At 35.1% G+C, this 144,179-nt stretch overlaps 2 pseudogenes across 1 annotated transcript; one reads left to right on the top strand and one right to left on the bottom strand.

Moving 5' to 3' along the window:
* The first annotated feature begins 51,816 nt into the window (after nt 1-51,816).
* On the top strand, nt 51,817-53,419 carry LOC149260237 (protein EIN6 ENHANCER pseudogene; annotated as a pseudogene). Its single transcript, XR_016248176.1, has 2 exons — nt 51,817-52,560; nt 52,650-53,419. The product of XR_016248176.1 is annotated as a protein EIN6 ENHANCER pseudogene (transcript).
* A 21,852-nt stretch (nt 53,420-75,271) lies between these two features.
* On the bottom strand, nt 75,272-126,932 carry LOC149260236 (uncharacterized; annotated as a pseudogene).
* Between the last annotated feature and the right edge of the window lie 17,247 nt (nt 126,933-144,179).

Here is a 144,179-nt window from a genome sequence, read left to right as displayed (position 1 = left end):
AAGGGAAAAGCCCCTTTGGGGAAATGATCAAAAAGGCAGCCGAACAAAATGTTGTTTATCAGCAAATAAAATAGCAAGTGCAGCAACCAGCCAACAAAGAAAAACAGCCAGATTATGCTTTGGATGCTACTGGAATGTTGTATTATAAAGGGAGGTTGTATGTGCCCAATCAGAACAATATTAAAAATCTGATATTGGATGAGTATCATAAGAGTCATTACGCTGGACACCCAAGGTATCAGAAGATGATCACTGCACTTCGAAAAGAATATTATTGGCTGGGAATGAAGAAAGATGTGGCTGGTTATTTGGCACGATGTCTAGAATGTCAGCAAATTAAAGCAGAACACCAACATTCTGCGGGTTTATTACAACCATTACCCATACCAGAATGGAAATGGGAAACGATCTCTATGGACTTTATAATAGGTTTGCCTAAGTCAAAGAAAAATAACAACTCCATCATGGTGGTGGTGGACAAGCTGAGTAAGTCAGCGCATTTTATACTGGTGCAATCTACTTATAGAGCTGTGCAGATTGTCCATGTGTTCATGCAAAATATATTTAAGCTGCATGGGTTATCAAAGTCAATAGTTTCAGACCGCCATGTAAAATTTACGTCGGTCTTTTGGAAAACATTGTTTGAAAAATTGGGAACTCAGTTGAACTTTAGCATGGCTTATCACCCTCAAATTGACGGGCAAACTAAACGGGTGAACCAGGTGGTGGAAGATATGTTAAGAGCATATGTGATGCAGCAACCAACCAAGTGGGAGGACTATCTACACTTGGTTGAGTTCGCATACAATAATGGCTACCACACATCATTGCTAATGAGCCCTTTTGAAGTATTGTATGGCAAAAATTCCGCACCCGCTTGAGCTGGAGTGCACTGGAAGACAGATTGATGTTAGGTCCTGAAATGCTTAAGGAAATGGAGGAACTAGTTAAAAGGGTATGATCTAATCTAAAGGTAGCTCAGGATAGGCAAAAGAACTTCGCTGACCAAAAAAGGAGGTTTAAGGAGTAGCAGGTTGGTGATCATATGTATGTGATAATTCGAGCAAAAAAGAGCACATTACAATGGAGCGGGTGCGTTAAGTTGGCACCTCGATACTGTGGACCATTTCAGATCTTAGCAAGAATTGTGTTGGTGGCTTACCATCTCACTCTGCCAAGTCACATACGAGTCTACAATGTCTTTCATGTCTCCGTGTTAAAAAAATATGTTTATGATCCTAACAATGTGATTAGATGGTAGGATATTCAGGTGATAATTATCTCCGATAGATCAGTCTAAATGTTTTCTTTTAAAGGAAAACTGACTTAGGATGTTGCATATTGCAGGTAGAACTAGAAGGAGAAATTCGGGTCGAACCACTGAGCATCCTCGACTGGAGAGAAGTAACGCTGCGGAGGCGGGATATTACCCAAGTTAAAGTGCAGTGGTAGCACTTTAGGCCTGATAAGGCCACTTGGGAAGATGAAAAACTTATGAAAATGACTTAACCAGGGCTTTTCATAGCTGAAGGACATCGGGACGGTGTCTAATCTGAGGGGGGGAAGATGTAATTCCTTGAAATAAAAATGTAAATATTTGATTTACTGTGGTAAATATAAACTGAACCTGTTATTATTATCTATTTAAAAATTTTAATATAATTTGTTTTCATTATGAGATGAAGGAAGCGTTTCCTTAAAATGAGGTAATTCTCAAGGAGGAAGTTGTCTTCTTGAGGTGGAAAGACAGTTGTTGTGAAAGCAACCCTAACTACCTCCCCTAACTGGAAAAGTTTCCAAAGAAAAGGGGGGAGGAGAAGAAAATTTGTGCTACAGTGACAGGAAGAGGAAAAAAGGAAAGAATCCAATAAGGAAAGAAAAGTGGCTAAGTCTGGTGATGACCAGATAGCCCTGCTCACTGTACGAGCAATTGCAGAGGACTACGGTCTAGCAAGAAGTAAGGGGGGAGATTCTAGTCCTGAAATATCAATCTCATGGTCGGGTGGATTGAAAGACAATAGACCCTGATTCGGGTGACTGTCAGGAACGACTCTTCAGCCGGAGAAATCCAGGTACGTAAGAAACCTCTGTGTTGGGACTGTTTAGAAAGCTATATAATGTTATTCTTTTTCTTTGTTTCCTCTTTATATTGTGAAAGGGGAGTGGGAGAAATTTTCTTACAGGGAATCAGGATGGGAAACTGAGCGGAGGTATGGTTGTCCTCCTAAAGAAACCTTGACTGATGCTAGTGTTTAGTAGCTTGTGAAGAGTTTTGAATCTTGTTCCTTTAAAAAAAGAAAAAAAAATTCTGGGAGTCAAATGTGTGAGTGGTCTGCTAGGAAATATTTTCAGAGATTATAGAAATAATGGAAAAAAGAAAACTCGCAGGCTCACCATAGAATCAGTCTTAAAAAAGATTGTTATTATAGCAAAACAAAATACATTCCATTAACAACAGAAGGACCAACATGGTTCTTTCTTATTTCTCTTCACATGTTTTATCACAAAGAAACACAGAGAAGTATAACATTTCAACTTAAACTCCTGAAGCATTTGCGGGATGAAAATATATTTACTTTACAGAAAAATCTGAGTAGCATAGTCGTACCGGCGAGGGTATGCAGACTTCATGACCAAAGTTTAATTGCTCCTACTAGCATGCAGATAAAATCTATAAGACAACAAGGTAAGCACTCAAATATACATGTAAAACGACATCAAGGCAATCTTTCAAATCTCGACACCATACGAGAACGAGTAAATCAAAGAGAATGCATAAAAATATAAACTTGGCTCTGAGAGCGAATTCAGGTAATAATCTTGTAGGTTATACGAACAAGAATCTAGTAGTGTGAAGAGCCAGACTTATAATCACTGTCAAAGAAAAACATAAACCTTTGGAGCATAATCCCTTTACCATCATGTGGTGAGCTTTATGCCATGCACCGTACATTATGAAATGCAGTGCACCATACACTACGAAATGAAAACCCTGCTGGCAAACTGAAGAATGTTCAAAACAACATTATATATATATCTATCTATATATATTCAAAAATGCTTTGTCACAGTCATAAAAATATCATAATTCAACAACTCAGGAACCTTGATGACGGTTCATATATTAAGATTATCAAGGAATATGGTGAGGTGCCGCAAGGAAGGCACTCATCCCTCAACCACAGAACTCAGGTCGTAAAGACCAGACCAACAGTAGAAGAACTGGAGCATATATAAACATAATGTGCATGGCTAGTCTTGAAAACTGTAGGGAGCCATAAAATATTCACCAGGGAAGTTAACCTTAATAAAATTATTTAACGGTGAATCAAAATAGCAAATGTATAAGAGAGCTCGAGGGCTTATCAAAATATAGTTAACAGTTCAAAACCCTTTTCGAGGAATGGAATTCCCAATCCTTATCGGAGTTGGGCAAGCTTGCCAGGCTCAAAATCTGCCAAAACTCTATGCAATAGGAAAAATAGAGAATCTGTAAGGGGCTGGGCCAGAAGGCCATCACAATCCAAAGAGAAAAAAAGAACCCTTCATTCCATACTAAGAAGCCCTTCATTTCTTGCAGTAACGATTAAGTAACAAATAGAATGCGGAGAAACCATGGGAACATACCTGTCAGCCGAGCTCTGAGAGGATAGGACTAGAAAGCTGGGTAGCTACACCCGCACCCATGCATAGCTTGCTGGAGTAAGAACTGTAACCCTCGTCCATAGAAAAGCAAAGACAAACTTGAAGCATGTTAGAAATTCGGGCCAAACAGAAATCAAAGGGATACAATAAGAGTGTGGGAAATCAAAGAAAAAAAACTTATAGGCAGACAACATAGTGAAATACTTACCCTAAGGCAGCCGTCGTTAAAAAAACAGGTCCAAGTCGATCCGGAACTTGGCAAAGCATTAGGGCCATAACCATTCATCATCCAGAAGAGGCTCTGTGTGTGTTTAACACCAGGAAGGAGAATGGAGATGTAGCAAGGCTGAGAACAATGCTTTTAGAAAATATCAATGGCACGACTAACTGAGTTGTGTATCGAGCAAGTCTCACCCTTAGATGGGCTACCATGGTTCCACACCATCGATGCAGGGAGGAGCCTGAGGGCGCGAAAGCAGAGGGTTCCTATACCACACTCTCATAACGTAAACGAGCCGACAAAAGTAAATGCCAAGGCCAGGTGTAAGGAGCAGCTTTACCAGCATTAAATCCGGAAAATAATTCTCTGCCCTCCGTGAGATATTTCCAATTGCACTCATAAATGACAAGATATATTATCCATAGCGAATTATATATGGTGCCTACATGTAAATAGTATTAACATTGAAATGTTTGCATCTCGAATGCATGCATGGGTGGAATAGAATACATTTATTTGCCAAAAAAATTATTACACGTAGGTTAATTCGCGGGGACATCACACATTCAAATATAAAAATTTAAATGTATTAAACATGGAAACATTAAAATTTAAAATGGAAATATTAACAATTGAAGCATTAAAATTAACCATATTTAAAACATTAAAGTTGAGACACTTAAATATTGAAATTGAAATTTATTAAACATTAAAATGTTATAAACATTTAACATAAAAACACTACAATTATCTCTATATATAAATGAAATTAAATATATTTCAAATATTTAAATTGAAACTAAATAAATAATTTTTTGTATTTATATCGACATTTATCCACTACATTTATACCACATTTATATCGACTTTAGTTGATGTATCTTGGTTGAAATAGAAAAAAAAACTTAAAGACATAAAAAATGAAAATAAGTAATGAAGTAAAATATAAAAATAAAACTTCATAATAAAATTCTAAAAGAGATATTTACAGATAAAACATGAAAATTATTACTAAAGTTAAAGAGAATAAAGTTAACCAGTGAAAACAATTTCTTAATTTATGTATCTTGGTTGACATAAAAAAACCTTAAAGACATAAAAAATGAAAATAATTAATGAAGTAAAATATAAAAATAAAACTTCATAAAGAGATAATTTATGTGTCTTGGTTGACATAAAAAAACTTAAAGACATAAAAAATGAAAATAATTAATGAAGTAAAATATAAAAATAAAACTTCATAAAGAGATATTTACAGATAAAACATGAAAATAATTACCAAAGTTAAAGAGAATAAAGTTAGCCAGTGAAAACCATTTCTTAAGTTATAAAAGGAAGCAAATCAGTAAAGTTAAAAATTATAATGAAATTAAAAATGAAAATAATGAGTAAAGTTACATATACAAATAAAATTTGATAACGAAAATTTTAAAGACATTAAAAAGCAAGTGAAAACAATTTCTTAGGTTATAAAAGGAAGCAAATCAGTAAAGTTAAAAATTGATAATGAAATTAAAAATGAAAATAATTAGTAAAGTTAAATATACAAATAAAAATTGATAATGAAAATTTTAAAGACATTAAAAATAAAAATAACTATTGAAGTTAAAGATAATAAACTTAGGAAATGAAAACAATTTAAAAAGTTTTAAAATGAACGGAGGAGTAAAGTTAAAATTTGATATTGAAAATTTTAATGACATTAAAAATGAAAATTGTTGGTAAATTTAAAAAAAATATTTGATATTGGAAATTTTAATGTCATTAAAATGAAAATTAAAAAAATGATAATAAAATTTTTAAACAAATTAAAAATGAAAAAGATTAGTAAAGTTAGAAAATGAAGGGAATCAGAAAAAAAAATTGATAATGAAATTTTTAAACAGATTAAAAATGAAAATAATTAGCAAAGTAGAAGATAATAAAGTTAGCAAATGATAAAAAATTCTATTAGCAAAGTAAAAGATAATAAAGTTAGCAAATGAAAAAAAATTCTACAGTTCGAAAATAAAGCAAAACAATAAAAAATAATAAAGTTTTAAATAAAATTCATTAGGGTTTAAATATTTGTATTTTATAAATAAAAAAACAAGTGCAACTAAAAAATAAAATTACTAAAAATCAGTGAAAAATGTTAAAAAAAAGAGAATATATTGAGTATAAAAAAATTTATCCGATGGAAAAATATTTAAAATAAAAAGGATTTGGATTAAAACATTTTTTTATTATATGAAAAAATGCATTAAATAAATACATGTGCAAATACAATAAGTAAAAAAAAAAATTGAGTGTAAAATATAAACAAAAATATATTAAAAATGATTGAACACAGAAATATAGAAATAAGAAAACATATTGAATAAATAAAACAAAAATGTTTGCAATATATTTAAAATTACAAATAAGAAATGTGAAATAAAGTTAAAAAGAATAAAGAAAATGAGAAATTTAATGTAATGGAGGGGATGAAAAAATCACTAATGAAATTAATAATAAAGTTAAAAATCGAATATTTATTGCAAATATGAAATAAATAGAATAATGACCGTATTCTATGTATATGAAAAAAAATAAGAATGGATTTCAATAATAGAATTTGGTTTGAGAATAGCTAAAAAATAATAATATTTTAGAAATATTGAATTAAAAAATTAAATGGATTGCGAAGCTTTCGAATTGCAACAAGATAGACCATTTGAATTCAAGTTTTTGTGATCCATAATTTGTTAATTCATGAGAATTTTTGGAAAAATTTACATACAGAGTATTTGGTCGACGCGTTTCGAACCAGCGAGTGTGGTTCATCTTGAGGACAAGATCAAGAGACAGATCTCGAAGGGAGGAAGGTTAAATAATGAACTAGGTCAACCTAACAAGATAGACCATTTGAATTCAAGTTTGTGTGATCCATAATTTGTTAATTCATGAGAATTTTTGGAAAAATTCACATAGAGAGTATTTGCTTGACGCGTTTCGAACCAGCGAGTGTGGTTCATCTTGAGGACAAGATCAAGAGACAGATCTCGAAGGGAGGAAGGTTAAATAATGAACTAGGTCAACCTAACGGACATAAGAAGAAACGACTAAATTTCAGTGGGGAGGGAAAATATTAATGAAAACCAACTAAACGACTATATAAGACTGGGGAAGGGGGTCACTTTAAATTGATTAAGTAATTAATGAATAATAGTTTAATTAATTTAAATTTAGTATATTAATTAACTTATTCATACCTTATTTATTAATTAATATTATATATTTATTTATATGATTATTCGATTAAAAATAAAATTAAAAATAATAAAATATAAAATATAAAATAAATAATAAATAAATAAGAATATATGAAAATAAAAATAAAATAAAGAGCGAGGGTGTTCTTTTCTTGCTCATACCGAGCAGTATCTTCCTGCAAGTTCCCACCATTTTCTTGCTCAAAAAATAGGTGTTCTCAGCACATTATCCTCCCGTGCTTTAAGGATTTCAAATGAAAACCCCATTTCTAAGGAAAAGTCCCATCTCCTTAATGTTTTTGTCCAAAATGGTTATAGTAGGCACTAGGGTGTTAAAGCTTTCCTCAAAGCTGATAAGGGTCCTAAGGTTAAGAATGACACATTTGATCAACATTCAGGAGTTCACGTCCCCTTCATCCAAGGGATGACAGACAAGATTGCAAGAATCCTCAAGAAACATAATGTTCCCTCAACATTTAGACCCTTCAATACCATTCGAAGCTCCCTAAAGTCAGTTAAAGACTAGGTGAACCCTTTGGATTTGAAAGGTGTTTATGTCATCCCATGTTCGTGTGGGACCTCATACATCGAAGAAATGGGTCGATCTCTTAACTAAATGATTAAAGATTAAGAAGCATGTTGCTGATATCGAGTATGGGAGGACCAAATTCTCAGCTTTAGCTAAACATGCAGTGAAGACCAAGCATCACATATGCATTGAGCGGTTCTCTAATAACATTAATAGAGATGACGGCTGGAAAATTAGTAGTTGTTGGATTCCCACCCTTTCCTCTTAGTCTTTCTCCTCATTTTCTGAACTTTTTTTTTTTTTTAACAGAGAACTTCCTCTTTCTTTTTTATTTATTTTTATTATGTTTTTGTAATCAATTTCATCACTTTTTATAACTTATTGATTTTTATTTTATTATTATTATTATTTTATTTATAAAAACCCTCTTTTTATCTATTTATATATTTTTAAATAAATTTCAATATTGTTTATTTAATATTTAATTTTACTCATACATATATATATATATATATATAATTTGCTTAATAATTTGTTATATTTTTGTTTCATTTTATTCTATGTTTATTTATTTATTATATATATATATATAAACACCTTCACTCTTTATTTTATATTTTATTATTTTTAATTTTATTTTTAATCGAATAATCATATAAATAAATATATAATATTAATTAATAAATAAGGTATGAATAAGTAAAGCCCCATGGAGTAGGCGAGAGAGTTTAATCACAACATGGTGAAGTTCATTAGAAAGGCGGGTTCCGTATTGAAGGTCACGAATTCAATTCCCCCGAACTAACCCGGAGCTGTGGAGAGGGGTGGGCGCAATTTCCTAGGTGTTATAGTGGTAGCGGTTAGAACGTGAGTTGCGAGGTTGCTCCAGTTGCCAATTCCTCTATAAGCAAAAAGAAAAGGTATGAATAAGTTAATTAATACACTGAATTTAAATTAATTAAATTATTATTTATTAATTACTTAATCAATTTAAAGGGACCCCCTTCCCTAGTCCTATATAGCCATTTAGTTAGTTTTCATTAATATTTTCCCCCCGAGTCAAATTTAGCCATTTCTTCTTATGACTATTAGGTTGATCTAGTTCCTTATTTAACCTTCCTCCAAGTTCTGTCTCTTCATCTTGTCTTGAAAATGAACTACACTGGTTGGGCCGAAAAACGTCAATCAAATACTCTCTGTATGATTTTTTCGGAAAATTCTCATTAATTAACAAAATAAAACATAAGAAAAAAAATACAAACCTTGCTCCTTACTCTCAAGAATAAGTTGCTTCTGCTTTTTGGGAGATAGATGGATTTCACTAGTGGAGGTAAAGTGATTGAGAACCTTTTGAATTACAACAAGATAGAACATTGTGAAAAATGGGAAAAAAACGCAAGCCTTTCTCTCAAGAATATGTTGCTTTTGCCTTTTTGTAAGATGGATGGATTTCATTAATGGAGGGAAGTGGAAACTAATAGGTCAGGGGTGGTGGGAAAGTATATTGGAAGGGTGCGGTCCCCCAAGATTATGTTGGTTGTTTTTTCAAAGTTGTGTTTTCTGAGTTTTTTTAATTAGTTGCTTGCGTAGTGGTTGGGTAAGGTGTTGAGATTGAATTCAGTTAGTGGTTTTTTTTAGAATATTAGTGGGATTACTACAAATCGATTCCAAACAACAAAATTTTAGAGATTCTTTATTTAGTAATATAAAAAGTTAAATAACATTGCTGCTTTATTGTTTATTGTTTTGAAATGTGATTCAAAATTTTAAATAATAATTTATTTAACTGTAAACAACTTCACATGATTATAGAAATTGAGTTTATTAAATAACAAATTTAATATATTTTTAAACAAATTGGATTGATTATTTCAGAAGGAGATTTTCTATTCCCTTCTAATTTATTAAATTGGTTCCTCAATGGGCCGTGTAAGTCCAACTAACATCGAGCCAAAAAGTGCTTGTGCGACAGGTTGGTGGAATTGAAGGGAAGATCTAAACATCGAGCCAAAAAGTGCTTGTGCAACAGGTTGGTGGAATTGAAGGGAAGATCTACAAAACCTGAGGAGGAATTAACACGTTTCCAAATTCAAACTTGGATTGGATTCAAATACAGTTAACATTGGATTCCTGGAATATTTTTGCACCACATTCCTACTATAATTTCACCATCCTGGTGAAATTGTTACTTCGATAGGTAATGCCCCCCAAATCACCCAAAACGAGAATATAAAACAAAATTTCGACAAGGGGATTCGAAAAATGAATACTTTCGTTCAATTCGATTCAGTTTGCATAAGTGAAAGACTTAACTGAGGGGAAGCAGCTTGGTATTATTTTCTAAGTGAAAAAGCTTCAATCACATAGCGAACCGGTCGGTGGAAATTTTTTTATAGAAATAAGCGGTTACAACTGTTAGCTTTTTGAAAAACATACATATAAAGTGAAAATGATGATTCCAAAACCAAGAACAACGCCTACCTCATATATCCGATGATTTGGATAATCAAAAGAGTATTTACATCAGTGAAACAGTTCCAAATAAAAATAATATTTCCATTGTTGAAATAGGACACCGCAGCTTCATCATCGATTAATCAACTCTCATTATTAGTCCCTGCCCTCAGGCATGGACTATAGTAATCGTTCGCGAGCTAGATAGCATTAGTTGACCTGCTTCTAGTGCCCGGTCATCAACTATATACCAAGTTTTTTGAAGACATATTTATAAATCACGTTATTTGGCCTCCTCCCGAGGACCTAACGTAATCCGAAGCTACTCCGAAGCTAAACCATATGTTATATAGTTTGTGTTCCCTTCATATTTTCAAAACTGCTAATCTAATGCTGGCATTAGTCCTCCACAGCACTAAATGCTAGCACCGATATTTTGGATTTCCATGGTTGTATTTCCATGGTATATCACCGCCTATACCCCTATATGCCTGCCTGCCACAACTTCCAGGTGCCATTTCTTATGTTCTTATGTTCCAGGTGCCATCTGCATGTAACCAGGTGTAATGTTATTCCAAATCTTATTAGAGGACTAGCATTTCTCTCTGAGCTTTCTTTCTTTGTTATAATGCCTTGCGTCCATGCATCCTCTTGCAAAGCCAGATCCAAGGCACGTTGCTTGCATAAAAAGTAGCATGACCAGTGGGAGTGAACAGAACCTGTCAAAGAATGAGGAAGGAGGTCCAAGCTGAGCGGGCATTGAACAATATCCGAGCACGAAAGGTAGTTATAATATGACACAACTTTTTAACATAGTAACATAATAGAGTCTGCAATTCCACCATAATCAGTTGCATATTCTAAAACAAACCATGAATTCAGAGCTAAGAATGAAATTCTGATTGTATTTGCTACTGTCATGATCAGTGTCTTGTTTGGCATCGAAACGTTCCTTCGAAAACAGTGTCTGTTCTGCATGATCCGAGTCTTATTCAACCTGCAAAGATAGGTATGAATACTTTTGAGTACAAACTGTAAATTAAGAAATTGTTTTTCATTTTTGTTGTTGAAAAATTCGTTTATATTTCTTGCAATTTATGAAATTTTTGAGGAAATGCACCACATACCCAATACAGACGGTAATTGAGAACCCTAATTTGAAAACGACAGCTGAATTTATTGCAGGAAGCGTGAGACGCCGTCTTACCATGGGCAAAAGTAAAAGGAAACCATAGGGCATATTAATTACCTGAAGAATGCACGAAGCCACTCTACTATAACTTTTCGAACATGCTCTCATCCAAACGAAGGCCGAAGTGGCCGAAGTATCTGCAGGGCCGAAGTTACCAAAAACAAGATCGTCAGGTTTCCTTTTATCCTCAACATATTAAAGCTAAAGCGCCAACAAAAAATTATATTCTTAGATTTCGACATATCGAATAGCATCGTTTCAATGCAAATTTGTACATTTAGCTTTTTACAGGTTCTTATTATATTCTAGGGTTTTCATGATTCCGCACATATATTGGGCCCTTAAAGCTTTTAAGATTTTATGCTTCAATGCGGTAACTTTCTCATTGAAGTGGTCTACTATATGGAATCTATACAGTATCGTATATGTTATAATAACATATTGTTTTCACATATCGACGGTTTGTTTGACGAGATTCATTCATTACTGAACATTAAAGCATACACTGTGTCGCACTACTTTATATCATATTATTCAGTGTAAGGCAGTTTTTCATTAAAAACTTCCCTTTTCTTCACACATTTGAAAACAGTATGAGACGTCCAATACTTGTATATACATCATATTCTTCAGTGAAAACAAGTTTTTTATTTAAAACTTCTCTTTTCTTCATGCATTTGAAAACAGTATGAGGCATCCAGTACTTGTAAATGAGATTAGTGGCAATACATAAAAGGCATGCACTTCAATGTATTAGCAAACTAAAAGCCGAATCAGAATGTATGCAGCTACAGCAACCAAAAGTAGCGAAAAATATAGATGCTAAAGATTCAAACCTGATAGCAAGTTACACCGCAGAATTAAAGGACACGGCCTGTCAATTGCAAGCCCTTGATACACCCAGGACCTCTACTTTGTCTGTCTCGTTGAATTTTGCAAAGCAAGTGACTTTGAATAAACACAAAATCTAAATGGCAAGGATTTGCAAGTACTTCGGTATCTTGTTAACTTCGAATTCCACGGCTTCGCCATTGAGCAGATAGAGCTCGTTCTGCAACAGCTCCAGTATTCGACAGTGAAGGCGATAATTGCAATGCTTACAGATTGGCATAGTGATGATGGAGTTAAAGCGAATTTGACATGTTACATTAACCATGCATGCAGCCAATGGTTTATGTGCACGGTGTTATGCTCTGGAAAAACATGCGGCCAATGAATTATCTGCACAGGTGTTATGCTTTGGAAGAACATGAAAGGTGTACCCGGCATATGAAAACCATGTGAGTTTAAGAATGTAGTATTCATGAAAAAATTTCCAGCTAATGTAGGAACCGAAAGCTTTGCTTTCTAGATCTGTCCGAACGTCATTTTCTAGATAAACGTGCGGAGACTTCATTTTCAATTGACCAATTACAAATTCTTTTTCAGTAGTTATTATCTTAATTAAAACATATGTTATGAATATATTATAAGAACCAATAAATCTAGTTACAGATCAATATATTATAATGATATACTGGTTATCTCTCCGAACCTTTTCTAATTAAAACGAAACCTTAAAAACAAATAAAATGCATTAAAATTATTGAGAATGGCGATCCCTATTTTGCACGTTTCAATGTAAAATTCGTTACGTCAGTGCCGGTGCGGGCATGTTAGCGGCCTCCAGCCTTAACCACTAGTTTAATCGTCGGGATAGCTAACCGCGTTGGGGCATGTGATCAGTGCAGTACTAACCGTCGAGTTATCAAAACCATAGCAGAGACTGTAACTGCAACGAAGGATTGTGCCATGTGATCGGGGTATGCTATCCATCGGGGTTGCAGTTAACATTTGTCTTGACCGCAAAGCTAACCGCTGGCCTCTAACTGCATCAAACAGCACGTGAGTGGTCTGGCAAACAAGCAGAGGTTACGGTTAGTAGTCCTTAACCGCAGAGTGGAACCGTCGGCGCACTGACCGCGGACTTTGTCCAATGTTCACATGCGCTGTCCACCATGTTCAATTAACAACCGATGAGTGCATTTCGTTAAGAAAATATACGTCATTTTCACCTTGTAACCATTTTCGTTGCGGTAAGTTTGGTATACCGCACGGTACTTTATATTCTTATAATTTTAACTTGTAAAAGTAACTTCGCAGGGACTTGCTGCGATGCAGCTTCTCTTGTTTAAGTTACATGCATAACTTGAAGGAAAAAATATATGGATAAGTTGAATAAACAGTCGACCATGCTTAAATTGAAACATATATATATGTGTGGATATAACATCTTTGCACAATGTGTCCGGTGAGATATATATTTAAAAAGAATAAAAATTGAACATATTTATTTTTATTTATACATTCGACGCGACGTTTCCTGTGAGAAGTAGATTGAAAGAAAACCACAACATATTTCGTTGCCAGCTAAGAAATCATTTCTCGACATTAATAAACAAAATACATCCTCCATTGCCGTGAAGGCAAAATTAATGAAACAAGACAATATACATGAAAATAAATTAAACAGTAAACATAACGACGTAATTATGAAATTTTAAGGCGCAAGTGTCGGTGATCGACCAGAGTCCACGAGAACTCGAGTGGTTCTCATAAATAAAATACATAATTCATAACTGGGTCAGAAACTCTCCCTTCAGATTGGTGCGAACTAGAATGCTACAGAAAAAAAGTTTTGGGCGTCAAGCCAAAACTAATCAAAGAGAGAAAAAATTTCATATTTGTGAAATTCAAAACCCACACTGTGGGTGAAAGTGAAAATGTGCATTCCAAACTTTACAACATAGGTCTGTGTTGTCCAGGAGAAGTAGGGTGACAAATCTTTCGTTGACATTAACTTTAAAAAAAAATTGCTCATGTCGACCATGTAAGGGTTTAGGTACATGTTTAGGTACATGTACCTCTGAAACATGAGTATTTGGTTTGTTATGAAACTAGCTCACAAAAAGATAGAAAAGATAGTTGAACGCGTTAGAATTCAACGAATGAACAATTCTTGGATGATACAAATAACAAAACTTCCTTTCTATATATAGGAGTCTAATGGGACACAACATAATCATGCCGACCTAACAATAATAATATAAAGCCACAAAAATAACAATAGAGATATCTTATGGGGCACAATAATAACAATATGGGGACAATAGGGGCATACCAATAATAATAAGGGATACAATGACAATAGTAACGGGGAATCACTAGTATTATAGGGACTTAACATGGCCTTCTCCTTCAAAAAAGTGTTGTCCTTAAAGCTTGAGTAGTTTTGGATGTTTTTATATAAATTTCTCATCCTCCCATGTAGAATCTTCAACAGTTAAGTTCCTCCACTCGATGAGATACTCCGAAATTGATCAATTTCGTAGCTGTTAAGTTCTTGTCTCTGTGACTGCTTCCAGTTCCAATATAATTTTTCCTTCCTCGTCAAGTTCTGGCAATATTGTTTGAACTAGAAGCTTGTCGCTTATAAATTTTTTTAAACATGAAACATGGAAAATTGGGTGCACTCGAGAGAAGCTGCACGAAGCTCCAATTTGTATGCCATAGTACTAATATTTTGTAACACCTTGTATGGACCGTAATACTTTGGTGATAATTTATTATCATTCTTAGTTTTCTTGAGGGACATTTGTTTATATGGTTGTAGCCGTAGGAATACCCAATGACCTAAATCAAAACTTTTTTCACTGCAATGTTGATCTGCCTGTTGTTTCATTCTATTCTCCGCCAACACGAGGTCATCCTTTAAAAGTTGGAGAACTTGTTGTTGATGCTCGATGCGATGTTCCACTGCTTGAACTTTAGAATTTTTCTCTTAAATATGATGTGATGGATGGTGGCTGATATCCATAAAGTGTCATAAATGGGGTCATTTTTGTTGCATTATGGAAGGAAATGTTATACCACCATTCAGTGAAAGGCAACCATTTGACCCATTGTGTTTGTTTATCAGATACAACGCAATGAAGATATCTTTCCAAACATTTGTTTACTTCCTCAGTTTGCCCATCAGATTGAGGATAATAAGATGAACTATGAGCTAACTGAGTACTAAAACAAGAAAATAATTCTGTCTAAAAATTTCCAGTGAAAATGGGATCTCCGTCACTTACAATAATCTTTGGGTTCCCATGTAGCTTTTAAATTGTTTCCATAAATGCAGTAGAAACTGTACTGGCTTTAAATGGACATGATAATGCACAAAAGTGTGCATACTTGGTAAGTCTGTCAATTACCACTATGATGACATTCTTTCCTTTAGACTTGAGTAAACCTATGATAAAATCCATTGAAACCTCCTCTCAACGTTGGCTTGGAATGGATAAAGGTTGTAATAGACTTGGGGTCTTAATTGTTTCAACTTTATTTTGTTGGCAAACCAAACATTCTGCCACAAACTTTTGAATATCCGATTTAAGGCCATCTCCAAAAAATCTCTTCTTAACTTTGTGGTAAGTTTTTAAAAATCCTGAGTGCCCTCGTAAGGGAGAAGTGTGCAATTCTATAAGAATATTTTCTTTGAGTTGGGAATTCTTACAGAGGTATAAGCAATCTTTGTACCATAATGAATCATTTTTCCAACTAAATGTATCAGATGTACTGGAATCTTGTTGTAACTTTCGAATAAATGCCCACACTTCTTCGTCATTCTTCCATTCCTCCCTTGCTTCGTTTATCTAATCTGGTTGGACAATAGAAATGACACACACCAATGCTTCCACATTCTCATCCTTTCTTGAGAGTGTATCTGCCACAACATTTTGCTTCCCTTTTTTGCAGATGATTTCATAGTCATAACTCAACATCTTTGTGACCCATTTTTGTTTCTCTTCAGAGGATAATCTTTGTTCTAAAAATTATTTAAGGCTATCATGATCTATTTTTACCTTGAAGTGTCTTCCCATTAGATAGAGTTTCCATTTCTTAAGTGCATGTAGTATTGCCAACATTTTCTTCTCATAAATAGCTTTGTGTAAATACTTTGCCTTGATTGCATGAATTTTGAAAGAAATGGGTCTTGCATCTTGCATTAAAATAGCACCAATTCCATTTCTTAAAGCATCACATTCCACAATAAAATTTTTTGTGAAGTCCAGTGTAGCTAAGACCAGTGCTTGGCACATTGCCTCTTTAAGATGTTCTAAGGCCTTTGTTGCTTCCAGAGTCCATGAAAATACATCTTTATTCAATAATGTTGTTAGAGGTGCTGCTATTCTCCCATAATTCTTAACAAACTTGCGATAATATCTTGTCAACCCAAGAAATCCTTGCAGATGCTTTATGGATGTGAGGATTTTCCATTCCTTAATGGATTTAATTTTGCTAGGGTCTACCTTAACACCTTCATTAGATACAATATGACCGAGATATTCCCCCTCTTGTAGTCCAAAGAAACATTTGGAGCTTTTTGCATATAATTGTTTCTCCTCCAATAGTTTTAGCACCTTGTCAATATGTTCAACATGATCCTTCTAGGACTTGCTATAGATTAGTATATCATCAAAAAATACTAACCCAAATTTTCTAAGGAAGGGTTTGAAAATGGAATTCATCAAACTTTGAAATGTAGAAGGTGCATTGTTAAGGCCGAAAGACATGACCAAAAATTCATAATGACCCTCATGAGTTCTAAATGTTGTTTTCGGAATGTCTTCAATCTTCATTTTGATTTGATGATATCCTGAAGGAAGATCCAACTTGCTGAAGTAAATTCATCAATGCAATTCATTCAATAATTCATCAATGACAGGAATGATAAATTTATCTTTAATAGTGAGTTTCTTGAACTCCCTATAATCTGGACACATGCACTATGATCCATCCTTCTTGTGCACCAATACTACTAGAGCAAAGAAAGAACTTTGACTAGTTTGAATTATACTAGCCTCTAGTATTTCTGCAACCATACGTTCAATTTCACCGTTTTGGGCATATGGATATCTATACGACCTGATGTTGGGAGGAACACTTCCGAGAATCAAATGAATAGCATGATTACGATCACGAATAGGTGGGAGACCTTTTGGAGTCTTAAATACCCTGTAATGATTGTCCAAGACTTTTTGGAGATCACGAGAAATAGATGATTTCGATGTGGAAACATCTAGCGAACATAATTGTCCAATTACTCCTAGTTGTTCATTTTTAAGAAACTTTGTCATACTATTAGAGCTAATTATCTTTCTCGATTTCCTTACAATACCCCTTAATTCAACTTCTTTTCCTTTTACAGAAAATTTCATGAAAAGTTCTTGAAAATTAAGAGCTATTGTACCCAAGGGTTGTAGCTATTTGACTCCTAGTACAACATGAGTACCTCCCATTGGAATGGAAAACATTGGGCTATTCAATACATATTCTCCCAAGGATAACTTGATATTATGGCACTTTCTAGGGAAATTTATGGTTCTTCCACTTGCAACCATCACTTGACACTTTGGGGCTGGATATAGGAAGCAATTCAATTCTTTTGCTATCTTACAGTGAATTAAATTATGAGTACTTCTTGAATCAATCAACACTATTACCTTTTTCTTCTTGATATGTCCTTCTATCTTGATAGTTTGAGGAGTGGTGATTCCAACCAATGCATTACAAAATATAGTTGGATTCATTTCTTCTTTCTCAATGTGATTTTTATCATTTTCTTCCGCCTCTCCACAATTAATGTAAAATAATTTCTTCTTAGGACACTTATGACCTTTAATGTATTTGTTATCACAATTGTAACAAAGCCCTTTTTCTCTTTTTTCTTCCAATTGTTGTGGTATAACCCTTGTAGGTTGTGGAACGCTAGGAGAAACAACGCTTCCATCTTTATGGTTGTGAGGGGTAGACGTCCTTGTTACCATAATTTTTCTTTCCACTTTGTAACAAAGCCCTTTTTCTCTTTTTGCTTCCAATTGTTGTGGTGTTGCTCTTTGTATCCTCATAATGTGCTATCATTTCCTCCGTGAAAATTGACCACGTAACAAGTTGTTTATGAGAAAAAAGTCCTTTATACAATAAAAATTGATCCGGTTCTAAATATGAAGAAGCAATACACACCTTTTGTAACAGTCATACACCATGTAGATCAAAATATTGCTCTATATGTAGTATTCAATTTACTGGATCATTTCCATCAAACTTTCTCATATCTCCTTTTCTTGATTTCAGGAGCTCGATATTGAAATGACCATAACTCTGTATTTTCAGATCTGAAAGTTCTAAAATTGTCTCCTGTAGTGGCCCTTTGAGTCCTCTTTCTAACCCCGCAAGTTTGATTAGAATTTAATTCTCCAAGAAAGAGTTATGCCCAATCCCTTAAGATGACCTGATTATATAATATTTCAGTAGAGCGAACTTGTATGACATGCCATGTGTCACTGGTTTGACCTTCGGATCTAAAAACTATGCACATAAAACTGCAATTCGTCCACTTTTTGTAACTTCTTATGCAATTTCAATTTGTTGCTTAGAGAGAGAGTTATGACGATTTTCCCAAGGTCACCTGTTTAGGATGTAATTCGGGAGTCTGCACAAACTCTAACTTCCTCAGAGCATATATCCAAAAATATAGCGAGATAAGATCTGAAATTTGGCCCCGAGATTCAAAACAATTTCTTCTCAAATAGGATTTTTCTTTAGCTTTTGAAACTTCGTAGCAAAAAGGTTATAGCAAAAATACCACAATGATCTGTTTTATATGAAATTTTGTAGCTTGCAAAAACCTTAAATTACTCATATTATATCTCCGAAAATATAGCGAGACAAGATCTAAAATTCAGACGCACAGTTTAGCGAGACTTCTTCTCAAATGAGTTTTTTTTTAGCTTCTGAAACGTTGCAGAAAAAAATTATAGTAAAAATACCACGATGACTTGTTTGGAGCAGTGAAACCCTAGAATCCAAAGCTCTGATACCAAATGTTATAAAACCATCTCACAAAAAGATAGAAAAGATAGTTGAACGCCTTAGAATTCAGCATCTTCGAGTGGGCAACCTCCTTTACGTTACACGAATGAATAATTCTTAGATGATACAAATGACAAAACCTCCTTTCTATATATAGGAGTCTAAGGGGACACAATATAACCAAGCCGACCTAACAATAATAATATAAAGCCACAAAAATAACAATAGAGGGATCCTATGGGGCACAATAATAACAATATGGGGACATTATGAGCACAACATTAATAATAAGGGATACAATGACAATAGTAATGGTGGAATCACTAATATTATAGGGACCTAACATAGTTAGTATCATCGAAATGTGAATCAAAGTTCTCGAAAATAAGAAGTTTTCCATAGAGCAAAAAAGCATACCTAGGTTGAATCGTTAATATTGGGAAGAAGAACGCTGACAAGTGTGAATGAAAGTGAGAAGAGAGATGTTAACTGCCCAGGCGAATGTAGTTGTGAGCATATTCCGTGTAAACCCTATGTTTGGGAATGATAATTAACACGATGGGAAGAAAAAACCTCTGAAATTGTGTACAAACCAAAACCCTTGTTTACTTGCGTGCCGATGAAGGGTGTTGCCGCTGGTAGGAAGTGACCGTCCAGAGAAAACCTATGAGAACGGAAAATAACGACGATTTCAAAACTCTGTAAATAAATTCAGCAATGACGGTACGAATGGAGGAAGAAAATTTAAAACGGTGTTGAAATTTTTCATGGAATTGCTTACCTGTGGGGGAGAATAGTAGTTTGGAATTAGCGCCGTGACAGTTATAATGAATTGATATGTTATCCGTGCATTTAGACCACCTTGTAATGACAAAAGATGACACTATGTTTGGCATCGGAAAGTGTTAAAGGTGTGTTGGCGTTGAATTCAATTTTGGGTGCGATACATGTTGCATGCATATGTCATTTGATGAAAAATGAGTTTTCCTTTCCGTTTGATATACTCCATATCAAATTAACTAATTAAGAAAATACTTTTTCCCCTCCTAGAAACACGATATGTAATAAAGTAATTTAATCTACAAAATTGTATGGAGGTGTTTTCCTACTTTTTCAAATTAATGTCAAATTAAGAATGCTAACAACACATTATAGACACAATTACTAAGGAAATTGAAGTGAAAGATTAACCACATTTATTTTTTATTAATTTTTTTAAATACATATTTAAAATTTTATTTTAAAATAAGTTTTTAAAATTTTGTTTATTTAAAAATAATGCTTTAAAATAGACATTTAACTTTTTTTAATATATTTTCAAAGTTTTATTTTAAACTACATATTTAAATTTAAAATTAAATTTGTAAAATTTTAATGTTGATGTCTAAATATTTAGTTGATAATGTGCTTGTTACTTAATAATTATGTTTAACATTTTAATATTTTGATATTAATATTTACATATTTTTGTATTTTTATATTTTGATATGTGATGCTATTTTTAATCTAATATATTTGTAGCTCTTTCATTTGGAAAACTCATTTGATATTAATAGTGTGGAACTTCACACAATTTGTTTAATATTCATGTGTTGGTTCTTTTCATATCACTCTCTGAAATTTACATAGGTGTTATAACGGGCTCCCTAGGTGTAATGTTATGTACTCATATATGTGATGTGTGTGCTTTCACTATAGCATACTCTACATATATGTATAGAGAAAATTATGATATGAATTGATAAATGATATGTTAATTTCTCATATGAATTGAGAAATAGACATATTAGTTTTTCTTATGTTTACAATATGTTTAATTCATATTGCTATAAAGATTGTTATATTGTTATATTTCTAAATCTTGTTATTTGTTGGGTTAAACCCTTGGGTTTATAGAGTTGTTACCTAGGGTTTATTGTTCCCTTCCCTTTAAAAAATTATGATATGAATTGAGAAATGGCATATTAACTTGTCATATGAATTGAGAAATAAATATATTAGTTTTCCTTAAGTTTACAATTTGTTCGATTCATATGGATGTACCGATTTCTATATTGTTATATTGGTTAGGGTTGTTATTTGTTGGGTTTCACCGATGGGTTTATAGTGTTGTTACCTAGGGTTTATTATTCCCTTCCCTTTAAAATATTTATAAATGGAGAATGCTTTTTGGCTGAAAGAAGTTATGATGTGGTTGGTTTCCACAAGACAGTGGCTACATTAGAGGTTTTCTATATGTCATATTTTCAAAAATGTTCTTATATTGTTTTTTACATGTTTCAATGTTGAATATTATGTGCATTTTGTTGACATCCTTTTTGTTTTGTTGTGCCATAAAACTTGCAACATCTTCTTTGCTTTCAACAAAGTTCTTCATGTAACCATGGATGCAACTATTTGGGAGTTTTTACCATTTGAAATTATTGCACTTGTTTTTCATTGGCTTCCTTTGTCTGTGTTGATGAGATTTAAGCTCGTTTGCAAACAATGATGTCTTTTGTTGGAATGTCCACTCTCTTTTGTTGGTTTGCAAACAAAGAGTTTGGCTTTATTCATTTAGCAATTGACAGAGGCCCTGGTCGTTTTGTTGGCTCTTACCTTAGTGATAAGGGAGTAACATCTTCCATGCTTTTCCATTTTCTTGAATCAATATTTCAAATTGAAAGCATTGTTGGATAGATGATTCTATTCAATTCGCCTCCTAATTATTTGGGTTTTAAAAGTTTCTTTCTTGTCAACCCTTTTACAAAAATGTTTAGAAAGATTTCTTTTCTTCATCTTGGCAAGCAAGGATTCTTATCTGTTTTGCAAAAATTTAGCCTTCAAAAATTTTTCTGAGTTGTATTATAAGAAGTGTCATGTGAGATTGATCCACATTTTTTACTTTGTAACAGTGATGACATGGTTTGGTGGAGAACAATAATTCCTTATGGTTGTGTCCCACCACTGAAGGAGGCTATATTTTATATATGATTTTTGTTGTTGTTGTTGTTGTATTTGGACAAAGATTATGATGATTATTCTATGCATGGGTACACTATATATTGGCTGGACCTACAAAGAAACAACTAGGGTTTTATGTTTGTGCTTATTTTAGACATATAGTGTACGAAAATAGGGCACTACAAGAACCAAATTATTTGTTTTTATAATAATGGTGTTACGTCAGTTTGGTGATTAGAAGAAATAGATAATTTTGAAAGTGACCAACCTTCAAATGAACGAACTGTTGAATATTTTGAAGATGACTGGGGGTTCATTTGGGCATTGCTTGAGGATATGTTTGTGGATATAAATCGTAAATGCACGAGGTACCATCCTTTTCGTGTTGTGTAGGAAAAAGTGCTTCTTTTTGGTTCCATGGAAGTGTAATTTAAGTTATATGATATGTTGAGTGGGGTTCGCACATAAGCGATTGCTAATGGTGTCTTGATGTTGGAAAAATCAAGGTTCCATGTTCCTACTATTGATCGTTTCAATGAATACATCGAAAATGGGAATGTATTCTTGCTTCTTCCTAATGTTGATTCTATTGTAGACATACCACCAGTAACTGTGGGTGTCGATATATAGTGTTTGAGCATTGGAGATGTTTGTTATTACATGTTGTTGGAAATGTAGACTTTGTCCAATATTTTCAAATTTGAATTTGAAATCATTTTTGTTTGAATTGTGATGTTTCACTAAGCACATATTTATGTTGACATTGATTTTTTTTTTCACAGATAAATATTTCTTTGTATGTTCTTTGTCACGGTCTAGAATCTTTTTTTGAAATATGTTGTGGAAAAATACATATTTCGGCATAAGTTATTTGGAAAGGAAAAGTTCTTATGTTTTTCCCCTGTGTTTTAATATATCGTTTCTTTTTTGGCTTTTCTTTGATAATTTGTTGGTTGTTTTTCTTCTGTTTAGGAAGTGTTCATTTCATTTTTAGATTTATTTTTTGAAACTATTGGGGGTTAATTGTGTTGTGAATATGGTTTGTTTACTATCATTGGGGTTATGAAAAATAAAGTGAGAAAATAGAGTTTAAAATCGATGTAGAAATGTTGAGCGAAGAAACGAGCAAGAATGCAGGTAAAAGAGTTCGCTCCCCTTCCTTTCATGACAGAATAAATGAATATCAGAGGGAGTGGTATCGACAGAACAAGGATGCTATAAATGCTTGCAGAAGGGTTGTTTACCAACAAAGGATAAAATATTCAGCAAACCATGAAGATGTCGGGGTTGACATTTGTGAGTATCATAATAGCATGATTATGTTTGGAATGATAATTTATTTGAATGTTTTTTATTTATTTTATTTATTTTTTTTAATTTAGGTTGATTGCAGGAAATTGTTTCTCTTTATGTCTTTTTTAATTTGAATTATTTCTACACCTTCCTTTTGTGTAAGTGAACCACCAACTGACAAACAATGAATCATCCTCTGGACATAGTCGAGGAAATTCATCATTGTGAGAATAGTTGTTAGCTATAAAAGCATAATTTATGGTCTTTGGTCTATTTTTTAATAGTGATATGCTTCCTCACAATTTTTACAATGTGGATCAATCTACTGGCAATGTTTGTTGTGGTGTTCCTTATAACAACTACTTAGTCAAATTTGTTAGTTTGCCTGAATATTTGCGTACTACCTCTCTTGAAGCAATACAGGTAGTCAAAGTTTTTTGCTTTAAATTATTTATTCATGTTAATCGAAAATAATTTGTTGTTGAGTGTTTTGTTTTATCATATTATTTCTTCCCACCTCGATGTTTTGGTAACGGTTTTCCTGTTTGTTCCTGTTTGTTGGTGGGTTAGTGAGCATCGTCTAGCAGATTTGAAACTCATGGGTTGGTTTCTCAAACATGAATAAATGGAGAGTTTGGTGCTCTTGAAGTCGATCCATATGAAGGCTTTAGTGTTATTTGGCACGAAGAGTGTTTTGAAATATTCAATTAAGCACATCTTTCACCACAAATTGTTTTCCACTTCTCTGATGTTTTCCTCTTTTTTGGTGTTGTTTTGGTGGATTGTCTTTACAAATCTCGTGTTCAAAGAAGTGGGAATTGTGAGAAGTATCAAAATGGTGGGGGAATTTCTATAATGGAAGGTGGTTGAAATGAAGGATTTGTCTACTGATATTAGTATGCTTGCTAAGATGGTTGAAAATCTGCGACAATCTGATGTGGATGTTGGGCCTAGTGTCCCTCCATGTAACTCTGCTACTAATGTTGTTCACCAAAGATAAATTCTCCAGAATTCTAATTTGAGGAATGTGCAAGTGCTTTCTATGCTTTCTTACGTTTTCAATATTGAAATAAAGAATTTGGTTTGTTGTGTTTAATCATTATTTTATGTTGTTTAATAACAATGTTGAATTCAATATCTAACGACAACCATATTTCTAGGCAGTGTAGTCTCTGTTAGTTCCTCAACTTGTGGTTGGAGAATGCAGTAATCACCAAAATGTATATTCTCTTTATTTTCAAATGGTTTGTTAGTTCGACAAATTGTGTTTTCATTGTTAACATTCTTCATTTTTACATAATGTTTTTTACATTTTCATTTGCAGAATGAACATGTTTTTAATGAAGTAAGGGGAGTGGATGTTCCTCATTTGATGGGAAGAAATGGCATTTCCCATGTCACAACCACCCCAGTTGTTTCTAATCATCAGCAGATTCAAATTCCTTTTGGTAGGGGAACAAAGCTCATTGTTTTCGTTTTAGTGATGACATGCTTGAAGCACATAGAAAATTTCGTTCCAGGCTTGATGACTTGTCTGTTGTGCAAATGTGCCAAGTGTGTAATGAATGCTATCCAGGTATACAAGTTCTAAGATGGCATGAAGGGCCCATTTGTAAAAGGTGCAAAGGGGAGAAAGGCTCACATCGTTTTTCTCATTTTAACAACATGGATCCAGGTGAGCAGCTTGAAGTTCTAAGAGTTTTGACACAAGTTGAAGAAATTCTTATAGCAAGGGTGAATCCAATACTGCAAGTGTCACATGCTCATGGTGGTCAATATAAATATAGTGGTCATACAATAAGTTTTCCACAAGATATATCCACGATTGCAAAGAAACTTCCTCACCATGTTGAACAACTTGATTATATTATTGTGAGAATACGTGGTGTTGAATCGAGATATTATGAATGTTATGTGAAGAGAAAATGTGTGATGGATGTGTTTCTTTACAAAATTCAAATGGATAAATATTATAGGGATGTTGAAATTGATATGGATTCAGTTGCAACTCTCCCCAAAAGGCCTATTTATGTGTCAAGAATGTTACAACATGTTAATATATTTTAGATGAAATAAATAGGGCTGGGGAGGACATTAAAAGATAGGGTGGTAATTCCTTGTGGTCCAATCCATCGTCATTTTTTCGTGCTTACATAATGATTGTAGGGAGGTTGATCGAATAAGAAGATTTATTGAAAATGCATAAGCTACAGACATAAAGGATTTGGAATGGAAAGATATTGGTATGTATCATGTTAATGAATACAATACAGAAGGGTTGCTAGACATGGCATTCCCAACTTTGTTCCCGACTGGAGATGTTGATTGGTTGCATCCACGTATTTGCAACATTGAAATGCATGAATATGGTTTGCACCTGCTGAGATATTATGATCAAATATTTGGAAGCCACCCTAGATTTCAGTACTTTATTTTGAATATGATTATGCGACATCATAGTTAGGGAACGACATCATTTTTTCTTTTAATAAGGGTTTACATGAAAATGCACCTTCTATTGTTGAACAATTGCATCAAGAACTTTGTGATTTTCCAAAAATAAATTGGCTGAAAAATTGATGCATTTTGGTTCGTCCCTTAGGGGTACAAGGGCATATTGGACAAAGTTTCAGTTTGAGTTGACTGACATGATCACCTAGTTGGGTTTCCCTACTTTGTTTTTTACATTAACTACAACTGACACAAAGTGGCTAGACTTGCATAGTGTCATGCGTTTGAATAGCCAATATGGACATTGAAATGAGCATGTGAGAAAATTTTCTAATGTTATTCAGTATCTGCATATTGTTTCTAATTATATGCACCAAAGGTTTACTATTTTTTGTGAGGTTTTTTTACAAAAATATCTTGGGGCAAGCAATTTTTGGTACAAGTTTGTTCTTCTATGTTTTTGTTATGTCATGTTAGATTTTGAACATATTTTTTGGAATTGTTTTATGTATATATTTGTTGATTTCATGTCTTGTTTTTTCAGATATGAGTGGAAACATAGAGGCTCTGCACATGTCCCCAGGGTCCTATTATCGCTCGGAGCTCTTGATGTTGAGAGAATGGATTGGTCGAACCCTTTGAGTCTCGATGCAACAAATCAGATTTTGACAAATATGTGACAACTTAGAATCCACATGGCATACATTGTCGAAATGTCATGATACCTAGAAGTGTAAATGATGATCCATGCCTCTTAAATACCCAAAAAATTTTTTCCTGTAACGTTGAAGAAGATTATGAGAATTTGGTTAATCGAGTGCAAAGACACACGAAATGTGGTGTAGATTCATGTTTGAGGATGAAGGGGTCGATCCTTTGCAGCTGGTGCAAAGCTCCATGGGAGGTTTGTGTAGAGTCAAGTTTTTATGTGGATGAAAATGGGAAAAAAATGTACCTACTCAGAATGATGATCATTTAAATGTTCACAATGCAAATATTTTGACTATGTGGCGAGCAAATGTAGATTGTCAACCTGTTGTTTCTCGTCATGTTGTGTTGAAATATATTGCCAAGTATGCTTCAAAGGAAGAAAGAAGATTTGAAATTTATCATGATATGTTGACAAGAGTTTCTTCTGGTAGTGCATGTGATGGTCCCGTGTTCCCTTCATATAGAAGGTTCCTTGCTGAAACACTTATTGATCGTGACATTTGAGCACAAGAATGTTTTCATATGTTGTTAAATTTTCCTCTTGCTGTTTGTAATGGTAATTTTTTTACTTTGAATGTTGGGAAGAAAGTTTTCCAAAGGATTATAGTACATTCTAATGAAATTTCTTGCGGGCAAAAAATTGTTGACATGTGTCAAACGAGGTCTCATTTTTTGGCCCATTTGTGCCGATCAAAACAACAAGATCATTAAGTTTTGATGTTGGGCATAAACATGAGAAATGAAAAGAATGGGATTCCCATATTGTTATTCGTATCTAGCCACTTTTTTATGCTATTTTAGATGAATACTCTGAAAAGTTTGAAATATTTTGTTGGATAGAGTTGTTGTTGTACAAGCCATTTCGTAACATTGCTTTGGATATTGAGCACAGAAGAGAAACAATCATTGAGAACTAGAGAAATTTCAGATATAATGCATGCCATTTTGACCGCACTCCTTTGCAAAACGAAAAAATGAAGAATATGTTGAGGCCATAGTGCATGAGGAAAATGTTGATCGAGATTCTGAAGACTAGAAAATTTTCTCTCGAATAGTTCCCCCAAACAATGAGCACATTTTAGATCTTTAAAACCTTGGTAGAAGGGACTTTGATATTCACCATAATTGGTAGGAAACAATGTTGTTAGATGAAATTATTCAATAAGCAATCCATTTTATAGAAGACGCAAAGTCTTTTGGTGTTCTTAATATAAATTATGTTGGGGAGACAATTTTCTTTCCTTCATAATTATCAGAGAAACAACGTGCTTCTTTTGAAATTATGTTTCACCACTTTGTTAATGCTCCAGATGATGATACTTTTCTATTGATTATTCAAGGAACTGCTAGAATAGGAAAATATGTTCTCATTCATTTTATTTGTCATGCTCTTTCAACTGCAAGAATTGGTGAAAACAATACAATATTATTGCTTGCTCTAACTGGTTTAGTTTCTTTTAATATACATGGAAAAACAATACACTCAGCTTTAAAAATAACTATTAAAGATATGAAACCACTTAATGGTCAATATCTATCAAATATCCAGGAAGGAACGAGGGACATTCATTATATTTTAATTGATGAAATGAGATTTCTTAGGCCAAGTTTGTTTATGGAAATAGATTCACTTTTGTGAGAGGACTTTCTGAAAAATAAAGATTCTTCTTTTGATGGCAGGTCGATGATTCTTGTGGGTGATGTTGGGCAACTTTCCCCAGTTAAGGATAAAACCCTGTATGCAAGAAGAACAACTGGGAAAGTGTTGTGGGAAAGATTCAACCTTGTTTTCACATTGGATAAAATTTATAGGCAACAAGGAGATGATCTAAGGTAGGAATCTTTTTGCAAAGTTTTAACAAACATAAGAAATGTGAAACGTTTTTTGGATGATTTGGATATTCTTATGACACGTGTCAATATCTGCTTTGATTCTCATGAAAATGTTTTATTTGATTCTTCAGTACACTTGTTTTCAACGAATGATCTTGTTAATTTGCACAATCACAAAATGCTCAAATCCTTGAATTGCCCAGTTGCTAGATGTGTTGCAGAATGTGCTAGGAGATCAGATATTGTTGACAGTGATGATGATGTCTTGGATCATGAGGTCTTTTTGTGTCATGGTCAATGTGTCCTTCTTACGTGTAATTTTTGGGTGGAATCTAGTTTGGTAAATGGTGCTATTGGGTTTGTAGAAGATATCTTTTATTCATCTAGTAGACATCCACCTCAACTTCCACAGTTTGATACAATTATTTTCAAGAAGTACACTGGTGCTCCATTTGACAATGATTGTCCTAATATTGTGCTTATAACACCTGTTGTTAGAGGGAACCTTAGACAAATGCCATTAAAAATGGCTTGGGGCTTGACTATACACAAGTCACAAGGGATGACTTTGCAACGAGCCACTATAGATATTGGAGATAGAGAGAGGTAGGGATTTACATTTACAACTATATCGAGAGTGAGATCGATTGATGGTTTACAGATTTCTCCACCTTTTTTATATGAACGTTATGTAAAAAGGAAAAAAAATTCTTATGTTACACTTAGGAAAAAAGAGGCTGAGTGATTGAAGTCTATATCATTTGAGGTTTTTTATTCAGAATTGAGTTGACTGATGTGGTGAATTGGTTGGAAATGCTATTAATGGTTTATGTTGTTTTCCTACCATGATTTAGTTATTAGTTTTGCTTCCTTTTTATTAAGTTGTCATGTTGAATGCCTGAAAAAAATCACGTGTGTCCTACGGTTCATATACGTTATGTTTGTAATCTTTGTCCCTTGGGTTTAATATATTTCCCTTGAGTTTACAATGCCTTGGGTTTTTACTGTTGATCCCTTTGCTTAATTATTTCATAGCATTTGTTATATTTATTATGCAGTTTATATACCTTGTTTTATATTATCAATTTTTTACATTTATTTATGTTTCGACTAATATTTGAAGGGTTTAATATTGTTTCAATGGTTTAGTGTTTCTGCATGGCTTTGAGAAAAAGATGAATAGTTCTACATAATTCTTGCTTTTTCTTGCATTTTTTTTTTTATGTAGCGTGATAATTTATTTGTGTTGATTTCTCATCATTTGAATATATTTGTTGATTGAAAAAGTTAGAAATTGAGCATTTTCAAAATATTGCATGGGTCTTTGATCTACTAGTAGTGTTGTGGTTGTTCGATTGGTTTAATTTAACCTGTTTGTGCTCTATTTTCTCCCCATTTTTAATGCTCTTACATTTATGGCCATTATTTTTATTTTTGTTTTCAAGAAAATATATTAGGGTTTGTATATGCTAGTTTTATAGTTTTCATGCCATTTTTTCTTTCTTCTCTCCATATTTCGAATTGTATTTGACTTATGTCGAAGAAATTGTTTTCCTCTTGTTAAAGGAAAGAGAAAAATGAAAAAACTCAAGCTATTTTGTGTTTCTTTATTGTTTTTGTTTCTTTGTTTATGTACTAATTTTTTCTATCTTTTTGTGATTGAAATGAAAATATAGAAAACCATGATGACATTTACTACATTAAAGCGATCAAATCTATTACTGCAACCTTAGGTTTTGTTTTGTGTATTCACAAAAGGATAGATAAAAAACATGGATTCCATCATTATTTTATTGATGATCATATTCGTGTGTTGGATGTAATGAAATCAGATGTGAAAATGTTGTATCATTTGCACGTAAGACAAGCCGGGAGGGAAACTGGAAGGGTTTGTTGGAGAGCGTTAAGTATTGTGACCATTATCCTATTGATTTGAGTTGGTGTTGCTTTTGTCACAGTTCAAGGTGTGTTTTAGAAGAGGCTCACATGAAATAGTTGTGTTATCGTTGAGTATTTGAATTTCATTCTTTGTTTAGCAATTTATACATGTTAAAATATGTGAAATAAATGTCTATCTATATACAGATTTCAATAAAATGTCAATAAAATATTTATTTTCCAAGTTTAAATGTCATTAAATTCGACTTTCTTATCATTTTTGTTTTCATGTGCTATATTGTTTCTCAATTTTATTTGATTCTTGATTTTTTCGTAGTTGGGTTTTTCATGGCATTTAATATTGTTCCATTATATTGAATATTTTATTCGTTCATTTGTTAAACATTCAAATTTCTTGTTAGTATTGTTGAATGCATTTTGGTTTATAGGATAATAAACCTAACTTTTGTTATTCTGAAAAGGATTGTGTCTTTCTACAACTTCAAATTCTCAAATATGGTTAACTATGGTTCAATGTTGTTTAATGTCAAAGATTGTGTCAAAAGTGAAATAAAGCATGGTCAAACATTGTGTGATGTTGCATTGTGACAAATCTTGTCCCAAAGGTGTTCAACGATAGTCTTTCAACCATAGTCGAGCTTTGCATTGTGAAAATACTTTTATAGTGAAAAATCTACCGTGGTGAACTCTTTTGAAACATGTTTATCTAAGGGTTTTAATATTTGTGACCTAGCTTTATAATATTTGTGCATAGGTTTTACTACTATTTGCTTGCGTTTATAATCCATTCAGTTTTCAATTTTCATCCCATGGGTTTATTATATGTTGGTTTTATAATATTTATCCAAGGGTTTATATAAGTTGGTTTTAGAGAGGCCACACGAACATCGAAACACCCATCGTTATGTGTTGTCCCGGTCTGCTTTGCGGTTTCTTCCAGATCTGCTGCAGGTCTGTGGTTTCTTCCAAACGGTGGCTAGCTATACCTCTTCCAAACGCGTGGGCTATATACCTACGGTGTGAGCTATATATCTACGGTTTCTTTCAAACGGTGGCCAACTTCTTTTCATAAATTCTCTTTCTATTATGGTTTCTTCCTGATCTTCTCTGCGGTTTCTTCCAGATCTGCTCCAGGTTTGCGATTTCTTCCACACGCGTGGGCTATATACCTGCAGTGTGAGCTATATATCTGCAGTGTGATAGCTGCGGTTTCTTCCAAATGGTGGCCAACTTCTTTTCATAAATTCTGTTTTTATTGCGGTTTCTTCCCGATCTGCTCTGCGGTTTCTTCCAGATCTGCTCCAGGGCTGTGGTTTCTTCCAAACGGTGGCCAACTATACCTCTTTCAAACGTGTGGGCTATATACCTACGATGTGAGCTATATATCTACGTTTCTTCCAAACGGTGGCCAACTTATTTTATGGGAGATCACTGTAGATCTGGCTAGATACGGATAAGAAGAACCCAGATCTGTGAGCTATTAGTTATTGGAGGTGTTTTCTACTCTTTCTTCTGTTTTTTCATGAGTAGATCTGTGGCTCTTGATGCGGTGTACAATTTAGTTATTTAATAGATCTATAATATATGTTAGATCACCGTAGATTTGGTTAGCTCTTGTGGCCTTCTCTTCATCAATCTTCTATACATAGCACGAGAGCATTCTCCAGATGGCTCCCAGCTTCGCAAAAATAGCTGCTGGCTCAGTTTCGTCCACCTCTAGGGGGAAAGCTCTAGCCCATATCGTGAGTGAAGCCCCAGCTCCCACTGTCCAGGTGGTCCAGGCCTCACTTGATGAGGCTTTGAAGTTCTCTGAAAGTGCTCTAATTTGTCGATTCAATGGTTTTTGGTCGTGGCTAACAACTCTAGACAATTGGATCTCGGAGGTATGGAAGCCTCTAATCCCTGATGCAATTAATATCTATCCCTGGGCTAAGGGTTTCTTTATAGTAGATTTTGAAAACCCTGAAAGGAGACAATGTATTCTAGATTCCGGCCCTTGGTTTTGGGAAAAATCAGGCCTATTCATGAGGCCATGGAACCCATCTTTCGATCCCTCAACAATAATCATAACCTCAGCACCAGTTTGGGTGAGACTGCCAAACCTACCCTTACATCTCTGGAATTTCTCTTCGCTAAAAGCATTGGAAATGCAATTGGAAAAATTTACTGCAGGTGCCCAGAAATAGAGGAATATGCCAAAACCACCTATGCACGCATCTTTGTGGAAATTGACTTCAATGCCAGATTCCCAGCTGAAATACATCTAACAAGTAAAGACTATGTGTGGAATCAGAAACTCGATTATGAAAGTGTCCTCTTCAGGTGTCGATCCTGCTTTGAGACAGGCCACCTAGCCAAAAATTGCCCAAAAGCCTCCTAGAAAAATTATGCTAGAAAAAATCACCACAGGTCTACATGGTGGGAAGGAGCACAAAGAGAACACTACACTGTTATCAAAGAGAAATACTCTCAAGAAAACTCTGAATCACAAGAAATCGAGCAAGAGAAACATCTTTCAAGACAAGCAGGGGGAAGTCCTGCCCAACAACAAAAGAGTGAACTCGACAACCCCTCAAGCATCAACAATTATGAGGACTCAAATACCGCACAAAATAAATCTTCATTTAACAGCGATGTAGATCTCCTAGACCAAACTTCTTCTCCAACTATCTTCAAAAAGACGAACACAGTGGATCGCGAAGCTAAGACACCAATGTCCCAAGAATCAGAAGAGATGAAAGAGATGCAAGATAAAGAAAGTTGGAAGACCGTAGAGAAAAAAAAGAAAGCTACAACACCAATCTCGCCAAGAAAGATGAGGAACCAGAGAATTAGAAACTAAGAAAATTATAGGTCCGATAGACCAATTTGGTCTCAGTGGATGTTAACCATCATCATCATCATCATCATCATAATATTAGTACCTTAGGAAGACAAAATGTATGGGTTGTAGAAATATTCACTTGGGTTAGTAGTATTTATTAATAATAATAGTGGTATTGGTATTGTAAACCTACGGGGTTATTATTAACCCCAACCTATTATCGAGCGAACATTTCTTAGTTTGTGAAGGATTGCGCGGATATTTCTGTGTTTAAATGTTTATTTAAGGGTTTATAGTATTTATCTTTGGGTTTATATAACTTTTGTTTATAATCTTTGTCCCTTGGGTTTATTTTTATTCGCTTGGGTTTTTAATGCTACAATAGTTATATCTTTATTACATTTTTACTAACCCAATTGATTTATGATGTAAAACGAAGGGTTTTTTTACCAACCCCTTCTCGTTGTAGTCAACCTATGCATTGTAAAAAGGATTTTGTTTTCCAAAACCTACCATGGTGAACTCTGCTCAAACCTGTTTATTTAAGGGTTTAAATATTTATGTCTTTGGTTTATAAGACAAATCCATTATGTTTAATATTATTCACTTGGGTTTATTATTCACTTGGCTATTTAGTCTTCACTTGGGTATATCATTTGCTTGGTTTTATTATTTGCTTGGGTTTAATATTCACTTCATTTTTTACTATAAACCAAAGGGGTTTATACTAAAACCCCAAGGGATTATAAATTCAAGGGAATAATATTAAATGAAGGGATTATTACTAAAAACTCGAGGGTTTATATTCCTTTGGGTTTTTTGTATTAACCCTTTAGGTATTATATTATCAATCCCTTAGGTATATTAATCCAAGTGTTCATATTCGTAAGGTATAATATTATTCATAGTTTTATAATTCCTTTGGGTATAATATTATTCATCGGTCATTCATGGTCAACGAAGGGTTTATATATCTTGCATTTATAATATTAGGTCATTGAGCTTAACAATATTAGTCCCTTGGGCTTATAATACTTTGGGGTTATAATATTGACCTTAGGGTTTATTATTGCCTAGGGTTTTTAATATTAATCACTTTGGTTTACTAATGTAAGTGTTCATATTCGTAGGGTTTAATACTAAAATCCCAAGGGATTATAAACCAAAGGCAATAATATTAATCGTAGGGACAATAAACACAAGAGATTAATACTAGAAACCCAAGGGAATAATATTAAAACCCAGGTATTAATATAATGAACCCATATAGACCCTAACAAATACATTAAAGACCCTAATGTCAACATGGTTGAACATAGTTGACAATGGTTGATTTTAATTTTCAGACAATCCTTGTCACAATGCGACTTTGGACCATGGTTAACCATGGTCAACCATCTTAATTCTATGGCTTATAATATTTTTGTAGGGTTTATGTACCTTGGTTTATAATATTGAACTTCACAGAATGATATTTAACTTGATGGGAGAAATATTAATTACAAACCCTATAAATATTAATATACGCTACAAATATCAACCCTTACATTGATAAACACAAGGATTTCATATAATAAACCTAAGGGGTTGATACTAAAACCCCAAGAAATTATAAAATCATAATATTAATTGAAGGAATTAATACTAAAAATCCTAGGGTTTATATTCCCTTCAGTTTTACCGAAGACATTAAGACAAAATACCCAAGAGATTAATATAAACTCTAGGATTTCTAGTATTAATTCTTCGAGTTTATTATCCCTTGGGATCATATTATTCCATTTGGTTTATAATCCCTTGAGGTTTAAGTATCAACCCCAAGGGTTTATTATTCCATTGTGTTTATAATAACAATCCCTTGGGATAAAATTCCGAAGGGATATTATTATTGAAAGTGTTTGTTATTAATATTAATTCCCATGATTTAATATTATTACCTAGAGTTTATAATAGCTAAGGTTTTTAGTAGTATAAACCTACGAGAATAAGGTTTTAGTATTATAAACATAAATGCCATCCATATAATTGTATATATTCATATACAATAATATATATTGATATGTATTTATAAATGTAGTTAATCAACATTTATCAACCACATTTATTAATACGATTGTGCTAATATATACAAAATTTTAACAAAATAGAAATATAAGATTAGGGGTTTTACGCAGTGCATTATACTAGATATCATTTTTGGATTCAACTACGTTAAGTAATTCATTCACGTATGACCATTTCCATGAGAGGTAGTCGTAACTGACTAATTTCTCATGATTTTTGAACTATTCTAAAATGATGAGAAATTAATCAGTTACGACTACCTCTCATGGAAATGGTCATACGTGAATGACTTACTTAACGCAGTTGAATCCCAAAATGATATCTAATATGATGCACTGCATAAACCCCCTAATCTTAAATTCAAAAAGAGTGAAGGGATCTCTTTTTGAATGGTTCATGAGGCACAATACTTGCTAAGCTTTTGCAAATGGGGTAGCAAACTAAGTGGGCTTGATTGTGGGGAAAACTCCACAGTTAAGTGCGCTTGACCCAAAGGTGATCTGGGATGGGTGACCTCGTGGGTGACCTCCCGGGAAGTCCTGGTTACCGTATGCAAGCCCGAAAGTAATGATTGACACTATGTGATTCATTTCACTAATTTCAATCCCACTTCTTCACCCTTATGAGCATCATCCCATAATAATATCTAAAATAGAAATAATCAACCATCACTAAATTTGAAAATTTGAATTCAAATAAATGAATCTACATTTATACATCCATTACATAAACACCTTACACTCGCGATTTCACTTGGGAGTATTACATTTTTGTCGTTCTAATGTCGCATTTGCGTTTAGTCGATAAAGCAAGACAAAGGTGACCCTCGTAGACTAACCTAAATATTCATTAAAACGCATTTAATTAAAATGGCTGCACGATCATAGTGAATAATGTGGCTTAAATTAATTTAAAAAGTATAAAAGATTTTCGCCTCCATACAACGGGTTTCTGTGCCGAGGAAACGCTTCTCTAATTTGATGGTTAATGTCAGTTACTAACTAGTATTACTCTGTTTATTTATTTAGTAGCTAGTTAGGGTTTGATACGTTAAACTTTTATCTATGGACACCTTCGGCCTCCAGAAAACAAGCGTTTAGCGCCGAGCAGAGTCGATCGTTTGATAAACGAGGTAGCAATCCAAATCTGGGAGGAGGAAAAATGTCGCGTGATGATAATGAGGGAGGTTCCGCTACTTCGCCCAGAAAATTTGAAGATCAAGAAAATGATATTGATGTTGGTAGCGCTACCAGTGTGCAACACCAGAAAGAAGATGATCACACGGAAGATCATGAAGCCAAAAGCAGCGGAGGAATCGAGCAATACAGAGGTGTGTACTTTGACAAAAGACGACGAAAGTGGGCTGCCCAGGTCTATCTCTCGGGATCAAAGAAGGTGGCTCTGGGAGTGTATCTGACAGCTGAAATGGCTGCGGTTGCACATGATACAGGGTTCTTTTTCGTGAAAGAAAAATATGATGGTTTGAACTTTCCACAATATGCTTCTCGGCTACCACGCCCTCGTTCACACTCTGGGAAGGACATTAGATCTGCAGCACGAACTGCTGCAACGGAATTAACCCCTCAAATCATTGAAGGGCAGATGGAACAGCAATCAGAAGTACAACTGCCAAATTCCCGTTCTGCTAATTCAGCAGATGTACAACTGCTGGTAAAGAAACCAAGAAAGGTGGCTACCAGGGCTGCAGGTCCCATGACGACTCAGGCACGACAAGAAACAGAACAAATTCTTGGTGACAAGTAAAAGTCTCCCCTCATACTAAATGCATATCACATGTTGTAGATGTTAAGTGTTATATCTTTTTGTTTGTGCAATTTTAAATGGTTAATGTTATATCTTCTGTTTTTGAGATTGTGGTTAATGTTTATACTATGTTGAGATGGACTGGCATATTAACACTATTACAGTCTATTTTTAAATGATTTAAATTCACAGTTTAAAACTTGAAAATATATTTTTAAAAATAAATTCTATATATAAAATTGTATTTGTAACAGAGATCAAAGAAGCGGGGGAATCCAGAGATTCAGAGGTGTGTACTTTGACAAAGATAGTGGTAAGTGGGTTCCTCGCGTCACCGTCCAGCAGCAAAAGCGGCCGCGTCTGGGAGAGTATCCGACAGCTGAAATGGCTGCAATTGCACGCGACACGGTGTTCTTCTACTCGACAGGAAAATCTAATGGCTTGAACTTTCCACAATTTGCTTCTCTGCTACCACGGCCTGCTTCAGACTCTCTTAAGGATATTAGATCTGCAGCACGGATGGCGGTCCAGAACTTAACCATTCAAGGGCGGATGAGACCGGAATTAGAAGCATCTGCTGTAATATCGGTGCCCACTTCAGCTCCAACGGTGTCGCTAACTACAGGTATGCGAAATTCCCGTTCTGCTAATTCCACAGATGTATAACTGCCAGTAAAGCAAGGAATAGAGGTGGCTGCCAGGGCTGCAGGTCTCATTACCAGTAGGGAACGACAACGGCCGGAACAAACTATTGACCTCATGAAATAAATAAGGGCCCTTTATGAAGCGCATGTCAATGTATACCTTTGTAGTTATCATGAGAAATAAATCAACCATATACTTTCAGAAAAAGAACTATAGGTTTATTACATTGCCACATCCTTGGATCTCGTCAAAATCCTGAAGTATGAAGAAAGAGAGTCTATCAAAGGACTTATTGGGTCACCATTTGTAAAGTTTATTAATAGTTTTATTAAGAGTTTTTTCTTCTCTGTCATAACATATCCATTTTTCATAAAAGAAATGATCATTGGAAAAACAACTATGGGTTTATTACATTGCCATATCCTTGTATCTCGTCAACATCCTGAAGTATGAAGAAAGACAGTCTTATGAAAGGACTTATTGGGTGACCATTTGTAAAGTCTATTAATAGTTTCATTAAGAGTTTTTTCCTCCTTTGTCATGACATATCCATTTTTCATAAAATAAATGATCACCGGAATGCTCATGAAACAAATTATAATCAAAACGCCCTTATATCAACTTTTACAAACAAAAAATGGAATACGTAGGATACGGATTTCCTTATTACAGCAATGGAGAGGGTACCCCACCTATCATTTTATTTTAAATTTTATTATTTAATCTTGGTTTTAATACTTTGCTTTAAATTTTATTGTTTAATCTTCTTTTTATTTTTTATTTTTACAGAAAATTAATGTGTGTACGTAATGGTTTCAGTTTTTGCAAATAAGTATGTGAACACCTTCACCCTAACTTAATGCATTCTTTAGGGAAGCCTAACTCTTTCCATGATAAGCAATGTGATACTAAATTGTTAACAATTCGTACTATGTAAACAAACAATAGTCCTTGCTTCTTACTTCTTATAACTTCATGGCGGAATCTCCACAGACATTTGCCTAGGACGAATTTGAACTTTATTTCCTTTTCCAATTTATCATTTTAATTAATTAACAGCCATAGAAACAACAACTTTCCAAATTATCTAATCTGATTTCCAACCTAATCTTTCACTCAATTAAATTTAGTGTACTTTGCTATTACTACATATAGCCATAAACCTAATCCTTACAGATTAATGTGAGCTGAATAATTTTAAAATATGTAAAGGATTAGGCTTGTCTGATTTGAAAGTTAATATGAGTTAAATTAACTCGTCTTGCACACCTTTCTTCCTTTCGGGGTTTGATACAATAAACTTTGATTCATGTAGACTTTTCGGCTCCATAAAACAACCGTTTAGTGCCGAGCGTAGTCGATATGCTTAATTGAATAAGCGAGTTAGCAATCCAAATCTCAGAGGAGAAAATGACATGGACAATGTGGTATTATTGAGAGTATCCACTGAGGCATTCATCGGACTCGACCGGTGGCCCGTGTTAACATCCACCCAAACGCATGAGACGGTGAGAGTTTAGTTCTTCATGTACACATATTATTCTTGAAAGTTTAGTCGCAGATGATTATTTTTATTTGAAAATGATTTTTCTTTATTAAAAAAGCAATAGGTTGGTTGACTGTATTACTTTATTTGAAAGATAAGGCAATTACTTGCGGCCTCTTGCGTCTATTCCGCAGCCCGTGGAGAGTTTGAACAACTTATATCACGCTAAGGTGCCGATGTTTGGAGAATGCTTACCATTATTATTTGTCGTTGGCTGTTTTATATGGTAATTTTTAGGATGTTATCTTATCATAACCTTGTTAAGTCGCATAAACTTGTTACTAGTAGATATGTAAATCTAGTAGTATAGTTTTGTTTTAGTAGTAATTAATAAATTTACATATGAAGTTTCTAAATTAATTTATTGTTCCTTAAAATTTTGGTGAGTGTTACTATTTAAATTAATTTATTGCTCCTTAAAAATTTTGGTGAGTGTTACTGTTTTGGGGAGTAATAATAGAAGGTATATATTATTATAGTTTTATTAAAAATAGGTATAATTGTATGAAGAAATTTGAAGTATATTTATTTATATCTTATTTTTATTTATTATAAAAAATAAGAAATCGGAGTATAAATATTTAAAAACCATTCACAAATCATAGCAAAAAATAAATTGTTGCATAACATTATATTTTACAAAAACAACTAAATTATAGATCGAAATTTATTATAATTATAATTTTCTTTTTAATAAATCTAATAATTTAAAAAATATTAAAATATTTTTAAATAAAATTGACAGATAAATATTTAATTTTTATAATTAAATATTATATTTGTATAAGCTAATACTAAACTAATAAGCCAAAAGAAAAATAGATATTACTAAAATGAGGAAAAAGGGATATAAAAATAATTTATTTAAGGTTTAATATCATTATTTCTTATTTTATTTGATACCATTTATTTTTGTAGGAGCTACCAGGTTTATTATATATATATATATATATATAAAAGAATAGAATTCTATTTTAAAATATGTTAGGTTCAAAAGAATATTAAGTTTTTGAAATGCTAACTATCATAATATGTTTGAGATTGAAATATTAATATTCATATTATAAAATCAATATGAAAGTATAGGAGGATATAAGAAATATGGAAGAAAGTCTCATCATCAATTTAGGTTTCTGGAGTTTTGGCGTTTAGAATTGATTTGCAATAATCTCACTTGTGTTTAAATTTTTGGAACCGTCACCCATATGCCCCTAGTGTAAAAGGATACACTCATACATCCATAGTGTAAAGGATACAAGCAATATGAAAGCAAGTCCCATCACAACTCTAGCCTCTAGAGTATTGATGTTTGGAATCTATTTACCATAGTCCTACCTATGTATAAAATAAATTAATAAATTTTGATATTATTATAATTTTTATAAATTTAAGATAATATTTATAAATTATGTAACAAACTTATTCAACACTATTAACTCTTAAAAAAAGGCTTGAATTGCTAAAATAAAATATTACTTAGATACTAATGTTTATGTTTCCTTGATTTACTAAAGAATTTGAAATTATAATAAATAATTTATACTATGCCGAGAAAATAAAACATCAGGACATATTCATATAGTTAATTTGATGGATGTATATGTTATTAAGTTGGAATTTGGAAAAAAATGGCACATAAAAGGATGAAACATATTGATATAAGTAATTTATCATAAAAATATTTTATCTATAAAATTGTATATGACACATGTAGTTAGTTATAGTTTAGGTTATAAATAGTACTTTTAAGAAGGAAATTAGGCCGGATGATTATATGAATGTTGTGAAGAAGATTCCAAACGTAGCTACATCGAGAATATTATTTGTAAAGGAAGAAAATATGTTAAATAATAATAATTCTCAAAATTTAATTAGTATTATCAATAAAGAAATTAGGTTGGTTGAATATATGAGTGTTCTAAAAAAGAGTCATGGGAACCACTTGTATAATATTTCTAAAGGAAGAAAAAAAGCTAGACAAGAAGAAATTCAAATGATTTTAGAAAAAATATTTTAGGAAAACTTTAAATTGAGAAAATTGTTAAAGAAATGTATAGATAATGAATGAAAAATGAAAGAGGAGGCTAAGAGAAATTCTAAGATAGATAGTGACTGAGAAAGAAAATAGGGGGCGTTGTCTATATATTATGTAATTAGTGATGGCAAGCATGAGAATTTATTTTGATTGTGAGAGAAAAATAAAAATGACATATAACTTATGCATAGGGTTATGGGTTTCCGTAAATAATTAGTCGAAGGTATATGCTCTTTTACAAGACCTAATATTAGTAAATGTAAATATTGTAAGAATTAGATTATCATTGGCCTCAAGTGAAATAATTATCCTAATGACCTCAAAATAGACTCCTTCCAATAGTTAGATAACATTTTTCATAATAAGGATTCAAAATAAGATTCTCATATTAGATAAGGTCTAATTCCTCTATGCATTAGAAAACATAAACTACAAGATGAAGATACAAGATGAAGATCATACAAATGAAGCAATCAATCAAATTGTTAGAGTTCTTCTAAAAAAATAGGGTCACATTTTCTCAAGGCATCTAGTAACCCCATTTCTATTTTATTAATCATGAAAACTCACAATAAATTTCATAAAAATTAAATGTCATGTGAACTTGGTTGTTCTTGGATGTTGATCAAAGGAATACATTATGAATAGACATGTTCTAGAATTAATTTCTAGTAGGCATATTGAGTCTTTTAGAATATCTTATAAAGATTTAGGTGGGATAATTTCACATTACATGGTTGGTTTCAGAAAATTGTATACCGGTGGAATACTTGTTTCCTTCCTAGTAGGGCTCATTATCTCTATCTTGTATGTGTTTTGGAACTTTCAGCCTTTGAAAAACATTTCAATGGTCTTGTGGTGCTCTATGATTTCTTTATTATTGAATATCATGGTTATATTGTGTTTGGAGTTTTGGTGTTTCTCTAATTTTAGGATTTTGAAGGGTGTTTATTGTTTTAGAACTATAAATTTTAGTGGCCTAGGATTGGGGTTTTGTAAAGTTTTAGTGTTTCTATGTTTATTTGATGATTGATGTGATATATGTTAGTGATGTATGGTTTGTAGTGTTAATTTTTTTTTTTTTTTTTTTTTTTTAAGAACTCCAATCTTGAATTACCTTGTTTTTCCCATGTTGGTTCATTTCTTGGTGTAGGGTCGTCATAAACTAAAGACCTAGGTCATATGTTGCTTCTCATTGATACAATATAATTTAAGGTTTTTAATAAACCAATAATGTCCATGGAAATGGACATTAATACAAGTCTAAGAATTCTATGGTTATGAATATCTTTCATATAGGGAAGCAAAAAATATAAATGTTGGGAAACGTAATGTTTCAGGTTACAAAATATAATCTGCAACCTTAACAAAGGTTCTTACATTGCTACCTCTAATCATTCAACCTAGGAATATATCAAAGAATAAGGTAAGACATTTGCATCAAATTATAAAATAAATAAACTTGGGAAACCAATATTACCACCTTACTATATATAATATATAATTTTAAGGTGTTGTAACAATCATATAAAACAATCCAACTAGTAAAAAAAATTCATCCCCATACATAAATCATGGAGCAATAAAATTGAATACCTCTATTCCAAAATTGACCCCCAAAGGTAATCGACCCTTGAGATTTCTCATTTAATACATATCCATATTTTTTCCATGGTAAAAATAAAGATAAGTTTTTAAATTGTAGACACGTTAACAATAGATATTAAGGTAAAAATAAAAATAAGTTTTTGGATGGTAGACACGTCAAAAATAGATATTTAAAACTTTAAAGAATTTATCCTATAACAAAAAATCTTTAATTCCCTATTTTTATTTCAAACAAGAATGAAACATAAATCTCACGGCCAACAATATTTAATATTTATATGAAATACTTCATATATATATATCAATAAATAAATAAATAAGAGTGAGTAAGGATTCTATTAAATTATATTAATTTATTAGAAAATTACGATATATTTTTCAATACTCTTATAATCTTAAGATGAAAAAAAATGGTGAAAATGTGTGAAAGATATATATGAATTGTTTTATAATTAAATAATATTAATTTATAATTTTATTTTTTATTATTATATACTATTTTTTTAATTTACATAATTGTTTAAATTTATAAAGATTTATTTTAATTTTATATTTATTAAATGTAGAGATATCAAATCTAACATATAATTTTGTTTTCTAGGTATAATTTAAATGTAAATTTGATATTAAATATAAAATTATTATACATTTCATTTATTTTGAAAAATACACTAATAAAATGATATATATATATATATATATATATATTTTTTTTTTTTTAAATATCTCAATAACTTATTATATTATATAATAATACTTATATTAAATATTCCATGTCAACTCAATATTGAACATCCAATAAATAACAAATCCCCTGTAATATCCCCATAACCATTTACTATTAACATTCGTACATTATTGTGTTTAACCATTTCAGTTAGGGTTCCTTATGGTTACGCCTACTGTATGGGTAACCAAAGTCAGCGATATCTTGAGGGGTGGGGGAGTGGTCCACATTCACTCGATTTTCTTGCTCGAATAACCCTTTTCTTACTACGTCTCTTTTTCAAACACGGGTGGACGCCATGGCGTGTGGGTAGTAGAGTAATTCTGGAGGTTCCCATCATTTGAAATGTAACCTTCAAATTGGTACGGTCTGGTACATCTTAAAACTTCTAAGAATGATCCTCTCCCATTGGTCGAGAGGTTAAGAAAGCTTCTAATAATAGTTATTGGTATGGATTTTCTGGAGTTGAGGAGGGCGGGCATTGATCAGAAAAATAAACGAATGTTACTCTATACACTTTCACTACGGTGATTATTTTTCTCCCATTGGTCGAGAGGTTAAGAAAGCATCTAATAATAGTTATTGGTATGGATTTTCTGTAGTTGAAGAGGGCAGGGGATTGATCAGAAAAATAAACGAATGTTCCTCTATACACTTTCACTACAGTGATTATTTTGGTTTGGCAGTCTGTGGATGTTCAAAACCATAGCAGAAAAATGTTTGGGGCAGGGGCAGCTGGTTCACGGAGGGTGACATTGTTGTCCTTCTCATTGTAGCCACTGGAGATTTCGGGCACATGGGCACTGGAGTCTCGTTGTTTATCAATTGTAATACAGAGAAAGGAAGCCTAGGAGTCACTGTATGAGAGCCTGCATAACGAATTCCAATTATTAAGAAATAATTATCTTTTTAATTTTATTGAAAGGACTTAAAAATTTTTATGCCCAATATAAGATAAGATAAGTTAGCTTGCTTGTTATCTCTTGAGAAATATCACATGTGCATTCTTGTGTGTGAAAAATTATAGCAATCAAGGTGGTTGTATGGGGAAAAAATAAGTATTATTGCTATTAATCTTTTGCATAAAGTCGAATAACCTGCTGGAGAAGAACCCTGGATGTAAAAAAAGTGAAAAATCAAAATAAAGAAACTAATTTATTTTGTTATTAGGTCTAGAAATTTAGAGCATGTAGAAAAGAATAATATTATGTAAAATTTCTTGAAAAATAAATTTAAGTTTTCAGGTAAGAAAACTAGATGCTATGTATTGTAATTCTTGAAAACGAAATATGTGTTTGTATATATAGTTATCATGCTTTTAATTTGTGTAAAAACAAATATGTATTTGTATGTAAGAAATAACCGTTGTTATGGTTTCTTTTAAAAAGAACATATGCATGAAATAATAGCCAAAACTTTAGTTTTCTGGAAAAGAATGCTGGTTCATGTACATTAGATAGCTAATGTGTTAGTATTTTTGGAAAAGAATGAATGGTTTTGTGCGAAATTATTTGTGTTATATGCAGAGGAGAATATAACGATTGTGTTAGGAGAAACATGAATTTGCATGTAAAAAAAAATAATTATTATGCTAGACTTTGTTAAATAGACAAGTTTGTGTTACATGTATATATGTAGGTGTTAGGAGAAACATGAATTTGCATGTAGAAAAAAAAAATTATTATGTTAAATTTGTTAAATAAACAAGTGATTGCATGCAATAAATGCATTAACTTTCATGTGGAAAAGTACATGTCTCTGCATGCAAGAATTAATAGTTACACGTTAGCTTTATTTTAGAATAGAGTATGTATTTTCATGAACGATATTTATTGTAAATAGCTTTCTCTAAGAAAAAAAAGACCCACATTTGCATGCACAAGAGTAGTATCTATTATGTTAGTTTTGTCTTGGAAAGAGTAGTATCTATTATGTTAGTTTTGTCTTGGAAAGGGATATGCATTTGCACGCACAATAATAATATTTACTATGTTGGAAAGATTACATAGTTTCCTGCATAAAGAAATAGATGAGGGGCTATATTCTTTTGAATAAGTTTACCTAATTACATGTAAGAAAATCAAAGTTTAGATGCTAGTATCCTTTAAAATAAAATGGATAGTTTTAGTGGTTTTCCTTTGGAGAAGAATAATATTAATGTGAGGGGTGGCAGGATGGGGAAGGATTCTCTTTAATCCCAAATGAATAATAGTAGATAAGTATGAACGAGGACTTAGTATCAAGACCAACAACCAAGTGGGATTTTATATTTTGTATATGAGACTCCTTCTAGCCAAGAAGCGAGGACTTAAATGCATCACAATCCTAGGTGACACCTATCTGATTATTAGAAACCTAAACATATCTTCCCCTACTCAAGACAACCATCTAAACTAGACCCTTTGCCATGCTCAAAGTATTCTTCCTTCTTTTGAAATATTTCAAGCTTGGTACATCCTCTGAAACCTTAATACTTAACCTGATCTAATGGCAAAAAAAACTGGTTGTTTATTAGAGAGAAATTTAGAAATTAATACACTAACCCTTCCCTATGACTAGCCTACCTATGTACCCCTTTTATCCATTCTCTTATCCTTGGATAAAAAAGAATGTTTTAGGCGTCCTCGTCATCCCTTGTCACTCCTAAAATGTTGACAACACGATTTTTCACTATTCTCCTCTGCTCACTGGTATGATGACACCTCTCCCCACTCCCCTGCCATGCGATGCACAAGATCCCATCCACATGATACCATATGAATCATGTATGCGGTTAAGCGTGAGAGTCTTCATGCCAAATTCAAGATTCATGGTTCATTGGAGGTTCATGCCAAATTCAAGATTCATGGTTCATTGGAGGTTAGTGAAGCTGGTTTCCATGTGAGCCCTCTCTCCATGCATGCAACATTTACTCCTCATGGCTCCGACTAAACAACCCAACTGTTTAAGCCTTAGTTTGTGAATTATGGCCACTGTCTCTCCACCCAGGGAAATGATGATCCCATATTGGGATCCTGGAGGCTTGGGCTTGATTTTGCAGGGACATAGTTATATATTGCAGAAGACTTCTCCATCCCCTCCCGTTTTGATGGTGAATTTCATCTTGGCTTTCCAGAGTATATCAGCGTGCTATTTCTTATTATGTTGTTTCCTTACATGACATGACATTTACAATATCAAGTATGTGTTTAACTAATCTAGTTAAAGAATAAAATAAATGATGCAAGGTTACATCACAAAGTTTACGTTAATATGCTAATATGTTACAACAATGGTTGTTAATGTTTATATAATTTACTATTCATTTTCTAAAATTTACGAGGATGTTACATCTCTCATAATTGAATTAGAATGTATGAAGTTTTTTTTAAATGTTATTTGTCAATTGCATATTAAAAATTAAAAAAATTACAAGAATTAAAATATACAATAATAAGATATGTGTATCTATCTCTCTTAAATTTAAGAAGAAAATAATATATTTAATTTATGAATATTATTGAAATTTTTATGTTATTATTAATTTTTAATTTAATTTATTTTCTTTATTTGACTTAATGTAAATTTGAGAAGAAAATAATAGGTTTAATTTATGAATGCTATTAATTTTTTTTTATATTATTATTAATTTTTAATTTAATGAAAAAAATATTATTTTGTTATTTTTTTTTTAAATGTAAAGGTGCCAATTATATCCCTTCATAAGTTTCTCCCCATATTGAGTCTATAACTCAATACAAAAATCAAATCTCTATCTTAATGAATTTTATATCTTCCCCTAGATTTTAATTATATTTCTAATAATATAAATAATAAATAGTTTGATTTTATTTTATATTTTAAAATTTTGTAATAATAAGTTTATATACAAATTTTTAACCAAATAGAAATAACGAACCATCATGAAATTTGAATACTGATAAGTGGATCCATATTTATACATCCATGACATGAAACATCTTACACTCGAACGATTTCATTTGGGAATATTACATTTTTCTCATTATAATATCGTCGACTAAATCACATTTCATTAAAATGGCTACACGAGACAACAAGCTGTTAGGGCCGTGCAGAGTGGCTCGTTTGATAAGTTAGGTAGCAATCCAGATTGAGAGGAGGAAAAATGTTGCATGATGATAATGAGGGACGTTCCGCTACTTCGCCAGAAAATTTAAAGATCAAGAAGACGATATTGATTTCGGTAGGCCTACCACTGTGTAACACCAGAAAGAAGATGATCACACGGAGGGCGAAGAGATCATAATACAGGGGAAGCAATTGGTTTGACAACTTTGGATTCTGTCCATTTAGGACATGAACCAAGAGGAGAAATGCTCTCACTTTTTATTTTTAATTTGCGCTCCTAGTTTGAATTGGGCCTTTTATTTTCTAGATACAAAATGAACCTTATCTACATTTAGACTCTGGCTTATAGATTCCAAAGAAAAAATTCTAATTGGAAGAAATGCAGGTAGTTTGTAAGGCGATAATTCATAGTCACATACACTAATCTCCTTAAACTTCTTGTATAAGTACCAGTCTCCCACCTTTGACTACTCACTCAGATGTAAAATTTTCTTCATCTCTGTCGATATCAATGGAACTACATCACTATTAAGAAGACATAATGATAAATATATAAAATGATCTACAAAATCACTAAGGGAATAATCTTCTGAATTGGTTATGACCATTGAAGTCCAATGAATCACAGGCTGTAGACAAAAGACTAAAGACTACCAGGAAAGTGGGTTCCCTAGGGCAATCTCCCAGCATCACCAGTTAAATTTGACGGGTCCCTCTACCTGTCATGGAATTGTTTTTTTTATGGTTTTATTTTTCAACTAGTTTTTACATGATTTTTAATATTTATTTTTATTTTTTTTAATGTTTTTCTTATAAAAACATAATGAATGGAAATTTATATATTTCATTTTTTTCAATTTTTGATATATAATATTATTAATAAAAATAAATAAATTAAATATATATGAATTCAGTTAAAAACATATTAAACTTCAAGAAACAATATTAGCTAGGGAAAAAAATGTGAAACTCAAGCCAATGAGATGAGATTCACAATACATAATTGTGTTTAAATTAAGTAATAGTGGGCAAAGTGGGAAACTCAGGTCAATATCTTCTTCACGGAAATTAGAATATTTGAAACATTTTCACTAAATCTTTTAACAAATTAAATTAAAAACAAAAAAAAATCTTTTTTTTTCAAATTAAACCTAAAGAAAAATATAAAAAATTGGAATAAAGAGGACTTCGACCTTTGCCACAAACTTGTCTAACCAAAACATATACTAAATAAATTTATTTTCCACAATGCAAGCTCCACGCTACTTGGTAGGTTGAGGCCAGTATCAACTATAGATATCTGTTTCTTTGGGAATTGACGGTTGTTTCTAAAACTACTGGTGCCTTTTGGCAGTTAAATCATAGAAAAAACAAACTCATTTGTTGCTAAGCTAAGTGATGCAAAGAAAATTCATAAAGAAAAACGATAAAATGGGCAAGATATACCTATGATCTGCATATAGGAGAGCTGATCTGCGTATAGGAGAGCTTGCAGTGTCATGGAGCAGTACATCGAGTTCATGCCCATCCTTTGTATTATTCACTTTTCTCAATTTATTTATTGAGAATTTCATGGAATAAGATGCCGTGCATTCTAAATCCTCATGTTTATCCCTCCTGTGCCCAAACGTTAACGTGATTTGCCTCACTTTCACACCTTGAATCGAAAGTTTCACATTTTCCTGCTCTTGCTTCTTCATTTGGAATTCCTCCATAACTCCTCTGCTTATGAATATTAATATATGTTTTGGCCCTCAAATTTTCTTCGTCATATCCCAAATTCACATGATCCCTGCAATTAAACATATGTTGAGCTTAAATGTTTATGTACTGATTGACGATCTGCCCACATAATAGCCGGTGTACGAAATTGTGTGCGAGAATTTTTTGGCAATATTGAGTCTTGTCATGCAGCTCGCTCGTGTAATCCTCCACGGTTCATAGGTCTTCTGCCTTAAATGTGGGCGATGATCTAATGGGACTATAATTATCATGTGATAATCCACCTCACAATGGATTTCCTCTTTCTTCCCCGTTTCCAAGCCCCACCTCAACATTCCCATCCCCAACCAAAAAAAATAGTTTCAGACGATAGTGTTTATTTTTTAAAAGGGAGGGGTTAGTTCTCAGAAAAAGCGTAATTGAGTTCTTTTTCTTTTGTACATATATATGTCAGACAAGATGACAATTGTCACATCTCATTACATCTCAAAGAAACTTTATATGCTGTTGTGCAGCGCTTCAAATCGAGACTCCATCGTTGATCGGGTGGGTAGCAGCAGACTGCCCCAACCATTGATCCATGCACTCATGTGCTTCAGACAATAGCGTTTATACTAGCTGGCATACAACAAAGGTAGCTACAGGTTGACCTTTTTTCTACTTACCGTGCAAAATACCAAAAATTGAATGCCTACTTCTTCTTGATAATGGGCCTAGATTTACACAAAAAGGGTTTGCAAATCCAAAAATCCAGAGGGGCCTAGATTGACCAAAAAAAAGGTTTGCAAATCCAAAAATCTAGATGCGCATGAGAATACTTTTATTACCATTACTTATGCAAAATCACGGTCTCTGCTCGAGAGTCAACTATTTACCCATAGCAATAGATGTTTATCTATATGCAAATGATAAATGCCTGGTTTATTGAGGTGAGTGCTATGTTACCAGAAACTAGAAATTAGAAACACGAAACTAAACTAAACACAACGGAACCAGTAACGGAGTTTGGAGGTTTCTCATTCAAAAAACAAAGAGAAAGAAAAAGCCAAGAAAAATATACAAAATATGAGACAAAACATTCAACATTAATGTTAACTATTTACATAAGTGAAATTGTAACAATCACATTTAAGCCGTGTAGATGAGTGAAAGAAAAGTGTGTAATATTTCCTATGCTAATACATAAAAAGCAATCCAAAAGTTTACCAATCAGACAACTACCATTATTTAATTTGGGTTTTATCTATCCCTATCCTTTATTACAATTTTTATGCACTTTGCTTTAATTCAATAAAAAAGTTTGCAACATTAACATTAATAATTTCCGAACTGCTTTATTCCTAATGGAAACACACTCCTTGCAATAAGGCTTTGAGCATTAGGGTAACTTGCCTTATTTTATGAGATGGGTACAATATTATCTTGTTACTCTAAAAATTTATAACCACCATGCATACTATTCCAAGTTCTTTGATACTTGGCACAATATGTATATATATGGTGCATACTATTCCAAGTTCTTTAATACTTGGCACAATCTATATATATATATATATGGTGTATGACCATTTATATTAGTTAATTTTTTACTTAGATTTTTTTATGTGGTAGTTGTTAAGAATTGTAATTACTTTTGCATGAGGAGTTTTATAAAATTAGAGAGTGAGTTAACTTAGTGTTGAGTGTTGAGTGTTCAGCTTTGAGTCAAGTGATGGATGAAGAGTTAATTGCAATTTATATTTAGAGTGTGAGTTATCTGAGTTAAGTGTGTGCATGTCAATATATTTTAAGCAAGTCACTAGTTGGAAAATGCTAAATACCATTCACCAGGTTTATTGTAAAAATCAAGCTTTGTGTGATCAATAGAAGAGTTGAGTTAAGTGCAGTCCATATTTAGAGTGTGAGTTAATAGAAGAGTTGAGTTAAGTGCAGTCCATATTTAGAGTGTGAGTTAATCAAATTAAGTGTGTGCATGTTAAATTATTTTAAGTAAGTCTCTAATTGGAAAAGATCATGTTTTGTGTGATCAATAAAAACTTTTGTTTTGGGTGAATTTGTATTTTATCTGCTCTGCGTTTCCAAAAATTTAGTATGGGAGCTAAAATTACAAAGCCAAAAAATCCACAAAGCTGAGAATCTACCACGGCAGTTTGAAGAGCCCCACTATGTAAGTGATAAAAAGTCGAAATTTTCCCTGCCGCACTGCGTGAGCGATAAGTCACTGTGCAGAGTCACCGTCAGTCGCTACCAGCCTCGAGATGTAAGAAAGGTCTAGCTACCGTCCACAGAGAATCATAATTCAGAGCAAACCAGTCACGTCACCAACTTCCGTCGGGTTCAATCCACATAAGTTTTTTCGTGTCGTTGCTGCGTCAACAGTGACGCAACCACAATACGGAGAAAGAGTGTTAGCCATGGGCAATTCCTATTTCCACCTCCATAGCAAAGTTAATGCTATGGAGGGTATCTCTGTCAGAGTCTCACAGAGCACGGCGACGGCATGGAACATACCTTTCCGGCTGCCCATACATATATGTCCATACATGCTTATACACGATGATTGGTTTTCCGGCGATTCCATAGCGCTCCGGCAGGCTCCACCGCTGCTCCCGCTTTGACATGCAGCGCCGTTTCAACTTAGCGGCTTTAATGTACATAATGTAACTAGTGGATGTAGTTAATGCAGACACCCACAAACATTCAATGAAACCTTCGCTCTCAAAATTTCAAACTCGCCCCGCTCAAAATTTTGAAATGTTGGAGAGAGGGAAGATAATGCTATCGCTAATGCTTCTCAATCACCATTTCGATGAGCCGCGGATATACTGTTCGAGGATTTGTGCGGCTTCACAGCGTTTTAATGGCGGACAATGAATTGAAAACCCTGGTTTTAATGGCGAACATTAATCTGGAAACGCTAACGCTAGAGCAGGCGCGGGAGATGACAAATCAACCGCTGGAACACTTGTTTGAGTCAGTGGAAAATATGCAGAAGAACGACTTGGAAGAAAAGTAAAGGAAACTTAATCTGGCACTACTGGACAAAATATATGAAACGGGCGGGGATCTTACCACTCCTTTATCCACCATACAAAGCTCTATTTTCACCTTTTGTGCAACCATTTCGGGCACTAGTTTGGCAGGGTCTCGTTCGATCGGGGGGAGGGGAGAGGCTTGATACGGGGGACGTTCCGGTTCTTATTCCGCAGCTTTCGAGCGAGAAGAGTCCAGGTTTGTCGTTTCTTCTGACTGCACCTGATTCCGATCTTTCGGATTCCGCAATTTCTGACCCTAAGTCCACCGAGATTTTCGATTGATAGGTAGCTGGAACGGCTACAGTCGCTGTCTGGGACCTTCGCCGCCTCCGGAGTCGCTTCACACAGAGACTCCTCTGGATCGGATGTTGGGACTGCTAGTAGAGATGCCTATCGAACTGGAAGAGATGCCGGTCTGGAGTTACTTTGAAATTCTAACACTCATGTTTGAATCGGCAAACCATTCTGTACAGTGAGCTCATGTTTGAATCGGCAAACCATTCTGTACAGTGAAAGAAAGGTAATGGCAAATTTCCTCAACATTGAGGTAGAATCTGCCCTTCGCCAGTTCCTATATCTTATTGCCATCGGTTCTGCCATTCAAGAAAGTACAAATATCGGAGAAGTATCGTGGAAGCGTTTAAAGCAGATGATTGGGTCAGAAAACTATGAATCTCATCCTGCGGGGGAGCCCAACTACGTGAATAATCAGTCTACGCCCTCCATGTATCCTGCCAAGAAATACTGTGACATTTCCGGGTTCCCCACTTCGTACATGGATCCGCGTACCAAACTTCGATATGCAAATGTCGAAATGTTCAAGCGTGTAAGAAGCCTTTCGGATGAAGAAGTTCAGTCCTACCTGGCTCTCAGAAAGGCCAGAGTTGTATTGAAATGAAATAGTGAAGTTTAAAGTAATTTTTTGATGCTTGCTATTGATTTAGGGTTTGTATCTCTTTATATGTCAGAGATATTTTTTCTGCAGTAAACATGCGGTGAGTTTTTGATGGCGAAAAACTCCTGTGTCTGGTAACCGGTGATGGTATGTTTGTGCATAGGCATAGCCGTCGGGCTGAAATAAATTTCAGGTGTGTTTTTTATTGTGGTAATCCTATGTGGCGAATATGTACTACATATATGTCGTGATTTTAGGTTATCTTCCCTTTAAATTATGACTCTACGATCCATTTTGTTGGAACTGGGGTGACTGAAATCGGATTCTCTGTGTTATTTCTTTTTTGTATTATGCACTGACGCTGTGTTGATTTTTTGCCGTGGTTGTTTTTTAATAGTCGACCTGCGGTGATTGAAACCGGATTCTTTGTTTATCGAAGTTAGGGTTTGGCTATTCTATTCTTTGATCTCTACAGTATGCCAACATATTGTTTCCGTAGTAATCATAATTCTTTAATAATGTTTTCGATTCATAAATTAGTTGTGTACATATATTTTTAAGAAGTTACATGTTCAATATTTATAAATTTTGAATGATGTTTTGTTTACTTATTTTTAAAGCAGTAATAGATGTAATTTCGGAGTGGAAAAGTTATAGGTTTTAATCTCAGAATGGGGTAGTGGATGTATACTTTTATAGTTAGATATTTAAATGGTTATCGAAAATTAGAAATGAATACATCATTCCAATAACTCAATAGATTGAGTTAGAAGAGGTTCAAATGGTAATGGCAAGTAAAGTAATTACAAAATTAGAAAAAATATTATTAAAAATAGAGATAATGATCATAAAAATAAATAGGATTTAAAGAGTTTTGAATAATTTAGTTTTTTTTCAACTTGTTTGTGTATCTGAATGATGTAAAGGTAAAATGGATATAATTAATTTTGTTGAAACAACAATTAATGATTAGTTTAGGGTCTCTAACATAGATGGTTTCATCTTTTAGTTAGTATGGAATAATATTTCTTATCCTAAAGGGATTATTAATGATCTCCAACAATAACATATATGTTAATGTTGTATTCCAAATAATATATTGATATGAATAAAATAACAAGATACTTAATTTTGGAGATTCTTAACTTGTAGGTAGTCTTTGGGCTCAATACCAAGGGTTATGAATGCCACTTGCCCAAAAAATTGAAAATAATTTCACTATCAAATTATTTTACATATATTTTATTGTAAAACAATCATTTACAATAATAAATCTACTCATAGGTATTGAGAATATATAATATATATAACAAATTTTTAATTAAATTGAATGTAAAAAAATGACAACTATTTTGACATAAATTTCTATTTTTTTTTTCTTCAATATGAAGAAAAATATTATAAGAATATTTTATAAAATTAAGTCTTTACCATGTAATTACTAAATATTAATAACTAAATAAATTTTTTCTTATTTCAAAATAAACACAATATACATGAATGTAAGTAACTAATGAAAGCTAGGCTTGATCCATAATAATTATGGATTTACGAGAGAGGGGTCAAATCTCTTTTCACTTTAAAAAAAATTATTGAATGAGGCATTTTTTTGGACTAAAGAAGCAACCTAAGCGTTTCAAGAACTTAAAAAGGCTTTGTATGCAATTTTCATCTTAGTGAGGCCTCACTTGAAAAAATATATTTAGTATGGAGTGTGGTGCCTTAGGTCATGGCATAATTGTAGTTTTCATATAAGGAGGAGCTCTTTCCTTTATAAGTTACAAACATAAAGGAAAAAACTTAACTAAACCCATATGTCAAAAATAAATGTTGGCCGTAAGACAGTGGAATTGATGTCAACCTAGGATGTTTACCTAAGGAGTCAATTGTTTCAGCATTGATGTCAAAGAGCTTGGAGGATTTTCTATGATGATCATAGGCTTGTTGATATCTTATTAAGAGATGCTTGCATAGGTTCTATAGTTGTTGGATAAAGGATTGAATACAAATGAAAAAGTTATGGGTAGAGAGGAGGAGATTTTACCTAAGTTAGAGCAACTTCTCTCTGATGATAACTAGCACAAAGCTATGATTGCAACATCTTTCCTAGGAACCCACAAAGCTATGTTTGTATAGTTTATTTTGCTACTGGGTTATTGAGTTTGATGAGAAAATTGATTGTGTAAGTCGACTGTGTTGCATAGATCTTTATTATAGAGATTGATTGTGTTAAAAAAATTATATGTAGATTATATTGTTGATTGAGCGATAGAGATGTCGTGAATCCAGTATGAAAATGGACAAAATGTGGTTCACAAATGTTTGATTGCAGAGAGAAATGGTATTAGTGTGAAATATTATGACATGAGGTCCATGATATGAGCTTTAAGGGTGTGGCCTTTAGTGGGTGAGTGGTGGCTTTTGAATTTATGGTGTATTGGCATCTTCAGGTAGAGTCATGAGAACTTGGGAGTGGTGGATTCTCTCTAGCCGTGGTTGGATAGACTATTTGGTGTTGGGTTGTCCAACAAGTATGTCTTGCAAATTCATGGGAGTGGTGGCTTCCAGTAGGTGTTGACGTATAAAGTTCCGAAAGTGATGGCTTCTAACATGTTGTAGCAAGTTTTGGATTGCATAAAAGTGGTGCCCAATGCATTTAAAAAAATAAAATTGATTAATAGAAGAAGAGTGAAGCAATTGTGGGTTTCTCCCTTTGGGTTTCCACCTAACATCTGGTGCCTCTATGTGTGATGATGTGCATGTTGTTTTGATAATGTGTTGTTGCCCATGGTTACTTTTACTTGTTGCTTATGTTTATGATTATGCATTTGTTGTTTATATATGTTAATGCATAATTTAGCTATTGGCATCTTCAAGTAGAGTCGTGAGAACTTGGGAGTGGTGGATTCCCTCTAGTGTTGGTTGGATAGACTATTTGGTTTTTTGGTGTCTAGGAGTTGTGACTTGGAAAGTCATGGGAGTGGTGGATTCCAGTAGGTGTTGTCTTATAAAGTTCTGTAAGTGGTGGTTTCCGACATATTGTAGCCTAAGTAAAGTATTACTAGTGTGATTAACAAGTCGTGGCTTGCATAAAAGTGGTGGTCAATGAATTAAAATAAAATAAAATTGATTAATAGAAGAAGAGTGAAGTAGAACATCCAATGGTGGTTTTATACCTTTAGGTTTTCACCTAACATATAGTGTCTCTATGTGTGATGATGTGCATGTTGTTTTGATAATATGTTGTTTCCCATGGTTACTTTTGCTTGTTTCTTATGTTTATGATTATGCATGTGTTGTTTATATATGTTAATGCATGATTTAGTTATTGCGTAATAAAAGGAAAAAAGTAGTAAATTGATCCATGGATCACAATATTGATTTACGCCCCCCTCCCCTCAGTATTGTTCACTCTTCCAACAAGAAATGTTAGTAATACTACATGTAATTAATAAATGATGTCCATACCTAACACGAAGACACTTTAAAAGTTAAAATTGATCATGATACTCTAAATTACTTCTTGGGGCAAAGACTATCTTCATAAAAGTAACAAAAATGGGTCACAAATGTGTTGAGTTAGGACTTTAAAATTATCTAAAAAAAGGGAAAAAAATATTGTGGCAGATGCACTCACAAGGAAATTTGAAGACACAAATGGTTTACAATGTACTATTTCCATTCCTCGATTTGACTCAATGGAAGAAGAAAGGATAGAATGGCAAGAAGATGATAAGATATGCAAGATCATTCAACAACTATAAGAGGACCTTGATGGAGTAGAAAAATTTACATGGAAAACTGATTTTCTATGGTATCAAGATCATGTATACTTATGTAATCATTTTCAACTCAAATTGAAGGCCCTATTGGATTTACACACTTCTCCTATAAGAGGGAATTCGGGGTTCTTGAATAAATACAATAGGATCAAGAAATAATTTTTTTGGAAGGTCTTAAAGAATATTTACAAAAATTGTGGTATGCCAACAAAATAAAGGAGAGACTATCAAGAACCTAGGATCCATCATCCATTAGGCATACCCAACCAACATTGGGAAGAACTTTTCGTAGATGTTATTACAAGTTTACCCAAATCTAAAGGAAAGAGTGTCATTATTCTAGTTTTAGATAAACTCACAAAGGATGCCCACCTTTTCTCTCTTTCTCATCCTCTTAAAGCATGCATTGTGGTAGAATATTTCATGGAAATAGTCCAAAAGCTACATGGAATACCAAATACTATTGTAAGTGATAGAGATCCAATTTTCATTGGAAAAATTTTGATTGAATTATTTTATTATTTAGGTGCTAATTGGCTCATGACTCATTTTACCATCTTCGATCTGATGGGAAAAATGAGATTGTGAATAAATGTTTCGAAGGATATCTACATTTTTTTTGTAAATCGTCCTTCTATTCATTCTTAAAAAAAGTGTACATCATTAACAAAAATGCAAGTAGTCTCACCCCGACCAGGTTTGTTGAAGCTACTATAAGTAGCAAGTGACAGTAAAACAAAACAACAGAATGTAACAAAAACCACAACTTAAAGGGCCAGAAGCACCAGAAGATAAGGAACATATGTAAAACACCCAATATCATATTAATCATCAAAAATGATGGAGGCTAAGTTTTCTGGGGATGTTCGAGGAGGCAGAGGAGGGCAAAAGGCACATTGGACATGCTCTTCGAAATGGACTGTCTAGGCCTCCAAATTTTCAACTTTCTCGAAGAGTAGATTATGGCCGCTCGAGACCACCACCACACATTCTCGGGTATGGCACTGAAAATAGTGCATCTTGTGCAATGTCGTGATAAGCTGTGATGAGCACCAATATTGCAACAAGAATGCTACAACTTCTAGGGCTACCAACTTTACTTTATCAACTTGGGGTTTCGTACAAACTTGGAGGTGATAGTGGTATATACATAGAAGATGCATCATTCTACTCATGTCACTTCTCAACTCAAGCACTTGACCATTAGGGTTCCATACCAGTACTCTATTGAACTAAAGGGAGTCTCACTACTGACAGTGAATGTAAATCTAGTTCTAGTGCAGGGAAAGTAAATGCTTGTCTATTCAGGAAATGAAAGTTGCCAAATGGTAAATGCTATGAAATGCCATAAATCATCTAGCTATGAAATGACACAAATCACTTGAAGAAAGGGAACTATGCTAATCTTGCAATTAATCATCTAGCTATGAGGAATGCTTGAAAATAGAAAGTTACTCTATCATCTCAGAATTCAAACATCCAAGCATTAACTATCTCATTCACATTTGTAGAAAAAGTCTTAATTGCTAACTTCATAAATATAAAAGCTAATGTTATCTGATCTTACAGGAGGGAAAGTAATGGGAAGGCTCGGCTAGGTGGCACTTCTGGTAATGGAGTCAAAGCTGAGGGGCTAACCTACTCCTATACTAGGCTGTCTTATCATTTCAAGTAAAAACAAGGTCAAAACAGGTTGCTACAGGTTTTCTATAGGAAATTGCTACAGGATGTCCTAATCTGCTACAGGATGTCCTAGAATGCTACAAGAAGTTAGCTCAGAGGTTTTGGAGGGTAAGAATAGTGAGATGAGATGTTGGAGGGGTGCATGACAGTTGTGGAAGGTGAACATCGCCCAAGGCCAAGCCAACACCCCAAGGAGGTCGGATTTGCCTAAAGTAACTTGCTCATGGTGGCTGGAAAATAGAAGTTTGGACTATGCGTTGGTATGCTTCGACAGAAGGTGGAGAAGACCTAGGTGAAGCTCGTTGGAGGAGTCCCTTCCTGCAGATCAAAAATCCCTGCAATAAAAGTGTTTCTCTTTTCATTTATAAATCACTACATGTCCAAATGGAAAAGACGAATTGAATTTGAGGACGCTGATCTATTAAGGAATAAATCTATGACATGGAATGCCTTTTAAGCTACAAAAACCTTAAGAAAAAAAAGATAACAACTATAGATGCTTCCAAGAAATCATAAACAATTATCTAGCTAAGAATGAAACTTAATCTATGCAATAAACAAAAGACAAACTCTATTTTTGGGGCTGTGAGAGTGGGGTCCTCTAATCATGATCCCATGTGGGAGATGAGATAGGGGCCACTCTCACAATAATTTCTAGTATAATCTCCTTCACTAAACTGCAACACTAATTTACCTCTTTAAACTAATGGAAACAAGGTTAAGCAAAAATTTAAGTAACTTGCTAAGCTAACAAAAAGACATAAATAAACTTCAACAACTAACTATCATTGTAAGATAAGAATACAACTACAAAATAAGAACTTTTGTTGCTAGGGTTGGGCCCTAACCCAAGTGCTTCAACCCTATGATTCAACTCAGTGGTGGATCAAAACAGAATCTCTCATTATCATAAAAATTTCAAGTACATCATAACAATAATAGTCAAAATGTTTAAGCTAAAATGGCCTCTTGGCTACAAAAAAAATCAAATCCTAATGAGTCCCTTGGCTTTCTTATTTATACAAAACTGGAGCTACCAACAACTCCTTAGAAAATAGGGATACTTGGCTCCCTAACTCGAGAATAACTCTTCCTTGACTCTCACTAGTTTGGCTGCCAATGAACTCGACTTGCTTGGTTTTCAGTGACATTGAGTTGATGAGATAGAGTGGAGGAATCTTCAAATTATTTTGGAGTTAATGAGGGAGACCAACTCCTAAAATATCTCTTGCTTGCCTAATCTGAATTTCTGCACTCAAGTCAACCCAAAACTACTCCAATTCCTGCATTTAACACAGATTAGGCCACATGACATAGTAACTTACCTTTACTCCTCTCACTAAGCGAAAGATAAAAAAATATGTAAATAAATGTGAGAAAAGTCAATTTAATAGGTTGGAGAGTGACATTGTGACCCATATAGTTTACCTATTGATGAGCCTCATCAAGCTATGCATGTTACTCTTTCCTCACATGCTCTAGAGTAGCGAATTTATGCACAATTGTTTGGATGAAGTCCCAACAATGATCCATGTAGCATGTTTGTTGCCATCCCCATTCATCCACGATGCTCCACCCTGTGACTGCGTCCTACTTTGCGATGAGCAAACCCTCCTTGGTGTTGGAATTTCATGGTGTGGCCACCTTGGTTACCAATTGAAACTCCTGGGCCTCTACCTCCCCAAACCTTCAAACCATCCTTGCAATTGCCACCAGATCTTCCTCCCCCATGGCATGCTAAAGACGAAGAGTGAAGATGGCCACCCCTAGAACCACTAGAACGACCCAAGACTAAGAGGCATCTGGCATGAGTGAAAGCCTGCCCCCTCATAGACCACCAATGGGTATTTACAAGTGGTTTGGTTTTCCTTAAATAACAATGATGAGTCAATATGCATTAGTAGATAGCAGAGGCATGTGGCATGAGTGAAAGTCTGCCCCCTCATAGACCACCAATGGGTATTTACAAGTGGGGTGGTTTTCCTTAAATAACAATGGTGAGTCAACCTGCATTAGCATATAGCAGCAAGTGATTGTTGTCCACACTGTTGGTTTGACAACTAAGTTATGATAGATTTTCCTACTATTTAAAAATTGGGTGGTTAAGAGAAATCATTATTCTCCTCTCCAACTATATTCAATTTCCCCAAACAACATATTGAAGATAAATATAAATTATTGCTTAACTATTCTATATTTTGACATTTTTAATTGATCCATCATAAATATAAATCATTGTTTAACTATTCTATGTTTTGATGTTTTTAATTGATGAGTCAATCTCATTAGCAAATAACAACCAATGATGACTATCCACATTGTTAGTTTGGCAATGAAATTAAATAACAACCAATGATGTCCATCCACATTGTTATTTTGACAATGAAATTATGATAAATTTTCCCACTATTTAAAATTAAGTGATTTAAAGAAATAATTATTCTCTTTTCTAACCAAATTCAATTGACCCAAATAATATATTAAAAATAATATAAATTATTATTTAACTTTCTACATTTTAATTCAATTTTTTATTTATAAAAAACAACCACCCCTCATTCATTCAACCTATGAAGTGCGCATATACGGAAACTGGGCATATACGGAAGATGTGCGCATATACGGAAACTGTGCATATACGGAAGATGTGCGCATATACGGAGACTGGGCATATACGGAAGATGTGCGCATATACGGAAACTGAGCATATACGGAAGATGTGCGCATATACGGAAACTGGGCATATACGGAAAATGTGGGCATATACGGAAGATGTGCGCATATACGAAAACTGGGCATATACGGAAGATGTGGGCATATACGGAAACTGTGCATATACGGAAGATGTGCGCATATACGGAAACTGGGCATATACGGAAGATGTGCGCATATACGGAAACTGCGCATATACGGAAGATGTGCACATATACGGAAGATGTGCGCATATACGGAAACTGGGCATATACAGAAGATGTAGGCATATACGGAAACTGGGCATATACGGAAGATGTGCGCATATACGGAAACTGGGCATATACAGAAGATGTGCACATATACGAAAGATGTGGGCATATACGGAAACTGGGCATATATGGAAACTAGGCATATACGGAAGATGTGTGCATATACGAAAACTGGGCATATACGGAAGATGTGCGCATATACGGAAACTGGGCATATACGGAAGATGTGGGCATATACGGAAACTGGGCATATACGGAAGATGTGCGCATATACGGAAGATGTGCGCATATACGGAAACTGGGCATATACGGAAGATGTGCGCATATAGGGAAGATGTAGACATATACGGAAACTGGGCATATACGGAAGATGTGCGCATATACGGAAACTGGGCATATACGGAAGATGTGCGCATATACGAAAGATGTAGGCATATACGGAAACTGGGCATATACGGAAGATGTGCGCATATACGGAAACTGGGCATATACGGAAGATGTAGGCATATACGGAAACTGGGCATATACGGAAGATGTGCGCATATACGGAAGACGTGGGCATATACGGAAACTGGGCATATACGGAAGATGTGTGCATATACGGAAACTGGGCATATACGGAAGATGTGCACATATGCCCAAACTGGGCATATACGAAAGATGTGCGCATATACGGAAACTGGGCATATATGGAAGATGTGCGCATATACGGAAACTGGGCATATACGGAAGATGTGCGCATATACGAAAGATGTGGGCATATACGGAAACTGGGCATATATGGAAACTGGGCATATACGGAAGATGTGGGCATATACGGAAACTGGGCATATACGGAATATGTGTGCATATACGGAAACTGGGCATATACGGAAGATGTGCTCATAAACGGAAACTGGGCATATACGGAAGATGTGCGCATAAACGGAAACTGGGCATATACGGAAGATGTGCGCATATACGGAAGATGTGGGCATATACGGAAACTGGGCATATACGGAAGATGTGGGCATATACGGAAACTGTGCATATACGGAAGATGTGTGCATATACGAAAACTGGGCATATACGGAAGATGTGCGCATATGCCGAAACTGGGCATATACGGAAGATGTGCGCATATGCCCAAACAGGGCATATACGGAAGATGTGCGCATATACGGAAGATGTGGGCATATACGGAAACTGTGCATATACGGAAGATGTGCGCATATACGGAAGATGTGGGCATATACGTAAACTGGGCATATACAGAAGATGTGCGCATATACGGAAACTGGGCATATACGGAAGATGTGCGCATATACGGAAGATGTAGGCATATACGGAAACTGGGCATATACGGAAGATGTGCGCATATACGGAAGATGTGCGCATATACGGAAACTGGGCATATACGGAAGATGTGCGCATATACGGAACCTGGGCATATACGGAAGATGTGCGCATATACGGAAACTGGGCATATACGGAAGATGTGCGCATATACGGAAGATGTGCGCATATACGGAAACTGGGCATATACGGAAGATGTGCACATATACGGAAGATGTAGGCATATACGGAAACTGGGCATATACGGAAGATGTGCGCATATACGGAAGATGTGCGCATATACGGAAACTGTGCATATACGGAAGATGTGTGCATATACGGAAACTTGGCATATACGGAAGATGTGGGCATATACGGAAACTAAGCATATACGGAAGATGTGCACATATGCCCAAACTGGGCATATACGGAAGATGTGCGCATATACGGAAGATGTGGGCATATACGGAAACTGGGCATATACGGAAGATGTGCGCATATACGGAAGATGTGCGCATATACGGAAACTGGGCATATACGGAAGATGTGCGCATATACGGAAGATGTAGGCATATACGGAAACTGGGCATATACGGAAGATGTGCGCATATACGGAAACTGGGCATATACGGAAGATGTGTGCATATACGGAAACTGGGCATATACGGAAGATGTGCGCATATACGGAAACTGGGCATATATGGAAGATGTGTGCATATACGGAAACTGGGCATATACGGAAGATGTGCGCATATACGGAAGATGTGGGCATATACGGAAACTGCGCATATACGGAAGATGTGCGCATATACGGAAGATGTGGGCATATACGGAAACTGGGCATATACGGAAGATGTAGGCATATACGGAAACTGGGCATATACGGAAGATGTGCGCATATACGGAAGATGTGGGCATATACGGAAACTGGGCATATACGGAAGATGTGGGCATATACGGAAACTGGGCATATACGGAAGATGTGTGCATATGCCCAAACTGGGCATATACGGAAGATGTGCGCATATACGGAAGATGTGGGCATATACGGAAACTGGGCATATACGGAAGATGTGCGCATATACGGAAACTGGGCATATACGGAAGATGTGCGCATATACGGAAGATGTGCGCATATACGGAAACTGGGCATATACGGAAGATGTGCGCATATACTGAAACTGTGCATATACGGAAGATGTGTGCATATACGGAAACTGGGCATATACGGAAGATGTGCGCATATACGGAACCTGGGCATATACGGAAACTGGGCATATACAGAAGATGTGCGCATATACGGAAGATGTGTGCATATACGGAAATTGGGCATATACGGAAGATGTGCGCATATACGGAAGATGTGCGCATATACGGAAACTGGGCATATATGGAAGATGTGCGCATATACAGAAGATGTAGGCATATACGGAAACTGGGCATATACGGAAGATGTGGGCATATACGGAAACTGGGCATATACGGAAGATGTGGGCATATACGGAAACTGGGCATATACGGAAGATGTGTGCATATACGGAAACTAAGCATATACGGAAGATGTGCACATATGCCCAAACTAGGCATATACGGAAGATGTGCGCATATACGGAAGATGTGGGCATATACGGAAACTGGGTCAAATGCACACATCTTATATCATATTTATTTAATGAAAAATGCAATTTCTAATGTCTTCATTGCTTGAGTCAAATATTCATTTTTGTGAATATTCCAATAAGAAGATGTGTGCATATACGGAAACTGGGCATATACGGAAGATGTGCGCATATACGGAAGATGTGCGCATATACGGAAACTGGGCATATACGGAAGATGTGCGCATATACGGAAGATGTAGGCATATACGGAAACTGGGCATATACGGATGATGTGCGCATATACGGAAGATGTGGGCATATACGGAAACTGGGCATATACAGAAGATGTGGGCATATACGGAAACTGGACATATACGGAAGATGTGTGCATATACGGAAGATGTGCGCATATACGGAAACTGGGCATATACGGAAGATGTGCGCATATACGGAAGATGTGTGCATATACGGAAACTGGGCATATACGGAAGATGTGCGCATATACGGAAACTGGGCATATACGGAAGATGTGCGCATATACGGAAGATATGCCCAGTTTCCGTATATGCGCACATCTTCCGTATATAACCAGTTTCCGTATATGCCCACATCTTCCGTATATGCCCAGTTTCCGTATATGCGCACATCTTCCGTATATGCCCAGTTTTCGTATATGCACACATCTTCCGTATATGCCCAGTTTCCATATATGCCCAGTTTCCGTATATGCCCACATCTTTCGTATATGCGCACATCTTCTGTATATGCCCAATTTCCGTATATGCGCACATCTTCCGTATATGCCCAGTTTCCGTATATGCACACATCTTCCGTATATTCTCAGTTTCCGTATATGCCTACATCTTCTGCATATGCCCAGTTTCCGTATATGCGCACATCTTCCGTATATGTGCACATATTCCGTATATGCCCAATTTCCGTATATGCGCACATCTTCCGTATATGTGCACATCTTCCGTATATGCGCAGTTTCCGTATATGCGCACATCTTCCGTATATGCCCAGTTTCCGTATATGCGCACATCTTCCGTATATGCACAGTTTCCGTATATGCCCACATCTTCCGTATATGCCCAGTTTTCGTATATGCGCACATCTTCCGTATATGCCCACATTTTCCGTATATGCCCAGTTTCCGTATATGCGCACATCTTCCGTATATGCCCAGTTTCCGTATATGCGCACATCTTCCGTATATGCCCAGTCTCCGTATATGCGCACATCTTCCGTATATGCACAGTTTCCGTATATGCGCACATCTTCCGTATATGCCCAGTTTCCGTATATGCGCACTTCATAGGTTGAATGAATGAGGGGTGGTTGTTTTTTATAAATAAAAAATTGAATTAAAATGTAGAAAGTTAAATAATAATTTATATTATTTTTAATATATTATTTGGGTCAATTGAATTTGGTTAGAAAAGAGAATAATTATTTCTTTAAATCACTTAATTTTAAATAGTGGGAAAATTTATCATAATTTCATTGTCAAAATAACAATGTGTATGGACATCATTGGTTGTTATTTAATTTCATTGCCAAACTAACAATGTGGATAGTCATCATTGGTTGTTATCTGCTAATGAGATTGACTCATCAATTAAAAACATCAAAACATAGAATAGTTAAACAATGATTTATATTTATGATGGATCAATTAAAAATGTCAAAATATAGAATAGTTAAGCAATAATTTATATTTATCTTCAATATGTTGTTTGGGGCAATTGAATATAGTTGGAGAGGAGAATCATGATTTCTCTTAACCACCCAATTTTTAAATAGTAGGAAAACCTATCATAACTTAGTTGTCAAACCAACAGTGTGGACAACGATCACTTGCTGCTATATGCTAATGCAGGTTGACTCACCATTGTTATTTAAAGAAAACCACCCCACTTGTAAATACCCATTGGTGGTCTATGAGGGGGCAGACTTTCACTCATGCCACATGCCTCTGCTATCTACTAATGCATATTGACTCATCATTGTTATTTAAGGAAAACCAAACCACTTGTAAATACCCATTGGTGGTCTATGAGGGGGCAGGCTTTCACTCATGCCAGATGCCTCTTAGTCTTGGGTCGTTCTAGTGGTTCTAGGGGTGGCCATCTTCACTCTTCGTCTTTAGCATGCCATGGGGGAGGAAGATCTGGTGGCAATTGCAAGGATGGTTTGAAGGTTTGGGGAGGTAGAGGCCCAGGAGTTTCAATTGGTAACCAAGGTGGCCACACCATGAAATTCCAACACCAAGGAGGGTTTGCTCATCGCAAAGGAGGACGCAGTCACAGGGTGGAGCATCGTGGACGAATGGGGATGGCAACAAACATGCTACATGGATCATTGTTGGGACTTCATCCAGACAATTGTGCATAAATTCGCTACTCTAGAGCATGTGAGGAAAGAGTAACATGCATAGCTTGATGAGGCTCATCAATAGGTAAACTATATGGGTCACAATGTCACTCTCCAGCCTATTAAATTGACTTTTCTCACATTTATTTACATATTTTTTTATCTTTCGCTTAGTGAGAGGAGTAAAGGTAAGTTACTATGTCATGTGGCCTAATCTGTGTTAAATGCAGGAATTGGAGTAGTTTTGGGTTGACTTGAGTGCAGAAATTCAGATTAGGCAAGCAAGAGATATTTTAGGAGTTGGTCTCCCTCATTAACTCCAAAATAATTTGAAGATTCCTCCACTCTATCTCATCAACTCAATGTCACTGAAAACCAAGCAAGTCGAGTTCATTGGCAGCCAAACTAGTGAGAGTCAAGGAAGTGTTATTCTCGAGTTAGGGAGCCAAGTATCCCTATTTTCTAAGGAGTTGTTGGTAGCTCCAGTTTTGTATAAATAAGAAAGCCAAGGGACTCATTAGGATTTGATTTTTTTTGTAGCCAAGAGGCCATTTTAGCTTAAACATTTTGACTATTATTGTTATGATGTACTTGAAATTTTTATGATAATGAGAGATTCTGTTTTGATCCACCACTGAGTTGAATCATAGGGTTGAAGCACTTGGGTTAGGGCCCAACCCTAGCAACAAAAGTTCTTATTTTGTAGTTGTATTCTTATCTTACAATGATAGTTAGTTGTTGAAGTTTATTTATGTCTTTTTGTTAGCTTAGCAAGTTACTTAAATTTTTGCTTAACCTTGTTTCCATTAGTTTAAAGAGGTAAATTAGTGTTGCAGTTTAGTGAAGGAGATTATACTAGAAATTATTGTGAGAGTGGCCCCTATCTCATCTCCCTCATGGGATCATGATTAGAGGACCCCACTCTCACAGCCCCAAAAACAGAGTTTGTCTTTTGTTTATTGCATAGATTAAGTTTCATTCTTAGCTAGATAATTGTTTATGATTTCTTGGAAGCATCTATAGTTGTTATCTTTTTTTTCTTAAGGTTTTTGTAGCTTAAAAGGCATTCCATGTCATAGATTTATTCCTTAATAGATCAACGTCCTCAAATTCAATTCGTCTTTTCCATTTGGACATGTAGTGATTTATAAATGAAAAGAGAAACACTTTTATTGCAGGGATTTTTGATCTGCAGGAAGGGACTCCTCCAACGAGCTTCACCTAGGTCTTCTCCACCTTCTGTCGAAGCATACCAACGCATAGTCCAAACTTCTATTTTCCAGCCACCATGAGCAAGTTACTTTAGGCAAATCCGACCTCCTTGGGGTGTTGGCTTGGCCTTGGGCGATGTTCACCTTCCACAACTGTCATGCACCCCTCCAACATCTCATCTCACTATTCTTACCCTCCAAAACCTCTGAGCTAACTTCTTGTAGCAGTCTAGGACATCCTGTAGCAGATTAGGACATCCTGTAGCAATTTCCTATAGAAAACCTGTAGCAACCTGTTTTGACCTTGTTTTTACTTGAAATGATAAGATAGCCTAGTATAGGAGTAGGTTAGCCCCTCAGCTTTGACTCCATTACCAGAAGTGCCACCTAGCCGAGCCTTCCCATTCCTTTCCCTCCTGCAAGATCATATAACATTAGCTTTTATATTTATGAAGTTAGCAATTAAGACTTTTTCTACAAATGTGAATGAGATAGTTAATGCTTGGATGTTTGAATTCTGAGATGATAGAGTAACTTTCTATTTTCAAGCATTCCTCATAGCTAGATGATTAATTGCAAGATTAGCATAGTTCCCTTTCTGCAAGTGATTTGTGTCATTTCATAGCTAGATGATTTATGGAATTTCATAGCATTTACCATTTGGCAACTTTCATTTCCTGAATAGACAAGCATTTACTTTCCCTGCACTAGAACTAGATTTACATTCACTGTCAGTAGTGAGACTCCCTTTAGTTCAATAGAGTACTGGTATGGAACCCTAATGGTCAAGTGCTTGAGTTGAGAAGTGACATGAGTAGAATGATGCATCTTCTATGTATATACCACTATCACCTCCAAGTTTGTACGAAACCCCAAGTTGATAAAGTAAAGTTGGTAGCCCTAGAAGTTGTAGCATTCTTGTTGCAATATTGGTGCTCATCACAGCTTATCAGGACATTGCACAAGATGCACTATTTTCAGTGCCATACCCGAGAATGTGTGGTGGTGGTCTCGAGCGGCCATAATCTACCCTTCGAGAAAGTTGAAAATTTGGAGGCCTAGATAGTCCATTTCGAAGAGCATGTCCAATGTGCCTTTCGCCCTCCTCTGCCTCCTCGAACATCCCCAGAAAACTTAGCCTCCATCATTTTTGATGATTAATATGATATTGGGTGTTTTACATATGTTCCTTATCTTCTGGTGCTTCTGGCCCTTTAAGTTGTGGTTTTTGTTACATTCTGTTGTTTTGTTTTACTGTCACTTGCTACTTATAGTAGTCAACAAACCTGGTCGGGGTGAGACTACTTGCATTTTTGTTAATGATGTACACTTTTTTGAAGAATGAATAGAAGGACGATTTACAAAAAAAATGTAGATATCCTTCGAAACATTTATTCACAATCTCATTTTTCCCATCAGATCGAAGATGGTAAAATGAGTCATGAGCCAATTAGCACCTAAATAATAAAATAATTCAATCAAAATTTTTCCAATGAAAATTGGATCTCTATCACTTACAATAGTATTTGGTATTCCATGTAGCTTTTGGACTATTGCCATGAAATATTCTACCACAATGCATGCTTTAAGAGGATGAGAAAGAGAGAAAAGGTGGGCATCCTTTGTGAGTTTATCTAAAACTAGAATAATGACACTCTTTCCTTTAGATTTGGGTAAACTTGTAATAACATCTATGAAAAGTTCTTCCCAATGTTGGTTGGGTATGCCTAATGGATGATGGATCCTAGGTTCTTGATAGTCTCTCCTTTATTTTGTTGGCATACCACAATTTTTGTAAATATTCTTTAAGACCTTCCAAAAAAATTATTTCTTGATCCTATTGTATTTATTCAAGAACCCCGAATTCCCTCTTATAGGAGAAGTGTGTAAATCCAATAGGGCCTTCAATTTGAGTTGAAAATGATTACATAAGTATACATGATCTTGATACCATAGAAAATCAGTTTTCCATGTAAATTTTTCTACTCCATCAAGGTCCTCTTATAGTTGTTGAATGATCTTGCATATCTTATCATCTTCTTGCCATTCTATCCTTTCTTCTTCCATTGAGTCAAATCGAGGAATGGAAATAGTACATTGTAAACCATTTGTGTCTTCAAATTTCCTTGTGAGTGCATCTGCCACAATATGTTTTTCCCTTTTTTTAGATAATTTTAAAGTCCTAACTCAACACATTTGTGACACATTTTTGTTACTTTTATGAAGATAGTCTTTGCCCCAAGAAGTAATTTAGAGTATCATGATCAATTTTAACTTTTAAAGTGTCTTCGTGTTAGGTATGGACATCATTTATTAATTACATGTAGTATTACTAACATTTCTTGTTGGAAGAGTGAACAATAGTGAGGGGAGGGGGGCGTAAATCAATATTGTGATCCATGGATCAATTTACTACTTTTTTCCTTTTATTACGCAATAATTAAATCATGCATTAACATATATAAACAACACATGCATAATCATAAACATAAGAAACAAGCAAAAGTAACCATGGGAAACAACATATTATCAAAACAACATGCACATCATCACACATAGAGACACTATATGTTAGGTGAAAACCTAAAGGTAGAAAACCACCATTGGATGTTCTACTTCACTCTTCTTCTATTAATCAATTTTATTTTATTTTAATTCATTGACCACCACTTTTATGCAAGCCACGACTTGTTAATCACACTAGTAATACTTTACTTAGGCTACAATATGTCGGAAACCACCACTTACAGAACTTTATAAGACAACACCTACTGGAATCCACCACTCCCATGACTTTCCAAGTCACAACTCCTAGACACCACAAAACCAAATAGTCTATCCAACCAACACTAGAGGGAATCCACCACTCCCAAGTTCTCACGACTCTACTTGAAGATGCCAATAGCTAAATTATGCATTAACATATATAAACAACAAATGCATAATCATAAACATAAGCAACAAGTAAAAGTAACCATGGGCAACAACACATTATCAAAACAACATGCACATCATCACACATAGAGGCACCAGATGTTAGGTGGAAACCCAAAGGGAGAAACCCACAATTGCTTCACTCTTCTTCTATTAATCAATTTTATTTTTTTAAATGCATTGGGCACCACTTTTATGCAATCCAAAACTTGCCACAACATGTTAGAAGCCATCACTTTCGGAACTTTATACGTCAACACCTACTGGAAGCCACCACTCCCATGAATTTGCAAGACATACTTGTTGGACAACCCAACACCAAATAGTCTATCCAACCACGGCTAGAGAGAATCCACCACTCCCAAGTTCTCATGACTCTACCTGAAGATGCCAATATACCATAAATTCAAAAGCCACCACTCACCCACTAAAGGCCACACCCTTAAAGCTCATATCATGGACCTCATGTCATAATATTTCACACTAATACCATTTCTCTCTGCAATCAAACATTTGTGAACCACATTTTGTCCATTTTCATACTGGATTCACGACATCTCTATCGCTCAATCAACAATATAATCTACATATAATTTTTTTAACACAATCAATCTCTATAATAAAGATCTATGCAACGCAGTCGACTTACACAATCAATTTTCTCATCAAACTCAATAACCCAGTAGCAAAATAAACTATACAAACATAGCTTTGTGGGTTCCTAGGAAAGATGTTGCAATCATAGCTTTGTGCTAGTTATCATCAGAGAGAAGTTGCTCTAACTTAGGTAAAATCTCCTCCTCTCTACCCATAACTTTGTCATTTGTATTCAATCCTTTATCCAACAACTATAGAACCTATGCAAGCATCTCTTAATAAGATATCAACAAGCCTATGATCATCATAGAAAATCCTCCAAGCTCTTTGACATCAATGCTGAAACAATTGACTCCTTAGGTAAACATCCTAGGTTGACATCAATTCCACTGTCTTACGGCCAACATTTATTTTTGACATATGGGTTTAGTTAAGTTTTTTCCTTTATGTTTGTAACTTATAAAGGAAAGAGCTCCTCCTTATATGAAAACTACAATTATGCCATGACCTAAGGCACCACACTCCATACTAAATATATTTTTTCAAGTGAGGCCTCACTAAGATGAAAATTGCATACAAAGCCCTTTTAAGTTCTTGAAACGCTTAGGTTGCTTCTTTAGTCCAAAAAGATGCCTCATTCAATAATTTTTTTTAAAGTGAAAAGAGATTTGATCCCTCTCTGGTAAATCCATAATTATTATGGATCAAGCCTAGCTTTCATTAGTTACTCACATTCATGTATATTGTGTTTATTTTGAAATAAGAAAAAATTTATTTAGTTATTAATATTTAGTAATTACATGGTAAAGACTTAATTTTATAAAATATTCTTATAATATTTTTCTTCATATTGAAGAAAAAAAAAATAGAAATTTATGTCAAAATAGTTGTCATTTTTTTACATTCAATTTAATTAAAAATTTGTTATATATATTATATATTCTCAATGCCTATGAGTAGATTTATTATTGTAAATGATTGTTTTACAATAAAATATATGTAAAATAATTTGATAGTGAAATTATTTGCAATTTTTTGGGCAAGTGGCATTCATAACCCTTGGTATTGAGCCCAAAGACTACCTACAAGTTAAGAATCTCCAAAATTAAGTATCTTGTTATTTTATTCATATCAATATATTATTTGGAATACAACATTAACATATATGATATTGTTGGAGATCATTAATAATCCCTTTACGATAAGAAATATTATTCCATACTAACTAAAAGATGAAACCATCTATGCTAGAGACCCTAAACTAATCATTAATTGTTGTTTCAACAAAATTAATTATATCCATTTTACCTTTACATCATTCAGATACACAAACAAGTTGAAAAAAAACTAAATTATTCAAAACTCTTTAAATCCTATTTATTTTTATTTTTATGATCATTATCTCTATTTTTAATAATATTTTTTCTAATTTTGTAATTACTTTACTTGCCATTACCATTTGAACCTCTTCTAACTCAATCTATTGAGTTATTGGAATGATGTATTCATTTCTAATTTTCGATAACCATTTAAATATCTAACTATAAAAGTATACATCCACTACCCCATTCTGAGATTAAAACCTATAACTTTTCCACTCCGAAATTACATCTATTACTGCTTTAAAAATAAGTAAACAAAACATCATTCAAAATTTATAAATATTGAACATGTAACTTCTTAAAAATATATGTACACAACTAATTTATGAATCGAAAACATTATTAAAGAATTATGATTACTACGGAAACAATATGTTGGCATACTGTAGAGATCAAAGAATAGAATAGCCAAACCCTAACTTCGATAAACAAAGAATCCGGTTTCAATCACCGCAGGTCGACTATTAAAAAACAACCACGGCAAAAAATCAACACAGCTTCAGTGCATAATACAAAAAAGAAATAACACAGAGAATCCGATTTCAGTCACCCCAGTTCCAACAAAATGGATCGTAGAGTCATAATTTAACGGGAAGATAACCTAAAATCACGACATATATGTAGTACATATTCGCCACATAGGATTACCACAATAAAAAACACACCTGAAATTTATTTCAGCCCAACGGCTATGCCTATGCACAAACATACCATCACCGGTTACCAGACACAGGAGTTTTTCGCCATCAAAAACTCACCGCATGTTTACTGCAGAAAAAATATCTCTGACATATAAAGAGATACAAACCCTAAATCAATAGCAAGCATCAAAAAATTACTTTAAACTTCACTATTTCATTTCAATACAACTCTGGCCTTTCTGAGAGCCAGGTAGGACTGAACTTCTTCATCCGAAAGGCTTCTTACACGCTTGAACATTTCGACATTTGCATATCGAAGTTTGGTACGCGGATCCGTGTACGAAGTGGGGAACCCGGAAATGTCACAGTATTTCTTGGCAGGATACATGGAGGGCGTAGACTGAATATTCACGTAGTTGGGCTCCCCCGCAGGATGAGATTCATAGTTTTCTGACCCAATCATCTGCTTTAAACGCTTCCACTGTTTCTTCTTTGAATGGTCCTTGGGATACTTCTCCGATATTTGTACTTTCTTGAATGGCAGAACCGATGGCAATAAGATATAGGAACTGGCGAAGGGCAGATTCTAACTCAATGTTGAGGAAATTTGCCATTACCTTTCTTTCACTGTACAGAATGGTTTGCCGATTCAAACATGAGCTCACTGTACAGAATGGTTTGCCGATTCAAACATGAGTGTTAGAATTTCAAAGTAACTCCAGACCGGCATCTCTTCCAGTTCGATAGGCATCTCTACTAGCAGTCCCAACATCCGATCCAGAGGAGTCTCTGTGTGAAGCGACTCCGGAGGCGAAGGTCCCAGACAGCAACTGTAGCCGTTCCAGCTACCTATCAATCGAAAATCTCGGTGGACTTAGGGTCAGAAATTGTGGAATCCGAAAGATCGGAATCAGGTGCAGTCAGAAGAAACGACAAACCTGGACTCTTCTCGCTCAAAAGCTGCGGAATAAGAACCGGAACGTCCCCCGTATCAAGCCTCTCCCCTCCCCCGGATCGAACGAGACCCTGCCAAACTAGTGCCCGAAATGGTTGCACAAAAGGTGAAAATAGAGCTTTGTATGGTGGATAAAGGAGTGGTAAGATCCCCGCCCGTTTCATATATTTTGTCCAGTAGTGCCAGATTAAGTTTCCTTTACTTTTCTTCCAAGTCGTTCTTCTGCATATTTTCCACTGACTCAAACAAGCGTTCCAGCGGTTGATTTGTCATCTCCCGCGCCTGCTCTAGCGTTAGCGTTTCCAGATTAATGTTCGCCATTAAAACCAAGGTTTTCAATTCATTGTCCGCCATTAAAACGCTGTGAAGCCGCACAAATCCTCGAGCAGTATATGCGCGGCTCATCGAAATGGTGATTGAGAAGCATTAGCGATAGCATTATCTTCCCTCTCTCCAACATTTCAAAATTTTGAGCGGGGCGAGTTTGAAATTTTGAGAGCGAAGGTTTCATTGAATGTTTGTGGGTGTCTGCATTAACTACATCCACTAGTTGCATTATGTACATTAAAGCCGCTAAGTTGAAACGGCGCTGCATGTCAAAGCGGGAGCAGCGGTGGAGCCTGCCGGAGCGCTATGGAATCGCTGGAAAACCAATCATCGTGTATAAGCATGTATGGACATATATGTATGGGCAGCCGGAAAGGTATGGTCCATGCCGTCGCCGTGATCTGTGAGACTCTGACAAAGGTAGCCTCCATAGCATTAACTTTGCTATGGAGGTGGAAATAGGAATTGCCGTTAGCCATGTGCCCCACACGTACGTTAGCATTGCACTCACATGACCATTTTTAAATTTTTGAACGTGGTTTTTTTAAATACTTTACAAATGGTTTTTTAAAAAGGCTGCTGAATGTCACGTGCGCAAGTTATTGAAAATTTAAAGGGATATTTTTTAAAGGTTCTCTTTTGGAAAGCGCTTAAAGTGATGTTTGTTTTTTTCCCTATAAAAAATTAAAAAAAAGGGGTTTATTCTACTTGAAAAAGGAGATTAGTGATATTTGTATGGAAATATATTTTTTTGGATTCTAAGAATTAGAATTAAAAGGATTTTATTAAACAAGAGGGTTGAGGGTTTTGTAAAATCTTGTTGTTTTTGTGAAGTATGATAATTTTTTAGGTGAAGATTATGTTTTGTCGGGGTACATATTGAAAATTATATATATATATATATATATATATATTTCGAGGGCGATATGGAAGACAACCTCAAGCAATCAGCAAAGCAGCTATAAGAAAAGGAATGACAACAGTCATGGGTCACAAAGCGTGACTGGAAAAGACTAAGGAAAGGAATAAAAAAGAACAATAAGAGATTGTTGCCATGGTTAGAGAGGTGCATGCCGCAATCGAGGAACTAAGAAGTCTAGCAAAAGACAAAGAATAAATTGAGGGTGATTAGAGTAGCTTTGATCTGCTACCACCTATTTTGTTTACATGTAAATATTTTGATCATTGGGTTATCAAGATTTTAATTTTTCTTAGAGCTAAAGAGTTAATTGAGTATGAGTCTAATAACCCATATGATGAAGTATGTGATGCTTTAGCATTGAATTTTATAAAGCAGGCATTGGGTGAGAAGTGTTTGTGCAAGGTAGCAAAAGCTACAACTTTCAAGGAAGCATGGAATTTCCTGGAAGCAGAGTTTGGTGCAGGTGGGAGCGACATAGAATATCGGAAAATGTCACAAGAAAAGAAATCAACCACATATCTGAGAGTATATGAGCATGAATCTCAGAGGAAAACAAAGCTAGGAGAACCCCACTTAAAAGTGGATGGTGGTTGTCAAGACTATAAAATTGAAATCCATTATGCAAGCATGCATATGGATGAAGAAGATGCAGTAAAGATTGCAGAGAGAGAAGTTGAAGCCTCTGCGTGTGAAACAGAGCAAGAGAGAATAAATGCTCAAGGACTCCACTATAATGTGGATGATACAGATGATGGTGAATCCCACTGTGATGAGACAAATGTGGATGATGAATGCAAAGTGATATGTGAATTGGTGAATCCAGCTGTAGCTGATGGATTTGGTGAAGTTGAAATTGTCAATGAAATTGACAATGAGCACAAGAATGCTTAGATATCCCACCATAGTGTGGATGAACATTATGTTGATGATATGTGTGGTTTTTTTTTGAAACAAGGATTTATTGTGGCAATATGGTAAGTGCAATGTTTCATGAAACATTGAAGGCTGAAGCTGATACTGTAGTAACAAGATATGAAGCAGTTGGAACTACTCATGAAGTAGTATGTCATCTAGCAACAATTGATGATCAAAAACAAGATAAAGTGATTGAAAAGTTTTTGATGAGAATATCTGCTAACAACATAACAGTGGAAGACAACCTTCATGCATTTGAAAAGAAGAAATATGTAGAGTAGGAAGCTCTCACTAAAGAGAGTCATATTTAACATTGTTTTTGAATATGCAGTTGTTCAAAATGGCATGGGAGCATAAGTTGAAAGAAAGGTTGTAAATAAATTTGATGCATATTTGAAGCTCATTGAAGAATGGATTCAGAAACCAATAAAACAAATAGATGCGAGCCTTAAAGAAGTATTTGGAATAAAAGAATTTAAAGAAATGGTGAATAATGATCTTGAGTGTGCAGATTACAGGAAAAAAACAATAATACCTGATGATGAAAGTGAAAATAATAATATGTATATTTCTAAAAACAAAGATGAATGCATTGAAACCATTTTTCGGCAATGGAGTCAAGAAGAGATAAGATTTTGCTATCAAGAAATACTGCATAGAGAAAGTCATGAATATGAAGAGTAAGAAGAAGAGAAAAGAAGACAGATTGAAGATGTAATGTTATGGAAACAATCCATGGTTGAACGAATATTTGAAGAGGAATATGTAGTAGACAACATCAAATTGCGTTTCAGCACAAATTCAAGAAAATTCACAGAAAAATTTCAACAACAAGTAAACGAATATGGAGCCTACAATAAGAAAGCACAACAGAGAATGAAGTAATTTCGAGGATTTAAAATTTGGAAGAAGAGAAAAAGAAAATGCAAAACTATGAAAGTCTTGAGTCATTGTAAGCCTAGATGAAACATAGACCAATAAACATGTTTGAGTGATAATTGAGTCAATTTCTCTTATAAGCCTAGCAGGCATAGCTGAGTCATGTTGAATTATGTTGAGTCATACGGTTGTAATTAAGGGGGAGTGTTATAAATTGTAATTACTCCCACATGAGGAGTTGGCTAAAATCAGAGAGTCGGTTAACTAAGTGTTGAGTGTTGAGCGTTGAGCGTTAAGCGTTGAGTCAAGTTGAGTTATAGATGAAGAGTTAAGTGTAGTCCATATTTAGAGTGTGAGTTAACTGAGTTAAGTGTGTGCATGTCAAGATATTTTAAGCAAGTCGCTAGCTGGAAAAGGTTAAATACCCTTCATAGGGTTCATTGTAAAAATCAAGCTTTGTGTGATTAATAGAATATTTGAAGAGGAATATGTAGTAGACAAGATCAAATTGTGTTTCAACACAAATTCAAGAAAAGTCAAAGAAAAATTGCAGCAACAACAAGTAAATGAATATGGAGCCTACAATAAGAAAGCGCAACAGAGAATGAAGCAGTTTCAAGGATTTAAATTTGGAAGAAGAGAAAAAGAAAATGCAAAATTGTGAAAGTCTTGAGGCATTGTAAGCCTAGCTGAGATATAGACCAACATACATGTTTGAGTGATAATTGAGTCAGTTTCTCTGATAAGACTAGCAGGCATAGTTGAGCCATGTTGAGTTATGTTGAGTCATAGGGTCGTAATTAAGGGGGAGCGTTAGAAATTGTAATTACTCCCACATGAGGAGTTGGCTAAAATTAGAGAGTTGGTTAATTGAGTGTTGAGTGTTGAGCGTTGAACATTGAGCATTGAGTCAAGTCAAGTGATGAATGAAGAGTTAAGTGCAGTCCATATTTAGAGTGTGAATGATCCGAAATTGATCAAGGATTTGAGAAGGCATAAAATTAAAAGTTAATGGAATCAAGAAAAAATAGCTCCATTACGTATAGTTCATAGAAACGATCCTAACACAATTTGAAAGGGAAAATTTGACCTCCAGATGAATGATAAAATTCTTGCTGAAGTTTGTGATGAATGAGTGCACGTCGCATTTTTACTGCTCGACACATGGCATTTACAGTCAATAGGTCAAGTTCAACTCCAACTTGGGTGTAAGTCTTCATTACATGGTGAAGGTATAAGTCTCATCACAAACATATCGTTTATGAACATATATATATATATATATATATTGTGGTGTAAAAACCATATATTAAAATATATGTTATAATATTAAATTCATACCTTAGCATAAATTTTTTTAGGGCACATAACATATATTAAATATGGAATGGCGCAAATGTGATGGGTTATAAACCTCGGGAATAGAATATTAAAAACCATGTTAACATTATTAAAGTTTCATAACACATATATATGGTGGGTACATTAATATGGTTGAATGCATATATAAGGTGGGTACATTACCTATTGGAATAAATGACGTGACATGTTTCGAATCCACCGTGACCACAACAGTTCCACCGCTCTTCCATTTGACATGCTATATTTATTATATAGTTCAACAACATGCCATGGGTCCATAGCTCTATTGACCGTCATAACATATGAGATTTGTTATTTAATGGTGTGCGTTGTGCATAGTTTCCATTGCATTGAATGTAATATTGTTATATGGTTATAACAATGCGATATGAAATTTAATTCCTACTATGTTTTCCATTAGGGTTTTGTTACAAACACTATATATACATGTAATGCTATGCCATGAAGGGGATAGGAGAGGTGAGCTTGATTCCTTAAGAGGAATTCTAACCTTCTATGCAGCATAAGAGTTGTAGAGCATCTTTGGAGATTTGGAGGCATAACTTTGCAGGTTTATTCTAGGAATTGTAAGAGGTCTTTTTCTGAGCTTTCAGTTGTGTCAGAATTCTGAGGTTGAGAAGAACAAAATTGGACTAGCTAGGGATCTTGTTGATGTAACTTCGATGTATTTTTTTGGCTTTTAATTTCTAATATAAAGGCCTCCTCGTTGAACACTGGGCCTGGAGACGTAGGCTTTGAGATAGTCGAACTCCGTTATCAATCTCTTGCGTCACTTTTCTTCTCATGGTTTGATGTTCTAATATGCTACAAAATTTATTAATAGTTCTTCATGCTTACGTATTTAATGGTGTTTTTAAATGATGCATTAACACTTTCTAAGAGTAAATAAATCACATTTCAATTAAAGATCTTTTTGGGGATCATTTGGTATGAGAGAAGGTTGTTGTTAATTGTGATTTGGAGTATGCATGATTACCATAATCAAATCAAAGCTTGGTGAAGGAGAACTTGTTTCAGGAGATCCAGAAGTTGGCTCGAGAAGAAGGACAACTCAAAGAGAAGAGATGGCTGAAGGAGGAAGCGATGGTCGTTCATTTGGATATGATGCAGGTTTCGTAGATTCTTTCATGCCCTTGAGAGCCATGGTCGAAGAAATGTATCAAGAGTTTAAACAAAAAATTCTAAAGACAAAGAAGCAAAACCATCAAAATGTGGAAAAGAAGATGAAAGCGATCAAAAAGACCTTATCACTTCTCTCTTGAATCCATCTAAAACTTCAAAACCATTGTTGAAGCTCGATGTTAAGTTTGAGTTACCCATGTACAATGGAGAAGTTGATACCGAGAAGCTTGACAACTGGGTCAGGAAAATGGAGTTATTATAGCATGCAACAAATCACTGAATATGAAGTGAAAATCAGACTAGCATCACTTGGTTTAACAGATACAACATTGATTTGGTGGCAGAGTAAGTTACAGAAAGGTACTGAGCATATCGGTAAGATTTTTCCATCATGGTTTGATTTTATTACTACACTTAGAAAGAAATTTTATCCATCGGGATATAAGGAAAAAGCTTTAATAGAATGGAAAAGAATAAAAATTAGAAAAGGTCATTCAATGCAGGAATATACAGATGAGTTTCATGAGAAGGCGTTGATGTTAGATATTCATTTGTATATTCAAGAAACTGTAATGAAATACATAGGAGGATTACTTGAGTATGTTCAAAATATTGTATTTATGTTCAGTCCTACTAACCTGGATGAAGTGGAAGTACATGAAACTTACATTGAAGCAGGTAAGTTGGGAGTTGGGGTATCATGAGAATCGAAAACTAGAATGGAAAGCAAGGGAAAGTGAAGAAAGTAGACTTTGGCAAGAAGGAGGTTGAAAATATCTCTTGTAAGCATTGCAAGAAAGAGGGTTGTGGTGATGATCATTATTGGAAATTTCATCTCGAAATGAAATCGAAGTGGATCAGAAAAGGGGAGCAAAAGGTTGCAGCAACAGTGAAACCAATGGACCTAGGGTCAGATTCAAGCGATGAGACATAGATCACATCATTGATTATGACCAGTAAATCTGATGAAGGTAATGATTCTAACAGTTCCAGAGGCAAGTTATTTCATATAAGGGTTGTTATGAAACATACAAAGATCGACACATTGTTAGATAGTGGATCTCAAGCTAACCTAATTTCAGAAAAAGTGGTTAAGCAATTGGGATTGAAAACCATAAAGCATCATAAACCATATACTTTAATTTGGATGAGAAGAAATCATAAATTATGAGTAACTGAGCAATGCATGTTACCGTTTTCAATAACTTCTCAATTTAAGGATAAGGTGATGTGTGATGTGGTAAAACTAAATACATGTGGGATGGTCTTGGGTAGCCCATATTTATATCATAGAAAAGTGATCTTTTATACGAAACATAATCAATATCACTTGTTCAAAAAATGAATTGAATTATGTTGTACATTCTCATCACACAAAAGTAGACAAATCTCTTTTTATAGTTGAGTAGTTAAAACAAGCATTTTACGCTAGTAACGGTGTTGTAGTACAATCTAAAGAACCTAAGCAAGAGATTAGTAAAGTTAATTACAAATAGAAAGACATGCTTAAGGGATCTAAAAGTTTACATCAATAAGAGTTGCAGCATGATAAGTTGAGTTTTGTTTTAGCTATGAAAGGAAAGCAGGGTATGGTTACAACTATGCCAAGGCTTACAATGTTGTTAATGGGTTTATTACTGTTTAGTGGTGCTTGGATATTAGCAGCAAATATGAATGTAGATGTGGGTGGAAAAGGACTTTATATATTATGGAGCTTGTGTATATTGCTAACGATTGCATGGATGAGTAAAGTGTACAAGTTCAGAATAGGGTGGAAAGATATCAGCCAAGTGGGAAAATGCAACCCATATTTATTTTATTGAAATTAAGCCTTTTGGAGGTCCAAAAGGTCTAAGCAGGGAGGAAATGATCCAAAATTAATCAAGGATCTGAAAAGGCCTAAAAATAAAAATTACTGGAATCAATAAGAAGTAGTACCATTGTGTGGAGTTCGCAGAAATGATCCTAACACAATTTGAACAGGAGCATTTGACTTCTAGATGAATGAGAAACTGCTTGTTGAAGTTTGTGACGAATCAATGCATGTCACATTTTTGCTACTCGACACATGGAATTTATATTCAATAGGTCAAGGTGAACTCTAGTTTGGGTGCTTGTCTTCATTACACGGTGAAGGTATAAGTATCATCACAAACATAAGGTTTATGAACATATATATATTATGGTGTAAAAACCATATATTAAAATATATGTTATAATATTAAATTCATACCTTAGCATAAAATTATTTAAGGCACATAACATATATTAAATATGGAATGGCACAAATGTGATAGGTTATAAACCTTGGGAGTGAAATATTACAAACCATGTTAACATTATTAAAGTTTCATAATGCATATATATGGTGGGTACATTAATATGGTTGAATGCATATATAAGGTGGGTACATTACATATTGGAACAAATGACGTGACTTGTTCTGAATCCATCATGATTGCAATAGTTCGACTGATCCACCATTCGACATGCTATATTTAATATATAGTTCAACAAGATGCCACAGGTCTGCAGCTCTTTTAACCACCATAACATATGCGATTTGTTATTTAATGTTGTGCATTGTGTATAGTTTCCATTGCACCGAATGTAATATTGTTATATGGTTATAACAATGCGATATGAAATTTAATTCCTACTATGTTTTCCATTAGGGTTTTGTTACAAACACTATATATACATGTAATGTTATGCCATGAAGGGGATAGGAGAGGCGAGCTTGGTTCCTTAAGAGGAATTCTAACCTTCTATGCAGCAGAAGAGTTGTAGAGCAACTTTGGATATTTGGAGGCAGAACTTTGCAGGTTTATTCCGAGAGTTGTAAGAGGCCTTTTTTTGAGCCATCAGTTGCGTTGGAATTTTGAGGTCGAGCAGAACACAGCTGGACCAGCCAAGGATCTTGTTGATGTAACTTTGATATATTTTTTTGGCTTTGAATTTATGATATAAAGGCCTCCCCATTGAAGACTGGGCCCGAAGATGTAGGGTTTGAGATAGTTGAACTCCGTTATCAATCTCTTGCATCACTTTTCTTCTCATGGTTGCTGTTCTAATATGCTACAAAATTTCTTAACAGTTCTTCATGCTTATGTATTTAATGGTGTTTTTAAATGATGCATTAACACTTTCTAACAGTAAATAAATCACATTTCAATTAAAGATCTTTCTGGGGATCAATGAGTTAACTGAGCTAAGTGTGTGCATGTCAACATAATTTAAGCAAGTCGTTAGTTGGAAAAGGTTAAATAACCTTCATAGGGTTCATTGTAAAAATCAAGTTTTGTGTGATTAATAGAAGAGCCACAACTTGTGATTTTTGGGTGAATTTGTGTTTTGTCTCCTTTTCCTTTCTAACAAATATGCATTTGATCTACAAAAAGGGTCATGGCTAGCTCCACGTGGTTCACTGATAGTCTTCCACTTCATTGTCATCGTGTGGATTGAAGATCGAATGATGGAAATCTTCCAAAGTCGATCCAACAGGTAAAGATAATTAGGGTTCGAATGGTTTAAGGAATTCATTCTTTCATCTTGGCATTTTGCTCAACGACCTTGTTTCCCTTTCTCTACTCCACAACGCATTTGTGATTTTGTCTCGCCATGTCTCTTTCTACAATGTTTTTAGGAAAAAAGATTCTCCTTTGGTCTTTTGCTTGATCTATTTAGCTTATTTTTTGAGATCTATTTAGCCCTATTGTTGGGAATCACACTAGAGTTCGAATCACAACCTATTACACGAATAAGGTAACAACATTTTTTTTTTATAGTCTTCTTAATTCATCTTATCAGCTCCTTGGGCATTAATAACTTTGTGATTTCTTCTTGTAGGTGGCTCGCTTATATGCTTGGTGTGGAATATATCACTCAATCCTTCTTCTTATATCCTTAAAATAAATAAAAAAATTCTTCTTCTATCCTATACAATTACAACCAATGATAAAAGAATGACCAAAGGATTATAATCAAATTTATAATTGAGAGGTCGAATGTTAGCCTCACTCTCATGTGATGAAAACAATTATAAGTCCAAAACGATTAAAATAATTAAATTCAAGAAATTTGGATTTAATCCTACCTCTCTAGATTGAGTTTGTTCCTCAAGGTTAGGAGTTAGTTTAGGCTTAGTTGGTTGAGAGATTCTCTCCAACTAATTAAGATCCTAGATTAGTGTTTGGTTGAGAGATTTTCTCAACCATAGTGTTCAAGATAGACGTACTATCTTGAGACAAACTTTCTCATGTATTTATTTGTACTATTATCATTATTTGTAAATTACATTGAGAGTGTGAGGAATATAATACATTGAGGCTCTTAGGCCTTTTCTGCCATGTCTGTTTTGTGTATATTTATGTTGTTTATTTTATTAATGTTTTATTAGTTGAGTGAATTTCCTACATGTGTTATTGAAGCTAATGGAGAAGTTAGATTTAGAGCTGGAACATTGTGGAACTATTGCATAAGGATTATGTGTGGATGATGAGTTTGTGTTTCTTGTGGAAGAGAATGTGGATTGTGTGAAGTCATTGAATAGAGAATATAAACCGTCATTGCAAAGGGGAGCAATCATTGTAACAACTGTGAGGACATAAAAGAGTGCGCAAAGACTTTTTTGGCACTAGAGAAAACCTGCTAGCTGGATAAGACAAAGGCAACAGAAAGTTAGTTTTTGGGGAAAATATGCTACACAATTCTGAAGGAAATCTCTTTAGGATCATGCAAGGGAAAATTTGCTACACAAGTCCGAAGGAAATCTTTTCATCATCCTAAAGCCGAAATTTTTCCTTCTGTGCACTTTTCCTCATCAAATTTTCGAAGAAATCAAGGCCATTAATCCGTTGAGACTGGTTGAGTACTACGCCTTGGGGAGGTCGAGGTATTTGATACAGAGTTCAAGTGGAATTGATACAAGAAAGGGTCAAATTATATGTGGACGTAACCTGCGGATAGCACTGCATGCGCATGTTTTTTTTTTCCATTAGCAGTTGAATCATTGAAAGGGAGGTCGCAACCTAGGTAGATTGAAGACCGAGCTGAATCTTTGTGTATGTACAGTGGATTTTGAAGACCAATCTTGGCAAGTTAATTAGGATATCGATCAGCAGACCAAGATAGCATCATTTTTTCCAAGAGATTGAGGGTACCAGTATTATCTTTCCACATATTTCTCTCAGCGCATTCTTCAACAAGGAGAATGAGTCATTTGACATTAGAAGTAATCTTTGGAGGCTGAATTATTACACTAAAAGGAAGTCCTGAATTCCTTGGGCCATTCAACTTGTTCACGGGCAACATTCAACCTTGCTTTAGTAGAACTACACCTGGTATTTAGCGAGGCCATTTTTGCATCAAACTTTTCTGTCCTTTTTAAAGCTCAAAGTGTTATATTGCAGAGCTGACAACTAAGAGGTGGTGGTTGATAACAAGTTCTTGAGGGAAAATTACCCATTGTTGCTAATACAATTTTATGAGCAACATCTTTTGTACATCACTGCGCAGTAGATATATACGATATACAAAGCAACCTGATCACAGCTGGAAAGTATAATTGTTTCATGAGTATCTTTTAGGAATTCTAGGTTCCTGCCTTCTTGTCCTATAGTTAGTGTTATTTAAAGAAAATTTCTCAAAATTGCTCTCAGTTCCTTCTGTAGAGAACTATGGGAGATGTTAGTGTTCTGTTCTGGAAAATCTGTGGTCACATTTTTACCATAAGCTGAAGGTCACCAAATCATGATTTCAAACAATAAACAAATCAGTTCTATCATGTATTTACTTTGAACTTTCATGGCATTTGATGCATATAATGGAGTTATGGATGTAGCGTGTAATTGATCTCTCCAACAAGTTTTTGAGGGAACAATTTCAGAATCATCAGAAAAGAGGTTGGAGATTCTCTAATTCTGCTTTTGCAAAAGTTTTTTAAAGATTTAGTGATGCTGGAATGGAGGCAGAACCACCGTCCACCTGTGACTTCGAAGCGAGGAAGCAACTTTAAAGGATCTACGTGGATTCCAGAACCTGTGTGGAGTGGCCAACATCGTGAAGCCTGAGGAAGCCACCTGCAGAAACCAGCCTTAAGAAGATGCATTGGGGAGAGCGTTGATTATGCTCAAGAGAAAAACTTGTAGAGTGTTGATAGCATCAACCCGCCGGTTCCTTGGAGTAATGCAACCACAACCACCCAAGATAACAACTTTACGTGGAGTACATGCGGTTGAAAAGTTTTTGCATTGGTAGAATTGTGTTGAGGTTGTTGAAAAGTCTCTCCAACGAATTATATTTTATGGTGCGTAAGAATATGATGGTGTGCAATTTATAGTTTTTACATGCATATTTGAAATGTCAAGTCACTTTTTTATAAAGTGATTTTAGAAAACCCATAAAATTTTTTTTTAATGGAAAGTATGTAAAAGATTGATCATAAAGGATTTTTAAAGAGTGGTCATAATTTTCTTATGGAGGGATAAGAGTGGTATGTAATAGTGAGGGCATATTTTCTATTTGGAGTGATAAGTGATTTTTTATAGAGAAAGTTATTGTTGCACTCCAAAGTAAGTGAACATCTAGATTTTGAAGACAATTTGCTTCAAAGAAGAAAGATTGATGTACTCAAATACTTAACAAATACATATTTTTTGTGGTGTTGAAGTGTCTTAGATCCACCCAAAATTGAATAAGGGGATCTTAGGAACACCTTGTGTAGTGCATGATTCTTGATGTTGCTTACTTTTGTGTCTAGTTTTGACACTAAAATTATCTTATCTAACACACAAGGAGTCTAAAGCAAGTGAATAAACACGCACATTAATCTAAGCACTTGAAATTAAGAAGCTGCAATGAGCATATCAATCACAAATAATCACATGCAACTACAACACATAATCAAAGTTGGAAACATCAACATTCTACATCAACAAAAAAATTCACTCAAGGAATCAATGCAACTACAAACTCATGCATTTCAAAAGACTACATCAACCTTCAACAACAATTGGCCATTGTGTATTTTGAAAAATCATAATTTGTAAGTTAACTTGTAAAAAATTTCAAATCAAATTGAGTTGAATTATAACGATGCATTCTCGGTCAAAACCGACACCCAAATTGTGAATTTATAGGAGGTAAGGTGAGTGAATTCTTCTCATCTGAGTCAATTAAGTGAGTCAGTTCTATTCAAGTGAGTCAATATCATTTGAACTTGTCATTGTAAACATTGGGTGCATTTTTGGTGGTATCCGACACCCTCATCCTAGTACAAAATTCAAGTAAGCATGAGTTCAACCATTCCATTGATAAACTAAATCAGGCACACAAGTTCAAGAATTCAAGCAAGCGAGATCTTCAAATCCCGCAAGTGTTACAAGAAAGCATCAAGAAAAATCAAGAAAGCAAGTGAGCCACTACAAGCAAGCATTTCAAAAGTCACAATGTGTAAAGGAGGGAAACATCTTCAAAGTGTAGAACTGGAGATTAAATATTTGCAAGATTGTAATCATGAGTTACAGAAAAAAGTTGAAATACTAGAATGGAAGTTGAAGCAGAATCAAACCTTAATTAATCAAATGACCAGTACATTAGAAGCAACAAAATATTTTCAAATTGCACTCGAAGTAAAAGAAAAACTCATTCATGCACTTCAAAGTAAGTTAAGTGAAAAGCAAGATTTACTGGATGCACAATGTTTAGAGAAGAAAGATGAAAGTTGTGACACAGAAGTCCTCATCACAACAGCACATGAAATTTGCGATACAAGTGATCTTATTCAACATAATAATGAAGGTTGCAACACAGATGATCTAATCAATTAAGTTGATACAAGTTGTGACCCAAATGAACTAGTAAAACATAATTTCAATTGCAACACAAGTGATCTTATCCAACCAGTTGTACTACTTAATGATGCAAAAAGTAGTAACAAAGACCAACTTGATCAGTTTGATGCAGCATGTCAAATAGATGCACTATTAATTCTTGATGCTCAGTGTGACACAAACGGTTTAATAAATCAAGTAAAGAATGTTAGTAGCAACAACAAGTATGGAGAACAACTGCAGGATAGTCTTTCCAAGAAAGTGATCAGGCCTTGGGAAAAAATCTCCTTCAAAAAAGATCGACATGCCCTAGGATACAACAAAGAAAACACTTTGTTTGTTCTAGATTTCTCAAAGGCAATTGAACTTGTAAGTGCTAGTTTTCTAGATAGTGATCAGATTATTGTTAAATGTAACCATTGTAAATGAAATGGCTATATGGAGAGTACATGCTTTGACCTCCATCCTTGTCACCATTGTGGCAAGAAAAATCATTCAACTAAAAGATGCTGCAAGCGAAATCAACCACCCAGACTAAAGATGAATTACGCATGGATTGATCTACAATCAAACAGTTGTCTATGCGTTACCAAACGATTCAATCTCACATGAATACCAATTCTATAGTAAAGTGAAGATGGTGAAACTCTCCTACACCTGAAGGGGGAGAGTTCAAAATTTAAAAATCATGTGCACATACTTGTCTCTCCTTTCAGCTGACAAAGGGGGGAAATGATAATATAATTGAAGGTGGTTGTCAGACTGAAAGTCTCAAAAACATTAGAAAAAGAAGCCAGTGGGAAGTCCTTATCTAATTAGCTAGTGGGCATCATAAAAAAATTAGCTAGTGGGCATCGTCAAACCAACCAGTGGGTAGTTTCAACATCAACAAATTCGCTAGTGGGCGTCAACAACATTTTGTCAGTGGACAAAGGATGCTGATTGCAAGTAAAGGAAAGATGGATCCTTTTCTAGCTTGGCGCATGACGGAGTTATCAAGCAAAAATTCAGAGGTGAGTTAGACTTGCAGCTGACTCATGTTCCCTTCTGATTGGAGTTTTTTCAAAATCCAACTTTGGTGGTTTTTCATGCAGTGTTTTTCAAGATCAACAATTTAAGCATGAGAACTTGGAAGATGGTTCATAGTTCTTATTTTGGACTTGTCATTGAGGGGGGAATGTTAGCCTCATTCTCATGTGATGAAAAGAATTATAAGTCCAAAACAATTAAATTAATTAAAATCAAGAAAGTTGGATTTAATCCTACCCTTCTATATTGAGTTTTTTCCTCATGGTTAGGAATCAGTTTAGGCTTAGTTGATTGAGAGATTCTCTCTAACTAATTAGGATCTTAGATTAGTGTTTGGTTGAGAGATTTTGTTGGGTCCCTATAATACTAGTGATTACCCCATTACTATTGTAGTTATACCCCTTATTTATATTGTTGTGCCCCTATTACCCCCATGTTGTTATTTCTGTGCCCCATAGAATCCCTCTATTGTTATTTTTGTGGCTTTATATTATTATTGTTAGGTCGGCTGGATTATATTGTGACTCCTTAGACTCCTATATATAGAAAGGAGGTTTTGTCATTTGTATCATCGAATAATTGTTTATTTATGTAATGTAAAGGAGGTTTCCCCCTCGAAGAGGCTGAATTCTAAGGCGTTGATCTATATTTTCTATCTTTTCTTGAGCTGGTTTCATAGAATTTGGTATCAGAGCTTTGGATTCTAGGGTTTCGCTGCTCCAAACAGGTCATCGTGGCATTTTCACTATAACTTTTTTTCTGTGACGTTTCAGAAGTCGCAAAAAAACCCATTTGAAAAGAAATTGTGTTGAACCACGGGTCTGAATTTCAGAGCTTTTCACATGATATTTGTGGAGATATGATCTGAGGAAGTTGGTCTTTTTGCAGACTCCTGAATTACATTCAAAATAGGTGACCGGAGGAAAATCGTCATAACTTTCTCTCTGGGGATCGGATTGAAATTTCGTAAGAAGGTAAAGAAAGAGGATGGAATGTAGTTTCTTGTATGCGTGTTTCATATTCAAAGGTTGAAACAGTGACTCGTGGCACATCGTACAAGTTCGCTCTACTGAACTAGTCTAAAAGAAAGTCATTGCAGGAGATTTCACATAACTCTTCGTTGGAGAATCCAATTTGGGTCAGACTTGTGGCATTGGAAAGATAATCAACTCTAATGGTATGAAAAAGCTTCTAAAAAAGGAGCAAAGAGGTGTAATTGCACAATTATGTTCGCTAGATGTTTCCACATCGGAATCATTTATTTCTCCAGATCTCCAAAAAGTCCTGGACAATCATTCCAAGGTATTTGAGACTCCCAAAGGTCTCCCACCTATGCGTGATCATGATCATGCTATCCATCTGATTCCAGGAAGTGTTCCTCCAAACATCAGACCGTACAGATATCCCTATGTCCAAAAAAGTGAAATTGAACGTATGGTTGCAGAAATGCTAGAGGCTGGTATAATTCAACCAAGTCAAAGTTCTTTCTTTGCTCCAGTAGTATTGGTGCACAAGAAGGATCGATCATGGCGCATGTGTCTGGATTATAGGGAGCTCAACAAGCTCACTATTAAAGATAAGTTCCCCATTCCTGTAATTGATGAATTACTAGATGAATTGCATGGATCAATTTATTTCACCAAGTTGGATCTTCGTTCGGGATATCATCAAATCAGAATGAAGATTGAAGACATTTCGAAAACGACATTTAGAACTCATGAGGGTCATTATGAATTTTTGGTCATGCCTTTTGGCCTTACTAATGCACCTTCAACATTTCAAGGTTTGATGAATTCAATTTTCAAACCATTCCTTGGAAAATTTGTGTTAGTATTTTTTGATGATATACTAATCTACAGCAAGTCGTAGAAGGATCATGTTGAACATGTTGATAGGGTGTTACAACTATTGGAGGAGAAACAATTATATGCAAAAATATCCAAATGTTTCTTTGGAGACCAAGAGGTGGAATATTTGGGTCATATTGTATCTCATGAAGGAGTTAAGGTAGACCCTAGCAAAATTAAAGCCATTAAGGAATGAAAAATCCCCACATCCATAAAGCATCTGCGAGGATTTCTTGGGTTGACAGGGTATTATCGCAAGTTTGTTAAGAATTATGGGAGAATAGCAGCACCTCTAACAACATTATTGAAGAAAGATGCATTTTCATAGACTCTAGAAGCAACAAAGGCCTTTGAACATCTTAAAGAGGCAATGTGCCAAGCACCGGTCTTAGCTACACCGGACTTCACAAAAACCTTTATTGTGGAATGTGATGCTTTAGGAAATGGAACTGGTGCTGTTCTAATGCAAGATGAAAGACCCATTGCTTTTGAAAGTCGTCCAATCAAGGGAAAGTTTTTAAGCAAAGCTATTTATGAGAAGGAAATGTTGGCAATACTCCATGCACTTAAGAAATGGCGACCCTACCTAATGGGAAGACACTTCAAGGTAAAAACGGATCATGATAGCCTTAAATAATTTTTAGAACAAAGATTATCCTCTGAAGAGCAACAAAAGTGGGTCACAAAGATGTTGGGTTATGACTTTGAAATCATCTACAAAAAAGGGAAGCACAATGTGGTGGCAGATGCACTCTCAAGAAAGGATGAGGATGTGGAAGCATTGTTGTGCACCATTTCTATTATCCAACCAGATTGGATAAACGAAGCAAGGGAGGAATGGAAGAATGATGAAGAAGTGTGGGCACTTATTCGAAAGCTACAACAAGATTCCAGTACATCTGATACATTTAGCTCGCAAAATGATTCATTATGGTACAAATATCGCTTATACCTCTGTAAGAATTCCCACCTAAAACAAAAGATTCTTATGGAATTGCACACTTCTCCCTTAGGAGGGCACTCAGGATTTTTAAAAACTTACCACAGGGTTAAGAATGAATTTTTTTGGGATGGCCTTAAATCAGATATTCAAAAGTTTGTGGCGGAATGTTTGGTTTTCCAACAAAATAAAGTTGAAACAATTAAGACACCGGGTCTATTACAACCTTTATCCATTCCAAGCCAACGTTGGGAGGAGGTTTCAATGGATTTTATCACAGGTTTACCCAAGTCTGAGGGAAAGAGTGTCATCATGGTGGTAGTTGACAGACTTACCAAGTATGAACATTTTTGTGCATTATCACATCCATTTAAAGCCAGTACAGTTTCTACTACATTTATGGAAACAATTCAAAAGCTACATGGAAACCCAAAGATTATTGTAAGTGACAGAGATCCCATTTTCACTGGAAATTTTTGGACAGAATTATTTTCTTGTCTTGGTACTCAGTTAGCTCATAGCTCATCTTATCATCCTCAATCTGATGGGCAAACTAAGATAGTAAACAAATGTTTGGAAGGATATCTTCGTTGCTTTGTATCTGATAAACAGACACAATGGTTCAAATGGTTGCCTCTGGCTGAATGGTGGTATAACACTTCCTTCCATACGGCAGCAAAAATGATCCCATTTATGGCACTTTATGGGTATCAACCACCATCCATCACATCATATTTAAGAGAAAATTCTAAGGTTCAGGCAGTGGAACATCACATCGAACATCAACAACAAGTCCTCCAACTCTTAAAGGATAACCTCGTGTTGGCACAAAATAGAATGAAACAATACGCAGATCAACATCGCAGTGAAAGAAGTTTTGATGTAGGTGATTGGGTATTCCTACGGCTACAACCATATAAGAAAATGTCCCTAAAGCAACCTAAGAAGGATAATAAATTATCACCAAAGTATTATGGTCCATACAAGGTGTTGCAAAAGATTGGTACTATGGCATACAAATTGGAGCTTCCTGCAGCTTCTCGATTGCACCTAGTTTTCCATGTTTCATGTTTAAAGAAGGTTATAGGCGACAAGCTCCTAGTGCAAACAATATTGCCAGAACTTGATGAGGAAGGAAAAATTATATTGGAACCGGAAGCAGTCACAGAAACAAGAACTCGACAGCTACGAAATTGATCAATTTCAGAGTATCTTATCAAGTGGAAGAACTTATCCACTGAAGATTCCACATGGGAGGATGAGAATTTTATGCAGAAGTATCCAGAACTACTCAAGCATTGAGGACAACACTTTTTTGAAGGAGAGGGGCATGTTGGGTCCCTATAATACTAGTGATTACCCCATTACTATTGTAGTTATACCCCTTATTTATATTGTTGTGCCCCTATTACCCCCATGTTGTTATTTCTGTGCCCCATAGAATCCCTCTATTGTTATTTTTGTGGCTTTATATTATGATTGTTAGGTCGGTTGGATTATATTGTGACTCCTTAGACTCCTATATATAGAAAGGAGGTTTTGTCATTTGTATCATCGAATAATTGTTCATTTATGTAATGTAAAGGAGGTTGCCCCCTCGAAGAGGCTGAATTCTATGGCGTTGATCTATATTTTCTATCTTTTCTTGAGCTGGTTTCATAACAGATTTGCTCAACCATAGTGTCCAAGATAGACGTACTATCTTGAGAAAAACTTCTTCATTTATTTATTTGTACTATTATCATTATTTGTAAATTACATTGAAAGTGTGAAGATATAATCCAATGACGCTCTCAAGAATTTTCCACCATGTCTGATTTGTGTATATTTATGTTGTTTATTTTCTTAATGTTTTATTAGTTGAATGAATTTCCTGCACCAAACAACAAACACTAGAGTTAAAAATGGAATCAATTGAAGAGGAACCATTCATTTTGGTAGAAACACCATTATTTCTGGGGCGACTCATTTCTTGGAATGAGAAATGAAAAATCCCTGTATAAAACGACGTTTATTGTGCCGTTCTATTTTCTATCCCTCCCTTTTTTTTTGTGGGAAATAGAGGCTCTTGTTCCATTTTTGGTAACAGGGGGTGAGTGTGAAACGAGATTTCTACTTTAATTGTTTCATGTACTCTCCTTGTTAAATTATTTAACTAAGTAAAAGTTTTTCTCGAACCCGTGACATCTAGCTCGTTTTCCATTGGATGGTAAATTTTTCATAGCTTCTTGTCCTTTGGATAACTCATCTGGCACGTTTTCCTCATTGTAGTAACTTTATAGATATATATATATATATATATATATATATATATATATATATAGATATATATATATATATATATATATATATATATATATATATATATATATATAACTTCCGATCTTTATATACCCGTCATTTTGACATTTTTATAAGTAATTATCGAGTGAATAATAACATATTATTTTACAACTACATTTATTTTAGGGCTAAAAAAATGAAAAACGAGTAAACAGATGTCAATTTTAAAGCCTTCCGGACATGAAAGAAGCTGGCTTTGGGAGTGCATCTGACAGCTGAAATGGTTGTGGTTGCATGTGACACAGGGTTCTTCTTGAAAGAAAATTGTGATGGCTTGAACTTTCCACAATATGCTTCTTGGCTACCACACCCTCTTTCACACTCTCAGGGATCTACAACACAGACTGCTGCCCAAGAATTAACCCTTCAAATCATTCAAGGGTAGATGGAACAACAATCGAAAGTACAACTAGGAAATTACCGTTTTGCTAATTCAAAAAATGTACAACTATTAGAAAAGCAACCAAGAAAGGTGGCTTTCAGGGCTACAGGTCCCATGACCACTAAGGCACGGAAACAACCAGAAAAAATTCTTGGTGACAAGTAAAAGTTTCCCTCATACTAAATGCATATCACGTGTTATAGATGCTAAGTACTGTATGTTTTGTTTTTGCGATTTTAAAGTATTTATGCTTGTTTTTTAGATTGTTGTTAATGTTTATACTATGTTTAGATGGGCTGGCATATTAACACTGTTGCATAGTCTATTTTTAAATGATTTAAATTCACAGTTTAAAAATTAAAAATATCTTTTAAAAATATTTGGTTCATCATGTCATTGTCCGCCTAAAGTGGATGCCTCTGGGAATGTATCCAACAGCCGAAATGGCTATCGTTGGATGTGACACGAGGTTCTTCTACTTGAAAGGAAAATCTAATGGCTTCAACTTTCCGCAATTTGCTTCTCTGCTACAACGCCCTCGTTCAGACTCTCCGATGGATATTAGATATGCAACATGTTAGAAATTCTACAGTTTTAACAATGATTCTGCATGCGGAATAAACTCAAAGAATCATTAAACCTTATTGCCCAGGGATACGAGTTACCTCCAGCCATTGGTGATGTATTGATGCAGGCCACAGTCCACAAGCTGCTCCTTCAACACTCCAGCTTCTGTCCAAGCAAAAGAACACAAAATTCTGAAGGCACTTCCGAGCTCAGCTATCTCAGCTAGATGGTGTAGAACTGAAGGGGGTTGAGAGATGAGCTTGGGGACCAACAGATAAACATATAGCTAAGCTTCCATCAAGATTCTAAATGCTATGTGTTAGAAAAACCACAAATCAAGGTAGAGATGAGATCAAAGTAATGGACCACTTTAGTAGCTCCCAATTATTAATTTAGTAATTGCAGTTGATTTTCTTAACTTAAGGAAACTACTGCAGTTGGTTTCCATAAGTTAAGAAAAGCTGTAACTCCATAAATCAAGGTAGCTTTTGTGTTAAATTAATGGAGCTTAACATTCTCCCACTTGGTCCATACTTCCAAACTTAATGTCTCAACTTAAAAACCATTGATAATCTGTATTAAGTAATAGATACATGAATCATGGCGATAAGTCCTCTAATGACGAGTATTACCTTCCATGTATTACTATGCATTTATTCTTATTATAATTTATGTGGCAACAATTTCTTAATGAATAAACCCTATGTTTATTCTTGGTCCTTCTTAAATGAATTTTCTCAAATCAACTTAAGGTGCACATAATATGAGAAAAAACATCACAATAATTAAGAATTTCATTAACATAACATTGTCCATACAATGAGAAACTACATAATGGAACCAAGTCCCATATTCAATACACGATCCTTGAATTTAAACGGTGGCATGCCCTTAGTCAAAGGATCAGCGATCATTAACTCAGTGCTGACGTGCTCAATGACCACTTTCTTTTCTTTAACACGTTCCCTTATAGCTAAATACTTAATGTCGATGTGTTTATTTCGACTCCCACTTTTATTGTTTTTAGCCATAAAAACAACAGCTGAATTATCACAATATATTCTCAATGGCTTAGATATAGAATCCATAATTCTAAGCCCAGAAATGAAATTCCTAAGCCATACACCATGTAAAGTAGCCTCAAAACAGGAGACGAACTCGGCTTCCATAGTGGAAGTGGCAATCAATGTCTGCTTGGCACTCCTCCATGATACAGCTCCACCGGCCATCATAAAAATGTATCCTGATGTTGATTTGCGTGAATCAACACATCCAACAAAGTTAGAATCTGAGTAGCCAATTACTTCCAAGCTGTCCGTCCGTCTATACATAAGCATGTAGTCTTTGGTTCCTTGAAGGTACCTCATTACTTTCTTTGCAGCTCTCCAGTGGTCTAAACCTGGATCACTCTGATATCGTCCCAACATTCCCACAACAAATGCAATGTCAGGTCTTGTGCAGACTTGAGCATACATTAGGCTTCCGACAGCAGAAGCATATGGAATGTTCTTCATTTGTTCCCTTTCAAAGTCGTTCTTCGGGCATTGGTTCAAATTGAGCCTATCACCCTTCACAATGGGAGTTACACTTGGTGAACAATCCTTCATCCGAAATCTCTCTAAAGTTTTATTAATATAGGTTTCCTGTGACAGACCCAAGATGCCTCGAAATCTGTCTCTATGGATCTTAATGCCAATGACATAAGATGCCTCACCCATATCCTTCATATCAAAACTTTTAGAGAGGAATTGTTTCACTTCATGTAGCAAACCCTTATCATTGGTTGCTAGCAAAATGTCATCCACATATAAAACAAGAAAACAAATTTTACTCCCACTAACTTTCAGGTATATACATTGATCCATAATGTTTTCTACAAAACCAAAAGAATAAATTACATTATGGAATTTCAAATACCATTGGCGGGATGCTTGTTTTAAACCATATAATGACTTCTTGAGCTTGCAAACCAATTTCTCACTATCACTAGAGAGGAATCCTTCAGGTTGTTTCATATAAACCTCCTCCTCTAGATCTCCATTAAGGAAAGCCGTTTTCACATCCATTTGATGCAACTCCAAGTCAAAATGGGCTACTAATGCCATAATAACGCGCAAGGAATCTTTCTTAGATACAGGAGAAAAAGTCTCCGTGTAGTCGATTCCTTCTTTCTGAGTGAATCCCTTAGCAACAAGTCTTGCCTTGTATCTCTCAATGTTGCCCAATGAGTCTTTCTTTGTCTTAAAGACCCATTTACATCCAATGGCTTTTGCACCATCAGGCAATTCAACAAGATCCCAGACTTCGTTACTCTTCATGGAATTAATCTCTTCCTTCATGGCATTGTACCATAGTTCTGATTCTTTGCAACTCATGGCTTGTGAAAATGACTCAGGATCATTTTCGGCTCCAATATTATAGTCAGATTCTTGTAGATACACAACATAATCATTAGGAATTGCTGATCTCTTAGGTCTAGTAGATCTTCTTAATGTTGTACCATCATCTTCCTGAGAAGTATGTGGTTCAACTTGTTGTTCAAAAGTTCCTTGCAATTCTTGAACTCCTTGATCTACTGGAATATCGTCAGCAGCTTGTGGAACTTCAACAATTGGTTGTTCGACACCAGTTTGTACTTGAGGGGTGCCCTGAACAACAACCAATCTATCACTTGAAGTGGAAGGTTGAGATTCTGAATGATCCTTCTCAGAAACTATGTTTCTGGTTTGATCGCTCCCACTGATCAAGTCATTTTCAAGAAACTTTGCATTTCTTGATTCCACAATCCTAGTGCTGTGAGATGGACAATAAAATCTGTAACCTTTAGACCTTTCAGCATATCCAATGAAATACCCACTAATGGTCCTTGGGTCCAGCTTCTTCTCTTGTGGATTATAAATTCTTACTTCAGACGGGCATCCCCAAACGCGCATATGTCGCAAACTCGGTTTCCAACCTTTCCATAATTCAAATGGCGTTTTAGGAACCGCCTTGGTTGGAACTCGGTTTAATATATACACTGCCGTCTTAAGTGCTTCAGTCCACAAAGATTTAGGAAGATTGGAGCTGCTAAGCATACTCCACACCATGTCCAACAATGTTCGATTTCTTCTTTCTGCTACACCATTCTGGTCGGGTGAACCAGGCATGGTGTATTGGGCAACAATCCCATGTTCTTGAAGAAACTTAGCAAATGGCCCAGGTGCTTGTCCATCTTCTGTGTATTTACCATAATATTCTCCACCTCTATCTGATCTCACGATCTTAATTTGCTTGCCGCATTGTTTCTCTACTTCAGCCTTAAAGATCTTAAAGGCATCTAATGCTTCGCTCTTATTATGAAGCATGTAGAGATACATATATCTTGAGTAGTCATCTATAAAGGAGATGAAGTATCTCTGACCATGTGAGTCCATGTCTGGACTACATATATCAGTATGTATGATTTCTAATATGTCTGAACTCCTATTGGCACCTTTCTTTGACTTGTTGGTCTGCTTTCCCTTTATGCAGTCCACGCAAGTCTCAAAATCAGTAAAATCTAGAGTATCAAGTATTCCTTCATTTACAAATCTTTTAATTCTATCTATGGAGATATGACCTAGTCTTCGGTGCCATAATGTAGAGGAATCTTCATTGATAACACATCTTTTAGTGCCAGTGTGAACACACATTGAATCATAAGTGACATTGTTTTGTAAATTAATGCAGTAAAGACCATTAGACAAAATACCATTCCCAACATAATCAGATTTATAGAATAGACTGAAAGATTTTTCTGAAAAGTTTAAGGAATATCCAAAAGGTACAAGCCTTGAAACTGAAATCAAGTTTCTAGAAAAACTTGGAACATAAAAGGTATTTTCTAACTCCAAAACAAAACCACTACTTAAAGTCAAATAACATGTTCCTATAGCTTCCACATGCGAGCCCATCTTGTTTCCTGATAAGATGCTTTGCTCACTTCCCACTGGCTTCCTTAGGTTTTGCAAACTTTGTAAGGAATTCGTAATGTGAATTGTTGATCCAGAATCAATCCACCATGTGTTAATATTAACGTTAACCATATTAGATTCATAACAAACAAATGAGATTGTTTCCTTAAGTTCGGGAATGTCACAACGAATTTCAGAGAAATTTCCAGGTCGTATTGCTGCATCAAAATAAAGAATCACGTGCTTATGTTAAAAATTGAGGCTTAATAAACTTTCATGTTTTACCAATGTAAACCATGCTTAAAAAAAAAATAAAAAATGAATCAACTGACATAAAAATTGCCTGTGGGCTAAATTTTTAATTCAAACAGATTCAATAAACTTTATGAACTTTTATGTTTTACCAATGTAAAACATGATAAAAAGAATTGAATCAAATGACATGAAAATTGCCTGTGGGCTAAATTTTCAATTCAAACAGATTCAATAAATTTTATGAACTTTTATGTTTTACCAATGTAAAACATGATAAAAAGAATTGAATCAAATGATATGAAAATTGCCTGTGGGCTAAATTTTCAATTCAAACAGATTCAATAAATTTTATGAACTTTTATGTTTTACCAATGTAAAACATGATAAAAAGAATTGAATCAAATGACATGAAAATTGCCTGTGGGCTAAATTTTCAATTCAAACAGATTCAATAAAACTTTATGATAAAACTTATTAATTCATAACTCCTGTGGGTAGGTTATGAAATTTTATCCTAATTAATCACATAAATATAATAAAAATTCCTGTGGGATAAAATTTATTATATTCAGTGTAATTAATTACAATTTAATGTCTAAATAATCTTTATGTGATCTTGCCAATCAATATATAATTTTATTTAATTAAAGATGTTGTGGCTACTCTCTAATTAATTAAAATTACATGGATCACTAGACATTAATTTTGTTGCATAAACAAAACTTAACCAGAGAGAAAAATAATGTTTACTGAAAGGAGTAAGTCAAAATGACATTTAATAAACTCCATATAACTGTAATATTTTTCCGCTTTAACATTTAATGCTCTCAGTCTCTGGATTAGTAAAACATCAAAGTTTTAAATTGAAATCCACTGAATTGAGATACTTCCAATATCTACGATGCAAAAAATGTAAATTTTACATAAAAATTATAAAATTTATTTTGCATTGTTGATTTTATATAGTTATCCAAATTAACTATATAAATAAAAAATATATATAACCATATTATATGGTTTGTTACCTCCAACGTTAAAAGGGTAATACCATGTGTTATAAAACAAAATCCATGGCATGGTATATATTTTTGATTATGCTACACAAAAATTCCCAAGGAAGCATTCTGAATTATATATCATAAAATACATGAAGAATATATGATCATTATATATAATAACGATTTTCATGTATTTAATGATCATAAATACATGGTACATAATATATAATAACGATTTTACATGTATTTTATGATCATTATATATATAATATATTAAAATCATAAAATAAAAATTTAATGACAACTCCAAAAATATCATAAAGGGAAAGCTCGGGGATCAAACATAATTGTCAGCTTATTAAGTACTCAATTGTCTTTAAGTGCCCCTTACCAACCAACAGAAGAAACACCATATCTAAGAGCCAAAGAAATGAAAAAATCTTGCGAAAATTTGAATAAGTCGTATTTTGAGCAGAAGCTCGACTCATGTTACTGTAAGAAATACAGTTATCCATTTGCAAAACATATTACCAGAAATACAACGAAAAATTAAGCTACAGATCGCACTCGAAACTCTAATAAGCATTTATTAGTATGGATGCTTTCGCAGAGAGACATTTTGTTATTGATTTTCTGGTTTATCAGTGCGTTAATTGTTTTGTCTCCGAAAAGTTTCGGCTTAACTCTGCCCTCATGCTCAGGGCAACATGAAAAGTAGCAGCGACCTCAGCAGAACCGGAATTCAAGACCGCCGCACATAAACTTTCAGGAAATCCAAAAAATTCTAAGAAAATAAGCAAAAAAAAAAAACGCCATGCTTCACGAGCGACGTTTCAAAACTCTTAGAATACATGGCAAAGGTAATATTTATCAAAAGAAACTACAAACACGATTTGCATGCGGTCCACAATTCGAACGCGGATTCATATCAAGAAACCTCGGAAAAATCAGAACTAATTTCTAATGCTATTCGAATTGCACACCAAGGCAGAGGCAAAAATAGGCTCTGATACCAACTGTTAGATATTCTACAGTTTTAACAATGATTCTGCATGCGGAATAAACTCAAAGAATCATTAAACCTTATTGCCCAGGGATACGAGTTACCTCCAGCCATTGGTGATGTATTGATGCAGGCCACAGTCCACAAGCTGCTCCTTCAACACTCCAGCTTCTGTCCAAGCAAAAGAACACAAAATTCTGAAGGCACTTCCGAGCTCAGCTATCTCAGCTAGATGGTGTAGAACTGAAGGGGGTTGAGAGATGAGCTTGGGGACCAACAGATAAACATATAGCTAAGCTTCCATCAAGCTTCTAAATGCTATGTGTTAGAAAAACCACAAATCAAGGTAGAGATGAGATCAAAGTAATGGACCACTTTAGTAGCTCCCAATTATTAATTTAGTAATTGCAGTTGATTTTCTTAACTTAAGGAAACTACTGCAGTTGGTTTCCATAAGTTAAGAAAACCTGCAACTCCATAAATCAAGGTAGCTTTTGTGTTAAATTAATGGAGCTTAACACAACACAGATGGCAGTCCAGGACTTAAGCATTCAAGGGTGGATGAAATAGGAATTAGAAGCATCTGTTGTAATATCGACGCCCACCTCAACTCCAATGGTGTCACTAATTACAGATATGCAAAATTCTCTTTCTGCTAATTCCACACATGTACAACTACTTATAAAACAACGAATAAAGGTGGCCGCTAGGGCTGCAGGTATCATTGCCAGAAAGCAACGAATACAGGTGGATGTTAGGGCTACAGGTCTCATTATCAGTAAGGAACGATAACAGCCAGAAAAAATTGTTGACCACATGAAATAAATAAGGACCCTTTATGAATCGCATGGCAATCTATACCTTTATAGTTGTCATGAGAAATAAACCATCCATATACTTTCAGAAAAATAGCTATGGATTCCAACTTATTACATTTTCATATCCTTATATCTAGCGAACATCATGAAGTGTGAAGAAAGACTGTCTTATTAAAGGACTTATTGCATCACCATTGTATAGTTTATTAATGGTTTCATTAAGATTTTTATCCTCCTTTGTCATAACATATCCCTTTTTCAGAAAAGAATTGATCATCAGAATTCTCATGAAACAAATTATAATAATAATCCCCCTTAAACCAAAAAAGGAAAAAATGGAATAGGTAGGATACGGATGGAGAGGGCACCCTACCTACCATTTTAATATAGTTTAAACCCCCCTTATCATTTTAATTTTAATTTTATCGTTTTAATTTCTTTTTAATTCTTTGTTTTTATGAAAAAACTAATTGATATATATATAATGGTTTTAGTCTTAACAGATGTAAGATCCCAAAGGTTAGAAATTTTAGCAGATCTAGCACACTTTAGTGTTATAATTAAATTAAACCTTCAACAAGAGCAAGAACACATATGGGATCTAAAAATGCAACCCTTTATTTATATTATTAGTTGAAGAAAATAACACATGCCCATACAATAAGATTGGAACCCCTAAAAATGAGATGCATGGTTACTCAACACAAGAAAAACAAGATAATGAATCCCACTTGTAAATCTTGAATGGATCCACCATAGAAATGTCACTGCAGGTTTTTCGTGTCGGGATCAATTTAGAACTCATCATGCCAAGTTTTGAGAAAAACACCATAAGATGGAAAAACTCTGAATGATCAAAATCCCTGGCTCCTATCCCACTTAATAGGCTTGAGGGACTCTCTCGAACCATTATTTTATTATTTTCCCTTGAAAAATGAAGGCAAATACTATGGGCTGGTCCCATGGGAAAATACCATGGTAAGTACCATGGTTAAGTTCCGTCCATTTTGACCACATCAGGAAAAGGCATATTAAAAATCCTCGTGCCCAAAGATTGCTTGCCCTCAAGCAATCCACTACTATCCACAATAAAAGAATTTGTATGATGATACGTGGATCCCATACAAACTAATGTGTCATTCCATGCCTCCATGAAAAGTGATCCTGAATGGATCCTTTGATACCTAGATCCGAAACAATCCTATAGCCAATTTTTCCCCTAATAGATTCACCTAGATCCCATTGCCACCGAAGTCTTGGGACCTGTGGTTTATGATACCATTTCAGCCCTCCATCACGGCTCATGCCTAAAGGCCAATTTTTCCCCTAATAGATTCACCTAGATCCCATTTCCACCGAAGTCTTGGGACCTGTGGTTTATGATACCATTTCAACCCTCCAAGCTCCAATATGCCCTAGGATAAGGGTATCCTCCTAAGAAGCATCTCATGGATAGAATTCCAACTCATAATCTCTCACAAATCTATGTTGTGAGAAGGATGAATACCTACACATGGAACAAATCTATTATGTTGATATTGCTCGATGCTCAACTCATGTTGTTCCACTCGGTCACCCAACATGATCCACTTGGAGAACTTTGGCCTACTTTCCCTAATGTATAAAGGTAGGTTGGTAGTGAAACAATCCCTATCTATGTACTCGTGTAGAAGGTTGCTTTGAAACTCCAAATTGTATTCCTCCTGCTACATTGTGAGGGACTTGAGACATTCCTCTACATTTGAAAACTTTGCTGCTGACTTGTCACATACCCCTATGAGCTCCTCAATTTTTCCTTTCTCCTATAAGACAGTCTCTCAGGTTTTCTGGACTCTCTGCCTCAACATCATAAGCTTTATCTTGAAATAAGTGATCTTCCCCCAAAATTCCTCTATTGGAAATTCTAATGCCTTGTCGAATATCTTTATACCTGTCTGCATTGAATGCCCTACAACCACAACTCATCTTGAGTCTTTGACTCACCTTTTGGGGATGGTTCATCTTTCACATTATTTTTTTCATGCATCTCCTCATGACCATGCTCGTCACCCTAGCTCACTACTATTAGCTCCTCACTCAAGTTTATCTAGCCTCATCCATATGTGGAGATAATGTGTTATTCATCCTTCCTAGTTGTTAAATATGGATGTCCCAGTGGATTGTTATCTATACTTGATTTCTCATGTTATTTATGGACATTCTCCTGGAGACCTATGGACTCAGTATTATAAGAGTCTACCTTATCAACAACATTAGGTAGAATTTCCTCATGTACTTTTGAATGTTGGGCATTCTGCAAGTCTCCCTGAACAATATCGTGTTGCTGCTCACCATCCTGAAAATAAATAGATCCAACTATAGAAGACTTCCCATGATCTATAGGAATCTCCTCTTATTATGTCCTTGTTGAATCCTTCCTATCATTTAGACATGAATGGTTAGGTGTCCATGGTCCCTTGCAGATAAAGAATAGTCCTCTCCTCCTTAGTTCATTCTTGTTATAGGTTTTGTTCTTGCTTCCTCCATACATCCTTCTCAACACCTTCCTAGTGAGTACCTTTCTAAGAAATTATATGTTTTTCCTCACCAACTTGTCGACTAGATCATAGACAACTGATGGTACCATTGGTTTCTTCCTCCACATGGAACAATTTGTATCTTAGTATTTTGCATATGTCGACATCTTCGTTTAAGAACAGGAACATAATCTTTTGCATTCATGTATTGACATGGTCTCAATGAGTTGATGTAATGCTGGTGTAAATGTTTTGGAGCAATTGAAATATCAACTTGTCACACTCCAGATTCAACATGAATGTGCCAAAACTTAACTCTACCATCAATTCTATAATTTTTTGCTGGTTTTGAAAGGTAAGAAGCATGATGTTGTTCAAACCTTGAAGGGTTTCTACTATTAGCCGCAATATCTCCCTCATGATATCATTGTTGCAAGGTGGTAGTGGCAATTTTAAAGCTATGATGCGACTGAGACAAGAGGAAATTGTGATTCTAACCCTTTCACAACAATTCTCCAAGAACATGGGATATATCAAAGCAATCATTGATGGCTCGAAGGCCCAACTTGACCTTTTCCAATGTGATTTCCTTATTAGGGAGAAAGCCATATCTAATGTGTCCAACCGTAAGAGTACATCTTTGAACTTTGTATACTACAATTTGGATCCATGTTCAAAGAGACGCTTGATTTCTACATCTTCTTCCTCGATATCCTTTGACTATTGAAGGATAACATGGACCTGTCGAGAGAAAGGCCTCTTGTTTTTACCTTGCTTTTCATTTATAAGTTGTTGCCATTTTTGATCCATAGTAGTTTACCCCAGAGGACACATTGATGTATTACCATGTGGATTCCTGAGGTGTTTCCAAAAGTAAAATGATGACTTCTTCTCTCTTTATAACTGGAATAAGAGGGATTAGAAGAAAAAGGGGTTATAGGATTTCTCAATCATACAATTCATACAACATTTTTAAAGAAAATGAAGAATGCATAAATTTAGGAAACTATAAGGTCTCTCTATATTGCTGAAAGGGAAGGGGTTATAGGAACTAAAAGTGGCATGGAACCCATAACCACAAATTTATATGATGGGCTAGAAATAAAGAGAACTTCACCGTTTGATGGAAAATCCTTTAAGCAACTCTCATGTCAAACTGTGTGCTACATTGTGATGTGGATTTGGCCTAGTGCTCTTCTTGTCTTCTACTCACTACAACATAAAGAGAGGTTTTAAGACAATATTTAAGACAATTTTTGCGTAAATTGTCTTAACTTGAGACAAAAGAAAACTTGTGTATTGTCTTAAATATTGTCTTTAATCGGGTGTCTCAAAAATTATTGTCTTAAATATTATTGTCTGAAAAAATATTGTCTTAAAGATTATTGTCTAAAAAATATCATCTTAAAGATTATTGTCTTAAAAAATATTGTCTCTATAAAGACAATATATAACACAAGCATTATTGTCTCTTAAGAGACAATTTCATTTTTGTCTCTATGGAGACAACACTTGGATTAGAGACAATATGTCTTTAATACTAGTTATTATCTCTCTAGAGACGATACAAAATTTATTTAAAGATCACTTTTGTCTCTTTAGGGACAATATAAAACAATGAATCTAGAAATATCTCACCATTGAAATAAATCTATATAAAAAAAATTATTTAAAAAAAACTACAAAATTGTTGATTAATTCATGTCAGTGCACAGTGGAATTGAACCACCAACCTCCTTCTCGTAAGTCAGACGCTCTTCCGTTGAGCTAGCACACTTTAAAGAATTATGTGAAGAGTTATGACAATCCTTAAAATTACATTTATAGCCATTGATTAAAAAAAAAAAATTGCAGCTACACGATGAATTTTAGACAAAAAAAATTGCATATTTCAACAGAGTTGATGTTGTAACACCCCTCCTTATCAACTTTGATAAGTAGAAGTGGTTATTGAAAAGAGTCAATTCCCAATGCAACTTTTTGGGAATGGGATCTAAAGGTCTCTTTTTTTTACTTGCCAAAATTTCACACCCTCGCCCTACTTACCAGCAGCATAAAGCTCAACTGATGCACCATCTGGTAAAGACTTCTTTTTGGTATCTGCTAGACTATTCTATTTCCCAGAAGGAAATTTGACTCTGTTGTTTTATTTCTCATGTCATTAGAGTACTTTAAGTCATGTAACTATTTCCCTAAGAGTGGATAATAACCATACTGCATTATGATTTAAGGTGGTACCTTTGGCCTGTAAGTTAATAACAATACTTAAGGTATTGCCCCCCCCCCCCCCCCCCCCCCCCCCCCCCCCCCCCCCCCACTATAATTCATAGCCTTGATATATGGACTGTTCAGACAATTCAATAAGATTATGATATATGGACTATTCTGATTCAAGGTCTTGCATAAATAAATTCACTAACGAGCTTATATTATGCTCACTCTAAAAAATACTCCATGCACAAAAGCTAAATCCTCAAAATTAGCAGAAGCTATATTTTTATACAAAATATTGAAAATCAGAAAATTGTATTACTTCACCTGACTGCCAAACTGTACAATTCCTTTTAAATGGTTAATCTTCAACCATACAAAATTGTACTTCATATCATCTGCACTAAGCCTCTTTATAACAAAAAAATCAGAAAATGGTATCATCCTTGACAGGACCATGATTTTCATTGTTTGATACACTTGTGATACCTGGAAACATGCAAGGGTTAACTTTAGAAAACCTCAAGAATTCTACTTTTAGAAGACACAAGAGAATGTGTACACTTTAACACCAAAGTGTAAGAAATATACCAAATCCAAGATTGTCACACCATATGGCATAAAATAGTAGAGACAAATGAACTGAACAAAGTAATAATTAAATTCCCCATCATATTTTGTAAGTTGTGTAACTCTAAAAGTAGGCCACAATTACAAATCATAAGTAGTCACACCACAGAATAATAGAAAGCATGAAACAAAAGTAGGAATTAAATCCCATCACCTGCTTTAACACTCCCAAAGCGGTTAGCCTTTCTAAAGAAGGAATGTGTTGCTCCAATTGCACTTATGGGACTGGAGAAGATGAAGAAAATTTGTCACTAAGCTTATTCAGCAATACCTAAAGGGTGGAAATCATTTTCCAATAGATGATACAAATTTTTCACTTCTTGCAGAACACATGTCATGACACCTTTGGAAACCTAAAACATAAAAAAGACATGAGTTACCCACATAAGTAGATGTTGCCACTTTCTTTTCATGAACCCAAAGAGCCTTTAAATTCGATACAATTAAATTATATTCACATATCCTCAAATGCTAACTTATATTTGAAGTTAAGAGTTAACATAAACCATATTTTGATAAATAGTAATGGAGATATGTAGAACCAAATAGTTTGAAGTGAAGACGCTTTTGAATTATTACAAAATGAAGCACATTATGATTATATGGTACGAAACTTTAGTATAAGCTACAAATATAAGTAGATATAGTAAAATTTGTCCTAATATTTCACCACATTCTATCCAGTTATAATCGAAACCATGTATCTTGCTAAAACAAAGACCTGTACAAGCATAAAAAGTTCTTAGAAAAATATATGTGTGCTCTGACTTCTCAACAACATCAAAGAAAGACTTAATTTCAAAAATAAATGCTTTAATGAGATCCATACCTATTACTTACCACTTCATATAGAAGTGTTGAGTATGAAAACTACCAAAAAGACATATTATTATTAGACATATTGGAAGAAAACTCCTTGAATTAAGCATAAAATATAATACTTATACTAGAAAAACCTATACAAATGAAAACATCTCAAACAGTGAGAGATGAACTTAAGCCTTTTCATTTAAATAACTTACCACTTCTTTGGTATCCATTTTAGAATCCAAACTAAATCCTAAAACCTAAAAGCCTCGCCATTCTTGAACTTCTTTCCTTCTCATTCTCCAACTCAAAATGGTGAGCCCCATGCTTGTGATCATAGGGAATAATAGAAATGGCAAGAAATAATCTAGATGATGCCATCAACTACAAATCCTTCTATGCTAAGTGTTTATTGTAGCTTTTCTGGAGGATATAGATCTTGTACCATGCATAAGCATGATACAAGTGACTTTCTAATATCCAAAATATCTTTGTTAACTTTGAATAGGAGATTGTCATCATTTGAGGCTTAGGAATCTTCTTAACCATACAAAAGGCCATGAATATAGTCTATAGAGTTAAAAGCTTGCTACATATCATATGCCATCCGTCATAAGAAATAGTATAAGGAAAAAATACATTAAAAATAAAAAAATTAGCTCACATATTCTACAGAAGGTTCATGAAATTTCATTCAACCCAAAGCTTCCTCTGCAATAAGGTATTCTCCAATAATTAATTCCTACAAGCTCAAACTATATCAACCTTCCCATCTAGACAAATATAATCCTATATCTAATTCAATGGATAACATTTTAGATTTCTAGCCCCCATTCAATAATGATACCTTCTTAAAGGTGTGCCAAAAATCTACTCTACATGACATTATAACTATTTACATCATGGGAAATATGGGTAAACTCCCAACCAAAGATAAATGGTTTCTAGAATATGATTTTTCTACACATTTCCCTCATCCCATTTCACAAGTAGGGACACTTGCATCTTCAAATAAGGAGGAAATAACATGGATTTCAAGAGAGGAAGAAATTGGAGGATATAATAGTATTTATATGGCGCTAGCATGGATCCACATTAACTTTGAATATATAGATGCCATTTGTCATCTCTATGTTTAACAAGGAAGGAATTATAGATCAATGCCTATAAGTTTCTTGTTGCATTTGTGAAACATATGGCCCATATCATCTACAATTATGCTCTTTAGTGTAACCTAACACACATCCATATGTTTTGTGATCACTGTCATAGCCCTAGATCCTTATAGGTTAGTGATAAAGTATGACTATATCCTTAGAAACAACACTTTCATTGCATTAAACATCATAAGCTTCATCCACTCCCATGGGGCCTTCACCTAATGAATTGTGACATAGCACTTGCATTATGGAATATTAAAGAATACCTTTAATTTCACTAGGTATTGATAAATACCTCCAAAAATCCTTTTTCCAAACCCCCCTCCCAATACATATTGCCAATAAAGCAAGTCTTTATTTTTACTAGATATCCTTTAAATTCCCCTCAATACCTATAAACCATTTGGTACCCTACAACTCCCCATAGTACTTATAATGCATTGACTTTATTCTTTACAATTTTAAAAGTCCCTTTATGAATGAACATGGTAAGATATTGGTCAACAAGGTGAAGCCCCTCTACCCACTCCTTTATTGCAAATATTAGATTCTACAGTAGATTGGTGACTCATATATAAGATATAAGTGAATCTACATAGCATACCTCCAATCTTGGCCTCTTGATTTTAGAGGTTTTCATAGACTCCATTTCTGGAGACTCTAGATTATTATGTTGTTGGAGACTATTGATAACACTTCCACTTGAAGATGCACTGCTTAGGGGCATCAAACTCATACTATCTCATTCTCTTTGTCGTAGCACTACCATCCTGTGACATTAGATTTCTTGCTTGCAAACTAAATTTTGTCTGGTAACCAAATCCTCTCCAACAAGAACTTTGTATCCATTACTTGGTGCAGAACCTGCCATCATATCTATCAAGCTTACCATTTAACCTATTGCATTCACAACAACCCTTAAGTCCTTTAGGGAGATTGAGTTGATCTGTAAATTTCAGGGAAAAGCAAAACATCAAACAACATTCCACGACAGATACATCTAAACACTAACTCAACATTTAAGTTAACCAAAAATTCTCATAATCTTCAAGTTGGTATTACAACTGTTTATGGTGTTTAAGGGAAACCTCAAATAGAAGTGTTCCAACTTCTAAGCATGATAGAATAATGCAGTCCTAGTTTTAGTTCATATATTTCCTGACGCTACTTAGCCTCAAGGAAATCGATGTTGGAAACCTGGAAGTCGGTTAAACATATTAAAGTAATCAAAATCAAAGCATGATTCTGAGAATAGTCAACTTCACATACTGAAATTCTTCAAATCTGGTAAAATAATAAGGGAGACTAACACTTCATCTGTCAATTTTGTTGGTGACCGAGAGCTGTTGAAGTCTCTAATATTTAGATTTCTTGAATCCCAATTCAAGCTATTACTGCAGTGACATATCCTTATGAAGGGGGTTTCTCCCACATGGGTACTTTCTTCCTTGAAACCAAATCCACCAACACATAAACTGGAAGGTAACGAACTAAAAAGTAGACAACCAATACTCTAAATAGAATAGGATATATTTGGAGGGCTTTTCAACCAGGATTATTGTTACAATACAGACTCCTAATACCATTCCTTGATCACTATTTTCTAGGGTGCATGTACACAGTGCAATCACCTGCAACTCATCCTCAAGTATATAACAGAGAACCAGTCTAATGGACTCCATAATATATTTTCAAAAGAAAACAATAGTAATAATTAGTCCTCAGACTGATAAATAAAATGGTCAAAGCTCCTTAAGGTTTTCTAACAATCTCCTAGTTTTTATGCTATTACTATATAAAATAATTAATTTTAACTGCTAATGTGACCATTTGAATGTATCACCTAATAGCCCCAACAATAGCATGTTACATCCAGTTTATTGTTCCCTTATGTTACTGGAGCATTTTTACACTGTTTTCAATGTAATTTTCTTCCATTGAATAATAATTGCCATTGTGGAACAATAATGCATTATAAATTGATAAATGACATTGTTCACCCCTAGAAATAACCGTGAGACTGCCATTATAGCATCTAGGAGAAATAATGATGAATTACTATAATAGAAATGATGGTTAAAAATCTTAGCATGGAATTTATAATATCAGCTGGGTTTCTATTACACCAGCGATGAAACCCAAGGAGAATTCCAAGTTTCGATATATTAAAATTTAAAAAGGCATGATGCTTGTTTTGTTTTCAAAAAACAAAAGGATGTAAACACAAACTATACTGAAATGTCAAGGAAAACTGAAACATATCCATGGAGCCTAAAAATTGCATAGATTAGGTAGCTTGCACTATTAATGTGGCAACAACAAGTAACAATAAATAGACCTTTTATGATCATACCACTTTTACCAAGCACTCCAATGGGGGTTCTATTGTGCTTGACTTGCCTCCCACTAGGAATCTAGATGAAACAATTTGGTGTCCATCTTGGTTGATTGTATTCTGAGTTGGGCTAGGAGAAAAATTAGCTAATAGTGGTGAAGTAGAAATTCCAGGTGTACCAATAGCTAGAGACTGATCATGATTTAGTCTAGGAGTTGTCTGCTGAAATCCCTGAGCACTTCCAACATTTGAAATTGAAGAAATGGTAGAAGACTGCTTCTTAGTGTCTTCTATGTGAGGCGACGGAGCTGGGAGAGCAGAGGGTGAAGGTGCTATAAATGGCGAGGTTGCAGGTTGCATGGGAGTTGCTTTAGGAACTTGAAGTGAAGATGCTACTAAACTTTGTTGATCTACCTGTGGGGAGGATTGTTGAGAGACTTGTGGAGAAGCAACCTAGAGAAGTTGAGGTGAAGAAACAGAAAGTGTTGACCCTATCTTAAGTTGCTTCTGGTGATAAACTGAACACTGACTTAATATATGATGTTTTTGTATAAATTTTTGTTTAACAACAGACTATTTTTTCATTGATTCATTACTCAACTCATTAATTTGTTGAAGTTGCAACATTTGTTGTGCCTGAAGCTGTGCCTGCAACTAAGCAACTTGTTGCTGCTTTTTCTATTGTAACTGTTGGAACCATTGTTGTTGCTGATGTTGAAAATGTTGCTATTGATGTATCTTAAGTTTTTTTTCTTGTTCTTGCATCATTTATTGCTGCTTTAGAGCCTGGTGGTGATGTTGTTGCAGAGCATTTATATTATTTTGTTGTCGAGGATTAATGTCATTCCGCTGTAAGGAGCTAATATTATTTTGCTGAAGAGGAGCATTATCGTGCCTTAAGAGCTTGTTTGGGTAACTCATCAAATCATCATCCATAACATTCAACTCTCTATATATGTGCTGAAAAGAGAATTTTAAAAATGAACTTTTCACTTGTTTGACTCTTTCCATGATCAGGAGAAGAATTAAGTTTTCCAGTTTAATTTTCCATTTTCCCAATCCATGATGAGCTTAGAATCCCCCAAGACCTGAAATCCAAGAAATTAAATTCTTAACAACGAGAGAGCAAACAATTCAGCCCTATTATTTGTCCCCCACCCCCCACAATAGACTTAAATGTAAAACTATGATTATCATTCAACCAACTCCACAAATTCTAGGATTCCCTTAACATGCACCAACAAAATATCCACATGCATCTGCTTTATCTATTTCTGGATTTTTCAAAGTTCTAGGACTCTTCATTCTGCTAGATTTCCACACCCCTCCATAACCAAGACTAATTTGTTCACAAACCTAACACACACACACACACACACACACACACACACACACACACACACACACACACACACAGTCTCCTTAATTTGAAAGATCATTTTATTTCTAGGCAACCAAAGAGCTCATGCTATAGTACAAGGCAACACCTTGTGCTCATTCACATCTTGATCCTTTAACCATTTATCCAAACAAATAACCAAAGTATTCCCTACCCACTCTTCTTCCCTGTCTGTCAATTTCAAAGCTTCACTCCAAAGTTCTTTACTACAAGGGTAGTGCACTAGTAGATGATCAATAGTTTTGTCACTATCTTTATAGAGTATGCATCTGCTAGGCCCTTATCAAAACCTCTTCTAACAATTTCCCCAAGTCAGTAATTCATTTGATGGTGCTAGCCATGAGTAGCATAGTTTTCAAAGGGCCTTTAAGTTTCCATAATAAATTCCATCGCCACTTCTTTTCACCCTCTTCATCCTCCTCAAAACTAACCTTGTATTCTAGCTGTGCAATATACATTCCATAGTATTCGTTTTAGACCAAATAATTCCATCCTCTCCCTCCCTTAAGCCAAATAGCACTAGTATATATTTCACCATATCCTAGTCATACCTTATCCAGTCTAATATAAAAAATTGTTGCATTTATTTTGGATATTGTATGTGTATCTATGCTAATAAATATAGCCATTCATCTCTTTAGTCCAGAAGTAAAAGTTTAGAGCAATGAAAACAACTTATTATCACATTCTTGGCAACAAAAGAAACAAAAGAGGGATGCATCTTCACTGTGATGTAAACTTGAGAAGTTAATAGTATTCCATGAAAATGCCAATCAAAAACTGCAAATAATGCCATGTGTTTTATTGCTGGTGTTGGTAATGACATTAAGGTTGGATGTCAGATTAATGTGGTACACCTAGCACCTCAAACTCTCTCTCGAAGAGCTCGGATCTTCTACTGGGCTAAACCAGTCATTGCATCCATTATTTACACATCAAGAAGACTTACATGATTCATATCAAATCCATCTCCTTTAACTGACCTAGTCAGGAAATAGATCCTTGATACAAAACAACTTTAGATACCTGGAAGACTGCCTAACAAATTGTGCATATGATGGGATTCATCTTAGATCCATTTCCATGGGATCTGATAAAAAAGAAATTATGTGTATCAAGAAATGTGGTGCACTGGTGCATTTGTTGTGATTAACTGCTTTAATTTAAGGTCTATGAATGTCTCTCTAAACTCTCTCTACATAACATTTTACTATTAGTTAAAGGAAGCTTTTATGTCCAAAAAAATCTAATTGCATTGACTTACCTTTTACTAGGACCTTCATGAGAATAAGTCATTTTAAATAATGAATATCAGCTATCCTGGAATGCACTTTTTAAAGTTTCTCCTATAGAATGGTCTAACATCCTACAGACAACTGGTTGCTTTTTACTCCTAAAGGATCTTCTCATCATCATAACCCATCAGGTCATGCTCTTAGACTCATCTTTCTATTATATAAGTCTAAGTTATTGGTTCAAACCTCACTGTAGATTTAAAACTTAAAACATCAACCTTGTGCACACAAGGAACATGTTTAGTAAACTACAAGGTTATCAAAATTTACCATGTTGCATCGCATTTTTCTTGATATCATGACCATTGCCATCTAAGAGAATAAAGTTTTGTATTTAAGCCAGGAGATCAATTTCATCAAAAACAAGTAGAGACAAGGTATGAACAATGTGAGTAGAATTCACTCAACTAAATGATATCTATAAACTATCAAGACTTTAAAGTTTAAACAGTGGAAATTTAGCACCTAGTCATTTTGGATTCACATCTCCTCCTGACAATGTGAAGTTGTTCCATTTGCAGTATAAATTCTACAAAGTCCGCGGGGTGGTAGCACAATTGGAAAAAGGCATGTTGGCAAGCCCTTGTGTATCCAAGTAATCGGAAGTTCAATCCCGTGGACATGTCTCAACAGATGAACTTATATATATATTGCAAAGAATGGTGAATAGAATGAGTAGAATGTATTGTATAGAATGATCTTGGGAAGAAGCTAATTGCAAGATCTAGTAACAAGTTTTCAATTTTGTAAATGCACTCCCAGAAATATCCTTGCACATGCATGATAAGGAAACTTTTACTGAGTCATCTTTGTCTCTCTCCCTGGTTTATGGTTGTGATCTAGGCGATGTCCACAACAATTGCAAGTCTTAGTAATGCATTGGTATATCCTGTGATTATAATTTTGTTTCACATTAGTACTCCTACTAATTGTGAGTGTGAGTAACAACTATGAGATAGAGGTGGTTTATAAGGCACTACCTGCACCAGGTTTTCCAATTTGGCAGAAGGATTTGGGGGGAAAATCCTAGGGTTGATGTAATAGTATCCTCTCTTAGTCCAGTACTAACATCACATGGAGTCTTGGTGGCATATATCATAGGACCACTTTGGATTTTGGTCGTTATCTATGTTGATGCTCATCCCCTCTCTCTAAGGAAAGTAAAACACTAGTTTTTACCCCGGATAAAAATTTCTTGATTAATATAAAATAGTTTCCCAAATGATATGCATTTCATTTAATATAGAGCTGGTAAGTGGATGCAAAGAAACCCTCTTGGGAGGATGCAAATCATTTATTTTCCATGGTATCCAAGTTACCAGTGAAAACAAAAGGTCTGACTCTTCCACAGTAATGAGGAAACAAAGGCAAAAACAAGTGCACATATCATAGGAAATGGATGTATGGAGCTGTACGAAAAAAGAAGTGATATGTATGCAGCGAATTTACTTACCTTTGGGGTCACAAGATTTGGATTCTGAGATTTGTCTTCATATTCTATATTACAGACTGAAGATGACTCTATTTTTGTTTCACTCTCTACAATCAACAAAATTGGTTTTACAGATATCAATCTAGGATCTTATGTGTCGCAACAGATATAAAATTTCACAATTATTTAAAATGACATATATTTTGGCACTGGATCGCTCCAGCAAATTCAAAATGAAGTCTTTCATCAATGATAAAGAAAAAAAACCTCTATCACATAGGATCTTGCAACAAATTTAAAGGAAAATTTTAAATAACCAAACAAATAAAATAACCTGAATTTGTAGAAGCAGAACCATTCAGCCCAAAATCCTGCTTAAAATCTGCCTTATTTTCCATCAGCACCCACTCTGCCTTAGCGGCTGCAAAATGAAGTGTTGTTCCAAACAATAAGCATCATCCAATTAAGAAATAAACCCCAATATGATCTGCAATCCTCCTTTAAAATAAAAAACCGAGACACACAAACATAAATTCTTCCACAACATCGACTAACTGACGGTGCTACTTGACAGAAATTCAAACCTCCAACCTCGCAACACACCCCACATCACTTGTTTTGGCTTTGAAAATAAATGAAGACTCCATAGATATGCCACAATGAAATGTCAATATGTATTCAAATGGAAATGGCATCTGACATTGTATGAAAGGAGATATATTTACATGGTGATATTCATAGATAGGATATTTATGAAATATTCTCTCGGTTCAAATTTGAAGAAAGTAGTTCATCAGGTATCATTTCATGATAACAAAATTTGATAAAATGGACTATCCTCAGAAGAAAACTAACTGTCACAACAATTCCAATGTGAGAAGTAGCACACCTGACTTATAGCGACTGTATAAATCTTCTCCTAAAACCACAAAGCAATCTTTTTTAGTTCATTCATGCCATCTACACCCATTTGTGGCATGTGTATCTGAAGAGTGTCCATTCTACACAAAATAAAAATAGCCTTATAAAACTACTTCCATGATTTCTATTAGCAAACCAACCAACTACAAAAAGCTTTTGCAAACTTAGAAAGACCAATATTTCTTTGCATAAGGTCATACAGATTTGATAGAGTTCACAAACGAATCAGGTAAATTGAATTAACAAAATCTACGACAACAAATTCAAGTAGATCACCAACCATTCATGCATTAGAAATTTCTCATTGAAAATAAGACTTATTGCATGGAATTTGATGTATATTTTCAAGGTATACAAGTCTGATATGCCTGATCCAAAGAACATAAAAATTGTTGATCTCAACATTAACCCAACTGGACCTGCTAATCTAACCAAACAACAATCCCAGTTCACTACTCATTATACCCTAATTTCTATAGGTTGGAAGAACCAAAACCCACTAAACCTCTAATCAATTATAGGTACACAACTCTTGCAAATAAGTATAGAAAGAATAATTCCCTGTCAATGTAGTATTAATAGACAAGGTAATTTATTGGGCTTTGTAATCAATAGGAAACACCAATTAGTGCTTCAGCTATGTATTGTAACTTCAATCAAAATTTCCTTTTGCTAAATTCCAGGACTATGTGCATGGTAAACCATGTGTCACTAAAGAATTCTGGGTTGCAAATAATTGAAAATTGTTTATCTCGGTGGTTAGATGATAAGATTAAAAAAATCGTAGTTTGCAACTTGATCAGGGTTTTCTTTGTAGAGCACTTCACTAGAGTAGTCAAGAAGCCTTCCATTGTTGCTGAACCATCAATGTAGACTACTTTTCCACTCCTTAATACAAGACAAAGCAAACTGTTACTGTTCCCTTCTTTGTCCATCCAGTTCAAAATTGGACCAAGTGTAGGAGAAAAAATATGATCCCAATGTGACCACTCCTCCAGATCTGATAACATAGGTTCTTTTAGTAGGCACTTCAAAGCATCAACACTAGTCATGTGACCAAATTCTCCAGCTATTTGAAAAGGCTCAGATATCCACTTTTCAGTAATAGTTGAGCTCAGACTTGAATGATCACTTGTGTTGTTCCTTGCCAGCAATGCAGCCGAATACCTTGTCTTCTTTTGTTCAGAATAATTTTGGAGTTTCCTAATATAATTCAAGACTTCCTCAAATGAATAACTATCTGATAGCTCAAATCTGATCAAAGGATGTTAAGAAATTTACTGCATAACATAAATAATTATTGAGAGGAATAAATATAAAAATAACCAGCAACAACCATAAACACATAAACACAAATGTTTATCTGGAAAAACCCCAAATCTGGGGAAAAACCCAACCTAATAAGATCTCATTAGCATTGGCCAAAACCCTGGCCACTTTGACCAAGTGAGCCTTTACCACTCACCTCCAAGTCTTGCATTACAATGAAGTCCTTCCAACCTTTTATAAGCTCCATTACATATAATACCACAGGCAGAATACTATGGGTGCACAATACCATTTTCCCCAAAACCATCACTGTTTAACCTGGTCAACATTGACTCTATCCCGAGCCAAGTTTACCTAACAATTCCCCCCTTAAACTTGACTTGGGGTTCATTGACTAACTCAAGCCAAACATGCTAAATGAGACAATCCCGCTCACTCTAGCTCTTACCCCCCTTAGAGTTTTTACCCGGGGTATTATTAACCCGACATCCCCACTATCACCTAGGTCTAACCCAGACTTTACCAGTGATCACCAAGGGGTACACATGCCTTACCAGGTCTTATAGTAGTATGCCCATTTACATGCAATAATTTTGACTTCATTAATTTTTTTTTTTTGTTTATTGCTGCTGCGATTCTGATCCATCCTCTCTTAATTTGATTTGCTCAAAAAACTTCTATCAAACTGCTCCAACTGCGAGCCCAACGAGAACCTCGTAAATTCTAGCACAAGTGGCCTAATGTAGTAGAAAACGAACAATTTTCGAAGCCGCATGAACAATTTTCTTCTGCTGACCCTTCTTTAAATAGCCGCATGAATCCTGAAAAATTCGTCATCATGTTCCAAACCAGTAAATATCACAAATGCACGGTGATCCCTTGTAGTTATGACATTATCTTCTGCACATTCTTCCTTGAGGTTCTTCCACATACTATTGTTCCACCATTATTTTCCAGACCCAGATCTGTAAAAAGGCTGCATTGATCTCATTAGGGACTATAAACCCCTGGCATCAAAGAATCCCTTTAAAGCCAATATCTGGCTCTAATACCAGTTGTTAAGAAATTTACTACATAACATAAATAATTACTAAGAGGAATAAATATAAAAATAACCAGCAACAACCATAAACACGTAAACACAAATGTTTATCTGGGAAAACCCCAAATCCGGGGAAAAAACCAACCTAATAAGATCTCATTAGCATTGGCCAAAACCCTAGCCAATCCGACCAAGTGAGCCTTCGCCGCTCACCTCCAAGTCTTGCATTACAATGAAGTCCTTCCAGCCTTTTATAAGCTCCATTACATATAATACCACGGGCAGAACACTATGGGTGCACAATACCATGTGCCACAAAACCATCATTGTTTAACCTGGTGAACTTTCACTCTATCGTGAGTCAAGTTTACCTAACAATTCCCCCCTTAAACTTAACTTGGGGTTCCTTGACTAACTCCAGCCAAACCTGCTAAGTGAGACAATCCCGCTCACTCTAGCTCTTACCCCCCTCAAAGTTTTTACCTGGGGAATTGTTAACCCGACATCCCCCCTATCACCTAGGTCTAACCCAGACTTTACCAGTGATCACCGAGGGGTACACATGCCTTACCAAGTCTTACAGTAGTATTCCCATTTACATGCAATAATTTTGACTTTATTAATTTTTTTTTTTGTTTATCACTGCCGCAATTCTTATCCATCCTATCTCAATATGATTTGGTCAAAAACTTCTATCAAACCACTCCAATTACGAGCCCTATGAGAACATCGTAGATTCCAGCAACGGTGGCCTCACGTAGATGAACAATTTTCTTTTGCTAACCTTATTTAAATGGCTGCATGAATCCCGAACAATTCGTCAGCATGTTCCAAACCGTTAAATATCGCAAATGCACTACGATCCTTGGCAGTTACGACACTATTTTCTGTGCATTCTCCTCGAGGTTCTTCCGCGTACGATTGTTCCACCATTACTTTCAAACCCAGGTCTTTAAAAAAGACTGCATTGATCTCATCAGGCACTATAAACCCCTGGCATCAAAGAATCCCTTTGAAGCCAATATCTGGCTCTGATACCAGTTGTTAAGAAATTTACTGCATAACATAAATAATTACTGAGAGGAATGAATATAAAAATAACCATCAACAACCATAAACACATAAACACAAATGTTTATCCGGGAAAACCCCAAATATGGGGAAAAACCCAACCTAATAAGATCTCATTAGCATTGGCCAAAACCCTCGCCACTCTGACCAAGTGAGCCTTTACTGCTCACCTCCAGGTCTTGCATTACAATGAAGTCCTTCCAACCTTTTATAAGCTCCATTACATATAATACCACGTGCATAATACTATGGGTGCACAATACCATTTGCCCCAAAACCATCACCTGGTCAACTTTGACTCTATCCCGAGTCAAGTTTACCTAACAAAGGAAACTGCTTATACAAAAGAATATTGACTTCTTCTCTAGTGAGCAATACATTTTCACCATTTTCTGATGTAGCTTGTGACAAAAGTTCTAACAGTTGGTTCTTTGCAATAGAAGTTGTTAATGATAAGTTTTCAATGTTCTCTTTAAGTTGTCATTGAATTTTGATGCAATATTCTCAAATTTTAAATTTAGCAATGAAAATTTAATGCATTATACAGGCATCAAGTTATAACTTCTTTATTGCTTTATGTGTGAATGATATATGACTTAATTTTCTTATTTTATGTTAAAAATTCTGATGTTCTGATGGACCTTCTCTTTCTCCCTATCTCCTATGGTTTCCCTCTTTCTCACCATTACCTACAGATGTCTACTCCAAGTTTCGATCCCATAGTGGACCCCACCCATTGTAGGTTTTGGAAGCCCGTTTCCTGCCATTTCTAGTTTTCCTTTTTATTCTTGAAGTCATATTACAATATAATAGTGTATCAACCACACTTCTAATCCTCCATGACTTTCAGGAATGAATATAATTCATTTATTGATTGTGCAGCTGGTAAAGAGTAAGTTGAAGCACATACGTGTGTGGTCTAGTAGCTAGAGCAAAGTGATTGGGCTTGTATTAACACCAAAACCCAGGTTTAAAACCCTCGAGTGGGTTCAAATATGGGTGGGTACAGGTCCTAGGTGATTTTCATGCCTTGTAGCATAGCCACTTGGCTGAAGGACAGTTGTAAGCAACATTTCCAGAAACAAAAAGGATCAAGCTGAAAAAACAAACACAAAGTTCAGACATACAAAATCTTATGCACAACAAAACCATTGGCAAGGAGCATATATTTTCACTTTAGTGTGAGCTTTATTTAACTCTTATATCTTACTATTGCTTCAATATTATCTAATTTCATATGGTACATTAGAATCCTTCCTGATACAAAACAGTTATAGCACCCAGAATTCCAGAGTTCCAACCAGATATTGGAACAAGGACAACTTCAGAAGAAAAACAACTACACCAAAAGAGTATTTTCTTTATAACATTCAATGACCCATCCAATTAAAAAAAGAAGTTCGTTTATTATTTCACTGGTAGAATGAATGTACCTGTTCTTCATGTGTTGGTGTTGGTGCTGGTGATAGAGATAGAGATAGCGCTCGTGCTGGAGATGATATAATTCCTAGTGCTGGTGATAGCGGAGGAGCTGGCATTGTTTCTCCTTGCTCTGCCATGGCACTTACCTTTTCTGATGATCTTTTTCTCCAGGGCCAGTTTCTTCAGTCCATATTTTGATTTGTGATTTACTTAACACACTTCCCTTATCTGCACAATCAACAACATGATGTGTATGGTATCCTAGTACTTTACAAGGACACATCAATGACATGAGTTAACCCCTTTCAAACTAAATTATGTCACTTTGTGTGCTTTTTCAGAAAGACAAGTCATAAAGAAGATACAGAATAGAAAGGCCATGCCTGAGTGTCTACATATCAAATCTCCAAATTCAAGTGCCAATAGAATCAGGCAGCTTAGATGAGCTAGTAACAAATAAAATAGAAAAAGTCATGAAAAACAAGGATATTTTTTCCTGCATTACTCTATGAAAAATCAGAGAATATTACATCAGAAAGTGAAAAAAAATGGCCAATAGCAGAATGAAATTGATTTATTTATGTTTAACAAAATGGCACAAGAAAAGATGTCTTTGCACTTTTGACCTGTGGTTGATTTTCGATTTGCATAACAATGATCTTTTCATGGGCACCATGAAGCCTGTTTGACAAATAAGAGTTCCAACTGAACACACTTTATCTTTGTCTTCATGACAAGTGTAATCAATAGAAGAAAGTATAAGAATGTATGTCATACAGTTAGCATTGGTCATAATGGGAAAGTCCAATTTGTAGATTAAGGTTCAATAGTTCATTTAATACATCAGTCTTGAAGAACCTTATATTTCCTCATAGAATTGTGACACAGTGCAGCCACCAACTTAAAATGTGTGCCATACACCTAGAATTGGCCACAATGACAAAAGTCCAATTTGTAGCTATGCTACACAACTTAAGGTTCAATGGTAGATTTAATATGTAGTTCTTGAAGATGCTTATGTTTTCTCATAGAAATGATGACAGAGTATAGCCACCACCTTACTGCTATTTGAATAGAAAACTTTAAAAGGGTTTCATTTCAAACCTATTGAATCTGATGTCTGGACATAATAACATTTGGTCAAGTCTAGCTTGATCAGATTTTACTGGGCATAAGAGTTGCCAAAATGACAACTAATATATGTAAACCAGATTTCTTTTCAGTACATTCAACATTAAATGGTTGATTTTAAATGTGTTAAGAGCATTACTGATTTTCTTTACTTTAGGTGCCATGCATCTTGGTGCTTCTGCATGTTGCATGCATCCCCGCTAACTCTATGAGGTTTGGATAGCTGATTTTGGTTCTTTATGTCAAGTGTGGCTATCCTTTTACCCTGCATTTATTGTCTATTGAGAGAAATCAGTATACAACATTTATAAGATGTTACAACTTTGAGGCATTTTGCATTCAAATAATAAATTTGAATCTCGTTTCAGAAAGAAAAGACCGATCTTGATCCTCTATATTCTGATCCACTTTGTGAAGTGGAAAAGCCAGAAATTATTAAAAACTAGTCAAATTAAAAAATAAGGTTTCATTGGCAGGACTTCATATGCAGGTCCAGTCCCAGATAATGTTGATTCTCATGATGTGAGTGAATCTTGTTGAGTATTTTCATCACATTTTTGGGAACTACATCAGTGATTTCAAGCCTGTTTATAATTGTCATTAAAGATTGTAGTGCAAGACCTAAAAGACATTCAAGCACCATGGAAAAGTCATTGTAGTAAATAAGAGAGATATGAGCTCCTCTCTCCATGGAACATGTTGTCAAGGGATCACATTGCATCTTGACTATAAATGAGATGTTAGAGATGGAAAACTTAAAAATTTGAATATTTATTGAGCATATCTTTTTTTGTTAAAACAAGAATTTGCAAAAATGTCCTCCAAAAGGGAAGCAGAGTAAAAGTTTTTCATTTCTAAAAATAAAGTCAATAGGTACATTAAATAGCTATCAGCAGTGCAAATACTCATATATGAGAATAGAAAACCCCAAGAGATCAATCATGGTAGTAGAGAGACAAAATTGTTGCAATGTGCACATGGTACACTCTTCATTGTATTAGGTATTTATAAAAGTACAATATTGATGAAGTGTGATCATCTTTGACCAAGTCTCCTATGGTTAACTAAAATATACATATTTTGGTGGGTGAATGAAGGTGACCAAGCCCCTTATGAATCATGTATAATAAGATTGGAAAAATAAAGTGAAAAGTTAAAATTACAATCATAATACATATAACAACTAAGTCCATTGGAAGTGGAACTTAGTGACTAAATCTCATCAACTTCTCCCTGCTAAGAGAAAATCGTTCGCAATTTCTGTTTATGTTAACCTGCTTTCCAGTGAAGGAGACCACATAATTGGTAAGCACTATGTGTGGGTTGGATTGTCCTAACAGAACAATGGAAGGTAAACACTATTAAAATGTGAGATCATGCAACCACTGGTGCTTGGCTGGAAGAAGAAATGTCCTTCCTATGGTTGTTGAAGGGTAGGCTAAAAAGTTATAACCTGTAGATCTGTGTGGAGAGGAGAACAATTAACAGGGTGTCCCTGAGAAAGATGCAATGTCATCTGCTTCAAGGTTGAAGTGATGGCAATATGGGTTGACGCATAATGATGATAGGATGTGGAATCGACACTGGGGTGGCATCTCCTTGTTGAAGTTGCAAGCTTACGGATGACCTTGCAAAAAGTCGGGAGAAATGAGGACTGGAGCAGAACAAAGAGTTCTAAATTTGTGGAGGTTTGCATGTTTAATGACCTATTGTCGATAATACGGGAAAGAAGATGTGATCTAGTAGCCTTCACTGTCCTTATGAAATCTATAAGTTTTGGAAAATGCATCATATGTGATCTCTTTTGTCAAATTGGTAGGGCTTGCCAAGAAGCATGTCACAACAATCTAGGATTGTAACATCACAGTCAACTCTATCAATGAGAGGTCGAATAGAAAAAGTGATAGAACACCTATGGATGGTAGGTGTGGATGACCATGCTTCCTGGACCCATCCAAAATGATAGGGTTGTGGATGCAGTGTGGTATGGATTTGGAGCGAGTCAACCAACTACTAAGAAACAAAAGTTATCTTGGCTGACATTGTCCATGATCAATTGTCTGCATTTTTTCCAATCTAAAATTGTGAGCGAAGAAACTTCTTGCTCAAGATCAATATAATCCTTGGCCAGTAGAATTAGCTTGAAAACAAGAATTCGTGGTGGTGGCATGCCTGGAAATTCCTCAAACTGCTTGGAGAGAGCTTCAAAGGAGAATCTGAGGCAACCATAAAATCCCTACAGAGGCTGGAATTGTGGTGCCCTTAAAAAGCCCCAATCATAAAGGTCTATAACAATTGATACGAGCACAAAACAACAATATGAATACTAAGAAAAAAAGTATAAAACCTCAAGAGATAGATTATGCAGATATAGAGAGGAGAACACTACAATGTATGCATATGGTACACAATTCAATGTAATAGTTATTCATAGAAATGAAAAATTGGCGAAAAGTGCCTTGGGAATGCAATTAAAATATACATATTTTGGTGAACGATATGCATGACCAAGGCCTGCACGAATTATGTACAATAAAGTAAGGAAAATAAATTATAAAATGTTAATTACAATCATAACACATACAAGAACTAAGTCCACTGGTAACTTAGGGACTAAGTCTTATCAATAAGCTACCAAAATTAATGAGTCAAACTCCTATTTTTAAGAGTATTATCAGGGTGGGAGTGCTTTGGATCTTACAAATGAGGGGTTGTCCTAAAAGAGTCCCATTGAATTGAATGTCATGCCTACCAGTCCACATTGATTGCTTATTGGAAATTGTTTGCTATTTCTACTTCACATGGGATATGAAATGTAATATATGGTACTAATCCAACACATAATTTCATAGTTCATTATTATAACTGGTTTTAGTTTTTACATCATTGCTAGTGCATGAAATGACTCATCTGTTGTACTATTTCTCAGACTCATTTTTGGCATACCCATTGGTAGGAATCCTCCACCCTTGAAATACCGAGAACACAAATGACCCATTTTTCATAGTCCCAAATCCTTCTCAATGTCATGAACCATTCCTTCATTGCTAATTCTCCAGCCTCAATAATTTCTATAGAATCACGTTCGAGAAAACTTATAACTTGTTGAAGAACTTCACCAATGCTTACACCATTTGCAGAGACCAAAGTGTCACCTTCTTCCTTAACAGATGGAATTGGTGCTGCTGCTTTAGAAATTCCAACATCTATCACCCCTGAAACATAAGTTGTTTCAGTATTTCTACCATCTTGTTTGTTGACCTCTTGGAAAGTGTCATAGAGGCTATCCCATAGTCCCATTTTCATTGACATCACAACAACATTCAACAAACCAATAGCCGGTTGCATTGTGAAAAGTTTGAACAACTTTCTTGTGCAATTTTTATTCCCCTTCTTGTTTTCCATCCATTGCAATTCTAGCATTCTTGTAAAGACCTCATACACTGATTGTTCCCGACAAATGTCCTTCCAAGCTGCAATGAATATTTTTAGTTCATTGTCTTTGAGAAGAAGAACATCATCTTTTACATATTTGGATTTTTTTGTGGATACTTGTTTCCCCAGCATAGCATGCTCTCCTGCTGTTGAATGGCAAGGGTGACTAACCAAGGATTTCTCATGTTGCAGAACCTTTCTCCTTTTCCTCCTAGATATATCCTGTGATTTTCCACCTGGATCCTCATCCTCATCAGAAAATGAATTTAAGGCAATTTATTTCTTTATCTGTTGATGGTTGTTTTCCTAACCATGCCAATTCTTCTGCTGCTGATGGGTATGGGCACCTACCCCCAGACTTCTCACACTGGTAATCTAATTTTCTCTTTGGTACCGATCTTACACTGGTGTTTCTAGCTGCAGGATCCTCATCATTATCTGAACTTGAAACTGTCTCGAACCTTATATGTTTGTGACCAGAGGAGGTAGTTTCCTTGTTGCTAGACAAAAATGAAGCCAATCGTTCAGATATGATCTTGGACTGCATTGCAGATACTTGTTTCCTTCTTTCAATATCGATTTTCTTCTCTGTTTCAGCTTCCACCTGATGATTAAGGTCCTTTTCAACTTTCTTAGTGCACCAAATAAAACCAATGTGCATCCTTAAACTTTTGATGCATATGCATAACTGGGTAGGAAAAGAAACAGATTCTTTCTTGGCCACAAAAGACAAGAATTCCTCTACCCATATATCTTTCTCCTGCCAATCGTCTAAGAAATAAGAGAGATAGGATATAATCTGTTCTGTTGTTATTTTGAAAGTTGTCACTATATCTGCTGGGGGTGCAAAGTAATGCCCAATCAAGGGATGTCATATCAAAGGCCCTAATCCTAGCCTTTCAAAGTCCTCCACTCCTTCATGTCTACAAATCTCAGTAGGTAAAATTACATGTGTGGCTTATAAATTAGGTGTATAAACAATAACATAGTTTGAACCAGAAAGCATACATAACTAGAAAACTTCTCATTGTTTTTATTGTGGTCTGGGAAAGTTTAAGGTTCAATCCTAACATCATGCTTATTAGGCACCCATGTTCCAACTGTGCCTTGCGAGATTCACACTGGTTTTCCAGAAATTTTGATATCATCGCAATTTATCTTGTTTCGCTCATTACAGTTTTAATGACACTCAGAACTCTCTAAAGAACCCCCAACAAATCATTTAACAAAACCATCTCAAAGTGGGGGTGAATGGTAAAATCCCATTAATCCTGCAGTGAATGGTAAAAGCCCATTAATCCTGTTTTGTAGGTCCAGAAGAAAGAAATTTCACTCATATGGGTGTTGGCCCATTTGATTTATAAGATGAGAAAATTGCATATCCTTCATGTCTCTGGAAAAGAGATATCCCAGAAACCTGGATCTAATATATATATGCCCTCATCCCACCTTTCCTTGTAAGCTATTTAACAAAATAATCATTTCCAAGAGTGAATGAATGCATTGAGCTCAACAACAGAGGCTTGGGGATATTTGGTATTCTCAAAGTGCAAGACCAGGTCCAGTATCCCAGAGCCCTTCCTCCTTCCAACCAAACATTATTTAAAATTCCACAATCATAAGAAGATTTTCTATGGATTGATTGAGGTCACCTAAACTATCATCAATCAATAAAAACCCTAATCTACATTGAAATATCCACCATGATCCAAATACAAAAAACAAAAAAAAAATGAGACAAATGGGTTTTGTGGGCAGATTGAGTACATCTTATTGATGATCTTCTGCTTGGATTCCTCATTCCTCCAGTTGTTGGTCTCCATGGCATTCTCCAGTTGTGTTAACTGAAGAGAAAGGAGTGTTGTGTAGAGGATTTGGGACGAGGGTGTGTGGTTTTTATCAATATAATGTAGAAAGAAAGCAGATAAAAGTGGTTCGTCCGCGTCTGTGTTAATTGTATTTATGTCAAAATGTTTATATGGAAAAAATGTATAATTACTATGGTATGGGTTAAGATAAAGAGTTAGATGGTTGAATAGTGAAACATTGGGGAAATGTTTGGTTGAATATATGATCTAAGGAGCATAGCGTATATGTTGGTCATTTTTTAGAACAATTTAAATATATTTAATTTTTTATTTTATGATATATGATGTATGTTAGGTTTTTATTATGTTTTATATTTAGATTAATGTTTGAATTTCTCTCCATTATTAATATCAATTACAACAATCTAATTTAATGTCATAACATAAAGACAAATTATGGTTGTTGGATTGCATAGTGTTAAATGAATGTATATGGAATGTTACTTGAAAGAACTACATCACAACATGATAACTTCACTATGTAGAGCTCCCCACCTATCCAATGCCTTGGTAGCACTCCTCAAGTGAGACCTTCCTTGCTTCAAGAATTCATAACATCAATGCTAGACTAGTACAATGTTTGTTGGACACTTAAGTGGACCCTAGTTTACCAATTCGAGCCAAGAAATTGTTATGTTGTTGGAACCACAACATTCTTCTATGGCCTTAGCAAAATGAAGACAACATGTGCTAGGAAGCGCTAGGGAAACACAAGGGAGCACTAGGTGAAAATAATGCATGCAAATGAATGATTAAGAGTTTGTGACATAAAGTGTCAGTGAGTTCTAGGTGTGCTAAGGAGGGAGTGACAAGGTATGCTAGGTAGTGCTATGGCATGCTAGAGGCTAGGGAAACATGTCAAGATGTGCTAGGTGCTAGGGTGTGCCAATGCATGTCAAGGAGAGTTATGGAGTGTCAGGGAAAAGCAAGGGTGCACTAGTTTCAAATGCATTGAAATGAATGAATAAGAGTGTGTGATAAGGATTGTCAGTGGGTTCTAGGTGTGCTAAGGAGGGAGTGACAAAGTATGCTAGGTAGTGACTTTTTGAATTAATGGAACAAAAATTGATTGACAAAAAACAAATAAAAACTTTATAAAACATTTTAACGAGACTAGTGATTATAAAGTAGTATATCTCTCCTTTTTAATAAAGGTATTGTAAGACATTATTTTTATTTATGCATTGTATGGATCTTTATGTTTCTTTGGTTCCTTAGTTATATCTAATATTTTTAATGCAATATTATTATATTATGTGGAGAAAGGGGAAACATTCTTCTTTTAAAGGTAGAATAAGAAAAATGTAGAATAACTTACATGTCTTCCTTATCATTGGCTTATGCGTAGGGGGGTAATATGGGGTACATAGAGAGGTACCCAAGGGTACCTCTCTATTAATGATGGTCTTCATTATATAGTAATACCTAAACATCTACTATTATTCCCCTTAGATACCTCCCTAGGTACCCCATATTACCACCCCCTAGGGGGTACACTACAGTCACACTTATCTACTTGATTCCTACTAACTTCTTAATTCCTTTTTGGATATGCATACTAATTTTAGAGATCACATTGTAAAAGCATAAATCTCACTTTCTTGATTTCAATTAACATTTTCCTTCCCTATATTCCTAATGTCACCTACGAAAAAAAGAGATAATAAACCTTAATCGTTATCCTCCCTTTCTTTCTTTTCATCCAAGTTTGGATCAAAAGATGAGATTTAGTTGTAGTTCTCTCTATTTCCTCTCTTATTTTTTACTCTTCTCATCTAAGTCATGTTTTTTAACTCTTCTCATTTTCCCTTGTTTTCTAGCCTTTCTCATCTAAGTCATCTCTTCTTAGTACTAAACCCATTTTTTTTTTCTTCTCTATTTTGTTTAGTTTCTTAAGTTGGTTTACTTAAATTAGCCCCATTCAAACCAGGTTCCCTCCTTTAATAATCAACTAACACTCCTTAATCACCCCTTTTAGTTCACATCAAACATATCCAAATTAATTAATGTTTAAACTTTCTCCCTCACTTCTCAACCTTCCTATATTCTTAGTTTGTTCTCAAACATAGCAACAACTCCCATACTTTCCTAATAATTTTATTCTTAGTTGATCATATCTACTCTATTTCTATAGAAAATGTAGAAATGTTGATATCTTTATGGTTTCAACCATTGGATTAATCATTCAAACTCCTAAGCTTCTAGGTCACCCCAAATCTCGAAGAAAACATAAGAGTCATGTTGCCTAAGTAGGTTAGGATAATTCCATTTACTACTCCCACTTATATGTATACATCTTTTGTAATTCCACTAGAAATTGATCCCCCGCCCCCTTATTTCACCTTTATCCTTCCTACTATAAGAAACTCTTTTGACTTCTCTCCCTCTTTTGACAAGAAGATTTATTCTTCCTCCACCTTTATATTGTTCCAAGCAAAATTTTGAATTTGCTCCTACTTTTTCCATTTACCTTTCCATCATGTACCTTAACTTTATCATGGCTCTCATCATATCTGAGGTCATGCTCAATCAACCTATGACTATTACCCTTTAAATAGGCCATCTTCACAACATCCCCTATGTATAATTATGGCCAAAATTGTTGTGAGGTTCTTGATCCCAAACTCAACCAAGTTCTAGATTGCCTCACACTAGTTGGCTTCAAAGACACACATAACCTCCTCTTGAGAATGTCTCCACTTCCCACAACCACAAATATAACTCATTTGTACGCCATGACCACACACCATTTGATGGATTGGAGCCCTTTAAATTCAAATCCATGTAATGGGGTTTGATTTTATGAAAGAACTTTATAGAGAAGATGTTGATTTCAGAGAGGCTTACCAGGCTTGCAAGAATCCTACCTTGCAAGATAGAACAGAGTATAGGCCTCTAGATATAGTTACATATGATACCCAAGTTTAGATGGGTATGTGAGTGTGAAGATAGAACATAGTATAGGCCTCTAGATATTAATGATTTGTCCTCAAACAACAAAAAATGAATATGTGATTTCAAATGAAATAGCTATATCGCCTTGCAAACTTGCATTCATTACATTCAAAGAGCAGGGAAATGGGAAATTCAACTCTATATTTGTACACCATATGTGGTTTTATTAGTGTGCTTGGTGTTAGGGCTCAGCTAAACGATATTGCACCAGTAAACGGAGAACACATAATATCTCAATTCTCTAGTCTCACATTTCAAAAAATAATGGATATGACAACCAACCTCACTAACAAATTGGTGAGGCATTACAAGTTTTGTATAATGAATATGTAAGTCCTGTAGGTTTTTTGGGGTGTTACTACAGTAAAATCCTGACAAATTACCCGCAATGAAACTTTTTCCTTATCATTTTGGCTGGAAGATCTTATTCATGAATTCTAAAAGTCCTTCCTGTTCTTTTATTAAATATGTAGACAAGAAGAAAGGAACGATGCATTTAATTTATCTTCAAACTTGGGCTTCGAATATAAGTGCATCTTCGAAACAAAAGGTATGGCTTGTATTCTAATCATTCATGTTTTTGTTGGGGTTTCTTTGGTCGGCCTTCACTTGGTGCTTAGTAGCTCAAGAATTATGAAGGATGACATGATTATAACAGGTAATGCAGATGCATTAATCAAAGAAATCAAATTGCAGATGTCACAGGTTTTTGAGATGAAAGGCCTCGGAAGCTTACATTATTGTCTAGGTCTGGAAGTGTGGAGAGACTTTGGGAAGACTTTCCTTACTCAAGGGAAGTATGTCAGAGGCTTACTCACAAATTTCAAAATGGAACAGTTTAGGACGAAATCAGTAACTTTTTAGAGGAACCTGAAATTGTACAGAGACAATGGCTCTAAGGAGGTGGATGCTACTTTGTATAGGCAGCTAGTTGGTAGTATGATATATTTGACTACAACTAGACTAGACTTAGCATATTTTGTTATTGTGTTGAGCCAGTTTATGTCTAAACCTCTTGAAAGTCATTGGGTTGCGACAAAAGTGTATTGAGGTATCTTCATGGTACTAGTGATTATGGTATTTTATACACTGATACATCTGATGTTACTTTAGCAGGCTTTTTAGACTTTGATTGGGCAGGTAACCTGGATGATCAATGATCTATCATGGGTTATGCATTTAGTATTGGATCTGGGGTAATAGCATGGAGTAGCAAAAAGTAGAGCACTGTGTCTTTATCTTCAACTGAAGCCGAGTACCAAGTAGTATGCATAGTGACATCTGAAGCTATTTGGCTGAGGAGGATTCTCCATGATGCAGGAGAACAATAGAAAGAAGCGACCATCATCAATTGTGACAACTAGAGCTCCATTAAGCTGGCAAACAATCCAGTGTTTCATAAGAACATGAAACACATAGATACTCAGTTTCACTTTGTAAGAGAAAAGGTCCATTCAAAAGAAATTTTTACTGAATATTGTAAAACATGTGACAATATGGCTAATATTTTTACAAATCCTATCGGGAAAGTGAAGTTTGAATTGTTTAGGGGGATGTTAGGACTTCAGGATAATCCTTTCTCCATTAAGTTGAAAATATTTAATATTATATTGTATTAATGGAGAAAAGGTTACATGGCTGTAATGTAACTCCTTAAGTTAGGATTAGTTCCTAGGTTGTAGGAGCTTGTTCTCACATACCTATTCTTTTGAGATGTATTATTGTCTCATCTTTGATTAATTGAACATGAGAGTTTGTACTCCAGTTTGTGTAGTCTCCAGGTGCAACTTGCTCACATGTGAGCCGCTAGTTAATTCAATTCATGTTTTTATTTCTAGTTTTTTAACACAAGTGAATAACATGTCTCTCTGCTCACTGAGAAGCTTTGACCCAGGCTTAGTAAATTTATACCTTTTCTTGAGCCCATATTTCCTTGCACAATTCCTTGAGAATTTAGGCCCCTATTATTTAGGAATTTTTACAAAATGGATTTCATGATTCCCAAGGTTGATCATTTGATTGCATGCAACACCTATACACTCAAGACTAGTCTACAATTGATGTCACACTGTCTTGGAATCACCACCATAGCTGGGGAGCTTTAATTCTCCATGCACTAGCTATTTCGAGTTGATTGATCAATTAACTAGATTATCACTGAGTTCGACTCAAGTCCCATTGCACAATTGGCCTTTCACTAGTTCCACATGTAGTTGAAATTATTTTAACTGAAAAAACTTGAGATAATTGACTTTGATTGCTACAAATTAGAAATTATACATGCTTAACTGAATTCTAACTCCTCCAACTCAAATTTACTAAGTAAACCGGGTGACACAAGCCACAAGTTAACTACATCCAAGCTGTCTGTTGATGTGGAAATTCAAATTTTCTCAATTTAATCAAGGAAAAATCAAATTGAGGATTTCTCGCTGCATTTTTCAAGACTTGCTCTCTGGAAGAAAAGGATTATCAACTACCCCTATCTTTCACATATGGAACTCAAACTTCCCTCTTGACGAATATTTTGTCAAAATGTCAACATCTTTCTCCTTTGTCAGAATGGAGTGTAGCAACATCATCTGCCTTTGCACAAAGTCCCATAAATCATGATATTGGATATCTATATGCTTGAATCGATCGTGAAATAAATGATTCTTAGAGAGATTAATGCAACTCTGATTATCACAATTTGATCCATCATCTGGCCAAATAGTCCAAAAACTATCTTTATCATCCATATCCCCTCACATGTTGCTTGACTTGCATCCATGTATTATGATTCTGTTGAGCTGAGCACTAATTTGTTTGCCTCATGTCGTACCAAGAAACAACTGTTTACCGAACACTGAAAATTCCACTTGATGTACTCTTTCGGTTTGATGGACTTCGTCCCAATCTGCATCTGTGAAGCCACACAACATCACTCCCTCTGCTCGTTTGTAACATAGTCCAAACTAAGTAGTGCCTCTAAGGTACCGTCAAACATGCTTAGTTGCCTTCCAAAATAATTTGGTTGACCTAATCATAGCATGGCTTAGTTGGTTGACTACACAGCACATATCTGTTCATTTGTTCACAAGATACATGGGTGAACCCACTAGCTGTCAATAAATGGTAGCATTCACTTCTTCACATGAAGTGGCATCCTCATTCCTCTAGTTGTTCGCTAGAGCTGTATCCATGGTTTTACAACTCTCCATGTAGAATATCTATTGTATCTCATTTGCATAGTTGCCTTGAGAGACAAACAATTCCCCATCACCTTGTCATACTTCCAACTTGAGAAAGTAGTGCATGAGACCCATGTCCTTCATTTCAAATTACCTTGCAAGGTCCTCCTTGCAAGATATGATCAACTGCTCATCACTAGTTAAAATAAAATTATCAACATAGAAGACAATAATAAGAAATTTACCTTCTATCCATAGGTGATGAGGTTTGCATCTGCTTCACTTATGGTGAAGCCCAAACTAGTGAGATAGCTATTGATCTTGTTGTACCAAGCACGAGGTGCTTGTTTGAGATAATACAACACTCACTTGAGTTTGCACACATGAGACTCTTGATCAAATGTCTCAAAACCTTTTTTTTTTCTCTATGTACACCTCCTCCTTAATAACCCCATTGAGAAATGTTGTTTTTACACCCATTTGGTGGATATTATACCCCATCTACATAGCTAGAGTGAGAATTGATCTAATGGATGAGCACCTTGCTATAATAGAAAATGTCTCTTAAAAGTCAATTCCCTTAACTTGAGAGTACCCCTTGGCCACAAATTTGACCTTATACTTCTCTACGATTTCGTCTGTTTCTAGCTTCACCTTGAAGATCCATCTCAAACCCACTATTGATTTATATGTTGGTCTTGGGACCTTTTCCCAGACACTGATCTTTGCAATGGATTCGTATTCCTCCACCATTGCATCAACCCATACATGTTTCTCTTTTTCTTCCTCAAAATATGATGTCTCAATCTCTATAAGCTTAGTCATAAGAGCCATGTAGCCAGTGTACATCTTATGTGACCTCCTTTTCTTACGCAAATTTGAAGGATATCCCACATTCTTCCTTGCATCCTGCACAAGTCTATCAACTTTCTTAGTTCCTTTTTTGCCTTCTTTGGATGGTTTTTCTTGATTGAATGTCTCCACTCTCTGCTCCTCAATTTGTGGTTTCTCTACAACTTCTTGAGGTTCCTCCTTTGGATCTAAAAGCTCATCTTTTGGTGGGATCTAAAGCTCCCTCTTAAGAGAGCACCACATAGCTTTCTCCTCATCAAAATTTACACCCCTTCGCACAACTATCATTTTGAGTGATGGCAAGTACACATGGTAGTTGTGGGGAGTTTCTGTGTAACCAACAAATACCCCCAATTCTACGGTCGACTTAAGCATATTCCTTGATTCTTTGGAGACATGGCAATAAGTAGAGGCTCCAAAAATCTTGAAGTGCGACACATCCGACTTTCTTCCCGAGAAAGCCTCCTCCGGTGTAATCATGCCAAGAATATAATGAGGACTTCGGTGTTGCAAAAAAACTGTTGTATTGGATGCCTCAACCCACAAATGCATAAGTAGGCCTTGGTCATGCAACATCACTCTCATTTCTCCCAAAATGCTATGGTTCTTTCTCTCAACCACCACATTTTGATGTGGGTTGTGGGGTGTTGTCAACTCTCATTGAATGCCTTCTTTCACACATAAATTTTTAAATTCATTCGACACATACTCAGCTCCATTGTTGCCCCTGAGATGATTCAGATTTAAACAGGAACACAACAAATTACAGATATAACCATAAATACAGAGATGCAGTGGAAATAATACTTGATTTCATTAATTTAAAATACTGAAATATTCTTACAAACAAAAATGGAAATAAACCAGCTAGGACGATGGTAGCTTATCTCTGAGAAGAGATGTGGTGGCTACATGCCTCTGAAGTGTGTTACAATGAGGTTTGAAGGCCTATTTATTGTTGAGAAACAATGCAAAACCCTAAACATCCAAAAACCTAATCTTAGAAGATGAAACGCCAAACTATGGGCCCCAATTGGACAAATTGGTACATCAACTTCCTTGGGTCATAACTTTGGCATACGATCTCCGTTTGACACGCACAATAGCTCGTTAGAAAGATCTATCCAAGGGCTAGAAATTTGGGAAGAGAAAAATCAATCTATGGACCCATGTTTCTCCTGGATTTCTCAAAAAATGTCATTCAGGGCCTCAAAATGGCTCCGGAAGTTCAGGACCCGAAAAGGTGTGAAAAATAGTAAATTGTGCTACAATTAAGGAAACTGAAAAACTGAAAGAGACAGTTGTTGGGGTCTAAGTGGGATAGGTGGGTGGCCACCAACATCCACCTAGATCACGAGAGGCTTCACCTTCTCGCTGGTTTCTTTCTCAACCAGTGCCTTGAATTCTACGAACTTGGAAAATGTCTCATCTTTCTTCTACATGAAGAGATCCAACACTTATGTGAGAAGCCATCAGTAAAAGGGGAAAAATATTTGTGTCTGGCAGTGGAGGCTATCGAGAAAGGTCCACAAACATCAGAGTGGATCCTTTCTTGGACTGCACACGCTTTGTTGTCCCGATCATGGAATGCGGATTTTATGTAATTCCCCAAGATACATCCTTTGCATACATCCTACTGCTCAAGTGCTCCTTTAGGGAGGCTAGTGGCTATTTGTTGTATAATATTCAAGGTGCCATGATGTAAATGGCCAAGTCTTATGTGATAAAATTTACCTACATCGAGGCCCATGCACTTTCTCTTCATTAGTGCTTAATGCAACACAATCTTCCACATCTAACTTATACAAATTATTCACACAAACCCCGATCTTCTTCACCTATCCCATGGCTATGTGTCTCATGAATTCTTTTCCTTTGTTGAAGATCACATCATAACCATGGTCTTCCAAAACTGCATCAGGGATGAGATTTTTCTTTAGGCCTAGAACAAACATGACATCCTTGAGCCTGAGAGGGGAGCCTAACTTCCTCTAAAAGGTGACTATACCAATACCGGTCATGTTGTACCTTCCGTCATCCCCTATTTTGATGTTCATTTGGAGATCTTTCTCCTCCAAGTCACTGAAAAAATATCTACACCCTACCATGTGGAAAAATGCACCTGAGTCCAAGTACCACATGCTCGCCATCACTGTGTTGGACATTCATGTGATAAGGGTGAAGTCAAGGTCGAACTATGAAGCCAAGGCTTCACCCTTTGCTCCTCCTAAGGTCTTCTTTCTTGTCTTTTTCTGCGGGCACTTCGTGGTATAGTGTCCATATTCATGATAACAGAAGAATTTATTTTTTGACAACTCTTTCTTCTTTCTACCTTTGCGGGATTCTGGTTTGGTTTGATATTTCTTCCCTTTTCCCTTCTTTCCCTTTCCAACCAATGCAAAGTTTTCTTCATCCTTGCCCTTGGATGAGGTCCCATCTTTGGTATTCTTCCTTATTTCCTCTTGTACCAAATCATACCATAAGTGTTCCCAATTTGGTAGTTTCTCCCTCCCATTCACTTAAACTTAATAGTTATGCCAATGCTTGGGAAGGCCCAAAAGGGCTATGCTTACCGAGTCATCCTTTGAAATGGTAACACCAAATCCTGCAAGCTCATCATGAACTTGTGTGAACCTCAGATATTGTAGGATAAATTCGTTCTTCTACATCTTGATATTTCAAAGTTTATCCTTGAGAACCAACTTTTTGTGGTCACTATTATTCTAGAATAATTTTTTTAGTTCCTACCACATTGCATAAGGATTTTCTTTCCCATGGAGATTGCTGACAATGTGGTCCCGTACTCCCTTCAATATTATTCTCCATGCATTAGCTACATATTTCTTCTACTGAGTAGGGTTTTGGGCATCATAATATATTAGCTTTGTAACATCTCTCTTGATGTATTCTAGCAATCCATTGTCATCGAACACCTCCTCCATGCAATCCTTCCATTCAATGAAATTAGAGTTGGCTTACAAGACATACTCTAGCCTCATCCCGTTGAAGGTAATCTTCTCAGCTCTTAAGAGATCTTGCTACACTGAACTGCAAATTCGAACCACCTGAGAAACAAATTCAAAATTTTTGCCTTAATGTGAATCTCGCTATGATATGATGTAGAGATTATGGTGTATATTTGCAACTGCTCATGAAGTTTTTTCAAAATCACAAGACACAAACCTACTCTACTACTATACGGATGTTAATTCACAATTTAGAACAAAAAATTCAGACATGCAATAAGAAATAAAACACATGCACATAATATTTTTCCCGGGGAAAGCAATTTGCTAAAAACTCCAATGTCTTCTTGCATCAATTTGATGAATATAGATGTACTGCAATTGCTTTAATTGAATGTGCACAACCTGTAAGTGAATAACCTATGTCTTTGCTCACTAAGAAGCTCAAACGCAAAATTAGTTAATTTCTTCTTCTGCTTGAGCCCCTATTTCCTTGGGCAATTCCTTGAGAAATTAGGCCCTTATTATTTAGGAATTTTTCCAAAATGGATTGCGCAATTCTTAAGGTTTATCATTTGACTGCATGCAACACCTATATGCTCAAGACTAGTCTACAACTAATGTTACACTACCTTAGAATCTCCACCATAGTTGGGGAACTTGAATTCTTTGCATGCACTAGCTATTTTGGGCTGATTGATCAGATAACTAGATGATCACTGCATCTGACTGAAGTTCCACAACACAATTGGCCTTACACTAGTTCCTCCAACATTTAGAACTAGTTTAACTGAAAACAATTTGAGATAATTGACTTTGATTGCTACAAATTAGCAATCACAAATGCTTAACTGAACTCTAACACCTCCAACTCAAATTTATTGAGTAAAATGGGTGACACAAGCCATGTCATACAAGTTAATTGCACCCAACTTGTCTGCTGATGTAGAAATTCAAATTTTCTCAATTTAATCAAGGCAAAATCAAATTAAGAATTTCTTGCTGCATTATTCAAAAATCATTAAGGTGAATCTAATCCATGTTTCCAATCCAGCATAACAATGTGCTAATAACAACAACCAATGGATATAAGTAGCATTCAAAATAAACAAAATAGTAAAAGAACATGTTGGGCATTAGATAATCCAGCACTCCCCGTGTGTTTCGTGACATGGACTAACCGCCTCTCAAGGATCCGTTAACTGTGGCGATGCGTCCGTTTACTAACACCTGTGGGTTTTGGTGTAACGGCAATCGTGATCCCAACAAGTGGTATCAGAGCCAAAGGTCTCGAGTTCGAATCACACCTGGCTCATGCTGGGGGGAGATTGTTGGGCATTGGATAATCCAACACTCCCCGTGTGTTTGGTGACATTGAGTAACCGCTTCTCAAGGATCCGTTAACTCTGGCGATGCGTCCGTTTACTAACACCTGCGAGTTTTGGTGTAACGGCAATCGTGATCCCAACAGAACACATATTAATACACAATTGATGGAGACCCCGACAAGTACTCCAACTATCTTACCACCTATCCACGTTCATTGAAAGTGCCTTCATCGCTGTAAATCCCATTAGTTGTTGTCAACCTCCATCGCTCTACCTTCCGAAGAACCCATCAACAAAGCAAATCCGAACCCCTGATCCTTTACCTTTTTTACTAGCGCCTCATATTGAAAGTTTTAAGACAAAAGATTTAGTTTGTCTTAAAATTGCACTCCATGTAGTAGTGTCGAATGTAACGACACACAAGTTGTCTTTAATCATATCAACATATATTGAAGGGACAAAAGAGTAATTAATGTTTGGGAAATCTTGCGAGGTAAAGGTTTTTCATTCTTCAGAGTCGGCTACCCCCACAAAACGAAGAGCCCAACAAGCTGTTGTCTTTATATAAGATAATGTAAATGGAAAGTGAAATAGCAGCGTTGGTATAGGTGCAATATAGTAGTAGCCTGCAAGTTGGTGGACTTAGGGTGCATTGTGAAAGTCAATTTAATTGTTAGAGAATATTTTCTTAAATTGATATGTTTTTGTCTTAATTGTTAATTGTCTTAAATAAGTTTCGTCTTAAGTGGTAATTGTCTTATGCTACTACAAGTTGGTAGACTTAGGGTGCATGGTGAGAGTCAATTTTGTTGTTAGATAATATTTTCTTAAATTGATATGTTTTTGTCTTAGTTGTTAATTGTCTTAAATAAGTTTCGTTTTAAGTGGTAATTGTCTTAAATATAAAGTTGTCTTAAAATATTTTTGTCTCAAACTATTTTTATCTTAAATATAAAGTTTTGTCTTAGAATAAAGTTTTTCCTTAAAATGTCTTTGTCCTAAAATATTTGTGTTAAATTTAAAATTGTGTCTTAAAATATATTTGTATTAAGTTGATTTTGTCTTAAATATAAAATTTGAAAATTCAATTGATATTAAATTTTAATGTAAAATAATTAAAATAAAAAGTTTTTTAAGACAAAAATTTTCTTTTCCCTTTAAAAAAAATTTGTGGTCTAGTGACTCTTTTATATATATAAATAAAATTTACTCTTTTATATATAAATTTTAGTACCTTTTCTCTTTTATATATATATATATATATATATATATATATATTAGTACCCTTTTCTTATCAACCTTTCTTCAAATGTTTGGGCACATCTCTTTCACCACAGGAATTGCAGAGTGACCTTCTTGTTACCTGCTAGATACTCCAGGAAGATATGTGGCAGCAATGAGGGGTCTCCGAGAAGTAAAGGCAACCGGTAGATTCATGACAAAGGTAACTGTAAAAGTACCTTGTATCCAAGTCCAATATCCCTCAGAAAACTAGCACCTCTAAGAAAACAACACCAACATATTCTGGATTACCACAGAAGCTGCGACTTAATCTCATTTATGAACCCTTCCTTTAGTTGTGCGTGCCCTGCACAAAATGAGCCAAACATTTTCTCTTTATGTTTTCCACTCTGATAAGATTTTCCTTATCTGCTGATATTATTTGTTGAAAGTAAGCTGCAAGCCTGTACAAGGAACAGCAAGAGTACATGTTATTTGGCCTTGTTCACTTTTTTGTTGTTGTTGCATAACTTGCATGCTTGTAGCGCCCATGAAGTTTTCGGTGTTTTCCACTGAGTTATTGACTGATTTACGGTAGATATGTGTTGAATAGTTACTATAGCAGCCAATTCTAACCTGGATCCTTAGGTTAGCATGTTCTCCATGAGATTCAAACCTTCTACAAGATAATCAAAGTACTTTTTAGCAGCTTAGTTAAACGTTGGTGACCTCGGATACAAGAGTGGCATTATATACTTGTATGCTTGTAAGATCCCACGAAGAGGTTGCCTCTGCTACGCAGTATTCATTCAGTTGCTGGACGGATGTGTCGCAGGCCTAGGAGTAGTCAATGGCCTCTGGCCCCAGCCTTTGGCCTATGCTTGAAGGTCTACAACCGTGACGCTCACCATGTCGCTCCACGGGCTCTGATCTCGAGGCTCCAGGGATCTCGTCCTCTCTGTAATGGCTTTATGAAAAAGGAATATCTCCCGAGCACTATATGGACATCATAAATCCCTTTTACCATACACGACCATTCGAATATAATATATTTCATGATAAAAATATTCAAAGTCCTATTGGGATACCATATTGGACCTGGCTAAATATAAATATTTTAATTTTTTCTAAGCCCAAGGCATCAAAAGGGAGGGCGTTTACCGCAATTTCACCGTAGTTTGACTGCTACATCCTTCCATTGATTCGTTATCGATTATATTTGTTGAAATCTAATTTCAACGCAGCTGCCAGAAACCGGTCAGCTAATCCGCCGGAAAGCTCTCGGGTTGATTTCAGGCAGAAGGAATAATCCGGCAAGGAGCTCCGAGAAAATATGGAGCTGACGCGTGGTTGACCCCTGACGTAACGCAACGTAAGAATCTCGGGGGTTAATGTTCAGCACTTGTTGGCCTTCCGATATCATTTTCGCCGTTCGATCTGCTCCACTCCTTTCAGCCGTTGATTGATTAAACCTGCACACGGGCCTACATCAAATTAAAACTCATGCGTGGAGTAAAAGACTTATGGGTTGACCGCCGTATGAAAGAATTTAATGAATTTATGTGTTGTTCGTAGCTTTTAGGTAGATGCTTTTAATATAAGTATGGGCATGTATAATATATGTTTTTTATATATTTTTTTTATACGGCATGTATTAAAAAAAAGTCGTATGTAATAATTTTATGTTTTGAGTGTGTTGACCTTTTTTTTATGGATGTATCGCACATGGTTGGAAACAGAGTGTTTTCACAGCAGCGTAAAAAAAGAATGATGGAGCAGTAAAAGAAAAACACACAGCAGTGTGTAAAATGAGAAGAACCAGGTGATGTAATTTTTGGAGTTGTAAGAAAACCGTGTGTGGTTTTTGCACAAGCAGTGCATAAAGAAAATGGTGAAGTTTTTTTTGTAAGTCTGTGTGAATTTTGTTTACAGCAGTAAACTTATGTAAACTTTTATTACAGCAGTAAGTTGTTTTCACTGCAGTGAATGTAAAAAGGGATTTACAGCAGTTAACCCAGTAATTTCTCAGAAATATTTTATGGTGTTGAAATACTCTGTCTCTCAGTGAATTTTTTTTTAAGTCTTCTGTGCACAAAAGGATCCTGGAGAAAAGTAAAAACAGAGCATTGCCTCTGTGTGTTTGTTTATTTGGTTTTTGGTATTTTACCCATTCAAAAATATCCAACAGTGGTATCAGAGCAGGATCAGGCTCTTTAAGGAAGTTAAAGAAGCTGAAGGGAGAAGGTTGTTGCAGCAGCAAAACTTCTCAGGCAGATAGAAGACTCAGACAACAAAGGATTCAGGTATTCTTCATAGCTATCTTGTTTGTTATTGAAGAGACAGTCAGTGTTTTAAATACACAGTCAAGGAATGGCCAGCACAAGCACTGGTATGGGTTTGTTTAACACCCAGCTACCACAGTTTAATGGGAAGAACTATGACTACTGGGCAATAACCATGACAGCCCTGTTTGCCTCTCAAGACTTATGGGAAATAGTTGAAGATGGTTTTGAAGAACCAGCAGATGAAACTGAGTTCAATGCACTAACTCAGGGAGAGAGAGATCAGCTGAAGAGCAATAGGAAGAAGGACTCAAAAGCCCGTATGTTGTTGTATCTAGCAGTAGACCAGAGTGTGTTTCCAAGGTTAGCAGCAGCTAAGACAGCCAATGAAGCATGGCAAACCCTTAAGACAACCTATCAAGGCATGGAGAGAGTGAAGACAACAAAACTACAATTGCTGAGAAAGGATTTTGAGAACTTGAACATGAAGGAGTCAGATAACATTGACTCATTCTTCACTCATGTGATTGGTGTAATCACACAAATGAGAACTCATGGAGAAACCATTGAAGACAGAAGAATTGTGGAGAAAATATTGAGGGTCTTACCCTCAAGGTTTGATGCCATAGTCACCACCATTGAAGAGACAAAGGATCTCTCAAGCTATTCAGTTGATGAGCTACATGCATCACTGATAACACATGAGCAGATGTTGAGTAGGAATGAAAACTCATCTCTTGAGCAAGCCTTCAAGACCCAGATGTCCTTTGGAAGAGGCAGAGGTCAAGGCAGAGGAAACAAAAGAGGAAGAGGCAGAAGCCAGAACAGAGGTGGAAGGAACAGCCCATCAAATGCACAAGGAAGAGGCAGCAATACAAATCAGAACCAAGGTCAAGGCAGCAGCCAACAAAGAGATCAGTATCAGGCTCAAGGACAAAGGTATGATAAATCTAATATTCAGTGCTATTATTGCAAAAAGTATGGACATTATGCTAGTGATTGTAGAAAGAAACAGCATGATATGAACAGCAGACAAAATGCAAATGTTACAAGAGAAAACAGCAGTCAAGAAAATGTCCTGTTAGCTTGTAACATGGCTGAAACACATAGTGAAGACATATGGTTTTTAGACTCAGGGTGCAGAAACCATATGACAGGGAATATAGCCCTCTTTTCAGCCTTAAATCAAAATTTGAAATCAGAGGTCACACTAGGAACTGATAGCAAAGTGTCTGTTATGGGAAAAGGGGAGATAAAGATATT

The sequence above is a fragment of the Pinus tabuliformis genome, chromosome 6, assembly GCF_031772625.1.
Source record: "Pinus tabuliformis cultivar Carrire ecotype Pingquan chromosome 6, CPIR1, whole genome shotgun sequence".
Lineage (NCBI taxonomy): Eukaryota > Viridiplantae > Streptophyta > Pinopsida > Pinales > Pinaceae > Pinus > Pinus tabuliformis.
This window is presented reverse-complemented; position numbering and strand designations above follow the sequence as displayed.